General features: G+C 39.2%; 1 protein-coding gene across 1 annotated transcript; it reads left to right on the top strand.

Moving 5' to 3' along the window:
• The first annotated feature begins 1,385 nt into the window (after positions 1–1,385).
• LOC124710239 (mitochondrial sodium/calcium exchanger protein-like) lies at positions 1,386–101,289 on the top strand. Its single transcript, XM_047240908.1, has 7 exons — positions 1,386–1,485; positions 3,389–3,441; positions 3,524–3,684; positions 23,246–23,413; positions 23,495–23,572; positions 90,450–90,566; positions 101,188–101,289. The coding sequence occupies exons 1-7, from the start codon at positions 1,450–1,452 to the stop codon at positions 101,235–101,237; spliced, it is 663 nt and encodes a 220-aa protein (XP_047096864.1). The 5' UTR covers positions 1,386–1,449; the 3' UTR covers positions 101,238–101,289.
• The last annotated feature ends 42,890 nt before the right edge of the window (positions 101,290–144,179 follow it).

A 144,179-nucleotide genomic window follows, 5' to 3' on the forward strand; every position in this document is an offset into this window, starting at 1 on the left:
TCTGGGAATGTTAACCCTAGGCACACTGTAATTATTTCTGAAAATGTCGCCACAGTTTCTGGAATTATCCAGCAAACCGCAAGGAAATTCACACGAAGAATTGCACCAGAGACTGGTCTGAAGCGTCCCAGCACTCAAAAAGTACTAAGAGCCTACACATTTTTCCATTAAAAACCAAAGCCACTATGTCATACCTGTACGATGTGTGCAACAAAGGGCTTACTTTGCGAACCAGGTTCTCACAGTGACTGATAATGAAGAATTTGATGTTGGCTATATGTGGCTTACAGAAGCAGCACACTTGCACTTAAATGGAGCCGTGGATAAGCAAAGCTGACGATCTTGACGTTTCAGAGGTCCCCATTTTGTGTAAAGCGAAACTACTGTATTCTTCTAAAGTTACTATTTAGGTTGCTGTTTGCAGGAGAGGTATTATAGGCCCTTCTTTCGTGCAAGAAACGATCATCATCCGTTATGTTGCAGTTCTGGAATAGTTTGTCGTCACAAAGCTAGCGTTGGAGGATCGACCAGGCACCGAGTGATCATGGAAGATGGGGCCATGCTATATTGCACCCAATAAGTGATTTGCATTCTTGTCCAATACTTTAAAAATTATCACTGCATTCATTTATTACAAAGTTACTGGCGCTGGTGTGTGTGGTTTCCACATTCGTTCAGTCTGACTCCTTTTGACTACTTCTTATGGAGCACATTTCAGACACCTCATTTGGAAACAACCCGACGACGAGCTTGAATCTGCGATCTGTGTGGGATCTCAGTCCATTTCCGTTGAGACGCTGCAGGATGTTTCCGGGATGAAATTTTCACTCTGCAGCAGAGTGTGCAGTGATATGAAAATTCTTGGCAGATTTAAACTGTGCACTGGACCGAGACTCGAAATTGACACCTTTGCCTTTTGCCAGCAAGTGTTGTACGGACTGAGCTACCAAAGCCGGACTCACTACCCGGCCTCACAGCATTACTTCCGCCGGTACATCGTCTCCCACTTTCTAAACTTCACAGAAGCTCAAGTTTCACTACAGGATGTGACGGTAAATTTCATGTTTCGTTTTAGCCATCTACAGGATGTGAAGGCAAATCTCATGTTTCGTTTTAGCCATCTCCATACTGATAGTGGTGGAAATTTCGAAAAAAATGTGATGTGATTGCGAAAACTGCTTGCAGAGGACGAGTTCAATTATATACGCTGATAATGTATGAGCTGTACAGTGTAAAGCAGCTTTTCGAACTATTTCGAAACTTCTGTATTAAATTCTTATAGTTTTAAGAGCAAACATACGATATGTTGCACTCATCTATCGATCTTAGTTTTAGAGATATATAATTTTGAGGTCAGGGATTCTTTCGCTAGACATCCTGTAGAATGTAAGTGACCAGAAGGTTTACAGGAACTATACACAACCAACTTACACCATTTCACCTAAGACGATGGCACTACACATGCTGAGACATAATGACAAGATGGTAAGAGACTATATAAATACATTATTTAACATCATTTTGCGCATTGACTCACTTTGTTTGATGTGAATGATAGTAATAAATTTGAAACAACAATACATGTTACTAACAGAATTAGTTCTCATTTTTTTACAAAACTGCTACAGCATCATTAGGTTTATTCCATATTTATTAGCAGCCTCCCTCGGTGAAGAACCAGCAATACCTCTTTTTCTGCTTTGCTGTGCGTTTCTTTTGGTGTTTCCCACTGTTGATTTTCTTTTTCTAATTTTTAATGTGCCTTCAAACGGGCAGTTTTTAATAACAAACTGCATGTAACAAATCGCCCACATACATCGCCATTTTATATTCTGGTACAGATAAGCATAAAACGAAATAGTAATAAATTTCCCAATACTTCACCATTGTAACACTTAGGTAGCAAACGAAATTGGCTATATATATTCAGATTTTACCTTCTTAAGACATACGCAATATATAATGCAGAATTACCTAGACGTAAAGACAATAGACCAAATTGTACATTATTAGGGGAGAAAGTTTCTCATCTGCTCTGAAAAGCATCAAATAAAGAAAGAAGCGTGTTGATACAGCTGTCAAAGAAGATTACAAATAATATGCTGTCAACTCAGTGCTTAGAGAGCCATGCAAACTTTGGAGATAGAGACTGCCAGTGGTAGACAATAAAGTTAATTTGATACAATCAAATATCTGCCAGCAAATATCCCACATTGATTGTTATGACAGGAGGAATGCACCCTGGTCCACTCTGAATTTGACAAAGTCCACTTCGCATGTCTTAACATTCTAACAGGAGGTTATTATTGATTATGAAAAGTGACAACTGGATAGTTCTGCAACGAGAATTTGTAATGTACAAAAATGTGGATCACGGTAGTGGGCTTCCTCTAGCAATATTTTTGACTTTAATTAAGCTTAAAAAAAATCGCTACAGAAAACATATCACAGCATCTAGAAATTAGTATCCAGATTAGGAACGACATGAATAATACATTTCATTATCATAAAAGATGATGAAACCTATTTTTTCTGAATGTATGCACAAAATGAAAATTAAAAACAACTAGAACGATTCGAAAACGGTGATAAAACACAAACTTTCAATCCTCTCTCGTAGTCATTTACTTGACCAACATATATTTTTATATATATTTATTTCACCTCTTAATATTACATCACTTATGTCACTAATATGGACCATATGATTTTAAATAGAATTTCTTGATGGAAGAACTGCACTTTTCATCTTTTATGAGTGTTTTTTGAAATTCCAATTTATTGTTGTAATATTGTCTTCTGCTAGTGTACAACCATTCTGGTATCTAGTGTTCGTTGATCTACACTTGTCTCTCCTAAGATGAGTATGTAGCTCCATTACTTATTTACTACTTAAAGGTGTTGTCTATATTATGTTCCAAGAGAAATAAAACTAGTAACAGTAATGAAAGTACGTAACTAATTATAATAAAAAGTGAGTCAGAGAGCGAAAACAGATATAGAGTAGCAAAGGAAAAAACATAGTGAAGGGATCTGACACTATTACTGAAATACTTGGTATTTTTAAGGGATGACAGTTACAATGACAGTTGACTGACACTTATAGACTTGTGTGCCAAAGATGTGCGTTGCATTTATCTCACTAAAAATGTGGAAGGAAAGAAGCATGCATACAGTACCTATGCTACCAGCCATTTGAGCTGGAGAAATCCTTTGATCCAGTTTTGGACTATATGGGATCTATGCAGAACCCCTCAGAAAGCACATGAGAATTCAATACCTGTATCGTCAAAGAAATTATTTGAAGTTAGGTATCTACTGTAATATATCTTCTTTCTATACTCCATTTGCTTGTTATTTTCTCACTGTCATATATTCTATATTTCAGTTTCTAATGATGTTTGTGACTTTTGTGGTGCTGAGTACTACTGCAGACTGCTTGTGAGTATAACCTTGAGAGCTGACAGAGGTATACGCTAGTAGCCAACATTGGTGAATTTCTGGAAGAGTTTTCTATCCACAGCTTCTGCCCTGCCCTGGCAGCCATCGCGACTTGGCTGGGTCTGTCAGAGAGCGTTGCTGGAGTCACAGTGTTGGCCTTCGGCAATGGCTCACCTGATATATTCACGTCCATTGCAGCAGCCCCATCTGGCCGTGTTGGCATGATTCTGGCAGAATTACTCGGTATGGGTGCATTCCTTTGAGTGAATATTGTTTATACTTTCGCCCATAGTTTTCCAAGCGCTACAACAAGAAAAAAGCGACTTGTTATTTGGTTTAAGAATATGTGCATATTCGATAAATAATTATACGGGGATCAAATATCCAGATCCATTACATTATATAAAATTTCCCAACAAGATTCCAGAAAGTTGTTGTTAATATAAACAGTTTTATACTGTCTTAGTCAACTACATTTCTAATAAGGAAGGCAGTGTGCTGGATGTCCCATCAGACCCTCGACATAAACTGGCTAGGATACCATCGTCCATTTTGTGAAATTCAAAATTGCCCTTGTATTCATTAACGATCAAGATTTCAACTACAATCTACACTACTGGCCATTAAAATTGCTACACCAAGAAGAAATTCAGATCATAAATGGGTATTCATTGGACAAATATATTATACTAGAACTGACATGTAATTACATTTTCAAGCAATTTGGGTGCATAGATCCTGAGAAATCAGTACCCAGAACAACCACCTCTGGCCGTAATAACGACCTTGATACGCCTGGGCATTGAGTCAAACAGGGTTTGGATGGCGTGTACAGGTACACAGGCCATGTAGCTTCAACACGATACCACAGTTCATCAAGAGTAGTGACTGACGTATTGTGACGAGCCAGTTGCTCGGCCACCATTGACCAGACGTTTTCAGTTGGTGAGAGATCTGGAGAATGTTCTGGCCAGGGCAGCAGTCGAACATTTTCTGTATCCAGAAAGGCCCGTACAGGACCTACAACATGCGGTGGTGCATTATCTTGCTGAAATGTAGGGTTTCACAGGGATTGAGTGAAGGGTAGAGCCACGGGTCGTAACACATCTGAAATGTAACGTCCACTGTTCAAAGTGCCGTCAATACGAACCAGAGGTGACCGAGACGTGTAACCAATGCCACCCCACACCATCACGCCGGGTGATACGCCAGTACGGCGATGACGAATACACGCTTCCAATGTGCCATTCGCGCACCCAGGTTCGTCGTTGAGTACACCATCACAGGCGCTCCTATATGTGATGCAGTGTCAAGGGTAACCGCAGCCATGGTCTCCGAGCTGATAGTCCATGCGGCTGCAAACGTCGTCAAACTGTTCGTGCAGATGGTTGTTGTCTTGCAAACGCCCCCATCTGTTGACTCGGGGATTGAGACGTGGCTGCACGATCCGTTTCAGCCATGCGGATAAGGTGCCTGTCATCTCGACTGCTTGTGATACGAGGCCGTTGGGATCCAGCACGGCGTTCCGTATTACGCGCCTGAACCCACCGACTCCATGTTCTGCTAACAGTCATTGGATCTCGACCAACGCGAGCAGCATTGTCGTGATACGATAAACAGCAATCGCGATAGGCTACAATCCGACCTTTATCAAAGTCGGAAACGTGATGGTCGGCATTTCTCCTCCTTACACGAGGCATCACAACAACGTTTCACCAGGCAACGCCATTCAAATGCTGTTTGTGGATGAGAAATCGGTTGGAAACTTTCCTCGTGTCAGCACGTTGTAGGTGTCGCCAACGGCGCCAACCTTGTCTGAATGCTCTAAAAAGCTAATCATTTGTATATCACAGCATCTTCTTCCTGTCGGTTAAACTTTGCGTCTGTAGCACGTCATCTTCGGGTATTTCAACTTTATTGGCCAGTAGTGTATCTTATGTTTCCTCTTCATTCTGCTCATAAGTGGGTCTTTCTTCGCTCTGTATTTTTGCAAAATGAAATAGTCCTATAAGCAAAGGTGTATCTCGTGTGTTTCCACGATGTGTTACTACCTCAGTATACTTAAGGACAATATAAGTATTTAATAATTTGGGAGCGATTCAGATATGTCTCAACTTCAACGATCATGACCCAAATCTCGTACAAAAGGGATGCAAAGTAGTTAATCCAGCCTAGGCGCAATCGCCTAGAGTCTAGACTGTGGCTAAGCTGATTCTCTGCGGTATCCATTCCTCCAGGAGTTCAAGTGCAGAAAGGTAATGCAGGAGAACTGAGTGGTTGGGGAAGGTAAAGAAGGGTACTGGCGAAAGTAGAGCTGCTCTCCTCACACCCTCCACACGCTGATATGTAGATATTTGATGGGACACACAAAAGAAAGAAAAAAGAAGTCGTGATACCATTTGTGTCCACTGCATGAACTTTCGCAGAAGACAAGATTCTAAAATTAAAGTTTTTATATAATTAATTTCATGAGTAAGAATGTGTTAAGCCTCATGAACTAAATTCGACAGAAGGGCACAAAACGTATCGCATAATCCTCGTGTGATAATGACTCACCAAATATTTTTTGGGGGTAGATTAGTCCCTCATTTGATACCTAGAAAGGTAGTATATTTTATTAATATATGCAGTGTACATCCTTATATATTATCAACATAAATATGAACAGAATTTTTTAAATTATCTGTTTCAATTACATCTTCATATGATTAATTGTAGTGTATCCAACGAATTTATGGAGCAAAGTGATGCAATGGTAAGAAACTGGACTTAGTTGGGATGGCGCCAGTTTGTACCAGTGTCTGGCCTTCTACATTTCCCATGCCTTCCGTAAATCTCACAAGGTGCATGTCAGAAAGGATCTTTTCATAGGATACAGCAGGTTTACTTCTGCATTCTGCCCCAGTATGAGCTTGTGTTCTGTCTCGTAAGACCTCATCATCCATAAGATGTTAAACCCTAACATTCACCCCATCTTACTTTCTCAGAAGAGAAAGATTATAATCCATAGTGGCCTAGTTCCATAGGAGCTTGTTAACCTCGATTTCCTTCATTCCTTTCATCCAGGGAGTCACAAAATAAGGCTAGAAAATATTCGAAACAATGTTTTAATCATACACCACTAGTGTTCAGTATAAATTGAAATTTTAAAATATGATATAGAAACAAATCAGATATACTTCAACAGAAATAAAGTGCAAAATATGCCAATGATTAATACTCCTCAGAGTAAAAAAAAAATCAAAATGTACTGAATAAGATGAACTGCATGACACTTTCTTTGCTCACAATGTTTTACATCTGACAGTGTTGAAGGATCTATTGCGTTATTTCCATGGCTGGCTTTATACAAGTCAAAATAATCGTGTTCTGAACGTTTTTGGTTGTTTTTGTATGTCGTGTAGAACTAAATTTAGTATGAGGAAGCCTCATAATTCCAATTCGAACAAAAACAGTGTTAAAGTGTTTCACAATTCCTTCATTCTCGTCAGCTGAAATACAAACCACCCTATTCATACAGGGAACTATGAATTAGTTGGCTACTTACATTTGAAGGTATTGATAGAAGAAAGTGGTAACCCTCAAATTAGTAACGATCACACTGATCTGGTTATTTCTTTCCGAATTCACTAAATGCTGGTAATGAGTAGTTACATATGTACTACTAAAAACGAGTGTCTGCTTTAGCAGTTGTTTTGTCTTATTCATTAAACATTCTTGTCTTGGAATTTAATAGAGCATAATGAAACGCAGTAGCGCAAAGCACAGTTGCCTGAGTTCTAACTTACTGCCACCGACCCATTCATTTGATCTCTTTAGCTTCTGTGACTTGCAAGGCTTTTGGTGTAAATGATCTATCTAATACCATGATTAATATTAGTTGTCCACTGGTTCTACTGTCCTAAATGTTTCCACAGTTCATTGCTGATATAGTGTATGGAGAAGGATGGCATCTGTAAGTAACAAAGTATGTCTTTATGCAACCCAGCCACAACGAAAGTCTATCAGCACCATTCTGTTTCCTTATCCTTCTTCTTGTCATGCCTTTCGAAAATGAGTTTGTTGGCAGAAGTTACAAGTCAAATGAGTTTCCATAACGATTCGATGAAAGGGAAAAAAAATGACTAAGAAAAGTAAAGGTACCAAGCATCACATTCAAAGGGTGAATGATTTTGTTTCAACGTGGTTACTTCAATGAAAACTGAAACCAAGATGAAAAATTTCGATATGTGCTAGATTGTTTTCCTGTAGATATATTCTAAAGTCATACTCTATGGTTTCTGAAGTTGTATAGTACTTCACACCATTATAATATAGGCCTACGGATTATATTTTTACTGAATAAGAACTGATGAATTTTTACTCAAGAAATGGAGAAAAATCGTAACTTTTGGTACGTAATATTTTGACACAAAAAGCGTTTTTCTGTTTCATTGTTTTAATAAATTATTTAGACATCTCCAAACAATTTTAAATAATGTTTTTAAATCGTTTTTACATTTTAGAAGCAGAATAATAAAATAATTTAAGCAACTAATTTACTGTGACATCCATAACAAATTAAATGGAAAAGTTCACCCCATAATAGATAAAGTGTTAGTGAGAAAATATTTTAAAATGTATCATGGTTGCCAGAAACACTGTTATAAATCCAAAATTTGATGTTTTCTAAAGAATCAAGGAATTCAAAAACATTTATGAAAAAGATATCTCATGTATTGTAGAAATATGGAAGTTTAGAGAAGTATATTTGAAGAATTCTTCAACTTATTTCCTCCTTGTTGAAATGAGCTCACTAGCTGGCAGCAGTGGAATTATGACAAGATTGGAAGAGTAGTTAAAGTGGTGCAGGAAGGTTATGTAGATGACTGACTGATTCCAGAACGAAATTTTCACTCTGCAGTGGATTGTGCACTGATATGAAACTTCCTGGCAGATTAAAATTTTGTGCCAGACCGATACTCAAACTCGGGACCCTTGCCTTTCGTGGGCAAGTGCTCCACGAATTTTTTTTTAATCTGATTTTTTTCTACATTGTTAGTTGAATTTGTTTGGGATGGACATCCGATGACACCTATTTACGTTCTTCGTTGATCCATTCACTCAGGTTTTTTTTTTTTTTTTTTTTTTTTTTTTTTTTTTTTTTTTTTTTTTTTTTTTTTTTTTTTGTACATAGCTAACCCTCTGACCAAACACGCTGAGCTATCATGCCGGCATCAACTGAGCTTCTCAAGCACGACTCACTACCCATCCTCACAGCTTTACTTCCGCAGTACCTCGCCTCCTACCTCCCAAACTTCACAGAAGCTCTCCTGTGTAACTTGCAGAACTAGCACTCCTAGAAGAAAGGATATTACAGATACATGGCTTGGCCGCAGCCAGGGGGATGTTTCCAAAACGAAATTTTCACTCTGCAGTGAAGTGTGTGCTGATATGAAACTTCCTGATAGATTAAAACTGTGTGCCAGACCGAGACACGAACTCGGGGCCTTTGTGCATGTTGTCCAGACTCATACACATCCTTTTAATGATCCTGCTGGCTGTCCCCTTGCCGGTACCAATGAAGTCTCCAATGGACAGAAAAAAATTACCAGACGCAAATATTTGAGTGTCAGTAGTAGCTGCTTCATTGGTGGGATAGCATAATTTCTGAAAGAAAGAAAAATAATGCCATGAGACAATTTGACAATTAATAAAAAATATAAAAACATAACTTGCTTGCCACTCCATCTACTGTTATGATTGTGTAGATTCAATAACTTAAGATTCCCTGTTAGGTGAATGACAAGTACCTGTGTTCTTGTGACACACAGATAATAATTATTTTATGATAAATATAGATGTGGTTTTGAGAATAATGCTAATAAGTGAGAAACACAACAGCCATATCCTATAGCTTCCTTTAAAAGTCAGACTTTCCTGATAATTTTAATTTGTTAAGCTTGTGTGAGTAAGTACAAATAATTTATATGTTTATGGGGATAACTCTAGGTAGTGTATAATTTTTTTTTGCTCTGAAGCGTTCACTAAAAGGTGGAAAGTAGTCATCCAAATGGGAGATAAGAATGAACAATATTTTCTGCTGTAGGTGTAGCTGAATGAAATCTTGACATTATTAGTGTACTATCAAATTTTTCTTGCATTACAATCATAATAAGCTATCAATTTCAGAAAAATATTACTTCACAGAATAGTAATATCAGATATTCAATTTTTTTAGTTACCTTCATTAGAAATAAATGAGGACACTGAAAATAACTCGATATTTAAGGAATGATAAAAAAATTGTATTCCAGCCACACTTTCCACATGTTAACAGCTATGTAGATTCATTAATTAGATTCCTGTTCAGCTCCTATAAGATAAATATGTAGCTATTATTTTATAATAAATATGAATGGTCTTGTGTGGATAATACCGATAACTCAGGTACAACAGCTATGTTCTGTAGCTGAGGAGACATCACCATTTTTTTAAATGCTAACTTTCTTGTTAACCTTACTGTGTCAAATGTAGCTTGAGTAAGCTCAGATAGTTCACAGGTCTTAGGGAATAATGCTAGGTGGAAGACAATGTTGTTGCTCTGAAGCATTAATGGGCCTATAATCCTAATATTTTCACTAAAAGGCGAAAGTTGTTCTGACACTGCTGTGGTGTTTACAACAGATGTCATTCCTAATAGAAAACAGAGTGAAATAACGGTTTCTTCTATTGATGTAATGTGGCTGAATGAAACTGGAACGCCGGCCGCGGTGGTCTCGCGGTTGTAGGCACGCAGTCCGGAACCGTGCGACTGCTACGGTCGCAGGTTCGAATCCTGCCTTAGGCATGGACGTGTGTGATGTCCTTAGGTTAGTTAGGTTTAAGTAGTTCTAAGTTCTAGGGGACTAACGACCACAGCAGTTGAGTCCCATAGTGCTCAGAGCCATTTGAACCATTTTTTGTAAAACTGGAACACTACTGTTTTATCAAAATGTTTTACGACACTAAAGATCGATTTTTTTTAAAACTGAAACAGCTATTAATACAAATGGTACCCATAACTAGTGTGGTTTTTCGATTTGGTTAAATATATTGAGGCACTGCTAAATAAAATGAAAGAGTCCTTACCACTACTGCAGGAAATGTAACACATGACAGGTAAATAAGACTTTTTCAGATAGAAGGATTACCCCAGGGTCATAAATCAACCCTCAGGGGTCATACACTAATTAACATAACAGGTTAAGGGGAGAGGGAAGGTGATAATTTGCTTCTGGAAGTATGCTTGCCCCTGAATGTATTCAACCAAACAAAATGCACCAGAACACTCTTTGTAAATAAATTATACACAACTGCAACCAGTCACTTTTTCATTAATAATGCTTTATTACATTAACCGGTTTTCGAACCCTTTCAGGTTCATCTTCAGATGATTTCGGCAGAATCCGGGAAGTTACATCATTACTGGTAGTAGCATAATGCTGGGTGCTGGTTCTATGGCAGAGAGATGGGTCACTTCACCCATCTCTCTGCCATAGAACCAGCACCCAGCATTATGCTACTACCAGTAATGATGTAACTTCCTGGATTCTGCCGAAATCATCTGAAGATGAACCTGAAAGGGTTCGAAAACCGGTTAATGTAATAAAGCATTATTAATGAAAAAGTGACTGGTTGCAGTTGTGTATAATTTATTTACATTAATATACAGTCACGGTTCTAAAATATCCGTAATGGATAAGCATAATCTAAGAACACTCTTTATTCCTTTACAACCCTTTTCTCTGATGTTGAAGACAATGTGTTTCATTCTATTACAAAAGAACTCTTAGAATCACTCACATATCTGGCAACATAATCTGCATGCCTGGACCCTCCTAAACAGTCTGCAGTGGGCACTGTGTCAAAAGCTTTCTGAAACTCTAGGGATGTGAATTTGCCTGGTGCTCTTCATCCATGGGTCACAGGATATCATGCAATAAAAGGGAAAGCTGAGTTTAACACAAGTGATGGTTTCTGAATCCATTCTGATTTGTCAACAGAAGCTTTTCTGTTTCAAATATATTTACTGTATTCAAACTCAGAATATGTTCAAGAATTCTGTAGCAAACCAACGTTAAGGGTATTGGCTGTAATTTTGTGGAAACCATTCTTAGGAGACACCTACACTTTTTTCCAGTTGGTAAGGACTTTGCATTGGGCGAGAGATTTGCGATAAAATGCAAGTGAAATAAGGGGCCAATGCTATATAGTATTTTCTGCAAAACGGAATAGCGATTCCATCCTGACTTGCCACTTTACTTGCTTTCAAGTCTTTCAGTTGCTTCTCTAAGCCTGGGAGGGATCCTATTACTGTGTCCTCCATAAAGCAGTCTGTGCAACAGTCAAACAATAGTATGTTTGCAAGACCCTCTTGCATGAATGATTTCTGAAACATGAAAATTTAAAAAGTCAGTTTTTCTTTTGCTATCTTCTATTGCCACACCACATTGGTCAACGAATCACTGGATAGAAGCCTCTAACCTGCTTATCTATTTTCCATTTTATGAGAGGCATTCAATAAGTAATGCAACACATTTATTTTCCTTGGCCAGTGTCGGTTGAAAATGTGGAATTTGTTGTGGAACACAGTGGAATATTTCTGCTTCAGTCTGTATGGTTTCATGAAGTTTTGACAGGTGACAGCTCTCTATGGACCCTTCAAAATGGCGTCTGTAACAGAGCTGTGTTCGAAGCAGAGAATTGTCATTGAATTTCTTTTGGCGGAAATTCAGAGCATCACAAATATTCATAGGTTCCTGCAGAATGTCTACAGAGACCAGTCAGTGAAGAAAAGCACAATGTGTCAGTGGGGGAGGTGACTGTCATCATCGCAGCAATGTTACACAAACCTGTCTGATCTCCTGCATCTACCCAGCCTTGCACGACTCTGACTCCTGCAATGTTCAAATCTGCGAATACTCTCATTTGAGGTGGTCAACAGATCAAAGTCAAACACTTCACTGTAGAACTGGGTGTCTCTATTGCTAGTGCTAGCACAGTCATCCGCAAGTTGGGGTTTTAAAAGTATGCGCCCATTGAGTTCCTCGCCACCTGCAGCACAAATCTTGCAACTTCCGACTTTCAACTCTTTCGTCCAATGAAGAACATGTCTCTGCAGGAAACAGTACACGGATGCTGATGCAGCAAGACATTGGCTCTGATGTCGACCAGTAGAGCAGTACCACGAGGGCACAGTGTCTCTTCCAGTACAGTGGCATAAGGCCATAGCATTGAACTGGGATTATATTGAGAAATAGCGTTTTGTGGCAAGAAGAGTGTATTGGAGTCCTGAATAAAACCAATCCGCTTTCAGGGGAAAAAAATGTTGCATTGCTCATTAAACGCCCCTTGTTCGTGGAACCAGAATTACCTTGGGTTCCAGCAAGGTCTTTTTCTACGGCATAACAGTGGAAGCTGTTGTATGGTACGTGCACTGATATTTTTACAGGCTTCTATTAGCTTTTGTTTTTCGTCACTTACACCTTCTATTTTTGAACTGAGGGTGCAACAGTCTCTGCGTCCTCGTCAATTTCCGAACTTAATTATTATACCCTGGTGGGTGCTTTCTGTCCTTGATTCACTTACACTGCACATACTTCTCCAAAGTGAGATTTACAATCAGTTTAAATTTTGCTTGTGATTCCTTTCTGTCCATCACATTGGAAATAAATGTTGTTCATTCATTATTTATGCGGGATGCTAACAACTAGTCTTCCTATCAGAAGTGCTCTCGTGCTCTCGTAACCTTCTTGATGGTTTTATTAACTTCATTAATAATTGTTACTATGACATGATCGCTAATCCCTGTGCTGACACTGTCGATGAAGTCAGGTCTGTTTGTAGTTACAGGGGTTAAAATATTTGCATTTCGTCTGAGCTGTTAAACTAGCTGTTAAAGACAGTTTGTGGAAAACTTACTCAAAATTGCTTCACAAGACTACCTGCCCATACCACCTGCAAGGTGTCCATAGGTATCCCAGCCTATACTCGATAGTTAGAGCGGTGTTGCCATACTGTGAGTCACAAGTGTTTGCTGATCATACGCCCCTCTATTATTCTTAATAGTTTCTATTTTTGTTAAAATCAGTATAATTACTTCTTGTGATGAAATATTTATTTAGGCTATGTGTCTCACTTCGTAATGGAAACAGTGTATGCGTACATGATTCAAATTTAAAAACATTTAAAAGCCGTAGCATTCAATTCGTTGTTTTCAATCAAAATCATTGGCAAAAACTCGTATTAGGATAAAAAAATAATATAATTACTGAAATTTCGAGCAAATTAGCGCACTAATAAAAGCGCATAATTGCTCAAACTTGGCTGTGTTCATTTTCGAATGGTAATCTTCTGACTTGTTTGTCTTGCTACATATGTAAACTAATTTACTTTCTAATCGCACAGTCACAACAATGAGCCTAGTCCATTTCCCAAGAGGTACATTAAGACCACACTTTGTCTCGAATTCTGCCGTTATGTACTTTAGTGAATGGTTTTGAGTAAGCCAAGTTTGGCTCAAATGGCTCTGAGCACTATGGGACTTAACATCTTCGGTCATCAGTCCTCTAGAACTTAGAACTACTTAAATCTAACTAACCTAAGGACTTCACACAACACCCAGTCATCACGAGGCAGAGAAAATCCCTGACCCCGCCGGGAATCGAACTAAGCCAAGTTTCATCCAAATAGAATATAGGTTACATGTCATCTGAAGAACACACGAATTTATCGTCTGGAAAAAATTAATGATTGACGCCAGTCATTCCGTTAAAGTACAAACTTTCAATCGTCATTCTGACGCTTGTATCTAAATCCTATATCATTTAATATCATCTCACAGATATAGCAGACCTAGTGAAATTTATTTTTTCACTTAACTTTTTTTTTCAATTTTTCTAATGGCTTGGTAATCGCTACTATTGTCAAATTTATAGACTGGCCACCTAACAAAGTGTTTTGGTAACTCGTTTAGTTTCGTTAAAGAGCTGTGTTGTTTAAAATTTTTCCACGGCAAATCGAACGTTGTGGATTTTCCCTCACAACACACGTGCTGGATAGTTCATAAACCAATGCCACAAGCGGCAGTGCAAATAGCCTGCACGGTAGCAAGGTTTTTTTTTTTTTTTTTTCTTAGAATGGTTCTTTTCTTCAGTAACATACCATTGCATTTCTATGTATCATTGCTATTGGTTCTGTCTACCTTCTACAAGTCTTTCCTACTGACCGCCCATGTTGATGTTAACAGTTCACCAACATTGCCCAGAAGATGTTTTAAATATTTACAGACAATGTTGACTATGGATTTGTTTTGCTGCAGAGACTGTTTCCTTTTTCAGTCGCAAAATCTTGTTGAAATTGTTTTGGTACCTCCTACATGGCACAGGACAAATCTCTCTTTCTTCCTGCTTTTCCATTTTCAAGTTACACTTCCACTTACTAAAGAATTGTACAAATAATATCAAAGATACTCTTTTTTACTTCAGTCAAACAGATAGAAATCAGTAACTCAAGAACTGCGCGAAAACCTGCACACCGTCTCGCTACTGATGCTCCACTGGCGCTCGAACAAGGCAGCTGCAGACGCTCAATATTACCATTTTCGAATGCTAGAGAGAGACCATTACACAAGACTACGCACAAATGTGGCATCAGCACATTTGCAGCCACCCTCCTAGCCTGCCTGGATAGGGCTGTAATGCTGCATGTTGTGGGTATTTCCGTGCTACTGAGCATTTGCTTCCTTTGAATGATTCTAAACTTGTCACTGGGAAATCGGATGACCAGTAAAAATATCCGATAATTAACTTGAGATCATTTACATCTGTTACTCGTGTTCAGAAAACTCCCCATTTAATATCAGTAGACAATGTATATTTTTCAGTTCCAGTGGATACTCAGCTTCCTATTGCACCTAATTTATCTTTTCGATATATGTTCCGAGCCTCTCTAAATATTCTTGAGCTTTGTACTTTGGGTTTCAGCCACATGTTGGTGCCAAGAATAATTTGAGTGTGACACTTTCCTGAACGACAGTAAATTAAAAAATTTTGTTATGCAGTATCGGCAATTTACTGTTAAAATTTTGACAATGAAAGTGACATTACTTTGTACATGGGGTGGTTTTGCTCTGTGTATCGGTTGGAGAGGATTCATCAGAGGACCACAAATTAGCCAGCCTAAGAAAACCGCATGTTCACACCACAAGTACTTTGCTTCCTCTGTGTGGTGCACTTCTGACCTATCAACTGGAGTCCTACAATTCTCCACTCCGTAATACAGGTCCAGAAATCTTCAACAAAGCCCGTCACAGAATCAACAGAGAGCCTCTTCTCAGCTCCAAGCTGAAGGACACTGATCCACTCTAGGAACAATACTGCACATTGAGAGCTCTGCTTGCATCTTACATCGTGAACCCACACATCCAATTGTGACAGATGTCCCGGACAATGCCTCTGTTCCAAATCATTTGGAGTGGAATATGATTGTAGCCACTGTCAGATAGCAGAGAACAGCAGCACTTAAATTCCTCCCAGACCAGCCATTGCTATCAAACAGGGCAGGAATGTGATGTGCTGCCCCTGTTGTTCAGCACTGTAGTAATGACACTGTAGTCTCTTCTCTCACCAGTATCTGAACGTTTGTCTACAGCATGAGCATTTTAGTGCTGCAGAGCAGTGACACTGGGCTGGGATATGGGCTGGGGATCATGAGCCTTTCCTTATGCAGTAGCCATTCAGTGCTTTACAGTTAACCGGAGGTCACCACACTGATTGACGATGACGATACTGAGTGATGTATTCACTTCGCTCGCCATCAACCTAGTAATAATGGAGTCCAATGATTGCAAATAAACTGCAGTAAAAAATTTCTTCTATCACGAATTGTCTTCTCCTGCTGCACCTGCATCCATCTTTGGTAGGCAATCGCAACCCACACTCACTCATTCTTGCCATCATGTTATGAAACCTAATAAGGTAAATTTGTTCTCTATTATCTGAATGATTTTCATTTATTTATACACTAGCCTTTTCCCCATGGCTTTGTTTGTGCATACATTTGAGACATATATTGAACACATCTCCCTCTCCCCTCTTCCCCCCTCTGTCTGTCACCTCATTTTCCCACCTCTGCCTTATCTCCTCTTCTCCACTCTCTCTGTCTTTTCATTTCCTCGTCCCCCTCTCTTTATCCATTTGCATCACCCCCCCCCCCCTTCTCTGTGACCACATCTTCCTTCCCCCTCTCTGATCCTTCTCTCTTTCCATCTCCACCTCCCCCTCTTACTTTACCAACTACCCACTGCCCTACACATCTTCCACCTGTCTCATGCATCTTGCCCTCCCCCCTCTCTCTTTCTATTTTCTTCTCTCCATTGCTCTTCCATCTCCTCCTTTATCCATCTCAAGCTGTCTACAGCCATTCTCATTGGCACATTTAGCCCCTGGAATACAATTCAATAAAGCAGGCTAACACTGCTCCCACAACACATGTCATTGCAGGGCAGGCTACATATCAGGGGCTTGAAAATCATTTATTTGTTCCTCATGTATAGGCCATTGTGCAAAGCAGGTCGATTAAGCTGGCATGTACTACTCCCACACAACACGCCTGTCGTGCAGGGCGGCTTCATGTCAGAGTCCAGAGAACTGTTTCTTGTCCCTGACATGTAGGTGCCCAGCAAGGCAGGTTGATTGACAGGCTGATACCCTTCCCAGATAACATGCCTGTCATACAGGGCAACCTATATGCCAGGGCCAGGGAAAAGCACACTTTTTCCTGTATCTCTGCTCCAGTTTCAGCTAGGAAGTTAAAAACCCCACATTGCTGATACTCTTGTAGCATGCTTTTTCTGCACCAAATTTGGTTGAAATCGATCTAGGGGTTGGGAGGAGAACTAAGTCATACACACATACAGACATCCACTGTGCTTTATATATATATATATAAACAGATATGTAAGTGCACAATGCTTTTAATATGTTGTTAGGTATTTTATTTCAGTCCTTTGCTATTATTTAAATGTATGTGTTATATCTGTAACACTTACATGTTGCATTTCAAATATTTGTGTTCTTTGATATTACTTACGGTAAATTTATTTTATGTCTAATATATTTTCACAGCTGCTGGCCCCTGTAACATGTCCAAATACTACAAGTTTCTTTTGGAATGAAAAAAATAAATAAATAAATAAATAAATAAAAATCTCACAGATACTGTAGAATCTCAAATACTTGTGCATTATGTTTCATTTTCTGAGTTATGCCTTTAACATTAACTTATTATATATTTTTTGGTGGCAAATGAGCACACTTTGCTTCATAAAACCTTGGCCGTATGTTGTTAATATTAACGTCTATCTATAAACAATGGTTACTTTTGGCTCTCAATTTCGTTTTAGTGTTTCACAACTACTATTGTGATTAAAATGTGCAACAGGCGAAGGCTCTCTCTAGTGACCGTGTGAGAAGCAAGAGAATCGAAGGGGACTCAATTTTGGCATCATTCATATCCACTATGACTGCAAAACAGTGACAAAACTGAGGAAATGGTATAATTTTCTGTGAATATCCTGACAATGAAACATATCCAAGTTATGTAACGGTTATGTAGCAATTGTTGAGGTACAGTGTTTTCCTTTGTTTCCCAATGCACTTGGCAATTCTAAATATGTGGTTTAGACATTCATTTCTAAAAAAATGTGTGAGAAATCTGTAATAAATAAAAAATCTCTCTTAATATGATCTTCTCATGAACAACATTCAAATACAATATCTGAAAGAGGAAATTACTGTGTAATCCTTCCTTATATGCAGACAGTAAAAGAGTTGGCATTACTCCCACCTACTTGGTGAGCTTGTACTGGAATACAGATGATTTGCATATTGAAGCATGTTTTACTCTTGATGACAATTGGAAATCTGTTGCTTGCAATCTTGAAGGTGATGCACTTAAATGGCCAGCAGTGTATTTCACATATGGCAAGTCTGACAGTAATAGGGTGGTTAATGCCCAGAATACACTCCTGGAAATGGAAAAAAGAACACATTGACATTGGTGTGTCAGACCCACCATACTTGCTCCGGACACTGCGAGAGGGCTGTACAAGCAATGATCACACGCACGGCACAGCGGACACACCAGGAACCGCGGTGTTGGCCGTCGAATGGCGCTAGCTGCGCAGCATTTGTGCACCGCCGCCGTCAGTGTCAGCCAGTTTGCCGTGGCATACGGAGCTCCATCGCAGTCTTTAACACTGGTAGCATGCCGCGACAGCGTGGACGTGAACCGTATGTGCAGTTGACGGACTTTGAGCGAGGGCGTATAGTGGGCATGCGGGAGGCCGGGTGGACGTACCGCCGAATTGCTCAACACGTGAAGCGTGAGGTCTCCACAGTACATCGATGTTGTCGCCAGTGGTCGGCGGAAGGTGCACGTGCCCGTCGACCTGGGACCGGACCACAGCGACGCACGGATGCACGCCAAGACCGTAGGATCCTAAGCAGTGCCGTAGGGGACTGCACCGCCACTTCCCAGCAAATTAGGGACACTGTTGCTCCTGGGGTATCGACGAGGACCATTCGCAACAGTCTCCATGAAGCTGGGCAACGGTCCCGCACACCGTAGGCCGTCTTCCGCTCACGCCCCAACATCGTGCAGCCCGCCTCCAGTGGTGTCGCGACAGGCGTGAATGGAGGGACGAATGGAGACGTGTCGTCTTCAGCGATGAGTCGCTTCTGCCTTGGTGCCAATGATGGTCGTATGCGTGTTTGGCGCCACAATCAGGACTGCATATGACCGAGGCACACAGGGCCAACACCCGGCATCATGGTGTGGGGAGCGATCTCCTACACTGGCCGTACACCACTGGTGATCGTCGAGGGGACACTGAATAGTGCACGGTACATCCAAACCATCATCGAACCCATCGTTCTACCATTCCTAGACCGGCAAGGGAACTTGCTGTTCCAACACGACAATGCACGTCCGCATGTATCCCGTGCCACCTAACGTGCTCTAGAAGGTGTAAGTCAACTACCCTGGCCAGCAAGATCTCTGGATCTGTCCCCCATTGAGCATGTTTGGGACTGGATGAAGCGTCGTCTCGTGCGGTCTGCACGTCCAGCACGAACGCTGGTCCATCTGAGGCGCCAGGTGGAAATGGCATGGCAAGCCATTCCACAGGACTACATCCAGCATCTCTACGATCGTCTCCATGGGAGAATAGCAGCCTGCATTGCTGCGAAAGGTGGATATACACTGTACTAGTGCCGACATTGTGCATGCTCTGTTGCCTGTGTCTATGTGCCTGTGGTTCTGTCAGTGTGAACATGTGATGTATCTGACCCCAGGAATGTGTCAATAAAGTTTCCCCTTCCTGGGACAATGAATTCACGGTGTTCTTATTTCAATTTCCAGGAGTGTATTTCCCATACCTGCCTTTACATATACACGGCACCTTACTTTTTTTAGGTATTCAGGGACTATTTCTTCTCCCATGGTGGAATTTACAAGAAATATCAGTGGTCACATCAACCAATGACAAAAACATTAAATTAGCCTTGTAGGCATACAGTACAGTCCATCAGCACTTTTACTTTTTCAATTGGATCTCTCTATTCCTTCCTCTTGTTCCTCAGTTTAGTGATACCAGTGGCTGCCCAATTTTATCTTTTCCTGTTCTAATTTAAGTGGGACCACACATCTTAGATATATTATTTGAAGTAGTGACTTTGTTTTGTAAAAAGTTAACTAGTTTCAGTTCCTCTTATGAGTGTACAATATGATTTCTTGTTTGTTTTGTAAGCATTATGGCCAACAAGTGGCTAACTTATTTGTCAATTTGCCTTCACTAGTATTAATAAGAACTGCTCCTAGTTCTGCTTGAGCACACATATCATTGTATCTTCTATGTTATTTCAGATGTGTATATGTTGTTCCAACCTCTATGTCTTAATAACATTTTTAGTCATCCTAAATCAGATTTTTTCGTTTCTCTCAAATCAACTAATAGTTTTCCCTCATCAATCTCTTTTTCCGAATATTTCAAGATTTAGGCCACAGTGGTATTTGATGACTCTATTCGAAATTATGTGCACTATTAGGGTAACTGATGATTCATCAAGCCATTTGAGTTATTTACAAGTAACTTCAAATAGTTGGTGCTGATCAAATCAGAAAATTTTTTGTATGTACATTACCTTTCAATGTATTTATACATTGCATATAGTGTCACATACAGGAATTCTCCAATAGGCTAATCATAGCAGATAGTGCTTCCATTCCTTGTAAAAACATATTTATCTGAGATTTAGGTGATTGGTAAAGATTCAATATCTAGTACATTTTCCCCAGATATTGCATTTTTATTGCTGCTGCCTCAGAAATACTTTTGTGTTATTTACCACTGTCCAGTGGATCCTGGCTTTTGTCTTGATGTTTACTGTTATTCCCACTGCCCCATCTTTATGCTCAGATCTGCAGGATTGCAGTCCTATCTGTTATGCGCTAATCCTAGGGACTTTAATTTTTAATTAACAAATACTTGTGCTGTTATTCCCTACACAATAGTGCATCCATTTCTTGCAATTTATTTAAGCTTCATTTTATATTTTGATGCAAAATTATTAAAATGAAAATTGTTCACATTAGTATCTACAGTTTTATGTTATTTCCCACTTCTGTGTTCAAAAATGCTGTTGAATCAGAAGTATAGGCTTCTGCTTTCTGGGGTTTGTTCCACCTCTTTGAAATGGTACTTCTGGTACTGTAGGTAAGGCCGGTATTACACTGTCAAATTTCTTTGTCAAAGATGTGATCAAATATTCTGTCAAATGTATTTGACAAAGATCTTTGACGTAGTGCTAGAAGGGGTATTACACTGTCATCATATTTTTTGTCAAAGTTCAAGATGGCTGACAACAACAACTTGTTATTAACTGCAGCAGTTGCATGTACCACAATTGCAATGTGTGCACATGTGGAAGAGAAGCAGGGGAAAAAAAAGGAAACATACCTGGGTGAATCCATGGGTTTTACAATGACACAATAAAAGCATTCAACAAAACTTGTTACGTGAGCTTATAGTGGAGGACGTCAAGTCGTACATCCATTACTTAAGAATGGATGAGCATACATTTCTGTATGTGCTCAATGAAGTGTATCCTCATATCACAAAGCACAATATTCACTTAAGAACTGCTACATTTGCAGAAGACAGGTTCATTGTAACACTCCGATTCCTTGCTACAGGAGAGGGTTAGGTTAGGTTAGGTTAGGTCAGGTCAGGTCTCCAATCTTCGTAATCTATTTTTGTATTCAGCGTGCCTCACGTTGTAAAGTGCCTCATCAGCTTCATACATCTCTATTAATTTTGTAGCTGTTGGCAAACACCAATTGTATTTACCGGCAGTTTTTATAAAAACACTACAGACGACAGAATGCAGCGATGCTAGCGCTCCATGTAGTAACATGTCACATTGCGATGAACAGAAGACAAGTGACTTCTTTGACCAAATCTCCAGTGAGGCCCTAGATTTGATCAAATATTGGACGACATTTGACAAAGTTCCCTATTACACTATCAACTATCTATGACAAAGATATTGGACAAAGATATTTGACAAAAAAAAATTTCAGGATGTCTATAAGGTACATTACATACATAGAATTGTAGGCAGTTGGGAATGTGAGTCTCATGGGAAGCGTGCAAGGGATAAGTCCCTGCAGTCATGCTACTCACCTGTGTCCTCGGTGGCTCAGATGGATAGAGCGTCAGCCATGTAAGCAGGAGATCACGGGTTCAAGTCCCGGTTGGGGCACACCTTTTCAGCTGTCCACATTGAGGTATATTAACAACACCTGTCGGTAGCTGATGGTTTCAGTTAGTCATCATTTATAATAATAATGATTATAAAATATCCAACACTCCATATAACACCTTCACTTTATGGTTTTTCCTTCTTTTTTTCCTTCTAGAAATACTTACCCCCAAGCTATGCATAGCACAATACTAACACCTCTCCTCTTTCTGAGCTCAACATCTCACCCATTATGGAGGGATGCTGACTCAGTTTTTCAGGATAGCAAATGGGAAGTTGCGGTACAGAAAATGGCCCAGAGATCACCAGTGGTTGTGCGTGTGCGTGTGCGTGTGCGTGTGCGTGTGCGTGTGCGTGTGCGTGTGCGTGTGCGTGAAGTGTTATGAAACAATGTGTGTATAGTGTGTGTGGTGAGTGAAGTGTTATGAAACAATGTGTGTATAGTGTGTGTGGTGAGTGAAGTGTTATGAAACAATGTGTGTATAGTGTGTGCAGTGACTGATAGTGACATATGAGTGAACAATGTGGCATTACATTATTTAATAATTTTTTTGTAAAACACTATTGTATACCAGGAGTAAATCTAATGATTGTCTTTAACTAGAAGTCTGTAAATATATGTGTAAACAAATTAGCTAATTTTAAATTAATCTAAATTTGTAAATACTTTGACATGTCCTATATCCTTGTAAAAAGGGATCTGCGGATGAATAAAGCTACTACTACTACTACTACTACTACTACTACTACTACTACTAACATTACAGTAAGTTTGGTGATAGCCCACAGAACCAAGTAGAGGGTAACAGGAGGGTAAGGGAGAGGAAGGGTTTCAGTCATATGAACTAACTTCAGATTAATTTAAGTTTCTCACTCAAAACAAAAGAGAAATGTGCTAGTACACTCATGTTTCATCTATTTTTTCCACATCAATGACAATATCTTCCTAAACATTTCAGGAGGTGGAATATTTGTGACAACAGTTACAGCAGGATTCGTTCTACTGTGCACACCTTTCAAGATGTATGGAACATCATTTCTGAGAGACGGTATATTTTATCTCATGGCGGTTCTGTGGTTGTATATTATATTCCTTGATGGACACCTTACATACATTGAGACCACAGGTTTGCATTGACATTTATTTATGAACTTCCTATAAATGCATCAGACTTGACTATGACTCTGATTTCAGTAACTTTTTTCAGCTATGATAATAATATATGGAGTTTACTTGGCGGTCGTACTGATTGGAAACTATATTGAGGCCTACAAGCTGAAGAAAGGTAAAAAAGCCTAATTAACCATTACTAAACCATTATTAAACTTAAGTAGTATTTTGCATAGACAAGTGATTGTGTAAGCTATTGTTCATGGTGGTTGTGAAGAAAAGCACTACATTTTGACTTGAGTCCATTTCCACACAATCAGTTTAACTGAATCAGTAGTTTGAAGAAGGGAACGATTGCCACAAAACCATTTTTTCCCATTAAATATGTTAGTGCATGGGTGAACATTGTCAGCTCTAAAAAGGGACTGAAAACCTCTCATGTGCCAGGTTAATTGGACTTCAAACATTTGTTATTTTGAAGAAGGGAACTTATTCTAGTTTCTTTTTAAAGGCAAGTTAGTTTGGCAATGATGGTAACAGACTCTTTGAAAATGTCCTCATTTTTTATTTCCAAATACAGGTTTAGAATATTTCTTACGTTAAGGTTACTTCACTGCATCTAAGTTCATTGATGGTGTGGTGAAGAACACGTTCTTTCTGCAAAAGAGCAAGAGTGTTCCATATCCCAACAGAAATGTTATACAGTGGAAAAATTACGGTACAAGACAAGAAGACCAAGGTTATATCCAAGATAGTTACATACACACTATATGAGTCCACACCATTTTACGAGGAGCTGTTGATGAGACAAACAGCAGCTACTGGACAGTACAGTAATGATTTTCAGGGTAAATTTACTGGATAATGCTTTCAAAGCCAGTGAGTAGTATATATATTTTTGGTATGTGTTCTATTATGAAACTTTGTGAAAATATAATGATTTCTGATTTTGTAATAAGAAGTTTTAATCCCTAATTTATAATTAGCTTGAAAAAGGGAACAAATCCTTGGTTTTTAATGTTGTGATACATTTTCAAAGTACTGGGATAGGAGATTAATGTAAAGAATCTCATATAAATCTTCAGTTAAGACAAAATTAAAAATAAGAAGAGGAACAAATTTTTTGTGTTTCCCCACAAAATAAGGTTTTGGATTCATTCCATTCTTCAAATTACCAATTCAGTTAATCATGGTCTGTGTATCATTTCATTTTGCATTTTGTACATTGTATGTAGGTGACAAAATTTAGGTGATGTAAGTGCTGACTGCTATGTAATATAGAAGCATCAGTGTTCAGTATGAAAATTCTAAACCATTTATCACAAATGGCCTGTGGAATATATGGTGCCCCGTAAAAACATTTTATTTGACGTACGATATGCAGAACAAAAGTGCTGGAGATTTTGTTTGTTTTTTGTACAAGAATACACAATTTCAAACAACCAATAAGAAACAGGACTCTGTGGGTCTAGTGAGGTCAGCACATTTTGGTATTAACAACGAAGCCAAATTTACATCATCAGTCATGGAGGAACATGGGAACAAAATGTCTGTAAATTTCTGTCATAGCATACAGTGACATGACTAAAAAAGCTTACCTGACTCTAACTTTGTTTGGTGTTTTACATGCAGCCAGTAGGTTGCAGCATTTGAAAACCTGTAGAGGCATCTACTGTTTGGGTAAAAGTGTCCTTCTAAAAGCTGCTCTGCAGTTATAAAAAATGCTAAATTTTAATTAATGCTGTATGATTATATATTTGCAGCTTTACCTTGTGTAGTGACATCAGTATAGATTTTCTGGTTGTGAGAAACACCAGTGTTTCAGTCCATCAGCCAGCCGCTGTGGCCGAGCAGTTCTAGGCACTTCAGTCCAGAACCGTGCTGCTGCTATGGTCACAGGTTTGAATTCTGCCTTGGGCATGGATGTGTGTGATGTCCTTAGGTTAGTTAGGTTTAATTAGTTCTAAGTCTAGGGGTCTGATGACCTCAGAAGTTAAGTCCCATAGTGTTTAGAGCCATTTGAACCACTTTTTGAATCGGTCCATCACTTCTACCAAGGGGGAAATATGAGCCTTTGTTGAAAAACAAATGAAGTGAACTTAATTTATTGAATTCATTTATTCTTCCATCTTTAAGCATTTTCATGCAGCCAGAGGTATTCGAAAAATACCTGCTACAGGGAGGACTGACACATTATGAGAAAACTGTGCTACATATTTTGTAGTACTATCAGTACATAATGTGCATTAATAAATGGAGAAATCTTTTCTGTCAGCAAAAGATAGCCAGGTGTCAAATGCTGAATCTGTAGATATTTCATCCATTTTGAAACATCTGAAACGTCATTTGGAAGTCACAGAAATAGACCTGGTAGTCCATGATCAGTATAAAATAGTGCCAAGGTATTATAAAGTGTGAACACAGAATAGCTCATAACATCTGAAAATCCACTAAAATCAAAACAGATAAAATGCTTTAGCCAAATAATTCTGGAAACCACAGTCAAGTAATCATGTTAAACAAATCTTCCAGAACAGGAAACATTACAGTAGAATTCAAGTTGAGCAGTGTGGCACGTCTCTTCAGTCAATGAGATTTATTATAATGCATTTATGGAACAAAGAGAGGAGGAATGATCAATACTGACAATGTATCACAGCTGAAGGCACCACCATACTGAACATGAGCACTACTTGGCATGAGCACCTCTGATCACCTGGCATGACACCTTACCAGCATACACAGTGCAGGCAACAGTGTATGTTAGAGCTCATGATGTCTTCATGGAGATGTTAGTTAGTTACATGTTTCATTGATCAATAGCATGGAAAAAAACCTTATGATGTGGAACGTGTCAAATGCACAAGAAATGCGCACAGGAAACAAGATTTTTTTTTACATTATAGTGTTATACCTAAATATTTCTATTATTTATCCCATTCCCTTAAATGACACAGAATGAATACATTATATCTCCAGATTTATTTACTCATATTCAAGAATTCATCTATGGTATAGAAGGAGTTGTCAAGGTGATATGATTTCAATTTGTTTTTGAAGCTATTACTGCTGTCTGTCAGATACTTTATTTCATCTGGTAATTTATCAAACAGTTTTATAGCAGCATATTTTACCCCTTTCTGTGCCAAAGATAGGTTAAGTAAAGGATAGCGTAGGTCTTTCTTTTTTCTGGTATTGTAATCATGAATGTTGCTGTTGATTTTAAACTGGTCCATGTTGTTGAGAAAAAATTTCATTACTGAGTAAGTGTACTGTAAAGCAGTTGTAAGAATTCCTAACCTTTTAAGCAGATGCCTACAAGATGTGCGACTATGAACCCCACACATTATTCTAACTACTTTTGAGCAGTGAATACCTTTTGCCTAAGTGTTGAGTTGCCCCAGAATATTACTCTGTATGACATCAGAGTGTGGAAGTATGCAAAGTATGTTAGCTTACTAATTTCTACATCCTCAAAATTGGCAATTATTCTGATTGCAAAAGTTGCTGAACCAAGTCGCTTTAGGAGATCCAAAATATGAATTTTCCAATTAAGATTCTCATCTACAGGGTGGTCCATTGATTGTGACCGGGACAAATATCTCACAAAATAAGCGTCAAATGAAAAAACTACAAAAAACGAAACTTGTTTAGCTTGAAGGGGGAAACCAGATGGCGCTATGGTTGGCCCACTAGATAGTGTTGCCATAGGTGAAACGGATATCAACTGGGTATTTTTGAATAGGAACCCCACATTTTTTATTACATATTCGTGTAGTACGTAAAGAAATATGAATGTTTTAATTGGACCACTTTTTTCGCTTTGCGATAGATGGTGCTGTAATAGTCACAAACATATGGCTCACAATTTTACATGAACAGTTGGTAACAGGTAGGTTTTTTAAATTAAAATACAGAACGTAGGTACATTTGAACATTTATTTTCGATTGTTCCAATGTGATACATGTACCTTTGTGAACTTGTCATTTCTGAGAACGCATGCTGTTACAGCGTGATTACTTGTAAATACCACATTAATGCAATAAATACTCAAAATGATGTCCGTCAACCTCAGTGCATTTGGCAGTACATGTAACGACATTCCTCTCAACAGCGAGTAGTTTGCCTTCCGTGATGTTCACACATGCACTGACAATGCACTGACGCATGTTGTCAGGCGTTGTCAGTGGATCACGATAGCAAATATCCTTCATCTTTCCCCATGGAAAGAAATCCGGGGACGTCAGATCTGGTGATCGTGCGGGCCATGGTATGGTGCTTCGCCAACCAATCCACTTGTCATGAAATTTGCTATTCAATACCACTTCAACCCCAAGTGAGCTATGTGCCGGACATCCATCATGTTGGAAGTACATCACCATTCTGCATTCTGTCATGCAGTGAAACATCTTGTAGTAACATCAGTAGAGCATTACGTAGGAAATCAGCATACATTGCATCATCTAGATTGCCATCAATAAAATGGGGGCCAATTATCCTTCCTCCCATAATTCGGCACCATACATTAACCCAGCAAGGTCGCTGATGTTCCACTTGTCGCAGCAATTGTGGATTTTCCATTCCCCAATAGTGCATATTATGCCAGTTTATGTTACCGCTGTTGGTGAATGATGCTTTGTTGCTAAATAGAACGTGTGCAAAAAATCTGTCATCAACTTGTAATTTATCTTGTGCCCAGTGGCCGATGTACATGACGTTCAGAGTCATCACCATGCAATTCATGGTGCTTGGAAATATGGTATGGATGCAATCAATGTTGATGTGGCATTCTCAACACCGACGTTTTTGAGATTCCCGATTCTCGAGCAATTTGTCTGCTACTGAAGTGCGGATTAGCCACAACAGCAGCTAAAACACCTACTTGAGAATCATCATTTTTTGCAGGTCGTGGTTGACATTTCACATGTGGCTGAATACCCCTGTTTCCTTAAATAATGTAACTATCCAATAAACGGTCCAGACACTTGGATGATGTCATCCAGGATACCGAGCAGCATACATAGCACATGCCTGTTGGGTCATTTTGATCACAACAGCTATACATCAGCATGATATCGACTTTTTTCCACAATAGGTAAACGGTCCATTTTTAACACAGGTAATGTATCACGAAGCATATACCGTCCACACTGGCAGAATGTTACACGATACCACGTACTTATACATTTGTGACTATTACAGCGCCATCTATCACAAAGCAAAAAATGTTGTCCAACTAAGACATTCATATTACTTTACGTACTACATGAATATGTAATAAAAAATGGTGGTTCCTATTTAAAAAAACGTAGTTGATATCCGTTTGACCTATGGCAGCGCCATGTAGTGGGCCAACCATAGCGCCATCTGGTTTCCCCCTTCAAGCTGGACGAGTTTTGTTCTTTGTAGTTGTTTTGTTTGGTGCTTATTTCGTGAGATATTTGGCCCGGTCACTATCAATGGACCACCCTGTATATGTACACCCAAAAATGTAGTATGCTCTACCCTGGCTATTGACTTCTTTTGATATGTTATGTTTTATTGAAGGAATTATTATTTTACAGCAGAAAATTGGATGTACTGTGTTTTTTCAAAGTTCAGAGCAAGCCCATTTGCAGAAAACCAATTAATAACTTAATTTGTATTATTTTATAATGGACTTTCTTTTACTGGATTAATAATTATGCTTGTGTAATCAGCAAACAGTGTCAGTTCAGCATCTTGTTTCACATAAGAAGGGAGGTCATTCACATATATCAAGAACAGGAGGGGACCCATGATCAAACCTTGTGGAACACCTAAAGTAATTTCACCCCAGTTAGATGATGAAGTGGCAAACTCCTGTGAATCACTTGAAGCATATAAAGAGACTTTTTGCTTCCTGTTCTGTAGATATGACTTCAACCACTCATATGCTGTTCCATTTATACCACAGAATTGTAATTTCTCTAGCATAACGCCATGGTTCTCACAATCAAATGCTTTGGATAAGTCACAGAATATTCCTACTGGTGACATTTTACTATTTAGAGACTCTATTAAGTGGACAGTGAAATTGTGTAATGCTGTGTCAGTGGAACAGCATTTCTGAAATCCGAACTGTGATTTACTAAGTATCCCATTACTGTTGAGATGGCTAACCACTCATGAGTACATTACTTTCTCAAAGATTTTTGAAAATGCTGTAAGCAAGGATACTGGCCAGTAATTATTGACATCTGTGGTTTCCCACTTTTTGTAGAGAGGCCTGACAATGGCATATTCTAACTTGTCTGGAAAAATACCCTGAGTCAGTGATGCATTATGTATGTGACTCAAAACATCAGCTGCTCCACATTGTTTTAATAAATTGTTAGAGATGTCTGAAGAAATTCTGGTCGTATGTAAAGTAGACGAGCGGCAAGACGCAGTCAATATCTTCGCTGCGCAGTGCCAATGGTACTGTTACAGACGACTGTGCCGCCAAAGCGGAGTTATTGAACACAGTTTACCGAAATTCCTTCACCAGGGAAGACGAATGGAATATTCCAGAATTTGAAACACAAACAGCTGCTAGCATGAGTTTCTTAGAAGTAGATACCTTAGGGGTTGCGAAGCAACTCATATCTCTTGATATGGGCAAGTCTTCAGGTCCAGATTGTATATCGATTAGGTTCCTTTCAGATTACGCTGATACAATAGCTCCCTACTTAGCAATCATATACAACCGCTCGCTCACCGATAGATCTGTACCTACAGATTGGAAAATTGCACAGGTTGCACCAGTGATTCAGAAGGGTAGTAGGAGTAATCCATCGAACTACAGAACTATATCATTGACGTCGGTTTGCAGTAGGGTTTTGGAGCATATACTGTATTCAAACATTATGAATCACCTCGAAGGGAAAAATCTACTGATATGTAATCAGCATGGTTTCAGAAAACATCGTTCTTGTGCAACGCAGCTAGCTCTTTAATCGCACGAAGCAATGGTCGCTATCGACAGGGGATCTCAAGTTGATTCCGTATTTCTAGATTTCCGGAAAGCTTTTGACATTGTTCCTGACAAGCGACTTCTAATAAAGCTGCGGGCCTATGGGGTATTGTCTCAGTTGTGTGACTGGATTCGTGATTTCCTGTCAGGAAGGTCGCAGTTCGTAGTAATAGACGGTAAATCATCAAGTAAAACTGAAGTGATATCAGGTGTTCCCCAGGGAAGCGTCCTGGGACCTCTGCTGTTCCTGATCTATATAAATGACCTGGGTGACAATCTGAGAAGTTCTCTTAGGTTGTTTGCAGATGATGCTGTAATTTACCATCTAGTAAGGTCATCCGAAGACCATATCAGTTGCAAAGCGATTTAGAAAAGATTGCTGTATGGTGTGGCAGGTGGCAGTTGACGCTAAATAACTAAAAGTGTGAGGTGATCCACATGAGTTCCTAAAGAAATCTGTTGGAATTCGATTACTCGATAAGTAGTACAATTCCCAAGACTGTCAATTCAACTAAGTACCTGGGTGTTAAAATTACGAACAACTTCAGTTGGAAAGACCACATAGATAATATTGTGGGGAAGGCGAGCCAAAGGTTGCGTTTCATTGGCAGGACACTTAGAAGATGCAACAAGTCCACTAAAGAGACAGCTTACACTACACTCGTTTGTCCTCTGTTAGAATATTGCTGCGCAGTGTGGGATCCTTACCAGGTGGGATTGATGGAGGACTTCAAAAGGGTGCAAAAAAGGGCAGCTCGTTTTGTATTATCATGTAATAGGGGAGAGAGTGTGGCAGATATGATACATGAGTTGGGATGGAAGTCATTAAAGCAAAGACGTTTTTCATTGCGGCGAGATCTATTTACAAAATTTCAGTCACCAACTTTCTCTTCCGAATGCGAAAATATTTTGTTGAGCCTAACCTACATAGGTAGGAATGATGATCAAAATAAAATAAGAGAAATCAGAGCTCGAACAGAAAGGTTTAGGTGTTCGTTTTTCCCGTGTGCTGTTCGGGAGTGGAATGGTAGGGAGATAGTATGATTGTGGTTCGATGAACCCTCTGCCAAGGACTTAAATGTGAATTGCAGAGTAATCATGTAGATGTACATGTAGATGTCATCTGCTCCAACAGAACATTTATTTTTCAAAGATTTAATAATTTTCCTTATTTCACAAGAGGTTGTTAGATGACTCTTAATCTGCCTAAAATTTTTCAAAACTGACTCTTCCATGTATTGCCTGGCTTTTTCTTTTGAACTATTTTCACCATTTTTTTCTCCTACACATAAGAAGTGATTGTTAAACACATTGGCTACATGTGTACTGTTGGTTAAGATGGTCTCATTCTCTTTAACAGTAATACTACCTACCCCAGTGGTTACGTTTCCTGTCTCCCTTTCTAACAATACTCCATATTGATTTGATTTTATTGCTGGAGTTGTTAATTTCTCCTCTAACATACATATTTCTTGATTTCCTTGCAACTTTTCTCAGTATGTTACAATAATTTTTATAGTGTAAAACAACTTCTGGATCTTTACTAGTTTTTGCTGTCTCTTACAATTTTCTTTTTTCTTCTGAAGACACTTTAATACCTGCATTGCAGTAATCCAAAGTTTCTTTGAAAAGTTCATGGCGTTACATTTAGTAATTTTCTTTGGAAAACAATGTTCAAAAAGGGATATAAATTTATCAAGAACTATGTTGCATTTATCATTAGCATTTGGTTCATTATATACATCTTCCCAGTTTACATTTCCTAAACTTTCTCTGAAGTGATCTGTAGATACTGGGTTGAGCACCCTCACACTTTTACTTAATGGTTTCTGAAGTGTACAGCCTGTTAGGTTTTGTAAGTTAATCAGTTGTGCATCATGGTCAGATAATCCATTTACCACAGGGAAAGCCTGTGTTTGTGCTACATCCTCTTGCTGTACAAATACATTATCTATTAGAGTACTACTGTCCTGAGCTCTACATCTAGGGAAATTGATCACTGATTCTAAGTTATATGTTGTTAACAACACTTCTAGTTCACTTTTCCTATCAGAATTGCTTACAAAGTTAACATTGAAATAACAACAGAATCATAACTTTTTCTTTTTGTCTGACAGACAGCATAATAGGGAGTCAAACTTTTTTTTATGAATAGCTCCCAATCTCCTAGTGGAGACCTGTACACTGTTGCAGCACAACATTATCTAGCTGAAATTCACATGCGCAAACCTCAAAGTGCTGATCAACACAAAATTTGCTTACTTCAACAGTTCTGTATTTATACCCTTGTTTTATGAAAATGGCAACTCCTCCTTATCCAGAATAGATCTACAGGTGTAAGATGCTGAATTTATACTGACATTTTCCATCCCCACAGTTACATGGTGCTCAGACAGACAAAGTATATCAATCTCATTCTTATTTTTGAAATCATCTAAACACATTATCAGCTCATCTACTTTGTTTTTTATTCCCCTGATATTTTGGTGAAGTAAGTTGATACCACCCTTGGCTTTATCCCTATTTGATGTGCATGAAGTTTCTTTTCTTCTATTTTCCTTGGTTGTTGTCTGTCTGTGTGAGTCGGTGCCTGAATCAGCTCTAGGATGGTATAAAAGATCCCCTATCCATGTTTTGGTCAGTACAGGTGAAAATGTCCTGTTCAGTAGCATTAGTGGTCAATCAGGAGAGGGAATATGATGATGGGTAGACTGGCTATAGGTTCACATTGAGGGTTATACACTTATCTTGACACCTGAAGACTTTGCCCTTCATGTTACTCTGTTGGCATACTTTGGGAGCAGCCATCTGCACTAGTGAACTGTGGTATGGTACAGCAGTGTCAACTGGCAACTGCAGCAGCAAAGGCTCCACCTCCATTGACTGCCTGATAGCTTTTGAAGAAGGTTGGGAGAGCAGGAAGTCAATGATGCAGATTCTGAAGGGCAAGGCCGAATGTTATAATCTGGAGGGTAGGATATATTGCAGGTTTGGAATTGATTTGCATGGCATTGGAGATTCATTCCATTAGTAGTTATTTTGACAGGCATTTTATTGCAATTGGTGCTAACTGTACCTTGAACCAAGTCCAGCACACACTTATAACTGCAGGCCCATATCTGAGAGCCCACATATTAGTGTGGGTAAGTTAATAGAGGTGGCAGATGCATTATATGAAGCAAGAGATCAAGCAAGGTGTCTTCATAGCAACCAAAGAGTAAATAGCCATAGATTGTCCATGAATGGGAGTGGTTCAATATGAAGAGGACAACCAGTTAATTGGGGTTGGAAACATTGCTTTTTTAAGGTTTTGCTTGAATGAATGAATGAATGAATGAAGCCTCTTTGCAAGACTGTTTGAGGCCATGTGCAATAACAATGTGATATGTGATCAGCGCCAAAAGACTGGCAAAAATAAGATAATTGCTCAAAAGAAAATTATGCAGTATTGTGTGATATGAAGTCCAAGGGACATTTTCAAAAGAAAAAAATTACTTTGAGAGTAGAGTTGGTGGTCTGAGCCATGATGGGGAGCAAATGTGTCATGCATGCAAATTCTGAGGGAACATTGACAATCAGTAGTCTTGTTTTGCCAATGAAAGGGCCAGGCTCCAGAGAGTCAAATGAGGGATTTGGGCCCAAGCGGAGATGATAGAGTGGATCTGCATTTTTATGTTCAGACATTGGATGATAATGCATGCCATAATGATACTTGCTCCATAAGAGAACCAATCATAGGTTGTTCTATCAGGCAGCTTGGGTTTAGGTTCAAAAAGGGCAATTAGTGTTTGTGGTCTGTTACTAAGTGCAATTTGGCCCCATGTAAGGATGTGTAGGATTTTTGAGCCTCCAGAAATAAGGCAACAGCTTCTTTCTCAGTTTGGCTGTTGTTAGCCTGAGTAGCACTTAGTGTCATGAAGTTGCTATTTTCTGCCACTAGTTCAATCACAGGTAATGTATAATTTGGCTATGATTTATTTTAATGGACTTTATTTAATATGTTCAGCTGTTCTTTCACAGGGCTTGGGTCTTATTGTTCTTGTTTTTATTTTGTGTGAGGCAAGTAAGTGCCACAGCTTAAACATCCATCTGTTGTGTAATTAGACTGGCCTGTGTTGTACCTCTCACACAGGCCAAAGTAGTTGATGTTGCATAAATGCTTTCTTCATTTTTAGCAATGATTACTATTAACTGCTTTCCTCGACTGATTGGAGAATTTATCACAAAAGAAGTATGACTTGTTAATTAGCTCCTTTGGGAAGAATGTAACATTGATTTACCAAAATATAATAAAAGTTATTAAAAGAAAAACTTGACTATTTTTGCACAGTAGTGATAGAGAAGGAATCACAACTATTTTTTTTCTCAGTTATCTATCTTTTCTTAGAACAGATTGAACCTGCTGTTGAAAGATTCTCAAGAAATAGAACCACTATATCTGGTAGTCAGATGGTAGTCAAATGAAAAGGATGTTATCAAAAAGGAAATGAGGAATCAAGAAAAGTAATATTTTGGAGATAACATTCTAAAGAGGAATGACTGGAGCCGATGTATTTCTGGGAAGGCTGATGTTTACTGCAACAGGGGTTCATTACACCTGCTGTCACCAAGTGATGCTATGTAGTTGAAGCTGCACTTACAAGATCCTGCTGCTACCTGTTGTTGCTGCGAGAGCGAACACAGTTTTGGAAGGTGCAGTAGCAAATTGATGCAGTCAACATGTTCATTACGGTAGCAGATGAAGCTGATGATGAGCAACCACAGGATGATTACAAAGTTGAAGAAGCTCAAGCTAAATGACCAATGAGTGAGTCTGTGAAACTTTATTACTGATAGAATAGCAAGGATATACTGAATTGACTAATTCTTTTTTAAAATTTAATAACTAAAGTAACAGTAAATATGGCCAGTGATAACTTTGATAACATTAAATAATTGACAGCAGATTTAAACAACGAATTATGTCTGCATGTAGCAGATTTGAACAAAGAACTGCATCTGCAGATATTATTTCAAAATAAATAGTTTAATCTCAGAATTGGCCATTTAAATAAAGAACTAAATCAGCAAAATAAAAAAACCTGAGAACTTGTCAGCAGCCTCTGAAGCTTCTAACAAATATGTGCTAGATGTTAATATGACATACCTTGACAAATGACTGGAAGATCATTTTGTAGAGTAAAGAGCAGAAAAAACAGTACTGCAACTCAATATTAATGTTATTAGTGATTAATTTAATAGTTTAACCCAACAATAGATGAAGAACTGATGAAAAATAACAGATATTTGAAAGAAGAGTTTAACAACACATACAATCACAATGATCTGAAGTTTTGGACATTGTGCAGGGAGTGTCATCTGATTTAAATGCCCAAAGAAAATAGCAGGATGAGGGTTTCTTGGATTTAGCAACTGAATTATGGGAAAACAAACAGGAATTCAAAACTCTAAAGAAATAGGTGAACTGCAACAGTCACTTGATTACCAATACTGCGATGAAAAACAAAATCCGACTAGGAAAATGGGGATAGTATATTGAGTACTTGAATACTTTGCACACAGAACCAAATAAACTGAGAGTAGGTTATGGAAAATTACTAGACAGATGGTAGAGATGATCGTCCACACCAATGTTAAATATACTAAATGGCCTGCTAGTGAAGATAAAGGGGATAGAGGTCGTAGGACCCACACTATCAATTTGAAATAGAAGTGTGAGAAACCTGAAAACAGAGGAGAATTAAAAGGGACTGCCATGTCCTCACACAAAATGGATGTACAAAATGGAAGTCACCTACCGTATACATTTCCCTGTTTCAAATCTGAAGGGAAAATGCATCCTGTTGACTTTTTAAGAATATTTGAATATGTTTTTCCTCCAGTGTGTGATGATAAAGAGAAGATGTCTAACAGGATATCAAAAGCTTGAAGCTAGAAAATCTGTAGTCCTTAATGTGAAGGAAAACTTGAAGTGGAAAGATTTTGAGAAACAATTTGAAGAGAAATATTGATAAGAAGGGAATAGCAGAAACAAACCTTTGGATTACTGGACCCAAAACCATACAGCCCTAAATGGCATAGATTCCAAAGGTATTTTGAATGGTGACTAACAAGGGTGCAGTTGTTAGTTGAACCAATAACTGAAAGACAGCTACTGAGAGCATTAATCAGTAGGATGCTCACTTACGTACAGAAGAAAATGATTGGGAAGAGTGGTCAAGAGTCAGTTTTGTTTTAAGTTACTTGGAACAATTGGATATCCTGAATAAAGCTCATGAAGAAGAGAAGTGGTCAAAACGAAGAGGGGAGGCTAAACTCCACTAGGGACTGACCATAAGCAAAAGTAGGTGCTACTGTACAGCAAAGAAGCAAAACACTGATGATGAGTGGGGGGTGAGGGGGAGGGGGGAGGTGAGGAATTCATATGTAAAGGTAGAAGGATAACTGTTAATAGGTGTTATGATGTGGAAATACACTGACAGCAAAAATTTGCAAAACCAAAATAATTAATGCAGACTAATGAAACTACAGAAATTCATTTGTCCTGGTAACATACATAAATGATTACCATTGCAAGATCATAGATTAATGTAAGCACAGCATAAGCCATTGAAAATGTGAAATGCAGGTACATTAATAACTGGTGTAATGCATGCATAGTGTTTTGCGGATGCTGGATGTCAGTGTGTAGGTGGAATTGCACTTGGTTGGTTAATACACAGCAGTTGATGCTGTTTACAGATGATGCTGGAGTTGTCATCATATGATTTCCCATATGTGCTTGATTGCAGACAGATCTGGTGATTGAGCAGGCCAATACTATGTGACAACACTCTGTAGAGCCTGTTGGGTCACAACACCAATATGTGGGTGAAGGTTATCCTGGAGTGTGGTTCATGAATGGCAGCACAACAGATTGAATCACCAGACTGATGTACAAATTCTCAGTCAGGGTGTGTGGGATACCACTATTGTATGAAATCACATGCCAGACCTTAACTCCAGTTGCAGGTCCAGAGTGTCTAGCACACAGACAGGTTGGCTGCAGTCCCTCAGCTGGACTCCTTCTAACCAACACATGACCATCATTGGCACTGACACAGAACTGGCTTTGATCAGAAGCACAACAGACTTCCACCCTGTCCTCCAACATGCTGACACAAGACAAATAATACAAACTCAAGACTACAACACTACACTATAGAAATAAGTGCAGAGACAGTCCAAATTGCCAGAATTATAAATTACAAGTTTACATCTATAAAGTCTCACCTTCAAAATCCTCAAAAGAGAAGAGAAAAATTTCATAGCCTAAGTGTACGACCAGTGAGCTGACTTGAAAAACTCACAACAACAGGTATAGACTAGAAGAATATATCCAGATTGAGATTTTCACTCTGCAGCGGAGTGTGCACTGATATGAAACTTCCTGGCAGATTAAAACTGTGCGCCCAACTGAGACTCGAACTCGGGACCTTTGCCTTTCACGGACAAGTGCTCTACCATCTGAGCTACCGAAGCACGACTCACGCCCGGTCCTCACAACTTTACTTCTGCCAGTATCTTGTCTCCTACCTTCCAAACTTTACAGAAGCTCTCCTGCAAACCTTGCAGAACTAGCACTCCTGAAAGAAAGGATACTGTGGAGACATGGCTTAGCCACAGCCTGGGGGATGTTTCCAGAATGAGATTTTCACTCTGCAGTGGAGTGTGCACTGATATGAGTTCGAGTCACGGTCAGACACACAGTTTTAATCTGCCAGGAAGTTTCAGAAGAATATACTCAATCATGAGTAGGAATATAGTACAAACTCAATCAGCCACATACGGATTTGTTGATTCATTAAAGAACAAAATAACGGAAAAACATTAGGCCCTAAGTTTACGATGCGAGTATCGACCCATGAACCCAAACCATCAAGTACAAAACAGCAAAAAACATCTTTTGACACAACAAAATGAATAAAGTTCATAATCATATCAATAAGTTCAATTATATGCAAAGAGTAACTCTATGAAGCATCCAGCCTCAATCAATGGTTGTACACTCTCCTTGAGTACACACATGTGCTTGTGCGCGCTTGCGCGCGCGCGCACACACACACACACGCACACAGGTGCGATGACCAAAGACCTAGAAGTTTCATTTACAATTTATAAAAAAAAAATACATACTGATTTAAAGTTACATAATGCATTGGAAAGTCAATCCTCCTACTTGCAAAAAACATGCAATTATGCTGAATAACACTGTCGTTAGCAGTCTTGGCTAACAATTCACAGATATCAGTCATAACACAGATCAAGTCAACAGATACTGGAGTACGTTACCCAGCACTCAAGATCTCTTGCAAGTTGATTGGTCCAGCAGGGTACAGCCATACAACAGTATGAAGAATGAATCCACCCACATCTTTCAATCCCATCCCTAGAGTTCTCATCACATGCTCCAGTGGATAAGCAACTTTCAGTCTATCATTCACATCAAATTCCTGAAACATTGTTTAGTTTACTAAATATGTTGTCCAATGTCTTTTTCACATCACACCAGATATGCTCTCTTTAGACATTTTTCAAAGTCAGTTGTATATGGGATTTATGTCAGTTGAGATTAAAAAGTGTTCACATATTGAACATTAATAAACAGAGTTAAATGCAACAAAAAATGGACTAATAATGTATTACACACAGATCTGTTCAGATACTATTCCTCATTTTTACAGTACAGATTATGAATACTGCCCCATTTCAAAACTGCGAAAGGATCTACTCATTTAATCTCCCAGTGTATATGTATCAAATTCTAAAGCACAAATCTACTACAGAACACAACTATACAGTGTATCACAGATTTCAACTCAGTCAATAGATAAGACAGAGCTTTAAAAATCACATCATCTTACATACCGAATTCCACACAAACAAAACATAGTTATATAGTCTTATGAATCTACAAATAGATTTAAACTCAGTCAGTGGATAAGACGTAACAGTAGAAATCACATCGTCTTACATATTAAATTCATGATAATGGAAAAAAGAACAAGCAAACAAACATTAGATATTTATGGATTTAAATATGCTTCCAGTTCAGTGATATTGTCTAATCCAAACATCTACTTAGATTTAGGGTACACAAGTCTGTAAGGATTAGGATGTGGATTTTCATGAATTTCAGATGGTCCAATATAGATATCAAAAAATTTATTTACCTCAAATGTCAACACTTAAGATTTCTCTTTGGCTTTCACCAGCACAAGATCTCCTACATCAAACTTATAAAATCTGCCTTTAGCATCATGTCTCTGCTTTCTCCTATCCCCCATTTTTTTCCTCATCTCCCTAACACATTCTTCCCTCTCTTGCAGTGACAGAATTTTACATGGTGGAAACTTAACATTTCCAGAAATAAAGTTTGCTGGTCTGCAATTAAACCTGATTTCAAATGGTGGAAAACCTGTTGACTGTTGTAAGCTGTTCAAAATATCCTTAAAGTCACTGACATAATCTATCCAACTGGTATGATTCTTACTACAATATGTTCTAAACAGGCTTCCAATCTCTCTCATATATCTTTCTGCAGGTTTACTTGAAGGATGGTACACTGAGGTTAGAATATACCTTATTTTTGTGTGAGCAACAAAATCTTTCCAAGCTTGTGATGTAAACTGAGAACCATTATCAGATAAAATTGTTTAAGGAATACCCACCTGATAAAAATGTGTGTTTTCAGACACAGAGATGATTTGCTTACTGGAAGATTTCTTATGAAGTGACAGCTTTATGAACTTCGAAAATATGTCAACCATCACAAAAACATAACAAAACCCATTCTTAGATGTAGGTAAAGGTCCATAAATATCTACAGACATGAGATCAAGGTTACTATTAGGCAGTATGTTTTGCATTTGGCCTCTACTTGTTTAGTTACTTACCTTCACTCTTTGACACCTGTCACAGCTGGAAATCTTCTTTTTGACTCTCCTTCCTATATTATAAAAATAGATGTTTTCCCAAATCTTTTGTGTGCATCTGGTTGATCCACAATGACCAAAACTCTCAAGTGTATAAGTAATTACAGTATAAATACACTGTTCTGGCCAACACAGTTTCCAATCCTCTGAGTCAGTCTTATGTCTCCTGAATAAAATACCCTTGTGTACCTTATAATACTGTTCTGTCTTTTTTTCTCCATTTTTACCCAACACGCTCTTAACCAATTTCCAATTTTGATCATGATTTTGATACCTGCGGATGTCTTTGCAAATTTTCAAGATCTCTTTTTTTCTCTTTCACGCCACTCAAGTACATAATTTTAAACTCTTTTTCTCCTTCTCTAAAGCTGTTAGATGATTCATTACCTAAAGGTAGCCTAGACAAAGCATTAGCAACTACATTGTCTGTGCCCTTAATGTATCTGATTTCATAATTGAAACTGCTGTAAAATCAAGGCCCAATGAGCAATTCTGTTATGGTACAGCTTACACAACTGATGGTAACATAACACTTTGTGATCAGTATAGATGATGATTTTGTGACCTTGTAAATAATTTTTAAATTTGTTGAATGCCCAATGTACAGCCAAAAGTTCTTTTGGAGTTACAGTGTATGTATTTTCATGTGTCTGCAATACTCTTCTAGCAAATGCAAGAGATCTATGTTTAATAACACCATCAACTTCAACCTCCTGAAATTAATGAGCCCGCAAACTAACATCACTGCTGTCTGTCATAATACAAAAAGAAAGAGACAAATCTGATCTGAACAATACCAGACTTCAACATAACTGTCATTTGATCTCATTGAAAGCATCCTGACACTCCTGATTACAATCTCAAATAGTATTCTTCTTCGAAAGTTCACACAAGCATGGAGCAGTCAAAGCTTGGCTGCTACAAAATTTTCCATATAATCCAGTTAACCTGAAAAATGATTTAAGCTGTTTTTTGTTGCAAGGAGTAGGAAAATTAGCAATAGCATCATGTTTCTCTTTATCAGGTGCAATAGCTTTTTCTGATACAACATATCCTAAAAGTTTAACTTCTTCCACACCAAATGTACACTTACCTATTTTCAGAGTCATACTTCCTAAATCTAATTTTGAAAACACATCTCTTAACAGATCCAAATGTTGTTCCTAAGTCGTTTCTGTGACCAGAATGTCATCAACATACACAATTGATTTTGGACTCACTTCACTTCCCAAGACAGAATCCAGAGCTCTTATTTAGCCCAGATGGCACCACACAGTATTGAAAACACTTACCTCCATACAAAAATGCTGTATACTTTCTTGAATTAATTTCAAGTGGTATCTGGTGAAATCCAGATGTCAAGTTCAAACTACCCATGTATTTTACATAATCAAACTTGTGTAACAGCTTGTCCATGTTCTCGGGATGCTCATTCTCTCTGATAAGAAATTTATTAAGATGTTTAGAGTCCAAAACAACTCTCACTCCACCATTTCTCTTACTTACCACAACCAAAAGGTTATTGTAAGCGCTCCTACTTCACTCAATTACACTTCATGTTTCCATTTTTTGAATTTCTTTCTCTAGAAACTATCTTTTTGAAAATGGTTTATTATATGGCTTGAGAAAGAAAGGTTGATGATCTCTAAGGTATGCACTGATAGCCTTTCACATTCCCTGCTTTTTCATTGAACACATTCCTAAGCTCCAATGACGAATTCCTAGATTGTTCCTTTTGCAGGTCATTAAGAGTTGTAGCTTCCCTTACTTTAGAATCTACTACACTTTCAAAATCTTGATCCTCAGTCTCATCAAAATCAGTATCATCATCAAACACCTGGTACTCACCTTATTTCACAATTTTTTGTAAATAATTACATTTCCCACAGTAAAAATACAGAAATTAGTTTTCATGTACGTATTACTCTTAGGTTCCAAAATAAACAACTCTTTAGCATTCCATCCAAAACAAGCTTCAACTTTCACTATCCAATCCATACCGAGAATTATATTTTCTTTCAGACTAGGGATCACTAAGCACCCATGTTCAAAGCTTTTGTCTTGTATACTGTACATTAAAGGTACCTGAGATATTACCAATTTGCTTTGCTTACCTGTAGCTTCTCTTATTTTTATACCTACAATTTGCATTTCCACAAAAATCTTACTATATTTAATCTTGTCTCTACATTGTTCAGATACACCACAAATTGGGCTACCTGTATCAATTAAACAGTTCCCTTCCCACTGAACACTCTTAATCTTAATGTCAGGACATCCAAAATCTGAATTATCATCTCTGTTATAGACACTTCATGTAAACGATCACTTTCAATTTTATCAGATGCTATATCCCCACTCTCCTTGCAAGGTTTTAGCAACTTTATTGGTATCATAGTGTTACTGGTGGTTACATATGTTGTTAGGTAAAGATTGAACACATTGAATGGATTTCATAGCACAACTAACATCACTTATTACAGAAGGAACACACAATACATTGAAACTTCCTGGCAGATTAAAACTGTGTGCCAGACTGAGACTCAAACTTGGGACCTTTGCCTTTCGCGGGCAAGTGCTCTACCAAATGAGCTACCCAAGCACAGCTTTACTTCTGCCAGTATCTCGTCTCCTAACTTCCAAACTTCACAGGAGCTCTCCTGTTAACCTTGCAGAACTAGCACTCCTGGAAGAAAGGATATTGCGGAGACATGGCTTAGCCATATCAGCAAACACTCTGCTGCAGAGTGAAAATCTCATTCTGACAAAATACATTACTGTCAAAATTACACTTCCTACTTAGATCTTCTTTCACTTCATTCCACCAATTTGGATACAAATTTTGGCCAATCACAGTTAACTTACTGCAAAACACACATTTATCTACATTATCGTCATTTTGGACCCAAACATAGTTCAAACAGTTTTCATCTTTATTCTCTAAGCTTACAGATAACACATCTTTACTGTTTGGATGAGTGCTCTGCTTGACAATGAAAAAGTGCTTTGACTAGACTAAAGTGCGCGTCATTTATGTTGGCGGCCGAGTTTAGGTTTGTTCTGCGCATCTGATGTCAAAAAATACAGTCAGCCAATGAACAGAGAACGACGTTGCCAGATCTCGACTGCAGAGCAGAGCACAGACGAGCGTCTTCAGTTTTAGAAACGTTCAGTCATAAACAAAGTAATAGAACAAAAGCAATGTCTTGATAGCAGACTTTGTTTTTTGAAAGTTTGGAAAAAGCATTCTTTATACCAATTGCTTCATTTTCTATTAATTAATTAAACCAAACAAGCAATAAGACTCTTAATTCAGGTGATAGCAAGGAAAGGTGTTTGTATCAATTTCACGAACCGCTTTTTCGCAATAAAGAACAGCGGTAATTGTTTATTTCCTATTGTACTTCGACGAAGTGCGAGTAATTCATAGGCATACCAACAGTATTTGTCAGAATTTTGCGTGACCTGTTATACTTCTTATGTAGACACAGCATTTGACGAGCTGCACTAGCATAACGGTTAAGGCGTTGGTTTGGTAACCGAAAGGTTCTGAGTTCAAGCCTTGTGCGATGCTAAATATTTTTTTTATTTTAAAACAATATCGAAGTGTCTTACTTCATGAATTTTATTCGTTTGAATGTAATTTTTTGAAATTTCTAGTGCTTTGTCTCTTCATTAACCCTTTCGCTGCTGCAGTCACGCGCTCCCCGCATTCCGCGCTGTGCGCGATTTTGTCATCACTGCACTGCTCGCCTGTGCAGACACATGGTGTTCCCACTGCTTTGACACACTTATCATTCGATTTCACAAAAACTATTTGGCCCAAAAATTAGATTTTTACACATCTTCTTGACTGATACCTTCCCCCCATAAATGACTTAATTTTGTTTCGATGTTCAACCCAGTTATTGTGCAGCATTGAATGTACTAAACCATTGCACGAAATTTTGAAGAGTTTCCATAGCGTATACTTTCCGTATGGTCGATTTTAGTTGCCACAATGTTGAGAATGAAATGTGGACAAGGTACCTAAATTTCATATAAAATTTACTGTATAACAATATCTCATTTAATTTAAGTACCACATAGGTGTCGTATGTAATATTGAGAAATATTCCGTCTTTCGCGACTGTAATAAAAGTTTTATTTACACCGGACACGTTTGGCTTTATTTTAAAGCACTTCAGTCAGTCAAAGGAAGTGGGAGGAAGGTATCAGTCAAGAAGACGTGTAAAAATCTAATTTTTGGGCCAAATAGTTTTTGTGGAATCGAATGATAAGTGTGTCAAAGCAGTCGGAAACACCATGTGTCAGCACAGGCGAGTAGTGCAGTCACAAAATCGCGCACAACGCGGAACGCGGGGAGCACATCTCTGTAGCAGCGAAAGGGTTAATGCGGCCATGGTGGCTTTACTTCATAAACTGCGCGCTCCCCCCTAAACGTAAGCTTGCGAACTATACTATACTATGGCGCTGTTTCTCTTGGCGCGTGCGTCGTGTGCAACTGGCAACGCAGCAATCTCCCACGTCTGGGCGGGCATGCGCGAGCCGCCAAGATAAAAGAATTCAACTATAGTATCCCGTGACTCTCACTTACATCAGTACAAACATCACTTACCTTACCTGTAATCACAAATAACTATGAAACTTCATTGTTCTTAAACTCCACAAGTACCTGATACCCATCATCATCATCATCATCATCATCATTACCATTATCATCATCACATTCTTCCAAAATTAGTTCATCAATAACATCAGTAACAACACGTCTCATCTCCTTCAGAGTCACACACCTCACCTACATTCATTTGCAATAAGCTACCAGTCTCAGACTTGCCAACCTCAGTCATTTCACAGCTCTCATTCACATCTGCATCAAAAATACCATGAAATTCAGATCCAGCAAAGTCATCACCTGTTTTACATATATCAATAACACTGTTTTCTGACCAAGAGAAGAAATCATTAGTACACACTACATCAAAATTATCATTACTCTCACATTCTGGTTTGTGATTAGTATCTACATCACTACAATTAAACATATTATTCTAGAACTTTTGATCAAAACATAAATGATAAATCTGATATTCCTTCTGTTCAACTTGAGATACCTGTGCCATATTAATACTGTTATTATTGTCTAACTTTAAGTGTAAATTGTGGGTCTTGAGCTTGTTGTGTTTCCTAGCCCAGAACTGTGGACCTTCATTGAGGTGGACTGCCATGTCCCCCAAGAGATACCTCTATGATGGTTTCTCCTATTAAATTGCCCATAGCTATCCCCATTATTCCTGTTCTGCTAACGTTCAAAATTTCTGTCTCTATTACCATTTTTATGCTGATAGAAGCTACCACTATCTCTGTCTCTGTAATTGTTACCATTGTGATCTCTATCATTTCATGATTATGGTACATGCTTCTTTCCACTGCCCTATCCAGCCTGTCAACACATCATAAAAATTGTTCAAGGCAATTGTCAGGTCCGTGCACTAAATCCCACTGCAATCTCTCTGGTAGTCTCCTTTTGAGTGCATCAATCAAAGTGATTTTGTCAAATGGTTTATCAGGGTGAGTTAGTTTCTTAAGTTGATTATTACAAAACTCTTTCAGAGTACTGTCCCTGTTCCTATAATCTGGACCATTTTGAAATTCACTTTTAATTCTCCATTGTTCAGCTTCTGACCAAAATTTATTTGAAAACTTAAATTTATTTGAAAACTTTTTCTGATACTTTGATATGTCTCCCACTGACTTAAATTTAGATTTATCCAAGATAGAGCTTCGCCTTCAAGATATCTTTTAACAAATTTAATTTTTTGATTCTCATTCATGCCTGACACAAAACTATCTCTGCAGTGGTGCAGAAAATCCACTGAATGTAAATTGTCCGATGGAAAACTTCTGATTGGATGTTGGACCACGTAATATCATTATTTGAATAAAGATTTTTGTGAATACTATTTTCCGGAACTGAAAAATTTTTTGATCTAAAATATTTAGATTAGTTAGCATACTGTTTCCAACCTTTAAAATTTTTTGATCTATGCTAATAAAGTTCTGTTCCATTTTTTCGTCTGTGACCTTCTGTTGAACTCTTGACTTCATTAACATTCTTCTCCTGTCATGCAGATTCATTTACTAGCTTATTTTCCAAAACAATAAATTTACTTTCTAAGGCAGCAACTTTTTAATTCACACTTTTTAATCCATCTGACAACCCACTTCTTAGCTCTGAGACCTGATTACTAAGTTGGCCTGTTTGGTATTGCACCCTGCCCATTTTACTATTGTTTTCAGTTTTTAGGTCATTTAATTGTCCTTGTAGTGAAGTAAATTTGCTCTAGTTATTCATCTTTTTTCAGTGAACTGCTTGTTCACTGCACTAAATTTGCTATTGTTATCTGTTTTTATTTCTGTTAACTGAATGTTAACTGCACTAAATGTGCTATTGCTGTCTGTTTTTATTCCTGTTATCTGATCATTAACTGCACTCAATTTTACCAAAATCAACTGCATAATGTCAGTTTTAACTGTTTCTTTGCTGACTACAAAAACATGTCTACGCTGAGTCCTACATCTTTCACTTCATGACCACTACCCTCATCTCTTCATTTTCCTAGCAATCACACGAGCCGCCCCCCCCCCCCCCCCCAAAAAAAAAAAAAAAATCACAAATACTTTGTCTCATCCCTGTTGATCCAAATATGTTGGCCTGCTCTTGGGTCTTCTTTCATCCAGTGATTGAAGTTCACTTACATAAAAACTGCAAAACCCAAATAATTGTCCTTTTTCTTTCTGCAACAGACAAAACTTCATTATCAGTTAACAGAATATCAGTGACATCCACACTTGTAATTTTACCCTCCCACACATCACTGCTAAATTTATCTGTCTCTAAAAGTTTCACAAGTTTTGAGAGGCGTAGGATATATAAAAGAAAAGCTTTTTACTTATCTTCATTTTCTTTTCTTGTTGGCTGCAGTTTTTGCATCTAGGGGTACATTCTTGAGGCTGTAAGTTTTTTTATAATGTTGTGGATTCCAGAAGACCAAATAATAGATGAAGTACTCTCTGTTGCTATGATTTTCTTTTATTTTATCCCATTCTTCTATAACACACTGAATTCTCAACCTCCATTTTCACAAAACCATCAATTACATTGTTCTAGAAAAAATTAAAAAAAATACTGTGTTTCCATCAGAGGCATGCCCACTATTCCTAACATTCTGTGGTACTCCCAATATTCCAAAGAGTTTAGAAAGCAAAATGAGTTTACAAACTTTCTTGACCAAAGAAGAAACTTCACCAAGATGTAACATTATTTTATAAATGAGTCCAGAAATAAATTTAACAAATATTATCAGACTGTGCAATTAATAGTATGAATTTTAAGTATGCTTGATACTTTCAAATTTCAAATATTTCTACAAAAAGTGCAATTTTAACTGTATGTACAGAGTGTGACAAATTCATTTCTTTTTATACACTTTGATGTTTTCTGAAATATAATACATCATATACAAAGTCAAATCAAACTCTTTCAGCGAAACAGCTGAGAATGTTCACTTATACCAGATTCTGGATTAATCCTGGTATCAGCTACTTCTATAAAAAATGGTTATGTTAGAAAAGGGTGTCCCATTACAATACTTTTTGTACTTTTCCATGGATTCTATTCTTGAGAGAGCATAAATATTTTACTGAGTGTGGATGTATCCAGATCTGCTCAAGAAAGAGAGTTCCCTGCAGAATATGGGATGTAATTTTGTTTAAAAGTTTTAATCCTGGGATCAGCCCAAGTGTTGTTACCCAAAACCAAAACATATTATACAGGGTGAGTCGCTAACTATTGCCAGCAAGAATAACTCTGAAAGCATGATAGGAGCTGAAAAATTTGTGGGACAGAAGTTGCATGGGACAAAGTGGGATAATATGACATTGGTTTTTTGTTGCTAGGTGAGGTCGCTTCAGAGATATAAAGGTCAACTTCATTTTCTTAAATGGTATGCTATAGTTTGGTTCTTATTTTCTGATAGCAGCTATCGAGACAAATCCAATTTGAAGGTCAATGAAGGTCACAAAGGTGACATGAATGTCCATTTACAGAAGGTGTTGGAAGTGATGACCATGGGTATCAATGCAATGCTGCAATCTTCTTATCATGGATTGAGTGGTATTCCTTATCACATCGGCACTTACCAAAGCACATAGTCTGACAGTTCTCTCTTACATATCTTCAGGTGTAGCTGGAACGTCTTTATAAACAATGTCTTTTATGAATCCCTATAAGAAAAAATCCAGAGGCATCAAGTCTGGTGAACGAGCTGGCCATTACCTCCTCCTCATCCAATCCAGTGACTAGGGAATTGTTTCTACAACTCATTTCTAGCCATCAGCAAAAAATGAGCCGGACACCTATCGTGTTAATACCACGTTCTGTTCCTTGTTCCTAAAGGTATTTTTTCCAATAGCAGACCTAATTTTTCTTGCAGAAATGTGTTGTACTTCTTACCATTAAGATTTCCTTCAGTGAAAAGGAAGCTATAATTCTGTCCTCCAGAATCCCACACCATACCTTCACCAACCATGGTTTTTGGTGTTAGATTAGATTAATACTTGTTCCATAGATCATGAATATGACACTTCGTAATGATGTGTAACATGTTGTGTTAATAAAAGGTGTCTATACAGGATATACATTACACAAAATATTACATGACACTTAATTTTTTTTTTTTTTGGGGGGAGGGGGGGGGGGGGTGTTGGGGAAATTACGCACTTACTACATCCAAAAATTCATCTAATGAGTAGAAGGAGTTGCCATTAAGAAATTCTTTTAATTTCCTTTTAAATGCTATATGGCTATCAGTCAGACTTTTGATGCTATTAGGTAAGTGACCAAAGAATTTTGTGGCAGCATAATTTACCCCCTTCCGAGCCAAAATTAGATTTAACCTTGAGTAGTGAAGATCATCCTTTCTCCTAGTGTTGTAGCCATGTACACTGCTACTTTTGAATTCATTTGGATTGTTAATAAAAAATTTAATAAGTGAATATATATATTGTGAGGCTACAGTGAGGATCCCTAGCCCTTTAAATAAGTGTCTTCAGGATGATCTTGGATGAGCTCCAGCAATTATTCTGATTACATGCTTTTGTGCAATGAACACTCTTTTAGTCAATGATGAGCTACCCCAGAATATGATGCCATACAAAAGCAGAGAATGAAAATAGGCATGGTGAGCTAATTTACTGAGATGTATATCACCTAAATTTGCAATGACCCTAATAGCATAAGTACTCAAACATTTCAGCAGATCTTCAGTGTGTTTTTTGCAGTTAAACCCCTCATCAATGCATACACCTAGAAATTTTGAATATTCTACCTTAGCTATCGATTTCTGATCGAAGTCTATATTTATTAATGGTGTTATTCCATTTACTGTGTGGAACTGTATGTACTGTATTTTGTCAAAGTTTAATGAGAGCCCATTTGCAGAGAACCACTTAATGATTTTCTGAAAAACATCGATTACAATTTCACCAGTTAATTCTTGCCTGCTGGGTGTGACAGCTATACTTGTATCATCGGCAAGAAGTACCAGCTTTGTATCTACGTAAATATAGAATGGCAAGTCATGAATATTAAGAACAGCTGAGGACTGAACCTTGTGGCACCCCATTCTTGATTGTTCCCCATTTTGAGAAATCACCAGTTTTTTGCATATTATGTGAACTGCTTATTTAAACCATTTGAGTACTGTCCCATTCATACCACTGTACTTGAGCTTATATAGAAGTATTCCATGATTTACACAATCAAAAGCCTTTGAGAGATCACAAAAAATCCCAACAGGTGACTTCCGGTTACTCAGAGCATTTAATATTTCATTAGTGAAAGTATATATAGCATTTTCCATTGAAAAACCTTTCTGGAAACCAAACTGACATTTTGTTAAAACTTTATTTTTACAAAGGTTTGAAGCTACTCTGGAATACATTACTTTTTCAAGAATTTTGGATAAGGCAGTCAGAAGAGATATTGGGCGGTAGTTGTTGACATCAGACGTATCCCCTTTTCTATGCAGTGGTTTAACAATGGCATACTTCCGTCTATCTGGGAAAACACCCTGGTTCAGAGAGCTATTACATATGTGGCTAAGAATCCCACTTACCTCTTGGGAACAAGCTTTTATTATCCTGCTGGAAATGCTATCAATTCCATGTGAGCTTTTATTCTTGAGAGTGTTTATTATCTTCCTAATTTCAGAAGGAGGGGTGGGCAGAATTTCAGTTGTATCAAATGGTGTTGGTAAGGCCTCTTCCATTAACTTCCTTGCTTCTTCTAATGAACATTTAGATCCTATTTTCTCTACAACATTAAAGAAATGATTATTTAAAATGTTTTTGACTTCCGGCTTGTTGTTTGACAAGTTTCCATTCTCTTTGATGCTAATGCCGTCATCCTGTATTCTCGGTTGCCCTGTCTCCCTTGTAATAATAATCCAAATTGTTTTGATTTTGTTATCAGAGATATTAATCTCAGACATGATGTACATGCTTCTGGCCTTTTTAATAACCTTTCTTAATATAGCACAGTAGTTTTTATAATATTTGGCTGTTTCTGGGTCATTACTCTTTCTTGTTGTTAGATACAGTTCCTTTTTGTGGTTACAAGATATTTTTATTCCTTTAGTGAACCAAGGTTTTTTGCATGGTTTCTTATAATTAGATTTAACTACTTTCTTGGGGGAACAGTTTTCAAATTCTTTTAAAAGTGTGTCATGGAATAAGTTGTATTTTAAATCAGCATCTGGTTCCTTGTACACCTCATCCCAGTCTAACTGCTGAAGATTTTCTCTGAATTTTCTAATTGTTGAGTCATTAATTGAATGCACAACTTTGGAAGGTAGTTTTGAATTACTGAATGGAGCTATGTCATATACTGTAACTAGCTGAGCACCATGATCAGAAAGGCCATTCTCAACAGGACAAGAATTTATGTTTTTAAACTTACCTTGGTCTATAAAACTGTTATCTATCAATGTGCTGTTGTCCTTTACTAACCAAGTAGGAAAATTAATGACAAGTGTCAAATTGAAAGAACTGAGCAAGACTTACAGGTCATTCTTCCTACTACACTCTTTCTGTGAATCAACATTAAAGTTCCCACAAATAATAATTTGCTTCCCCCTATCTGACAGATATTACAACAAGGCATCCAAGTTTTCCAGGAATAAATGAAAGTTTCCTGAAGGGGACCTATATACTGTTACAGATATAAAAGAGCCCTCCTTCAGTTTAAGTTGACAGGCACATGCTTCTATATGTTGCTCTAGACAAAACTTTTTTGTTTCTAGGCTTTTTGCACAGTGATAACTTTTGACATATACAGCAACTCCTCCTCTCATCTTATTCTCCCTACTCATATGTGCATCTAGTTTATAACCACTGATATTTACCTTTTCCATATCAGACATAATGTGATGCTCAGACAGGCATAGTATAGCTATTACATTATCAGATTCAATGTCATCTAAACAGACCAGGAGCTCATCTACATTATTCTTCAATCCTGCAATATTTTGGTGACAAATGGTAACATTACATTTTACTTTACTTTTGTGAGAATCTACCTTTTTCTTTAATACACCAATATTATGGTTAAATATGGTAACATTATTATTTACTTTCCTGTTGTGAAAATCTTGTGATTGTGCAACTTGCTGCAGCCAACATGGATTTGCAGTTGCCCAATAATGCATGTTATGCAAATTAACATTTCCATGGTTCTGGAATGTAGCCTTATCAGTAAATAAAATCAAATTAATAAATGTGTCATCCCTCTGAATCTGAAGTTGAGCCATTGGCAGAATTCAGTGTGACGCATACGATCCGTACCAGTTAATTCTTAGTGGAGACTGATATGGTAAGGATGATATTTATGGCGATGCAGAACACAAACAACATTAATCTGGCTCATGCCAGATTCCCTTGCGATTTGAAGCAAACTAATGCAAGGATCTCGAACCACAGTGGCAAGAGTTCCAATTTCTCTTTCCTCATTAGTAACTTTCCTTTAATGGACATGTTTCTGATGCTTTAAAGATCCAGTTGTTCTCAATTTATCATACACATATTTAAATGTATGATGTGTAAAGTGAGTACATGGAGGATATCTTTCCGTGTATAAGTCTCCAGCTCTCACTGAATTTCATTGGCATTCTCCATAAATGAAAAGCATATCAACTTGTTCTTCAAAGGAATACATCATTCACATTCGCTTGATTTGATGATACTAGTCTTACTGTTCCTAATAGTGTTGTATTGTGAAACCATGAAATGGTTTACTTGTCAGTGGCATGTTAGATGTGAATATTTGACAAATATTTACAATTTTCATGATATACGAGGGAGAATTGTTAGAGCATATGTTCTGATAAGTACCGAAGGAAGAAGGAATACGACTCAGTCCATGATAAGAATATTGCAGATTTCATTGATACCCATGGTCATCACTTCGAACACCTTCTGTAAATGTCACCTTTTTCACCTTCGTTGACCTTCAAGGACCTTACTCTTACACGTCATTGGATTCGTCTCAATAGCTGCTATCAGAAAATAAGTACCAAACTATAGCATCCTATTTAAAAAAACAAAGTTGACCATCTTATCTCTGAAGTGGCCCCACCTAGCAACAAAAAACCAATGTCATGCAACATTTGTCCCACAAACTTTTCAGCTCCTATCATACTTTTGGAGTTATTCTAGGTGGCAATAGTTAGTAACTCACCCTGTATAACTCCCAAGTTCCTGAACTGATACCCAGTATATTTCCAAAATAATTAACACAAACAATATTAATCATTACTTAAAGCAAAGAGTATTACGACTTTGCATTACTGTCCCAGCCCAGAACACTTAAATTTTCTCCTGTCATTGAATTGAAGAAACAAAAATTTTATTTTGTTGAAAAATGAATGGATGCTATTTCTTGTTCCAATGAAATGCTCTACAACAAAGAACACAAATAAAATACATATTTTTTAAACCACTCCCTTACAGGATGCAACATATCTCGTTAGAAAGTTAGTTATTAAATTCATCACTTCAGTTCAGGCTACTGAATCGATATAGCTTTGTAGATGCTTTCTACAAGAAGATGACACAGAATTAGCAATATTTGGTGAAAATTCTACTCAGTATGACATTTAATGATTGACTGAGAATCAGCTAGAGGTTTATCTGTTTCAGTTGCTAACAAAAAATAATTTGATGCAAAAAAAAAAAAAAAAAAAAATTCTTACTCTACTTGGTGCCTCTGATAAGGGCTTCAAACCCTTGTATATGCAAAGATTAATGATCACACTCTTACTTTTTTTTAACAATGCACTCAATGTACTGCAACTGTGTATGGACTAAGAGGAATAAATGTAGTGGTGATACAAGATACAACCTTTTCTTTTAACCTTGAAGCAGGTATGCCTGTATATAAATTGCTCCAACCACAAATAATGTTGTCTCGTACCATTCAATTGTTGCTTTACAATTGTGAGCATGTACCTATTCCTTCATTTTTGCTACACCTAATGCACCACTAAGTGGTGTGGCCATGGGTCCAAGTGAGCAGCAGTAATAGAAAATAAACAGTGGGCTAGATGAGAAAAAAATTTGTGATTGGTGCAAGAAAATGATACAGATTCTGAGCTTGTGAAACAGCCCTCTGATGAAGCAGTTTTCTATGAGATAATCAGCAATTGAATAAGCAGTTGGTTGGGATCTGATGCAACTGCACTGTTTAATGCTTCAAGGGTGACATTATTGTGGTGCAACACTTATGCATGATAACAGAATGATGGAATGAAAGTTTATCTTATTCTTGTTTAATTAAATAGTGATTTAGCTCACATAATGTATGTTTCTTTTATCATTAGTTAAACTGAGAAAAAACTTTGATTCTGCCAATATATTTTACCTTGGGAACATAGACAGTTATTCTTTATATGTATCCAAAGTACACTGTGTGCCTGCTCATGTTATAAAAAAATTTAATGCCCACTCAAGAGTTAAGACAGCTGATGTGAATAGATATCAATATGATGTACAACGTGCCTCATATAAGCCTTCTAAGGAACATGAGCTCAAAAATAAGAAAAGCGTAGTGGTCAGCCTTGTATGTGTAAATGTACTGAAACTGATTACAGTTGAAGTGCATGTTGTTGTAATCAAAGTTTCTAATTTTTTTTTCAGTACAAACTATTAGATAGTGATATAAGATACTGCCATAACTATTAAAGTGTATGATGTATGTAGACATTAATGTAACAAATGCTCATCAATATAATATTGAACTTGTTATATGTGTTGCAAAGAAAAGGACATCCATAGGAAGAATTTTAACTATAATATAAATAAGTGTTTATATGCCAGATGAAATTACCAAATGCTGTTCATTCTAGTGTTGAAGGCTACTGCATAAGTATGTTGCCAGTCCAATTAATGTTAACAACAGAATTCTTTACCTGCAAGTGCACAACTAGTGTGTGGTACACTTAATGTCACAAAATTGCCGACCCCAGCATTTGTACTCCTGCTGCTGCTGCAGTCACAGATAATATCTAATATGGCTACATTTCATTTTAATGGACTACCGTTTCATCAATTAGACCATATGTTTGATTATCATGCAGCAAATGTTCTGCTATGGGTGATAAATAGAAGACTTCATGGAAGACTGGGAAAAAGTATTGCAGAGAAACTGTATGGGTTTAACAGAGGGTAAGGTACAACAAGAACCTATACATACAACAGAAAACATGAGTACAGTTTGAGAATGAGATGACAGAGGAACACACAATTGGAGCATGAGTGAGACACGGCTGTTGTCTCTCCCCAGTACTATTTAACAAATATTTGGAGCCTATTATTTAGAAGTGTTTGAAATGAAAGAGGAGACCAAATTAGTACTAAGAGGATAGTGTATTTGATTTGTAGATGATAATGGTGTTTTAGCAGAGGATGAAGCAACTATGATTGGAGTGTTAAAGGAATTAAATAAGATCTGTGAGGAATTTGGAATAAGAATTAATAAGAAAAAGACAAAATATATGGTGATACGTGCAAGAAATGTAAGAACAATTTTAAAGTTAAGACGGGAAGATTTAGAATAAGTTACTGCTTTCAGATACCTGGACAGCATTATTACGGATGACATGATATGTAATAAAAAGGTGAAAACAAATATAGCAGCTGCTAAGAAGGCATTTAATAAGAAGGGGAGGCTTCTTATGTGGAGGCCTGGATAGGAACCTGACAAAGAGACTGGAAAAATGCTTTAAGTGAAGCATGGCATTATATCGAGCTGACACACACACACCGAGGAAAGAGGAAGAAAGAAGAGTGTTCGAGATGTTGATTTGTGAGGTGGATGGAAGGAATAAACTGGGCAGACAGAATGAAAAATGATGAGGTGCTGAGGAAAGTGCGGGAAGAAAGAAAGATTTTAGAGGTTATCGGGAAGGGGAAGCACAATTGGCTGGATAGTGTAAGTAAAGAAAACAATTATGGGAAACAAAGAGGGTAGCAAGTGACAGAAGTGCATGGTGATATTTAATCTATTTATTTTTCCACAAGGGGTTGGTTGTTCTATTTCTTTTTTTCTTTTTATTTTGTGTGAGATCAGTGAGTGATATGACCAACTTTGGTTTATCTGCTGTGGGACTTAAACTGGCTGCTGTTGTGCATGCTGCACAGGGCTAAGATTTTGAGAGGACAAGCCCCATAGTGAAGTATAGGTGCTGTTCTTCTTTTTAGCAATTTAATATTACTTACTGTTTAACTGGATTGATTGCAGAAAGTTATCACAAATAGGAATAAGACTTGTTAATTAGCTCCATTGAAGAAAATGCTACATTGCTTTTATCAAAATGTAAAACATATTAGTAAAAGGAAAACTTAACTATTTTTATGTTGTAGTGATGGAAATGAGGTTGGAAATATTTTTTTCTGAGTAAGCTGCTTATTCATAGAATGGACTGAACCTGTGGGGATATTGGTACCTACACCACTACTAGCAAGTGAGCACTGCAATATCTGTGACTTGACCAAAGACAGTAGTGCATTCTGAGCTGTGCGTGTGAATTGACATGCCTCTTGTATTGTACTTGTTAATGAATTGTGTTCCTACATCTTCACTCCTGTCTCACTACTGGTTTATTGCTATCATCTTGTATGAAATTCTACCAAAGTGGTGACCCCAAGTAGAACTGTGAGACACGATATTTGAATTTTCGCTATGAGCAGCATAATACACATTAACAGCCATATTTCATTGGATTCTCAATGCCACTAGCCCCATGCACCATCACATCTGGGTGAACCTTGTGTGAAGTGCACCAACAGTGGTATTACTGTGCTCAAAACCACCCAGTGATAAAACACGAGTACATTACAACATTAAGTGATACATTAAACACCAAATCAACAGCCACCATGCCACAGCAATGGCCAACAAGGGACAACATATTGCTAGACTCTGAACAAGACACACTCCACTGCAATACCACCAGACGTAAACATTCACACATTCCACATGCATCCCTGAACAATTATTTACTATCCACACAGTGCGTACAGACCGATCAAGTGGAACTCGCCATCAGCTATGATATGTATCATGAATTGTCCATGTTTCCTGGACCGAGTAATATGTCTGAACTCCTGCCCATCTCTTATCTGCTGACATAAACTGTTGGGTGCAATGATGCCCTATATTCTATATTCGTCAACTCACCACAATGTTCAGTGTTTTCAGTGTTTATCTGGCTGACTATGATCACATCATTCTTCATACGTTTCCATTTGTGTCTCACCTGAGACTACCACCAATCAGAACAGAACAGTCATCTCCGTGATTCCTCACTGCTGAGTGTGTGTTCATTTTGCTAAATATCATGAGCAATGACACCAAATACATCACATTCATCAGTAATCCCACAGACATACTGACTTGATCAATGAGCGATGTCATCTTGTCACCATCCCACAAAAATAAATACAAGACAGCTAAGAGAGCGCTGTTTCTAAGTTTATCAAAAACACCAGAGCAACAATTACAACAAGCCCTGTATGGTGAACAGCTGAAAGACAAGGTTCTGTCACAACTTTTGCACCATCTATGACCCACAGTTGACACAAATCTCTTGACTGAGACCACTTTGTGGCTGCTCTGGATCACCAAACTACCATAGCAGTTACAAATAATGCTGATACCAAATTGAACAGAATCACTGGAGAAATACTTGGCCCTTGCCAATAGATTATTTATGCTATTATAGCACAGGCACCATGTCAGCAAGGAACCCACAGCACCCATACAGCACTCTACAAGTCAGCAAAGCACTCCACTTGTCAGACCGTGCAGAATGCAGCTATTTCCACTCACGACCACTGCATAGTGATAGACAGCACTCGGCACTAACCCAGTACTGGAAAAAGTAACAAGGGTTACTAGCTGCTGCTAACACAACCAGTGTGGTGACACTGCACACAAATGCTTCACATGCAACTTACCAAACTGCAAGCGTGAGCCATTGTAGGTGTGCTGGTTTGCACAGTTAAATCAAGTTGCCACCAACCATTAAATGTGTCAAAAACACACACCTCCTGACATGCTCATTCAGGAGGCAGGTTATCTTCAATCTCAACTCTGGTGATTATTTCCTCATTGAGACAGGTTCCAATTTCAGCTCTGCATCACAAAATGACACATCAACAGCCAACAGTATGTAGTCACTCCAACTGCATGTAGCCAACTATTCCAAAATAGGAGTGTCTGGATCCATGATAGGTCAACACCAACACACATGAAATTCTACACCACTGATGTCAAAGAACATGGGGCATCAATTTCCTTCATAATTTTTGATTCTCATCTGACATCACAGCTGCTTCACTCATACAATATGATATCAGAGAAGGCATCCCAGGGATTTTCACCCAAACCACACCTCCACCCCTTGGTCCAGCTCACTGCCCTAAATAGCAACTCAACAATGGTTCTAGGCACACCGACATACTCCCTAAGTGTGTCACAATGGTACAGAAACTTCTCATAACCCATAAGCATTTTGATAACTGCTGCACCGATAACAACATGCTTCATGCATTAAATGCTTCCTCCTCCAAGGTATCAATGATGCTTTGACAGCACTCAATCAGCTACAGCATACATCATTCACACACATCATCATCCATTGTGCAGATACACCCATGCACACTCCCACACCTCACTGGCACCACCACACACTCAGAGCATGAAGGCTAGTACCAGACTATCTGCTTTGCCTCGTACCACCTCATGCACTGCCTCTACTTCATTTTGCAAACCCCACATTATCAGTGCTACAACATGTATAATCCACAATGGCACTGTGCACCAAATGTTAATAACTAATAGTCCACCCATAGGGCATAAAGTATGCTGACTAGCACTGGCTAACATGTGTATCAGTAAAGAAGTGATTGACAAGATGCTACAAGATGGCATCATTAATTTTTCTGATAGTCTGTGAGCTTTGGCTATTAAATTACTACCAAATAAAGATAGCACTTGCTGCCCCTGCAGTGAGTACAGACCCCTCAAAACCTGTACAGTGAATTACGGCTACCCATTACCAAATGTATAATAATTTAATCATGCACTAGCTCTGGTGCATCCACCATTAGTGTGCTTGATTGTAAAAAAGCCTTTTTACAAGTCCCTTTGCACACTGGTGATATTGATAAAAAAACTATTATTACACCTTTTGGCCTGTATGAATACCTTTTGATGCCTTATGGGTTGAAAAACACTAACAGACTTGGCAATGTTTTATTGACAAGATCCTCTTCCATCTCAATGATTACTATGCATATTTTGATAACATCTTCATGTTTTCAGCCATCCCTGAAGAACACGAGGTACACCTCGGTGCTTAGAACCTTACAAGACAGCAGTGTGTTGATCAATCATTACAAATGTAAGCTACATCAAAAGGAAGTTATTTTACTCGGACGCCTAGTCAGTGCCACAGGCATCAAACCAACACCAGGAAGGGGCAGACACCATACAACAATCCACACTACCACTACTCTTACCACAAACTTCAACATTTCCTCTGAATTTCATATTTTTGCTCCCACAACCTGACACACGCAGTTGCATTACAAGTGCCACTCACAGATGCCTTATTGGGTCATAACAAAAATGGAAAAATAGAGCTTGAATGCTCTGAAGACATGTTAAATTCTTTTGATCATGCAAAAGAATGTCCCACCATCACAATCACACTCACACATCCCATCCCAGATGCTCAACTGACCGTTACCACTGATGCAAGTGACGCTACCATATGCGCGGTGCTACAATAGTTGGTGAGCAATGAAGCCTAGACCCTTCAGTTTTTCTTTCACAAACTGACAGCTTCCCAACTCAAATGGTTGGCATTCCTTATGCTTTATGAGACAGTTAAGTACTTTCCTGAGGTCACTGCATATTGGAACATTATTCTACTCATTGACCACAAGTCACATGCTGAGGCTATAAAACTTGCTTCGAAGGAAGTGACCTCATGATTGGTTTTTGACACCTGGATTTCATCTCACAGTACTCGTCTGATGTACAGCAGTTACACAGTGCAGACACCACCATTGGTGATTACATCAGCTTTGGCTTCGAACAGCTACATTCTACTCAACAACCTGATACTAGCATAGCCGAACTATTACACAGCCACATCAGCAGCCTGAAAATTGAAAGACACTCCATCCGAGGCAGTGGAACATTGATCCTGTGCAAAGTTTCTCTAAACAAAATTTGGACACTTGTACCTCTAACTATGCAGCATGACATCTTTAATAAACTGCATGGCTTTTTACATCCCAGCATTCACACCACAATGTGCCTAATCACTAAACATTTTGTTTGGCCCAGTATTAAGAGAGGCTGTCACACCTGGACACAGACATGTGAATCTTTTTACTGTTGAAAGGTAGGATGACTTGTCCAGCCACAACTCAGTCAATTCAGGATACCCACAGCTCACTTCTGCCACCTTCAAATTGATCTCATGGGCCCCCTTCCTGAGTTGGGAGGTTACAAGTTCTTCCCCTCCATTATAGACAGGGCTTCATGTTAAGCCAAAGCAACACCATTAACATAATTACAGCTGAAATGACAGCCTGTGCTTTTGCTGACTCTTGGATATCATGTTTCAGCACACCCTGAAAAAAAAAAAAAAAACACACACAAATCAGAGCTGCCAATTTGAATTGGCACTCTTTGCAGCACTTTTCAACCTGTCTCCATCTACCACCTGTAGAGCAACAACCTAGTTGACAGATGGCACAGGACCCTAAAGGCTGCTATAATGTGCCATGGCATATCTCGGATGGAGATGCTGCCCTGGGTCCTTCTTGAAGTGTGCAGGGCCTATAAAGAACACCTGCAAGTATTGTTGGCTGTAGTCCTATACGGTGAATCTCTGTTCCTCACAGCAGACTTCTTACTACCTACACAAAATTATGAATATGCAACCCCACCAGCATTTGTACAATGCGTCAAACAACACATCCAATGCCGTTGTGTACTGCCATCCAACCCTCACATTGCACCCAAGTATTTGTACACAAAGCCCTTTCAGACTGCAAATACGTTATGTTCCACAATGATACAGTGCAAATTGCACTCCAGCCATGTTATTGACACTCATACAAAGCCATCAAATGAAACAACCACACTTTTGATGTCACTATCAATGATGAAGTCACTACTGTCACAATCAATCAGCTGAAACTGCATGGGTACTTCAAGAGGACAACACCCCAGATGAGTCCAATAGTACTGGGTGCCACTCACCTCAAATTACCAAAAGGATGGCCACATCCAAAGCAACACCATCTCTCACCATTCACCTCAGTGTCATCACCTCCAACCTTAATAATGTTTCTGCTTCCAATCAACACTGCACTTACACACCAATTGGAACAAACTTATTCCCTTCAAGCTGACACTGATTTCACCTCTATCTAATCTGAAGTGTCAAAGGATAGTGTCCTCTCCATTACTTGTCTTAGGACCTCTAGTCCACAAACAACAATTTGTCTACACTGCACTATATGTCAGCTAGCTGCATCAGCAGGGAAGACCATGCTTTCAGCAACTCCTTTGCCTCTCATGCATCCACCAACATCTAGGTACAATCAGACTTGACAGCCCTTTCAGCGTCTGTAACCATATCACCTGGCATAACCACCACACCCAACTCCGTAACACCTACAACCAAGAAATGGCGGCACATCTTGTCACACTCACCTGTGCCACTGAACTCCATACTCCAGCCACCTCTGCATCAACTGTCCCATCAGTCATTGACCCTGCAAACATCCTCCCTTCAGTGGTCTGCACCACAAGGGGAGGGGGCTGTGTGGAGATATCGATACCTACGACCACTGCTAGGGAGCAATGACTGCAATATCTGTGACTTCACCAAAGACTGCAGTGCATTTGATTGTGTTCCCATATTGTTGTTCCCATCTCATTACTGCTATTTTCCTACCATCTTGTTGTTAATTGTACCAGAAACCTGTTTTTGAAGAACTCTCAAGAAAAATCCACTAAATTGGTAGCATTTTTGATGCATAAACAATGGATTGTTCACATTTGTTGGGATTTTTGTGAGACTGAACCGTTCCCAAATAATTTTGGAGGGCTATAAGGTAAAATGAACTAAGCACAGTGTCTACTTAAGGGCTATCGATGACACTTCAGTTCCTGTATGACAGACAGCTTTGCAAACTAACGGAAGCCTTTTTGTGCAAATTGTGCAATAGTTTAATAATCACATGTACCTGTGGTATGAATTTAAGCACAAATTTTGAAGATTTATAGCTTCCAAGTGACTATGGCAATTATACTATCTAAGTAATTGCCTCAGCTGCGAACATTGCATTCAAGTTGTTCAAAGTAACACTGGCCAGTTGATGGGGTGCTAGCAATGCTGAAACACAGGAAAATTTAGCTATACAACCAATGGTGTGTCAATGACAGTAAATGAGTGGTTCTGTTTATCGAGTGGAAACTGGAGATTCAAACCAGTATCAAAGACAGAAGATGATTCATCACAAAATCCTTCTAAACATATGAAATGAAATGCCTTCCAAAACTTAATGGGTTTCTTTGTTGATCTGAAGACTTGAAAACCATCTAAGCTAAAAACGTTTAGCATTCAGGCAGAAGTAACAATCAAAGAAGGATAGGTGGTGTGACACATTTTTGTACATTGCACTCATTTTGGAAACACCCCAAAGCAGAATATTTAGCTCACTCTAAATGCAGGGTTTCTGTGCTATAGGTTTGATGTGTGACCCCTCCAGACTTTTTTCTTAAGATTATTTATTAGTGGATAACTTGTTGACATGTTTACATTCCAGTGTCCAGAGCTGTTCCTCCTGAATGTGGGCTGGCAGCTGCAAATGGAGCAAATCAGTCTCTTCTGCATGTTACAATAAACCTTGGCTGTGTGTCCAGTTTTGCCACAGTGATCAGTCTCCTCATCTTGGAAAGGACACTGGGCACAAGAATGCTTACTGAACAATGATTACTAGCAGCAGAAAATAAGTTACATTTAAAAAAAAAAAAGATCTTTATACTGATATCTCTGTAATTATTACAGCAATGAAAATAGGCCATATGTAATTTCATGAGTATTTGTTGCAACTGATCTGGCTAAAAGAGTTAAGACATCTTAAGGTTCCAGAAATGTATGAGGCCCAAACCTCAGTTAATTCTCTCTGTATAATAAAAATTAATAATCGTATTTAAAGTGAGGACCTCAAGGTGTTTCTCATGATACAAAAAGAAAGCACATCTTAAATCTTAACACACAATATCAATGCTAAAAATTGCAATGCTGAACTTTGGTAGCAAAATATTTGGTCCAAGTTATTTTGTGATATAACAAGATAGGTTTCATTTATTGGACTAGTCAAAAATTACGCATTCAAACCAGCCTCCACCATTTCTGTCTAAAAACAGAGGATCAAGCAGGGTTCATTGTATATGTATTTACAAAAAGTAGTGGAGGTTAATGTGTATGAATGCAGATAAACCCTTATATCGAGGTCACGCCCATGACCACGGGGAACCCGTCTGCCGATGTCTCTCAGGCACTTGTGTGTGGCACATTCAGGGTCATGATGTAACCTCTCTATAGACGAATAGGAAGACAGAAATCAAGGTCCCCGTCCACCCCTTTTATTATTGTGCCCAATGTGTGTAGTTAGTGACAGGATTAGCAGCTGTGTTATCGTACTTCAGAATGGCAGTAAATATCACCATAATTTACTAGGCTAGACTCATTTACATTGCAGTATGTGACTGTGACATGGTGAAATTACTAAAATTTAAGGATATCATAGCATATTCTGCAAATTTGTGGGAAATTTAAACAAATAAAAATCAGTTGCCAACATATGAAAGATCATCACTTGAGAACGGGGCTCAATGTAATTGGCTGATAATTTCTGCCTTGTTCATAATTGTCCAGATAAGGTTTATAGGAAAGAAAATTTTTGGAATATTCACCAGGAAAGTCAGAAATTTGTAGGGTGTTTTTGTATGAAAACTCAATGAAACGAATGTAATGTTCAATTTGACAGTTCTGTTGTTACATGTTTTTATAACAAAAAAATGTAACATTCAGTTTGACAGTTCTGATATCACATTTTTTCATAACAACAACAAATTCCGCAGTGAATTTTAATATTTTGCGAAAAACAATAGAATTGAAAGAGATATTTAAGTGTGTTATCAGTGATGATCATATCTTTGGTTTGTTGCAAAGATTAAATTGATGTCAGTTATAGTAATTTGGTGTGCTGCAAACATTCAATTGATTTCAGTTCATGGTTTATTTCTTTGGGAAAAATGCCACTATGAAGGCATTGAAATAATGGTCAGCATACGCACACAGCAAGCCAAATACATGATACTCGTGTCAGTGAGACTAACAAAGAGCATAAACAGCATTTGGAGGCAAATTGAATAAGAATTTCTCAAATTCTATCCATAATGATTCTGGAACAATGGATACAATCAAGTTTGACTTGCTCAGTTGGAGCTTACACATAGAATAATTTGGAATATTGACAAAACAGACAGAAAAACCCAACAATTCAAGCTGAGCATTTGGCATTCAGATATGATCTATTCCGAATCAAAGCTCTGTTTGCAGTAACTATAAGTTCAGAGAGAGAGAGAGAGAGAGAGGCGAGAGGAAAAGATGGACAGAAAGGGGGGAAGGAAATGTATATAAAGAAGGGGAAGAAAAGAGATGAGGGAGCAGGAGATGAATAGAGAGTGGGGGATAAGAGATGTACAGGGAGGAGGGGACAGATGCTGGACAGAGATAGACAAAGGGAGGGGGTGGGAGGAGAGGGATAGAGTGAGAGAGGAGAAGTAGATAAGGATGTATATTGAATTTACATACATAGCCATACTGTAGGTGCTACCACAACAGAGGGGTATCTGTTGAGAGGCCAGACGAACATGTAGTTTCTGAAGAGTGGCAGCAGTCTTTTCAGTAGTTACAGGGGCAACAGTCTGGATGATTGACTGATCTGACCTTGTAACACCAACCAAAACGGCCTTGCTGTGCTGCTACTATGAACAGCTGAAAGCAAGGGGGCAACTACAGCCATAATTTTTGCCGAGGGCATGCAGCTTTACTGTATGGTTAAATGATGATTGCGTCCTATTGGGTAAAATATTCCGGAGGTAAAATAGTCCCCCATTCGGATCTCTGGATGGGGACTAATCAAGAGGATGTCGTTATCAGGAGAAAGAAAACTGGTGTTCAATAGATTGGAGCGTGGAATGTCAGATCCCTCAATTGGGCAGGTAGGTCAAAATTTAAAAAAGGAAATGGATTGGTTAAAGTTAGATATAGTGGGAATTAGTGAAGCTCAGTGGCAGGAGGAACAAGACTTTTGGTAAGGTGAATATGGGGTTATAAATACAAAATCAAATAGGGGTAATGCAGGAGTAGGTGTAATAATGAATAAAAAACTAGGAGTGCAGGTAAGCTACTACGAATAGATAGTGAAAGCATTATTTTTGTGGCCAAGATAGACACGAAGCCCACACCTACTACAGTAGTACAAGTTCATATGCCAACTAGCTCTGCAGATGACGAAGAAATTGATGTAATGTATGATGAGATCAAAGAAATTATCCAGATAGTCATGGGTGACTGGAATTCAATAGTAGTAAAAGGGAGAAAAGGAAACATAGTAGGTGAATATGGATTGGGGGGAAGAAATGAAAGAGGAAGCCGCCTGGTAGAATTTTGCACAGAGCACAACTTAATCATAGCTAACACTTGGTTCAAGAATCATGATAGAAAGTTGTATACATGGAAGAAGCCTGGAGACACTGGAAGGTCTCAGGTAGATTATATAATGGTAAGACAGAGATTTAGGAACCAGGTTTTAAGATGTAAGACATTTCCAGGGGCAGATGTGGACTCTGACTACAATCTATTGGTTATGAACTGTAGATTAAACCTGAAGAAACCGCAAAAAGGTGGGAATTTAAGGAGATGGGACCTGTATAAATTGACTAAACCAGAGGTTGTACAGAGTTTCAGGGAGAGCATAAGGGAACAATTGGCAGGATTCGGGGGAAGAAATACGGTAGGAGAAGAATGGGTAGCTTTGATGGATGAAGTAGTGAAGGCAGCAGAGGATCAAGTAGGTAAAAAGACGAGGGCTAGTAAAAATCCTTGGGTAACAGAAGAAATACTGAATTTAATTGATGAAAGGAGAAAATATAAAAAAGCAGTAAATGAAGCAGGCAAAAAGGAATATAAACGACTCAAAAATGAGATCAACAGGAAGTGCTAAATGGCTAAGCAGGGGTGGCTAGAGGACAAATGTAAGGATGTAGAGGCTTATCTCACTAGGGGTAAGATAGATACTGCCTACCGGAAAATTAAAGAGACCTCTGGAGAAAAGAGAACCACTTGTATGAATATCAAGAGCTCGGATGGAAACACAGTTCTAAGCAAAGAAGGGAAAGCAGAAAGGTGGAAGCAGTATATAGAGGGTCTATACAAGGGCGATGTACTTGGGGACAATATTATGGAAATGGAAGAGAATGTAGATGAAGATGATATGGGGGATATGATACTGTGTGAAGAGTTTGACAGAACACTGAAAGACCTGAGTCGAAAGAAGGCCCCGGGAGGAGACAACATTCCATTAGAACTACTGATAGCCTTGGGAGAGCCAGTCCTGACAAAACTCTACCATCTAGTGAGCAAGATGTATGAGACAGGCAAAATACCCTTAGACTTCAAGAAGAATATAATAATTCCAATCCCAAAGAAAGCACGTGTTGACAGATGTGAAAATTACCGAATTATCAATTTAATAAATCACAGCAGCAAAATAATAACATGAATTCTCTACAGACAAATGGAAAAAGTGGTAGAAGCTGTCCTTGGGGAAGATCAGTTTGGATTCCGTAGAAATACTGGAACATGCGAGGCAATACTGACCCTACGACTTGTCTTAGAAGCTAGATTAAGGAATTGCAAATGTACGTTTCTAGCATTTGTAGACTTAGAGGAAGCTTTTGACAATGTTGACTGGAGTACTCTCTTTCAAATTCTGAAGGTGGCAGGGGTAAAATACAGGGAGCAAAAGGCTATTTACAATTTGTACAGAAACCGGATGGCAGTTATAAAGAGTTGAGGGACATGAAAGGGAAGCAGTTTTTGGGAAGTGAGTGGGACAGGGTTGTAGCCTCTTCCCAATGTTATTCAATCTGTATATTGAGCAAGCAGTAAAGGAAACAAAAGAAAAATTTGGAGTAAGTATTAAAATACATGGAGAAGAAATAAAAACTTTGAGGTTCGCCAATGACATTGTAATTCTGTCAGAGACAACAAAGGACTTGGAAGAGCAGTTGAACGGAATGGACAGTGTCTTGAAGTGAGGATATAAGATGAACATCAACAAAAGCAAAATGAGGATAGTGGAATGTAGTCGAATTACATTGGGTGATGCTGAGGGAATTAGAAAGTATTAAATGAGTTTTGCTATTTGAGGAGCAAAATAACTGATGATGTTCGAAGTAGAGAGGATATAAATGTAGGCTGGCAATGGCAAGGAAAGCGTTTCTGAAGAAGAGAAATTTGTTAACATCAAGTATAGATTTAAGTGTCAGGAAGTCATTTCTGAAAGTATTTGTATGGAATGTAGCCATGTATGGAAGTGAAACATGGACGACAAATAGTTTGGACAAGAAGAGAATAGAAGCTTTCGAAATGTGGTGCTACAGAAGAATGCTGAAGATTAGATGGGTAGATCACATAACTAATGAGTAGGTATTGAATAGAATTGGGGAGAAGAGGAATTTATGGCACAACTTGACTAGAGGAAGGGATTGGTTGGTAGGACATGTTCTGAGGCATCAAGGTATCATCAATTTAGGGTTGGAGGGCAGCTTGGTGGGTAAAAATCGTAGAGGGAGACCAAGAGATGAATACACTAAGCAGATTCAGAAAGATGTAGGTTGCAGTAGGTACTGGGAGATGAAGAAGCTTGCACAGGATAGAGTAGCATGGAGAGCTGCATCAAACCAGTCTCAGGACTGAAGACCACAACGACAACAACATTTAGCAATTATGAAGCATTGCTGGGTATTAATGTAAATTATGTAGTAGAGTAGTTTGATATCAAAGTGTCTATAAATTAATGAAGTCATGATATTTCTGCAAATATTCCATTATATGAGCCCCTCTCATTGCTGTTTACAGTTTGGTATAATTTTACTGATTTTCTCCAAAAACCCACACTTCCAGTCTGTGATACATCTAAATGTGTGGTTTTATCAGTCTTTTGCTCCACTCTAGTTTAATTAACTTAAAGTAATAGTTTTTCTCTCTACTTTCATGAGAATATCTTACATTTATTGAAGAGACTAAGTTTGTACCTTGACAAAGAGTGTACCTTTTCATTTCTTAACTAAATGTCATGTTAATAGCTTCAAAAATAAATTGAAATCATATCTCCTTGACAACATCTTCTATACCATAGATGAATTCTTGAATAGGAATAAATAAATCTATAAACATAGTATATGCATTTTGTGCCATTTAAGGGAATGGGGTAAATAATAGGAACATTAATTTTAACTCTGTATTGTAAAATATATATAAATCTTGTTTCATATGTGCATTTCCTGTGCACTTGACACATTCCACATCATAATGGCTACCGTACCGTGCGATTGATCAATGGAACATGCAACCAACCAACTAACTAACTAACTGTTACACTACACTCTGTCCTGCCTGAGGATCTATTGCCAAACACCGTTCACCCATGACCAAAGCCAGCATGTCTTTACTTGCAGACATCACATGCCTTGGCCACCAGCAACTGACAGAATCATCCCACATTGTGCTTACTAGGCAGTCACATTAACCAATGCGCCCCCCACAACTATGCAGACTACGATGGCACACCTCTTGGCCAACCCACATTGCCACCTGGTGCCACTTATCCACAACCCCCATCCATGTCCTTGTTCTGATGTCTTTCTCCCCACCCCCCCTCCTCCTCCAGTTTAAATAAAACAAGATTCATGTGAAAAAAGTACTCAGCATCATGATATCATTCCAATACATGTATTTCCAAGTAGCAACCCAACTTTATCTTTCAGGAAGGAGCATCTCTCATCCATATAACTGCCAAACAACTATTTCAATAAGCACAAAGTTAAGTAGAAATAACAAACACTGATTATGGAACCTGTACTTGCTCATACCAATAAGTATTTACTGTGCAGCCACATGTTAAGTCAATAGTAAGTGAAGTTTGTTAATTTCTTTATTACTATGATTATTGTAGTCATCAGAGCAAAGTTTCATTTGGAGTACTTACAACACAAATGTTTCAGTACTATGATTATTGTAGTCATCAGAGCAAAGTTCAGTTTGGAGTACTGATAACATGAATGTTTCAGCAATAGAAGGTTCAAGGCTTGATGGAACCTACACCAAAACTGGAACTGGTGTCCTTTAAAAATATGCGGTAGAGGATATTAGAAATTAAATTGTAGCATCCTCCAAACGCATATGTAAAGCTAGAGTTCAGTGCTCATTACCATTTATGGTTCAATTGGAAATGTTTCCTTCATGAAGCGGTTGATTGGTGGAGAAATCTCACGACACCTGGTACCCTGTTCAAAAACTAAATTAAAAAAGGAACCTTCAGCCTAAATTACGGCAGGAGAAAGTACATAGAAGATTACTACCTTCTGACTTGTGAGCAGTGAGTGAAAGCAGACAACAGGGAAGATGGAGCAAGTGATTTAAAACATTCAAAAAGAAAATCTTAGAACTTTAGGAAAATGAAATAAAAGGTAAAAATCATCAAATGCAAGGATTATGATCACCTATCAGATAATTGGAGCATTTACTACCTTACAAGAGAAATTAAATAGATGTAATGAGAGATACATTGGTAATACCCTGTCTGTGTGGACAAGAATGAATATCTTAACCAGAAGAGAATAAAAGATCATTTTCAAAGGCAGTATTGAAGAAAAATAAGACATAATAAAAATCATGCTAAAACACAGGAGCACAAGAACAAACAGCATTTGAATGGCAGTATATGAATTTTATAAAACTTTCTGACTTATTATCAAAAACAAGTGCACAGAGGTAGCAAGGGAGAAATATTTATAATCTGATGAATAACCCAGAATTCATCTTACTTATTATGAAGAAAAAAGAAACTGCAAAGAATAACAGATTTCAGTCCAATAACATTGTTATCCACAGAATGTGAAAATCGTATTATGTGTCATAGCTCAAGATTAAAACAAACCCTTCCAGCCTTCCTTGGGCTGGAAAAGACATGTAGCATGCTCAACAGAAGTATCTTCAATGGACTTTATTCCTTAAGACACACATTATTCTTCTTCTCTACCAAAGAAATGGTAGAAAATGTAAGAGATGCTCTCACAGTAAATAGTGCAAGGAAACTGAATGTGTTTCACAGAACTGAATGCGTCACCACCCTGGACCTGTCCAAAATGTTGTCTCTCACACAAGTCATACCTACTAATAGAAAATATATAGCACAGATAAAAAAATGTGCCTTGGTTGGTTTATTTGGAAAAGTATGTTATTTGATGCAGCCAGGGATCAGCTGATGAAATTACCTACAGAAAGTGGTGGCCCAGGATTAACAGATTCTGAAGCAAAATGTTCAGCCCTTGGCATGAAAAATCTGATGAATACATTGAAACACCTTACAAGTTCACAGCAGAAAAAACATAAGTTACAGACAGATGTCAACAGCTGTATTTAGGCCTTCCAAACCCCAATGTATGTATTAGAGAAAATTCCTAGCGAAAGGTATTATGCAAGAAAGGCAATAATGAGAAACATTAAGAAGAAATATGCATTTCAGATTAAAATAAAGAGTTAAACTGGATGGCAGTATGGGCAGAGCTTGCTCACCAGTCCAGCATCACGTTTTTTGCTAGCACTGTGTTATGCTATGTCATACCCATACACTCAGCAGTAGGTTATCACAAAATTACTGCTCTGTGAAAACGAATGAAGTTTAAATCAATGAATCAACCAATTTCATAGCTGTGGAATAAGTTTAACACTTCAGCAAAACAATGAAGGAATAGTAAACTGATGGACGATTGCCCTGTCGTGATGTGAAGCTTTTTATAATGACTCATTGCTGGACATAGTCTTAGAGAGAGATGTAACAAAAATGTATTATAGCAGTTAATACAACATGCATTCTGGTGAGGTGCAATTTATTGAGGCTGAGCCCATATTTTCTATAGTGGGATGTGTCTTGTGACTGATGTGGCTCTTCTGGCTACTTCCTGCTGGCTGCTATGTACCGTGTGTGTGTGAATTTTTGACACCCAGTGCCTTGTGCAGCAGAGATAGAGGACATTCCTCTTCTCACTCAATCACGTGTCATAGAGTGTGTGGGATGCTGCGGCCATTAACCATATCTCTCTGCCTATTCACCTCCCTCCCTCCCTCCCTCCCTCCCTCCCTCTCCCTCCCTCCTCTTAGATTGTGTAGGATGATTCTGCGTCTTGCTAGCAAATCAAGCCATGCCCACTTCAGTCACAGGAGGGCAGTGTCTGCTGTTAATTCCGTGGGATTGACAGTGTTAATGATATAAATACACAAGACAGCAGGGTGGCAGTTGGCTCTGAGCCAGCTCTCTGGAGATCCATGCAGTATGACTCCTCAGTCTTTTTTTGTTACTCTAAATGTAGTGCATTTCGCTATCATTCCATTCCTATGGGGAGTTAATTGTTTATGGAGTAAATTTAGGGATGTGGTGTATATGTATGTGTATACTTGGGTTTTAATTTGTTATTTATGTGACTACCATAATCATCTAATGCAACCTTAAACTGACATCATTAACACAGTAATAATGCAGGGGTGGGTTCCTCATAGACTTGGTACATATTTGTTGTAGTGTGCTATTTGTTTAATGTGGGATATCATTTTATTTGTTTAAATATTCCATGGTGTTTAATTTTTAATGTGGGATATTAGTGTGCTTGCTTAAATATCACACTGTGCTAGTCATAAACATGAGATATCGATGTAATTGTTTAAATATCTTCCTGTGCCAGTTCTTTAATGCGTGATTTTAATGTATTTAAATATTGCACTGTGCTAACTGTTTAATGTGACTTCATACTTGTATTTGTATAAATGTCACTGTGTTGTAATTGTTACATATTTAAAATCATATATTTATATAATAGAGGGAAACATTCCACGTGGGAAAAATATATCTAAAAACAAAGATGATGTGACTTACCAAATGAAAGCACTGGCAGGTTGATAGACACACAAACAAACACACACACACACACACACACACACAAAAAAAACACAAACAAACAAACATACACACAAAATTCAATTTTGTGTGTATGTTTGTGTGTCTATCGACCTGCCAGTGCTTTCATTTGGTAAATCATATATTTGTGTATATAGTTGACTGGAAATGTAGGTATTTGGAGAGAATCAGTACAGTTATATCAAACTGCAAATAGCTATGTGATACGCTCATACTTCAGTGTGCTTATAGAAAATGTCATGCTGTTATTAATTTACAGCAATTCAAACATTCTTCCCAAACTCCATACATGATTGGAACAGGAAGAAACTCTAATAAATGATACAATGGGGTGTACACTGTGCCACGCACCTCATGGTGGTTTGCAGAGTATAGGCATAGATATATATTCATCACAGCTTCGCGATCCACACCAGCATATCTTCCAGTCCCTCACCAGAGGGTGGAGGGATGCTCTGTCCAGCTGCTCAACATATCTGGGCATTGCAGCAGTTCTGTAGTGGGTCGTGAGGGTGAATGCTATGGTGAGTGTTGGTTTTATAGCCAGGTCAAAATCAAAATGTTGATGGAGCACCACCCAAGAACATAAGTAATACTGACTCAGAGATTAGATGTCTGTCTCACTCCTGAAGACATTATTGAAACAATGTTAAAACATCAAACATTTATTTTCCACAGAAGTCAGCAGTTAAGTTACTGACATTCAGGTGGCAAGTGCTGGTGGGACAAGAGGAAGTTGGCTGCCATGGTATGCGCTGATCAGCAGTGGCTCGCTACCAGGCAGTGGCACTATTTCAACTCCATGATGGCACAAGGCCAGTGATCTTTCATACTGGCATGAGACCTCACTCACAGGATACAGTGACAAATATTGAACTATATGAAAAAATAATGTAAATTAGTTACAAACTACAGCATCTACACACTTTGTTAAACACGTAAAAATCACTACAAATATTCGGATTTAGGTTATGACATGTTTGATATGCCTGTTATCATTGGCAATGATGTGGCTCAGATGAATAGTGAAATTCTGCATTACCTGCTGAAGTGCTGGAACATTGATGCTGTTGATGACCTCTTGAAATGCTGTTTTCAGCTCATCAATTGTTTTGGGGTTATAGCCGTACATCTTGTCTTTAATATACCCACATAAAAAGGAGTTGAATGTGTTCAGATCCGGAGAATATGGTGGTCAATTGAGGCCCATGTCAGTGGCCTTAGGGTACCCCAGCGCCAGAATGTGGTCCCCAGAGTGCTCCTCCAGGACATCAAACACTCTCCTGCTTTAATGGGATCAAACTCTGTCTTGCATGAAACCCATCTAGTCAAAATCAGGTTTGCTTTGGATAATGGGGATGAAATTGTCTTCCAAAACTTTCATGTACTGTTCAGTAATCACTGTGCCATCAAGGAATATCACACTGATTATTCCATGACTGGTCACTGCACACCACCCATTGAGGGTGAAGAGACTTTTTGATTGTGAAATGCAGATTCTCAGTCCCCCACATGCACCAGTTTTGCTTAATGATGAACTGATCCAAATGAAAGTGGGCTTCATCACTAAAACAAACCATGCATGCAAACACTAATTTCCATCATGCCCTGTGGTCAACTGTGCAGTTTGAACATCCTAAGGCAAACCACTCAGAAGCTATGACAATTTTATTTCATATGGTTCAATAATTGTCACCCTGTATGGGCTGCACACTGCTTCCAGGAGAAGCTGACAGGGACACCCATGACCTGGTATAAACTGTGCACAGTCTAAATAACCCAGTCCCACTGTCCAATTAAACAGTTGTATTGGTTAACTGACTAAACTTATTTCTTTGACATTTCTGTTTAAAGCAATAGACACAGAAATGATTTGTTCACTTTGTGGGACATACATTGCAGATCAGCAATGCCCACACAAGTTTGTTGATGAAGTTAATAATAAAAAATAAAAGTCATGCTTATCTTAATTATCTTGATGTCATGTTACTGCTCATTGTCCTGAAGTAAATGGGATATGCACTCAGAACAAGAGTCCTTGATTTGTTACATTTCTGAGCAAAATTTACATCCCTGCAGTCGATGTCTCATAACAGTTCATTCTTGAAACAGCTGAGATGATCATCAACGTCTGCTCACATTAGCAAAAATGTATCTGATTTATTTTTTATCAAAATATAGACACTTCAGGTAGGAATATCAACAATGTAGGAAAAAATAGATTGATACTTACTGTAAAGAAGACACTTCAAGTTGCAGACATGCATTATTAAAAGACACTCACATACAACTTTTGACCACAGCTTTTGTCAGTAGAGAGAGAGAGAGAGAGAGAGAGAGAGAGAGAGACACACACACACACACACACACACACACACACACACACACACACACACACACACACACACACACACACCTCACATGTACACGACTCCCGACTTCATCTTGGGCTGGAATGCAATATCATGTGGGATGCAAGCAGCAATCTGGAGGGGGTAGTGAAGGGTAAGGGGATAGTGTATGGATAGTGAGAGAAACAAATGCTGTCTGGTGGAGTCTGCATGGAGTAGACTGCTGACAGGCACAGCATCAGGAGGTTGTGGAGCAGGGGTGTGGTGGAAAAAGGAACAAAAAAGGAGAGGAGTGGGGAGAGACAGGTGGAAGTGTTGGCAGAGGGCTGCAAATAACCAGGGGGGGGGGGGGATGAGAATGGGAAAGAGATGATAGGACTGAGGGGGTGGAATTGTTGGGTGGAGGTAGAGTTTGTGGTGACAGTATGTTAACTGTAGATTAAGGCCAGGATGATTACAGTTGTGGAGAATGTGTTGTTTGGATAACTCCCATTTGTGCAGTTCAGGAAAGCTGGTGGTGGAGGGAAGTATTGCTTGGGTAGTGAAGCAGACATTGAAATCAAGTGTGTCATGTTCAGCTGCATGTTGTGCCACAGGGTAGTCTACTTTTCTCGTGGCATAGTTTGGCAGCGGCCATTCATCCTGGTAGCAACCGATTGGTAGTCATACCAGTATAAAAATCTGTGCAATGATTGCAGCAGAGCTGATAAATGACATGGCTGCTTTCACAGGTTGCCCAGCCCCTGATGGGGTATGATAAAACTGTGACAGGGCTGGAATAGGAAGGGCAGAGTGGGTGGATTGGGCAGGTTTTGCACCTGGATTTTCCACAGGAATATGATCCTTGTGGCAAGGGGTTGGGGCTGGAGTGGCATGGAGATGGACTAGTATGTTGTGGAGATTGAGTGAGTGATGGAACACCATTTTAGGAGGGGTGGGAAGTATTTCAAGTACGATGTCTCTCATTTCAGGGAATGATGATAGGTAGGATGTGGTTCGTTTGTTCCGGTCGAGGGTATATCTGGGTAATGAAGGGGACACTCCTTTTTGGCTGGTTTTCTGGGGTGGTGGGCCAATACAGGTTGTGAGGGGAAATGGCACAGGAGACTTGTTTGTTGACTAGGTCTAGGGCATAGTGCCTATCCGTGAAGGCCATGGTGAGACCCTCAGCATACTGAGCAAGGGAGTTTTTGTCACTGCAGATATACCATCCCTTTGTAGCCAGACTATATAGGAGGGATTTTTTGGTTTGAAAGGAATGACAGCTGTCAAAATGGAGGTACTGTTAATGGTTGATGAGTTTAATGAGGAATGAAGTGCGGATGGAACTGTCAGAGCGGAGGAGGTCAACATTAGGAAGGTGGCATACTGGATTGAGGAGGACCACATTAAGTGAATGGGAGAGAAGGTGTTGAGATTGTGAAGGAATGTAGGTAGGGTGTCCTACCCAAGATACTTCTCAGCCCCCTTAAATGGTGTTCTGTTACCCACCCAATCTCCAAAACATAATAGTCCATCCCTATGCCACTCCCAATCCCAACCTCTTGCTGCAAGGATCTTATCTCTGCAGAAGTCCTAGGTCCAGATCATGAAGATATCATCAGTGAACCTGAACCAGACTAGATATTTGCTGCTTTGGAAGGTTAAGAAGATCTCTCCTAGATGGCCCTATATAAAAAAATAAATTTCACAGACAGGGGCATTTGCATGGCACCATCCTATGCCAACCTTTTTATGGGCTCAGTATGCTGAGGGTTTCATCAAGGCCTTCATATAACAGGCACCATCTCCCAGACCTAGTCCACAAGTAGATCCTCCATGCCATTGTCCCTCACAACCTCAAACCTTCCACAACCCTCAAAACCCAGCCAGAAAGGAGTGTCCCCTTTTTCAGCCAGTACCACCCCAGCCAGGAACAAATGAAACACATCGTTTGCCAGGGCTTTGATTACCTATCATCATGCCCTGAAATGAGGGACATCCTACCCGACATACTTCCCACCCATTCTGCCACTCCCAATCCCAACCCCTTGCCACAAGAACCGTATCCCTGTGGAAGGCCCTGATGCAAAACCTGCCCAATACACCAACACAGCACGTCCTGTTCCATCCCTGTTACAGGTTTTTCCTACTGTGAAAGCAGCCATGTCATTTACCAGCTCTGCTGCAATCGTTGCACAGATTTTTATACTGGTATGACTACCAATCAGTTGTACACCACGATGGACTGCCACTGCCAAACTATGTCCAAGAGCAAAGTAGACTACCCTGCGGCACAACATGCAGCTGTACATCACACACTTGATTTCAATGCTTGCTTCACTACCCGAGCCTTCTGGTTCCTCCCCTCCACCACCAGCTATTCTGAACTGTGCAGATGGAAATTATCCTTACAACACATTTTTCACTACCATACTTATTCTGGTCTCAGCTTACAGTAACCCTGTCCCCACACCCTCCACTCAACAGTTTCCTCCCCCTCTGTCATCTGCTCCCCATTCTCATCCCCCACCCTGTTTATTTGTAGCCCTCTGACAATGCATCCATCTGTCTCTCCCCACTCCTTTCCATTTTTGTTCCTTTTTCCCCACTTCCCTGCTCCACAACCTCCTGATGCCGTGCCTGTCGGCAGTCTAGTCCCTGCACATACTACCAGACAGCATTCATATCTCTTCCCACCCGAAACTACTATCCCTTCCCCTTCCACTTCCCCACTCCCTCCATGTTGCTGCTTTTATCCCTCATGATGCTGCACTCTGGCCCGAGATGCTGGAGTTGGCAGTCGTGTGTGTGTGTGTGTGTGTGTGTGTGTGTGTGTGTGTGTGTGTGTGTGTGTCTCTCTTTACTGATGAAGGCTGTGGCCAGAAGCTATATGTGACCGTCTTTTAATCATGCCTGTCTGCAACTTGACATGTTTTCTTTATAGTACGTAGCAATCTATCTTTTCCTACATTGTTGATTTATTTTTTAAATGAAATGCTTCTTAATATCACTGTCATATATTTCACATGATCAAATTCAGAACATATCTTCAGTGGGTTAACTTTTTATTCATCTTTGAAACTTTACTAAATGTGTTACATTATTGCAGTGAAGACAAGCCCCAGACTTGCCTCCCCACTTCCATCCACAATCAACACTAGAAACAGATTTCCTTATGACTCAACTACAACATTATGACTTCTCTATGTGCAAATGTCAGAGAGTAATATGAAGCAAAGACAAAAATGTTGCATTTCAACAGATTGCTTACTTTGATTAATATCAATATAGTTCAACTGGAACGATGTTTACATAGAAATTATTATTTAACTATGAGCACATTTTGTAAAATATAATTTGTTGGGTAATTTTTAAATGTACTTTTATTACAGATTTTTTAAATTTGTGTTTCCTTAGAATAAGTTCAGCTCTGATACCTGGTGTAGGAGGCAAGGCAGATTAGACAAGATAATTGTTTTCAGCAAACAGGCAAAAATATGTAGGAAAAGGCTTTTAAAATATAGAGAAAATAATACAAAATGATAAATGAAATTTTAGTTATAAGTCCTTGAACATCAAAACGGATCTGCAAACTCAGCTAGAGAAAAAACTGATTCCAACCAATTCAGAGAATGTATGTTTTATAAATGCTAAAAACATCACAAGGACAAGTATTGTACTGAGATGTTCATTAGGCACAGCTGTATCAGTATCTACTGTTGCACAGGTGTTATCAAAGTATAGGTTCATTTCAGTACAAAAGACAGCTACCAACACCATAGTCACCCCTCAGGAGCAGGTAGTGGGCAGCCTTGTTGGCTTGTCCCTCAGGATGACGGAAGAGCAGCTGCATGTCTGTCGATGGAAGCACACACACTTAGGGAAGAAGGCAGCAGGGTTAGACTTCCTGTCCCATACGAGTTCATAGACAGCCAGATGAGGAGACAGCAGACCAGCATTGATTCCTTCTCAAAGCTGCTTGGCTTCAACTGAACACACTTCCACTGGAAATGAGCAATATTTATGCGAGGCTGGTCAACATTCATCGTGATACTGTGAGGTGGCAGTCACATCACTTGGCCTGCTTTTCTCATCTGGTCAGCTCTCTTGGTTACTTCAAGATATCACAGCTTTACTTTTAAGAAATCAAACAATGGAAAATCCAGGATGGAATGTAACAATCCTAAGGAGGAGAGTTGCTACTCACCATATAGCGGAGATTCTGAGTCATGATAGGCACAATAAAAAAACTCAGTTCACTCATCCATCCAACCGTGATCCAACCCCACTGCCTTCAAATCACCCCCTGTTAACTTTCCAGAATTTCTTATCCTTGAATCTTGCCTCACCGTCATTCCCTAAATTCTTCAACATTCATACTAACCTTACATCCGCAGAAAGAACTGCAGTCCCCCATCTAAAAACTGATCCTGATCTTATAATCCTACCTGCAGACAAAGGCTCCACCACCGCTGTTTTGAACTGCAAGGATTACGTGGCAGAAGGACTCCATCAGCTGTCAGATGCTTCCACCTACAAACCATGCCACAGTGATCCCATTCCAGCCATCCATCAGGATCTCTAGTCACTACTCAAATCCGTAGGCTCATCCCAGAACCTCTCCCCAGAGTCCATTTCTCTACTTACCCCTACCACTCCCCACACTCGCACCTTCTGCATGCTTCCTAAAATCCATAAACCCAACCACCCAGGATGCCCAATTGTGGCCATTACTGTGCCCCCACTGAGAGAATCTCTGCTCTCATAGACCAACACATTCAACCTCATCTGGCCGTTACTGTGCCCCCACTGAGTGAATCTCTGCTCTCATAGACCAACACCTTCAACCTATTACCCAGAACCTATCCTCCTATATGAAAGATACCAACCATTTCCTCGACCGACTCTCCACAGTTCCTTTCCCCTTACCACTTACCACACAGTGCCCTGCTCATCGCTATTGATGCCACCTCCCTGTACACTAACATTCCTAATGCCCATGGCCTTACTGCTATTGAACATTACCTTTCCAGATGCCCTGTGGATTCTGAACCAACAACCAACCTCCTTCCTAGTCTCCATGACCAACAATATCTTCACCCACAATTACTTCTGCTTTGAAGGCTTTATCTACAAACAAATCAGCGGTACGGCTATGGGCACCCGCCTGGCACCATCCTATGCTAACCTATTCATGGACCATCTAGAGTATTCCTTCCTAAAAACCCAGAATCCTAAATCCCTCACCTTGTTCAGATTCATTGTGACATCTTTGCTATCTGGATTGAAGGTGAGGACACCTTATTCACATTCCTCCAGAACCTCAACAATTTCTCTCCCATTTGCTTCACCTGGTCCTACTCAACCCAACAAGCCACCTTCCTAGATGTTGACCTCCACCTCAGAGATGGCTACATCAGTACCTCTGTGCATATCAAACCTACTAACCACCAGCAATACCTCCACTTCAACAGCTGCCACCCATTCCATACCAAGAAGTCCCTTCTGTACAGCCTAGCTACTCGTGGTTGTCACATCTGCAGTGACAAGCAGTCCTTCTCTAAATATACTGAGGGTCTCACTGAAGCCTTCACTGACCATAATTACCCTCCCATCCTTGTACAAAAACAAATCTCCCGTGTCTTATCTTTCCAGTCTCCTACCACCTCCCAAAGTCCCACAGTCCTGCCACAGAGGAGCATTCCCCTCATAACTCAGTACCATCCGGGACTGGAGCAACTGAATTACATTCTCCACCAGGGTTTTGATTATCTCTCGTCATGCCCTGAAATGAGAAATGTCCTACCCACTATTCTTCCCACCCCTCCTAACATGGTATTCCACTGTCCACCAAACCTACACAATAAACTCATCCATCCTTGCACAACCTCTGCTCCCAATCCCTTACCTCATGGCTCATACCCCTGTAATAGATCTAGATGCAAGACCTGTCCCATACATCCTCCAACCATCACCTACTCCAGTCCTGTCACTAGCATCACCTATCCCATCAAATTCTATGTAGACATGACAATCAAGAAGCTGACTGTCTGCATGAACGGCCACCACTGTGGCCAAAAAACAAGTGGACCACCCGGTTGCTGAACACACTGCCAAACATGATACCCCTCATCTCAATGAGTGCTTCACAGCCTGTGCCAAATGGATCCTTCCCACCAACACCAGCTTTCCTGAATTACGCAGGTGGGAACTTTCTCTGCAATGCATCCTACGTTCTCAACCTTCGTTAGTCACTGTCCTCACCCATCCATCCTCATCCCTGTTCCCATTCCAGCACTACACAGCCATCATTTCACCACCACACCGAGTCCTTTAATTTATTTTTATTTTTATTTTGCTCCTTTCCGCTACTTACCCTTTCCTCCCTCCGCACCTTCTCTCCTGCCCTCTATCTAAACTGCAACACTTCACTGTCCGCCACTCCCACCATATTATCCCTCCCCCTCCCCACCCCAGCCACCTCCTTACCCCCACCCAGCCGCCACTCCCATCATGCACTAGTGCTGCTGTTCACAGTGTAGTTTCAGCTCTGTGAGACTGCAGACATGTGTGCAAGTTGCATTTGCATGAGTGTGTGTGTGCGTGAGTGTGTGTGTGTCTACTGCTGCCTTAACAGCCAAAAGCTATGATTGTGTGAATCTTTTTATTGTGCCTATCACGACTGAACATCTCCACTATATGGTGAGTAGCAGCTTTCCTTCTCTGGTATTGTTACTTTTAAGAAACTCTTTCTGCCATGTCAGATATACTGCAAAGCAATTCTTGCACCAGATTTATGCTTTCTTACAACTCTTTGTGTGGTCACCATTATGATAGCATCTCTCTATCACTGTGATGTTATTCTGCTGCCTTGCTGACTTGCTTGCCCACCTCTTATGGTGTGTAGCAATCATTTCTGTGTAAGCTGCATCAGCTGCCCTTCCTTACTGGAATTCCACTGGGCTATTGACATGCTCTGCCCTGCCTACTGTGTTGCTAGGGAAGGTTTCTGAGTTTTTTTCTGGTTGCAACAACTATACTGTTTGGCAGCCCTTGCTCCCCTCACCTTTAAAAATTTGGTCTCTGATTTCTCTGAAGTTTCTCTGAAACAGTCTTGACGCGCATACACAGAATACAGTTATATGCAATGTTACTGATTCTCTCTCATTCTGCCTAACTCAGACTACATGATTAATTGATTATACTCTTAATTCTAAGAAAATTATTTTCTTAAACTCATTCAGGAGAATCATATTCTTATGAAGACATATTTCCTCTAAATTACTGTTGATATACTAATACAATCATCTTTTGCATGCTGCTCACAAAAGTTCTGTAACCCACAATCTCATGTACTCTTCTCACTTAATGATAGTTCATTACTCTATTTCTCTCTTAACAAATTTGTGCTGTCAATAGTTATTTAATTCTCTCAGTTCCACGTATAGATATTACCCAATTAAATCATCAATTACAGAAACCTATAATAAAATTAGAAAAGCTCTTCCCCTCCTGCAAATCATTCCACATCAAATGATTCAACTTAATTATTTCTTGTGTTTGACATCTTTCTTTGCTATCAGGTGGTTTCTTAAGGGGAAAAGGTACCTTGTATCTCTGCCCTGTTAAATAAACTATTTTCAGTGAACCTTTTTTCAGGAAGAGTTAACAGTAGAACACTGAAATATTTTTCACTGAAATGTACAGTATTTGCTAACAATCTGACATGATTTGAAGAATAATGTATTAAAATTGTTGCTTTTTAAAAAAAAGTTTTGATGTTAACCTTTTTTAGACAAATTTTTAAAATATAAGAGATAGGTACATCATAGAACAGCTGTGAGTAGAGTCAGTTCCATTTGATTCTGTGCTCACAGAAGGATTAGTATCAACTAACCTGGAATTACATTACTATCACTAGATAAATGGTTATCAATTTCTTGGGTATTTATAATGTTTATTTTCATTAATTTCTTTCTTCCACATCCTCCAATCTTTTCTTGTAAATGTTTGAGGTGAGTCTCAGCATTTCTTTGCTGAGAAACAGGAAGTACATTTGTTACATTATTACCATAGGAAACAACTGAATGCAAGGCAACAAACAGTTTAGGCAATAGCCAAAAGCTCAAAGCAACAGAAAATAGTGTCCCTAGGTTTATGAATACAAAGAACATAGCAAGATAAGTCACAGACAAAAAGGTCAGAATGTCTCAATCAGCAATTTAAACTGATGTTTAGTACCTTTACATTTTGATTACATCTAAAATACTTTTATATTCACACAGTGCACACACTGAACTATCATAACAACAAATAAAAATATTTTCAAATTTTCAGCTTTTTTGAGGTACATTCTGCTCTTAACCCAAGTTATTATCTGAATCTTTTGTGTTTGGAATAAAAATTTCCCGTATGTTTTCTCAAATGTACAACCTTAAAACTTCATTTGCAGAAAAACTACTTATGGTGCTATCACACTCAACATACTGGAGAGTAGTTCCAGTTATTTCCTTACACACTGATGATGAATTGCAGTGCCATGCTTTTTTATATCTTTCTTTTCAAAACCAACTCCCTCATGCTCTTTGATACTTTTATCATGTGCACTGGATTTTTGTGATGCTGTACACAGTTTATGTTGTTCAACTTTCATGATAATAGATCCTTGTGATGATATAACACTTGCAACTGTCTCCTTTGGCTGAAACTACATCTCCTTAAGTTTGACTGTACATTTAAGAACTATTGCATGACATGTATCCTTATTCTCATTGCCTATAACATTTCAAATATTGCCAAATTTACACTGATCGTTGACTATACATTCCTGAAAGGACACAGTCTTCTTAGCTTGATTCTTTACATTACAAGCATATTTCCTCCTCTCATATAGAGAAGGCAGCACCATCACAAATGCTGAGAAACTTGCATTATTTGGAAATAAATGGGCCTATAAGTCTTCATTATCCAGGACATTTGCAACTCACTTAACATCACCAATGGCATCATATGCGTTCTCAATAGTATCTGTCTGTGCAACACAAAATTCAGTAGCACATGTACTTCTCTGTACATTTGACCCAGCCTCTGTGGCATCAAAACAACACCCATTATCACCCTATGGCACAAATACTACAGCACATAGATCAGTTTCACCCTTGTTGCTAATGATAAAATCATTTACATCCATACTGCATACACTTAATCCATCTGGTATTACAACTACTTCAGACTCTGCATTTTCATAAGATACTGAAGCTGTTTTTTGTTTACAATCCTTTTCTTAACATTCACATTACCAGTACTTCGTGCAGCAAGTAAACTTACAGGAACTTCTACAATCTTTGATTTCTACACCTGTTGGCCCTTGCTTTTCTCCCACAAGTGAATTTTCTCCATAATTCCTCCTGCTTCCTCATAATATTTGCTGTTTGACAAATATAATCAGCATTTTTCTCATAAAAAGCATCTCATTCCTTCTCTCTCTTGTCCATTTCCCCTAGCATAGCAAAAGGCCCATTTTGTTTCTTCTCTGTTATGGCTCTTTTTTCTTTCTAAAGCTGTCATATCTTCATTCACAACCTATACTTACTTAAAAATATTTGCATGGTTCACTTGCAGCTGAGCTATTTGCACTACCAAAGCTCAAAATGCTTTCTGCATTTCTAACATCATTTATCCTCTAACAGTTACATAAAACCCAAAAAACATCGAGAGAGAAAACTAAAGTGATGATGCAAGTGCTCAAGTAAACTGTTAGCACACATTTATGACAGCATAATTTTCCACATAAATGGCTACTATCACTATCTTCTACATCTAAATCTACATTTATACTCCGCAAGCCACCCAATGGTGTGTGGCAGAGGGCACTTTATGTGCCACTGTCATTACCTCCCTTTTCTGTTCCAGTCGCGACTGGTTTGCGGGAAGAACGACTGTCTGAAAGCCTCCGTGCACGCTCGAATCTCTCTAATTTTACATTCGTGATCTCCTTGGGAGGTATAAGTAGGGGGAAGCAATATATTCGATACCTCATCCAGAAACGCACCCTCTCGAAACCTGGCGAGCAAGCTACACCGCAATGCAGAGCGCCTCTCTTGCAGAGTCTGCCACTTGAGTTGCTAAACATTTTTGTAATGCTATCACGGTTACCAATAACCCTGTGACGAAACGCGCCGCTCTTCTTTGGATCTTTTCTATCTCCTCCGTCAACCCGATCTGGTACGGATCCCACACTGATGAGCAATACTCTAGTATAGGTCGAACGAGTGTTTTGTAAGCCACCTCCTTTGTTGATGGACTACAGTTTCTAAGGACTCACCCTATGAATCTCAACCTGGTACCCGCCTTACCAACAATTAATTTTATATGATCATTCCACTTCAAATCGTTCCGCACGCATACTCCCAGATATTTTATAGAAGTAACTGCTACCAGTGTTTGTTCCGCTATCATATAATCATACAATAAAGGATCCTTCTTTCCATGTATTCGCAATACATTACATTCGTCTATGTTAAGGCTCAGTTGCCACTCCCTGCACCAAGTGCCTATCCATTGCAGATCTTCCTGCGTGTCACTACAATTTTGTAATGCTGCAACTTCTCTGTATACTACAGCATCATTGCCCATTGCTTCTCTATGGTCAGCACAGTTAAAAAATAAAAAATAAAGAAATAAAAAAAAACTTCGTATTCATGCTTGCAACTCTGTAGATGATGAGCCATCTCCTTGAAGTATGGCAACAGGGGTGATTCTTCTGTAACTGAAATACAGAGGTGTCAAACCATTCTGACACAAACGGTGGCTGTGAGGGTGGGGCTGTGACGGGTTATAGTTTGAGGTCTTGTCGACATCAGGAGGTCAGCAGAGCACTACCCAGGAATGTAGTAACCCTGACTCAGAAGATTGATGCCTCTCTGATGCCCAAAGGTCTCATTGAACCAATAATAAAACATCAAATTTTTATTGTCCACAAAATAAAACAGTTGAGATATCGACATTCTGGAAGCCATTGCTTGTGGGTCAGGAGGAAGTTGACCACTATGTTATGTGCTCGTCTGCATGGATTTGTTGCTGGGCATTGGCACCAACTCAGCTCCGTTATGAGACAAGGCCAGTGACCTGTCACAGTAACATGAGCCCACACCCACACTGTATGCAGCTGTACACAGCTTCCATAAGATGATGATCAGGGCACACATGACCCCACTGCAGACTGCACACAGAAAAGCTAGCCACCTACAGCAGAGTTTGCCCCAGGGGCAGGTGGTGGGCAGCTGTGTTGGCTCATCCCTCACGATGATAGAAGAGGAGCTGCATGTACCAGGATGGGAACCAGTGACACTCAGGGTGGAAGACAGCAGCAATCATAGCCGCATCCTCCACATTGCCCGCAGCCTGAGGCCATCTTAGTTCTTCCCTTCGACATTAGCATGGATGATGATGCTGTGACTGGCAGCATCATAGCCCCCAAACTGAGATGTTCTGTTCAGTAGGAGCTTGTAGACAGCTATGTGAGTAGATGGCATGCCTGCATTGGTGCTTCCTCCGGGCCAGTCAACTGTAGTCCGAACAGGCAAAACTGATAGAGGAGATGAAAAAGAACCAATGAAGAGCAGCAGATTCATCATAAGATATTTAGTCAGTGTGGTAGCATTACAGAGATGCTCAACAAACTCAAGTGGCAGATGATACAAGGAAGGTGTTGTGCATGATGGAAAGGTTTACTACTGAAAGTTTGAGAGATTACTTTTGGGAAGTCAGACAACACATTAATGCCTACCACATATGTCTCACAGAATGACCACAATGAGAAGATATAAGAAATTAGAGTTAATGCAGAGGCATACCAAAATCATTCTTCCCACCTTCCATTCACAAATGGAACAAGGACGGGGGGATCAGCTAAAGGTACCAGAAGCACCATCTGCCACATACCTTCAGTTAGCTTGCAGAGTATTGATGTATATGTAGAAGTAGAATATCCTTCTACTGGAAATGAGCAACATTTATGCAACTCTTGCTCACATTTCTCATGCTATTGTGAGATGGCAATGACTTCACTTGGTCTGCTTTTTTGTACGATCAACTCTCATGGCCAGTTCAGGATTTCATGACTTTCAGACGCTTTTTCTGCCATGTCAGTATACTGAATAATTACTCTTGCATCCGACTTGCTTCCTTACTCCACTTTGAGCGGTCACCATTATGATGGCATCTCTCTGTCACCATGATGGTACCTGCTGTGTTGCTGGTTTGGGCACCCACCCCTTATGATGTGTAGCAATCACTTTCATATTTGCTACAATATCAGTGATTCTTGCTTGCTGGAATTCCTTGTGGCTTCTGACTTATTCTACCCTGCCTCTTCATCACTAGGGAAGGTTTCTAAAGTTTTTCTGGGTGCACCAAGTATAGTATTCTGCAGTGCTTCAGTTCTGTCACCTGCCATGGAAAGTAAGGAAGCACACCAGAACAACCCTAAAGTGCATGAGGGAGCTCCTGACCTAGCAGCCAGCTCTGCACATTCACAAGGAACATGTTCTGGTGGACATACCCTGTGGTCTGGCTCAATAAAGGGTGCACCAGACACAGTGTGATTCTCTCTCTCTCTCTTCTCTCTCTCTCTCTCTCTCTCTCTCTCTCTCTCTCTCTCTCTCTCTCTCATGCACGCACGCACGCACGCACGCACGCACACACACACACACACACACACACACACACACACACACATGAAATGGGGAGAATTGGGGAAAACTCATCCAGAACCCTAGGTCAGGGGAGACACACTGGATGGGGTGAGGAGGGAAGACTGATTATTGGGGACTGCACCAGATGAGATTTGAAAACCTGAGTGTTTTGAGGTGGATAGGGCAATAAGTAAGACAGATATTACTGACAAAACACCATGCATGAGTTAATAAATGCTGAAAGCTAAGTATATTATATACGGTATGCAGGTGGAGGTGCAGTTTCAGGAACAATAGACAGGTCAGAAAATAAAATGTATATAAAAGTAAATGGGGTTGAAGAAAGGGGTAGTTACTGAAGAGAAATGCCAAGATCAAAGAAATTAAATAAATTAAGACCAAATAGGTGATGAGAACCAAGGACCTGTTGTAACACCAGTTCCCAAATTCAAAGGCCTGAGAAACTGATGTCAGGGGGCAGGGGAAATCCAGATGGCAGGGTGAAACAGGCACCAGAGTCATGACTGTCATGTTGTAGAGCATGATCTGTGACAGTATATTGTATGTTGCCAGCATACACACTCTGAAACATTTGCCCTATGCACCCTCCTACCACCATTCATACCAGACCTGTACACTGTCAAAGGGAGAGCCATCTGTGAAGTTAAACATATCATGTACCAGTTGTTGCATAAACACCATCAGCCTTCTATGTTGGTATGACTACCACTAAATTTATTAGTTAGTATGAATGAACATAGACAGATGATGTACTCTGCCAATGCATAATATCCTATTGCAGAGCATGCTCTACAACATGAAATCCTACATCTACATCGACATCTAACTGCATGCGCCATAAACCACTGTATGATGCATAATGGAGGATACACTTTGCCACTGCTATCATTTCCTTTCCTGTTCCAGTTGCAAATAGAGTGAGGAAAAATGACTATCTATATGCCTCCACATGAGCTCTAATTTCTCATATTTTACCTTTGTGGTCCTTATGCGAAATGTATGTTGGTGGCAGTAGAACAGTTCTGCAATCAGCTTTGAATGCCAGTTGTCTAAATTTTCTCAATAGCATTCCACAAAAAGAATGTCACCTTCTTTCCAGGGATTCCCATTTGAGTGCCTGAAGGATCTCCACAATACTTGCATGTTGTTTGAACCTACTGGTAACAAATCCAGCAGCCCATCACTGAACTTCTTCAATGTCCTTCTTTAATTCCACTTTGTGTGGATCCCAAACACTTGAGCAGTAATCAAGAATAGGTCACACAAGTGCCAGTGATCTCCTTTGCAGGTGAACTTCTCTGTTCCAAAATTCTCCCAATAAACCAGAGTCTTCCATTCACCTTCCCTACCACAATTCCTACATATTCATTTCATTTCATATCACTTTGCAATATTATGACCAGATATTCAAATGATCTGACTGTGTCAAGCAGTAAACTACCAATGCTGTACTTAAACGTTATGGGTTTGTTTTTCATACCCAACCACATTAACTTATATTTTTCTACATTTAGAGCGAGCTGCCAGTCATCACATCAAATAGAAATTTTGTCTAGGTCACCTTGTATTCTCCTACAGTCACTCCTCTTTGATACCTTCCTGTACATCACAGCATCATCAGGAAACAAATTCTGATTGCTGCCCACACTGTCTGCAAGATCATTCATGTATTTGAATGATAACAGCAGTCCTATCACACTTCCTGGGGGCACTCCTGATGATATGTGACCTTGGTACCTGCTTCACAACATGTCCCATCTGGATTCTCCTCTGTGACAACAGTTTCTCAGGACTCAGCAGATGTTACAAATGTCCTTGGTACTCGCCACCCACCTGGGCTTAATTTACATTAATTTCTTCAATCTCAGCATTTGTTTTAAGTAACTGTTCCTTTCTTTCTCCTAATTAGTTTTCTATATATTTTATTTTCTGACCTGTCTATCTTTCCTCACCCTCACCTGTCTACCACATACAATACAGTTAGCTTTCCACCCTTCTCTTGCACAACATTCTATCAGTAATCTGTCTCTTGCTTATTGCCAAATCTTCTACATCTAAGTCCTCTGGTCTTCAAATTTCAACTGGTGCAGTCCTCAACAATCTGTTTTTGCTTCTCATCCCATCTGGTAAGTCTCCCCTAACCTAGGGCTCTTGATCACTTGGCAACTTTTCCCTAATTCTCCCCATTTCGTAAACCTTGCCAGTGCCTTTCCTTCTTTCCTCTTCCTTCTGTTCCAACCCTTCTGTCAGAAGAATGAGTCACTGGCTTTGAAAGCTTGAAAATTTTCTTAACTTTTGTACATGTTTTCTTCTGCTGCCACTTGGTGAGCAGATTTTTGATTTAACTAATTATATTTTCAAGATCATGGCATCTTTGTTTTAGCTTTGCACAATGTCAGCACTGTTTGCTATTGTAGAATAAGGATTTTGCAGCTGTCATCATTAACATTGCAATGGCATCAGTAGACAAGAGACTTTCATAAATATGAGACCTATTTAATATCTCTCATTTATTTAGTGTCAGGATGAGGATCAAGATGTATACACACTACTACTGCTTCACTATCTATGTAATCAAATGTCATAAATTTAGAACTGCATGAGATTAAATTATTTTTAATATAAGCATGTAACTCTACTGTTACTGTTAGAGCTCTACATAATTTTTATCTTGATACCATATTTGTTATTACAGATAATGAATGATACATTACCCATTAGAAGGTAATGTTTAATTTTAGACTGTAGCACTCCTCCTAGAATTCAACTTCTCAGAATGATGATGGTGATTATTATTATTATTATTATTATAGATAGTGAATTTTTACACAATGAGAAAATATAGAATTCTAGGTGATGCTATTTTCATGTTTCTCCATCTCTGCATTTTCTTAGGAACAACAATAATATTATGTTCTACAGTTCAACATACATGTTTGTTCTTTTATAGAACAGTTTACTTACTATAAACTATTTAAATGAAATATTGTGGAATAGAAATAGTTTTTGGCATGTACTATTAGCATTTGTTGTTATGGCAATAGATGATTTACATTTCCTGTTGTGTACTTACAGAACAAATCAGGTCATTTATGGAAAAAGTAGGGAACAATCAAAGTTCTCGGCGCAGTACAAGGCACACACTCCCACCTCCCACACGACAGCGTAAACAGTCCATAAGTACACTAATGGGTGAGTAAAACTAAAATCTCATTTTTTATTTATGGTTTTTATTACCTGTTGAAAAATAATAAATTATTTTGCATTGTAGATGTACAATACAACTTGTGTTACAAGAATTGGTAATCCCATCGAAACAATTCAGGTAATGCATTCAAGTAACAAGGTAAATATTATGCATAGTCATCAAAAAAGTGGAAATTACACTGGAGTACTGGGGTCATAACACTAGTTGATGGACTTCTGCATTTTCAGCAGCTGAAGACTATTGCTATAGGGACAGCAGAATGGATGATTATAAGAATAAAAATTTCCTCGAATGGTTTAAGAAAATTAAGCTGCAGAGTTTTCAAAATTAAGCACCTCTTGTGCCTATAGAACAAACAATTTAGAGCCAGCACATAACACCAGTTTTGCCTTATGCAGTAAGACGTGGACTTATGAGAACCACAGAAAAACTGTGATTTTGCTCAAAAACAGTAGAGACACACATGGCGAAAATTAGCAGAAGTGACAGAAAAATGATCAAACTGGTCAGTAAACAGATAGGAGTGGAAAGTATATGAGGTGCTACCCAAAATATTAGAGAATTTCATTGTAAAAATCAGAAAACCATTTTTACATCCTAAAGTCTTGCATCACCTTCAAAGTTGTCACTTTGAGCGTGCATGCAATGGTCCCAGTGTTGTTCCCATTTTTGGAAGCACCCCTGTAAGTCCGCAGGGTGAAGGGTGTTAGGGATCTGCTGCGATTCCATTTGGATGAGTCGTGTGAAGTTAGCAGCCCTTTTTCGAGAAATATACATTTTTTTCACAGTTCTTATTGGATGTGCCATAGTTTTAGAGTTCTTTGCACAAAATTTGAATAGTTCTGTAAAACTTAGCGAAGAAAACAATAATATTCGAAAAAATTTTCATATCGAAAACATTCTTTGTCAATTTTCGCAAATTGTAAATAAGTACATCAGTTCTGAGCACAGTTCTGAACAGAACTCCAAGAGTTCTATCGAAAATCCAAATAACATTTTTTTGTGGAGCTAATAGTTCACGAGATAATTGCAATTTAAGGAGAAAATCTTTTCACTTACTGTGAAGTTGGCACCCTTTTTTTCCGAAATGTATATTTTTCTGAGTTCTTGATAGACACGCCATAGTTCTAGAGTTATTTGTGCAAAATTTGGATAGTTCTGCAGAATTTAGCGAAGAAGCAACAATACTCAAAAAAATTTTCGTATCGAAAACGTTCTTTGTCAGTTTTCACAGAAATTAAACTTGTACAACAGTTCTGAGGACAGTTCTGAACAGAACCCCAAGAGCTCTATCGAAGATCCCAATAACATTTTTCTATGGCGATAATAGTTTGAGATAAATTGATTTAATGTGGGACACACTTTCTCTACAGAAAATATAAATATATTCATACAACAGTTCTGATGACAGTTCTGGACACCACATGAAGAGTTCTATCGAAAATCCTAGTAGCATTTTTTTGTGCAGGTAACAGTTTAAGAGGTAATTGCAATTTAATTAAGAACTCCATAAGAGCTCTGCTGTGAAGCTGGCACCCTTTTTTTCAGAAATATATATTTTTTCAGGGTTCTTCATAGATAAGTCATAGTTCTAGAGTTCTTTGTACAAAATTGCAATAGTTCTGCAGAATTTAGCGAAGAAAACAACAGTACTCGTAAAAATGTTGTTGTTGTGGTCTTCAGTCCTGAGACTGGTTTGATGCAGCTCTCCATGCTACTCTATCCTGTGCAAGCTTTTTCATCTCCCAGTACCTACTGCAACCTACATCCTTCTGAATCTGCTTAGTGTATTCATCTCTTGGTCTCCCTCTACAATTTTTACCCTCCATGCTGCCCTCCAATACTAAATTGGTGATCCCTTGATGCCTCAGAACATGTCCTACCAACCGATCCCTTCTTCTGGTCAAGTTGTGCCACAAACTTCTCTTCTCCCCAATCCTATTCAATACTTCCTCATTAGTTATGTGATCTACCCATCTAATCTTCAGCATTCTTCTGTAGCACCACATTTCGAAAGCTTCTATTCTCTTCTTGTCCAAACTATTTATCGTCCATGTTTCACTTCCATACATGGCTACACTCCATACGAATACTTTCAGAAATGACTTCCTGACACTTAAATCAATACTGGATGTTAACAAATTTCTCTTCTTCAGAAACGCTTTCCTTGTCATTGCCAGCCTACATTTTATATCCTCTCTACTTCGACCATCATCAGTTATTTTGCTCCCCAAATAGCAAAACTCCTTTACTACTTTAAGTGCCTCATTTCCTAATCTAATTCCCTCAGCATCACCCGACTTAATTAGACTACATTCCATTATCCTTGTTTTGCTTTTGTTGATGTTCATCTTATATCCTCCTTTCAAGACACTGACCATTCCATTCAACTGCTCTTCCAAGTCCTCTGACAGAATTACAATGTCATCGGCGAACCTCAAAGTTTTTATTTCTTCTCCATGAATTTTAATACCTACTCTGAATTTTTCTTTTGTTTCCTTTACTGCTTGCTCAATATACAGATTGAACAACATCGGGGAGAGGCTACAACCCTGTCTTACTCCCTTCCCAACCACTGCTTCCCTTTCATGTCCCTCGACTCTTAAAACTGCCATCTGGTTTCTCTACAAATTGTAAATAGCCTTTCGCTCCCTGTATTTTACCCCTGCCACCTTTAGAATTTGAAAGAGAGTATTCCAGTCAACATTGTCAAAAGCTTTCTCTAAGTCTACAAATGCTAGAAACGTAGGTTTGCCTTTCCTTAATCTTTCTTCTAAGATAAGTTGTAAGGTCAGTATTGCCTCACGTGTTCCAGTGTTTCTACGGAATCCAAACTGATCTTCCCCGAGGTTGGCTTCTACTAGTTTTTCCATTCGTCTGTAAAGAATTCGTGTTAGTATTTTGCAGCTGTGACTTATTAAGCTAATAGTTCGGTAATTTTCACATCTGTCAACACCTGCTTTCTTTGGGATTGGAATTATTATATTCTTCTTGAAGTCTGAGGGTATTTCGCCTGTTTCATACATCTTGCTCACCACATGGTAGAGTTTTGTCAGGACTGGCTCTCCCACGGCCGTCAGTAGTTCCAATGGAATATTGTCTACTCCGGGGGCCTTGTTTCGACTCAGGTCTTTCAGTACTTTGTCAAACTCTTCACACAGTATCATATCTCCCATATCATCTTCATCTACATTCTCTTCCATTTCCTTAATATTGTTCTCAAGAACATCGCCCTTGTATAGACCCTCTATATACTCCTTCCACCTTTCTGCTTTCCCTTCTTTGCTTAGAACTGGGTTTCCATCTGAGCTCTTGATATTCATACAAGTCGTTCTCTTATCTCCAAAGGTCTCTTTAATTTTCCTGTAGGTGGTATCTATCTTACCCCTAGTGAGATAGGCCTCTACATCCTTACATTTGTCCTCTAGCCATCCCTGCTTAGCCATTTTGCACTTCCTGTCGATCTCATTTTTGAGACGTTTGTATTCCTTTTTGCCTGTTTCACTTACTGCATTTTTATATTTTCTCCTTTCATCAATTAAATTCAATATTTCTTCTGTTACCCAAGGATTTCTACTAGCCCTCGTCTTTTTACCTACTTGATCCTCTGCTGCCTTCACTACTTCATCCCTCAAAGCTACCCATTCTTCTTATACTGTATTTATTTCCCCCATTCCTGTCAATTGCTCCCTTATGCTCTCCCTGAATCTCTGTACAACCTCTGGTTCTTTTAGTTTATCCAGGTCCCATCTCCTTAAATTCCCACCTTTTTGCAGTTTCTTCAGTTTTAATCTACAGGTCATAACCAATAGATTGTGGTCAGAGTCCACATCTGCCCCTGGAAATGTCTTACAATTTAAAACCTGGTTCCTAAATCTCTGTCTTACCATTATATAATCTATCTGATACCTTTTAGTATCTCCAGGGTTCTTCCATGTATACAACCTTCTTTCATGATTCTTAAACCAAGTGTTAGTTATGATTATGTTGTGCTCTGTGCAAAATTCGACCAGGCGGCTTCCTCTTTCATTTCTGTCCCCCAATCCATATTCACCTACTATGTTTCCTTCTCTCCCATTTCCTACACTCGAATTCCAGTCACCCATGACTATTAAATTTTCGTCTCCCTTCACAATCTGAATAATTTCTTTTATTTCATCATACATTTCTTCAATTTCTTCATCATCTGCAGAGCTAGTTGGCATATAAACTTGTACTACTGTAGTAGGCGTGGGCTTCGTATCTATCTTGGCCACAATAATGCGTTCACTATGCTGTTTGTAGTAGCTTACTCGCATTCCTATTTTCCTATTCATTATTAAACCTACTCCTGCATTACCCCTATTTGATTTTGTATTTATAACCCTGTACTCACCTGACCAGAAGTCTCGTAAAAATTGTGGTATAGAAACCATTTTTTGTCGATTTTCACAAAAAAGTAAATTCATACAACAGTTCTGAACAGAGCCCCAATAGTAGGCTACTATCGAAAATCCAAATAACATTTTTTTGTGCTGCTAATAGTTTTGCGAGATTATTGCAATTTAAGGAGAAAATCTTTTCACTTACTGTGAAGTTGGCAACCTTTTTTTCAGAAATGTATATTTTTTCAGAGTTCTTGATAGGTATGGCATAGTTCTAGAGTTCTTTGTACAAAATTTGAATAGTTCTGCAGAATACAGTGAAGAAAACAACAATGTATAACATAGCTGATTCAGGAACCCTTTCCTTCTGATACAATTCTTACTGTTGCCACAATAAATCACTTGTGCATAGATTCCAACCGTACTAATCATTACAAAAATATAACCATTGACCAGCGGCGCACATTTCTTGCTGCATTGTACAAAGCATTCAGCTTATCCGCTGTGAAAATACCACACTTAACGCTATTGTAACATTTTCGATGGATGGCTTCCATTTATCCACAGTGTCAGCATCTATCGAATTATCTTCATGCAAACGAGGTGCCAGGATCACACACTTCCCCATTTTAGGTACGGAGGAAACTAGAGCTCAGTCTTATGGAAGCCAAGAAAGGAACTGTGGGCAGCCCTTCTTTAACTGATAGCAAACAATAGAGAAATCTCACGGTTGTTTTTCATCATCGTGGCAACAAAAGAAAAATTCTCCCTTCATAGCTATATTATCATTCCAGTACTAGTAAACCAGTTGTCCGCTTTCACATTTCGACCTGACCGATATATAGGTTTACACAATCACAGAACAACATCAAAATGTTTATTGCTCAGTTGGTGATTCCTTCTGGTTGCAACACAGCGTATATTTCCAAATTGTACAGGTAAAATACTTAAGAATCCACAAAAGCATAGATTTTAAATCCATACTTGTTTGTTTTCATAGGTACATATTGGCGAAAACTGTACCTACCTTCCACAGAATCCTTCCAGTTTCTTGTCTACTGTAACATTTTCTCCAAGGTTATAAGATTTCTGGTAGTTGCGTACAAACACAGTAAATATTTCCCGAATTGCTGTTAGCTTGTCTAATTGTCTCCTTTCATCACGAATAGTGCGACTGTAAAATCTAAGGCACTCCACAATAAATTTGAAACGTCTTATGTTCATTTGGGAGGTGAAATTTTTCAGTGCCATCCCCATCAGTTCCACACAGATCTTTCAGGCTTTATCTGTTGCTTTTGATAACAACAATTGAAAACAAGAGACTGATTCAGGCTTTCAGTTAAATAACACCTATTGATTTTACCCGTCTCTCACGCTGAAATGAAGCTTTAATGCTCTCAAAATGCTGATTGAAATACAAAACTACAATAGAGAAATATCATCTATGAAGCAATTACAGCATCACAAAGGCTACTTTGGCTGCACCTATCGGTCCAGGGAAATTTCGAATAATATTATCCTCTTCGAACTATATGCTTTGGATTTCTTCAGCATGATCAAGTACATCCCACTTAAATTAATAAAATTCCTATAAAATAACGCAACCAGGCACAGTGTATTAATTTGATATTTAAAGTTCAGACAGCGGGCACTAACGGTTAAACAGTTCAATAAGAATTTAAGTGCATTTTACATTCTGGATTAGCTTTGTACTTCTTACTACGTTGATAAACAAATAAATTAATTGCTGAAATGAAATACGAAAGGGCACAGTGGATAAAAATGAGCAATCGGCTCATATCTCATCAAGAGAGGATTAGCGTCGATACTGAATCATATAACAATGAAAGCATACAGAGAAAGGAAGCTATAACGAGAAGGCGCCAGTGCTACTGGTTGTTGACAAGTAATTTACAGAATCACACAACAATGAAAAGCATACGGAGAATGGAAGCTATTAACGAGAAAGCGCCAATACTGCAAATTGTTGAAAAGTAATTTACAGAAAATTTCGACATGTATCAATGTGAACAGATGGGGCCGTTGGAAGGATAATGAAAACTATGACACGTCCCTGAGACTCCTCAAGACCAAAAAATAATAAACAAAGCACAGCAACAGTGCAAAAGTCGTGGCACTACGTCTGGAAACAATGAACACGTGAAATGCGTCTTTTAAACAATCGGCAAGTGACGTCAGCGTAGCAGTTACAATAGAGGTAGCATCAAAGCTTCTCGCGGTAGCATCAAAGCTAATGACAACAACAGCTGTACTTTTTGGATAACGCGCGCCGCATCGTGTGAAGCCACCCGCCGGCGCTGCATTTCGCTCCTTGATCTGCCCCTAATGACTAAACAACAATACTACTCACACTCATGCGAATAATAATTATGCTCGTTCAGTCAGAGCTCTTGTGCAGTCGGTGCCTGTTGTGCAGTCGGTGCTGTTGTGTAAGTGATATTTATGAACCGTAATACCCATAAAAATGTACAATCTACCAGAATTGAAATGTCTTCTCAGCATGGAGGAATTTAAAGTAATCGATGATAGAGGCATTCAAACTGTCCGATGCCGTGGCCGACATCGGCTCGAAAATGTCTTCAAACATATTTACACAACAATTAAAGAAGATCGTCATGATCTGCTTACTTTTGTTAGAAACACTTTCAGGCTGGAATGTTTCGTCGAAGTAAAAGACGACGACAGCCACGATGAGTCGTGGAATGTTTTTGGTTCTTCATGCAACAAGGACATGACAAAGCAATTCGACTTACCACTGTCAGCAGAAATATGGTCTACCATAAAACCAGCAAAGAGGAAACTTGGAAAGCCTTCAAAACTGGAAATGAGGAAATGGACCGATTTGATGGCTGATAAAATTTATGAACATCACAAAATTCCATGTACCTTTTCATTCAAATACGCGAAAGTGTGTGAAAGTTCAAATTCAAAGGAAGATGTACAGAATGCGGAGCCACTTTCGAAGGGATTTCCCTGAAGATGCAAAAAAGGACAACGACATTATTCTGAACTGCAGACTATTCAAACTTTTCAGACGATAGAAATCTCCTGAAAAGAAGACAACTTCTTGGCACGAGAAGACAACAGGTAGCTGCTAAATTGGTTGATAACAGGATTCCTGCAGCTCTTTGGCGAAATTATGAAGCGAAAAATATGTCTTTCGGAGACATGATTCCTCCAAATTTACCAAATGCTGATGTCTTGAGAAAGGCTAAAGAAGAGGAAAGGGACAAACGATTTGGTATAATAACTAGTATGCCTGTTGAAAACCTGCAAATCGCAAAACATACAACCCATCGGGACGAAATTCACGCAATCGGATTGGACCCATTCTTCTGTATATATTGGCTGAAAGATCAAAGTCAGTTGCACAAATATTGTCATCAAATCAATAGCAGTGTATACGATTCAGTAGATGTTACATGTGGCGTTGCATTTCGAGTTACTTCACGATTTGAGGATCTGTCACACAGGGCTGACTGTGTGAAAATTAAGTCAAACTACATATGCCTGTATCACTACATGTGCATCCGCAAAGTAAACGTCACTAATAAAGATCGAAATATCGTCAACTTATCAGATGATATTCTCTAGGCATGACGAATCATTCTTGTCATTTTTCTTTATGGAAATCGTCAGATCTGGAGCTCCCAGACCAAAAATCATGGTAACTGATTTTGGTAAGGCTTTGTTGGTTGCCATTTCTAGAGCTCGGACTTAACAGATTATTTGAATAGGTGCTATAGTCATATTGTTTTGCATGAAAGAATAATTCTACCCTCGTATTGTTTGAGGTGTAAATGTTTCTCAAGAGGTAAATCACAAGTCAAACAACTTTATCTTCGAGTTTGGCCCATATTTACATGATGACAGATTTTCGTGATATTGAAAGTGCTTCGCACTCACTTTTGGTTGTTGCGTTGAGTGAACATCTTGGTACTGATGAGTGCAGTCAAGAATATTCATCAATGGAACATTAGCACCACCTTGATAACATTATCAGAGGTGGTCCACGTCATTCATATATTGAAGAAAAGAAAGATGATGACAAGAAAACTGATGATGTTGAAAACAGTGATGACTGTCTATTGGAATCAATTTTGAACTCTAAGGAATCTACTGCAAACGCGTGGATTGATAGGGCAAAACGTATCTACAATGAAGCTGAAGTCATCGTGAATCAGACTAAGGATGACAATCTCTTTGATGTGAATCCGTACAACATTCCTAATGCTGTAGAGATGCTGAAAGAGTTGAACTATATACTACTGTGGACAGCTGTGATGTATTCTTCTTTCCATATTCATCTATCTATTCGTTCGTCAGCAGCGACTGAAGGATAATTTTCAAAATTAAAGACAATGGGCTCTGACAAGCTGCCTTTACGAGTAGACAAATTCATTTTTCAACATTTGAAGTGGCTGCGTGAGGAAACAAAACTGTTAGCGCCACTTATGATGGGAAAACAAGATTAAAAGTAAGCTGTGAAGCACAAACCAACTGAAGCATCATTGCCTTACCATGAAGAAGAAAACTGGAGAGGAAAAAATAAGAAGCTGAGGATAACAAACCCCAAAAGCAATCATATCCTTGATAATTCTGAGAATACGCTGAACAATACCTTACGAAGTGAGACCCAACACGATGATGGCAATGAGACAGAGTTAAGCAAAATTTTTAATAGTTTTGAATACACATTTTCTCCTACTTCGAGCTCACTTGTTATGAGTGCGGAGAACAACAGTCTCTCAGTCAAGAGTGATGGTGTGTGTTTTCAGCGCTCTTCAGATAATAATTTACTGCCGAGTTTGGACTCTAAAGAGATATTTCAGTCCACAAAAGACTATCGAGAACCATACTTCATCAGGAATGTCACTGAAATTTCATCCTGTGGTTCGAAAACAGAAGAAAACCGAGAGACCTGTAACAATTAAATGGAGGAGAGTGCAATGCTGAAAAAGCTTCAAAATGAAATCATTGTCACATCGAGCATGCAAACTAAGAGCAAGATAAACTACTTAGATGATTTCCGAAACTGGAATTCGACTAAGAAATTCATAGACATTAATTTGCCACTTTTCCCAAATGGGTCCTCAAGCAAATTCAAATCTGCTACCTACAACTTGAAGGGAACGTGAGGTTTCGATTCTTCGATGACCTTATTCATGCAAGCAATATCACTCAGTGATGATTTCAAAAGTACCATTCAAATGGTGAGCCCTCCATTTTTGGATGTGGCTTTGGATGTTTTGGACAAAAAAATTATAAACAGAGATTAAGCAGAGATTTGATATTTTATATGTGATACCATTCCTAAAAAAGGAGTAATCTCTCGAAAAATATTGTCTTTGAATGCAGAGTCGAATGTTGGGGAATTATATGAGACAATATTAAAAGATATCCCGATTTGCAACAAAAAGATATCGTGTCTGACTTGCCTAAATTCACGTTATGTGAAACTACATTATATTTCCGTTGATACGTATGTGCTTTTCAGACTTGGTTATAATTTCACGCAAGAGGCCGTAGATGCAACAAATGGAGATGTAAAGACTATCATAAAATGCAAGAAATGGAAAGGAGAAGCAGTCGAAGAAAAGAGATTTGGATGCTACTTGATGATGGATACTAGTACAACAACTTGCCCACTAACTGAAGATCAGTTTCCTCCAAATCAAAGGAAGAAATGTGTGTTGCAAACGATCACGAAAGAAATCGTAGTCAACAATCAAGAGTACACTCTCTTTGGTGCCATTCATTATAATAGCTCCATCAAACACTACACGGCATATGTCTTCGATGGAACCTACTGGAAGCAGTAAGATGACTTGTATAAAGATGTACAAAGAGTTTCAAAAGAAACGATAATTTCTCCACACCTGTTCATGTATGTCAAGACAGGAAAGTTTTCAAATGCCAGCTACAAGACCGACGAGACGAAACAAGTAGTTCCTGCATAGGAACTTTGCTTTATAAGGTAAGCAACTGCTAAAAGTTGATATCTAAATACTACAAATACAGTTCTTATGTTAATTCTTAGTATCTTTGTTTCTGGAACCACAGCCCTCCTGTTTTAGTTACTAGAATAAGAGCATTTTATGCCCTAAATTTCATGTATATATTGTTTTGTACTTATTTTTCTTAATTGTTTCACACCTCATAACTCCTATGCTTATTTATTACTGAATTCCCTACATATGTATTTCCTTCTGGGTTTTAGTGCATTCTGAAGAAGAGCTGTTAAGGGGACCTGTACATCACGGCATGTAGCTTTTACTGGTACTTTGAAATTTAATAATGCTAGACTGTCAATAGATTCAGGAATGAAACTTATATCAAAGAATTGGTATATTGTGAGCTCTAGATGAAATACATTGTAAATCTGTGGAATACATTGTGCAGTGAATATTGATGTTTTTCTTACATACTGAATTACACGTAATTGTTATTTTAGGTTCAATGTACTTACACACTACTCCAAATAAAAGATAAAAAACAAATTTTATTCTTTGAATTATTACCATGTGGAAACAGCAAACCAGTAATATATACCAGTTTTATGTTTTGATTATTTAAAAAAAATGTGTTTAAGAGTCAATTTTTTCTCCTAATAATTTAAGAACATAATATGACATACTGCAGCTTAAAATATTTAATCCATTGTTGAATAATGTGGTTCAGTGTGTAGGCAAGCACTATATTACTATTCATCCATAGCTTTGTTTATGCAGTTTTAATAGTGGATGAGATACTGGTAACAGTATCTCTGTATGTAAACTCGTTGATAACAGAAAATTGAAACTAAAGATTTGTATGTCATTTTCTTCTCAATGACGACATTGCAAACCATTCCTGCTCCATAATCTTGTTGTTATCTTTCATGTCCTTTTCATTTTCTTTAGTTTTGCTTCGTTTCTTTGTTATTCTGGCCTCCTTTTTCATACTTTCAGCAGCTTTTTCAGTTTATGTGACATGTTGCCTGTCCACCCGTACCAGCACAATTTTCATGTTGTTCCTAGTTTTGATGCCTCTTCTGCTCATTGTTTTTAATCTTTACTCCGTCAGGCCGACCGGAGTGGCCGAGCGGTTCTAGGCGCTACAGTCTGGAACCGCGCAACCGCTTCGGTCGCAGGTTCGAATCCTGCCTCGGGCATGGATGAGTGTGATGTCCTTAGGTTAGTTAGGTTTAAGTAGTTCTAAGTTCTTGGGGACTGATGACCTCAGAAGTTACGTCCCATAGTGCTCAGATGCATTTGAACCATTTTTACTCCACCATTAAAACATATTGCTACTGTTGAAACGCATTCTGATTTTGTTTTATGCCATGTAAACATTTTTCGTGCACATACGACAGTCGACAGGTTCTTCAAAGATATTACATAAACGAGGTTCTACGGAAACTGCGGCGCCCAAATTAAATGTTCAAATTTTCAAAAGTATGTGAAATCTTATGGGACTTAACTGATAAGGTCATCAGCCCCTAAGCTTACACACTACTTAACCTAAATTATCCTAAGGACAAACACACACACCCATGCCCGAGGGAGGACTCGAACCTCTGCCGGGACCAGCCGCACCGTCCATGACTGCAGCACCTAAGACCGCTTGGCTAATCCCGCGCAGCGCGCCCAAATTAAACAAAGTGACATTTAAGCACGAGAATGGCGAGGTACTGTACATGAAGTGTACATTTTTAGAATCAGGAAGAACCAGATGAATTTTATTACGTAAAACAGTAATTGTTTTGAGCTCTCATGACATCCAGGACCCACTAAGGGCTAAAAATTGCCCAGGACCCTCATGAATGAAAGTCAGGTGGCAACATCACCAGACGCTAGGATACATAAAAACATGTGCTGTGTGTAACGAATAAATTTGAAATTTCTGTTGTTAATATTGTTGCAAACATTTGTTCTAGTTAGAACGGAAGTGTGGAAGTTTGATGAGTTACACTACAGCGAGAGTCAAAAGTCTTTACAATGTATAGAAATGTAAGTATATTTAAATGAATATATTGTACAAATGAACTATGTAGTATGTTTAAATCCTAATTCAGTACATGACTGATAGAGGTGTTATTATGTTGAGGGGATACAGTATTAACGTTAATAGGAAGCTCGAAATTTGTAAATAAGAACCTCGTTTATTTGGTCCTCAGTAATCCGGATTTCCGGTTTATCCGAATTCATATTTTGTGTCCCTTGGTATTTTTCTCTTTTTTTCTTATAACACAAAGATGTGTAGTCTGTGAGGTACATAGGCTGTTTATCACTACGCCAGTAATTTAGTCTAGTACTGAGTGATAAGGAACTCAGTGTGTGTGAATGACATTGTTTCTCATGTATCGTACATTAATATAACGGCGTATTGGTGCCCATCAAGTAAGTTGCATAGTAACCACGCCAACAGCACTCCACCACAGCTCATTGTACCTCTGGTGCGCTTCACGACAGGTGTGACGCCATCTGGTTAGTGGCGCGTCTGAATGTATCTGCTCCCTCAGCCATCTGTTTGTTTTGCACTGACGAGCCTTCTCTCTTTGACTCATCTAAGCGTGCACATCCCACGCTTCCACCTACAGTTACTACAGTCAGTCTTAAGAAGGTGTACTGGCATTTGTACAGTGCTGAACATTTAGACTTTTTGTATTTAGTAGAATATATATCCGAATTTTCGGTTTTCGGTTTTCCAAAATAAAAGTGAGAATTTACGATCCATCCTCATAGCTGTACTTCCAGCAGTACCTCATCTCCTGTGTTCGCAATTTCGCGTAAGTTGTCCTACGAAAATTGCAGAAGTAGCACTCCTGGAAGAAAAGATATTGTGACAATATTCCTTCATTACAGTCTGGGGTTAGAGACCCGGTCCGGCATACAGTTTTTATCTGCCAGTAAGTTTCACTGCAGAGTGAACACACAATCTATTTCATAATCTATTGGCACCATTAAAATGTTATGAGGTATAATGTAGACCAAGTGGGTCTCTTGTAAATGATATTATCTCATTAACTGTTATCCTCACAAAAAATGTTATTACAGTTTTCGGTAGAACTCTTAGGGTCCTATTAAGAAATGCCATCAGACCTTTTGTACGAATTTATTACTTTTACATGACAAAAGTGACTCCCACATTAATTATCTCATATAATGTCATCGTCACAAAAAATGTTGTTATAGTTTTTCGTAGAACTCTGTGGGTGCTATTCAGAACTGTCATTAGAACTATTCTACTAATTTTGCTTTCGTAGAGAAAGTGAGTATCAGATTAAAACAATTATCGTATAAACTATTATCGCCACAAAAATGTTCATAACCTGTTCAATACAACTCTTCGGGTGCTATCCAGAACTACCAACAGAACTGTAATACAAATTTATTTTTCCCAACCTGAGAAATAATTTTTTACCATTCCAAAATTTTGCCGAGATATTGTTTTCTTCCCGAAATTCTGCACAGCTATTCGTGTTTTGAGCAGGGAAATCTAGAACGATTGCATACGTATCAAAAACTACGAAAAAAATGTATATTTCTCGTAAAAGGGGTGCAAACTTCACGGGAAAGGCTCATAAGCATTCCTTATTAAATGCAGTTACTACATAAACAATTACCTGCGCAGAATATGTTACTAGTATTTTCAACAGAACTCTTACAAATCTATCCAGAGCTATCACCAGAACGTACGAATAGACATAATTTTTTTGTAGAGTAAGTGAGCCCCACAATTAATCAATTATCTTACAAACTATTATAACCACAAAAATTGTTATTATGATTATCGATAGAAGTCTTGTGGTGTTATCCAGAACTGTTCATCAAAACTGTTGTACGAATTTATTTTTTTCTGTGGAGACAGTGGGTCTAACATCAAAGCAGTTAACGTATAAACTATCATCGCCACAAAAAGATGTTGTTAGGATTTTCGATAGAGCTCTTGGTGTTCTGTTCAGAACTGTTGTACGAATTTACTTTATGCCAACATGACAAAGAATGTTTTCGATACGAAAAGTTTTTCGAGGATTGTTCTTTTCTTCGCTAAATTCAGCAGGAATATTAAAATTTTGTGCAAAGAACTCTAGAACTATGGCATTTCTATCAAGAACTCTGAAAAAATATATATTTCTGAGACAAAAGGGTGCCAACTTCACAGTAAGTGAAGAGGTTTCCTCCTTAAATTTCAAGTGCACCAAAAACTGTTATTAGGATATTCGATAGAACTATTGGGGTTCTGTTTAGAACTGCCCTCAGAACCGTTGTACGAATTTACTTTTTGGGAAAATTAATAAAGAATGTTTGCTGTACGAAATTTTTTTCGAGTATTGCTGTTTTCTTCGTTAAATTCTGCAGAACTATTCGAATGTTGTACAAAGAACTCTAGAAGTATGCCACATCTATCAAGAACTCTGAAAAAAAAAAAAATACATTTCTGAAAAAAAGGGTGCCAACTTCACAGTAAGTGAAAAGATTTTCTCCTTAAATTGCAATTATCTCGCAAACTATTAACTGCACAAAAAAATGTTGTTTGGATTTTCGATAGAACTATCGGGGCTCTGTTCAGAACTGTCCTCAGAACTGTTGTACGGATTCACTTTTTGCGAAAATCAACAAAAAAATGGTTTCTACGCCACAATTTTTACGAATTCTGTTGTTTTCTTCGCTAAATTCTGCAGAACTATTGAAATTTTGTGCAAAGAACTCTAGAACTATGACTTATCTATCAAGAACCGTGGAAAAAAATATATATTTCTGAAAAAAAGGGTGCCAGCTTCACAGTACAAGCTCTTATGGAGTTCTTAATTAAGTTGCAATTACCTCTTAAACTGTTACCTGCACAAAAAAATGCTACTAGGATTTTCGATAGAACTCTTCACGTGGTGTCCGGAACAGTCATCAGAACTGTTGTACGAATATATTTCTATTTTCTGTAGCGCTTGAACTACTCAAAAGATTAAATTTGACTCAGTGCACTCTCACCAAATGCCTCTATTAGCATGTGGTGGGTTTCAGCTGCAGTTTTCTTCAGTTCTAAACAGAATTTGATCCAAATCCTGCTCCTTCATGTTATCCATTTCACAATTCATAGAAGCACTGAAACTTGTCCCGACTACAACTCACAACTGCATGTGCCAAAGATGATGCAACTTTGTGCTGCTGTAATGAAGACATGCACCTCAAGACATCTAGCAGCAGAATATCATACTGCTACTGGTTTTACCATTACAATGAAATTTTTGAATATTTTGGGTAGCAACAAGTACTTGTGAGAGCAATCAAAATGAAAGGGAGGTGAGATCTCTATATACTGTATATACTTTATTGGTTTGTTTATAAAAGCTGAGCCACAAATAGATTCTTGTAACCAAAACTCTTGTGGAGTTATTTACAATTTTCTTGTGGTCACTGATTTGTCGAGGGTTGTAGTTCCATGGTCTCATATAAATGTTGAGGTGATTTTAAATTGTTGAAAAACCAAAAACAACTTTTACACAATTTTTTACTGTTGCTTAGCACAAACAAAGACTCACTGCCCCTCTTCAAAATAATATAGCTTGTGCACATTCACACTACTTCATAGAATCAGATCATCTGAATCTGTGGCTCCTATAACTTTGCTAGTAACTGTCCCAACTCTACATCCTCTCCAGCTATACTCTGGACACTGCTGTGAAGTACATGGCAGAAAGTACGTACCATTGCACTAGTTCTTAAGGTTTCCTTCTGTTCCATTCAAATATGGAGCCCGAGAAGAATGATGGTTTAAATGCCACTTCGTGTGCTGTAATTAATCTAATCTTGTCCCCACAATCCCTATGTGAGCAGTATGTAGGAGGCTGTGGTATATTCTTAGTCATCACTTAAAGGTGTTTCTTGAAACGTTACAAGTAGACTTTCTTTTGATAGTTTACATCTATCTTCGAGAGTCTGCCAGTTCAGTTTCTTCAACACCTCTGGGACACTATCCCATGGGTCAGACAAACCTGTGACCATTCATGCTGGCCTTCTCCATGTACATTAAATATCCCCTATTATTCCTGTCTGGTATGGGTCCCACACACTGGTGCAATATCCCAGAATGGGTTACACAAGATCTTTGCGAGCAATCTCCTTTGTACACTGATTGCATTTTCTCAGTACTCTACAAATAAACCAAAGTCTACCTTCTGCCTTATCCAAGACTATGCATATATGATCATTCCATTTCATATGCATACAAAGTGTTACACCTGCTGTGCATATGTGATCATTCCATTTCATATCCCTGTGAAGTCTTACACTCAGGCATTTGGAGAAGTTGGCCAATTCCAACTGTCATTCATTGACATTACAGTCAAAGAATACTATATTTTTCTTTTGGTGAAGTGCACAATTTTACATTTTTTAACATTTAAAGCATGATGCCAATCTCTGCACAACTTTGAAGTCTTATCAAGATTTGGCTGAATATTTATACAGTTTCTTTCACACAGTACTTCTCTGTAGATAACTGTGTCACCTTCAAAAAGTCTGAAGCTTCTGTTAATATTGTCTGCAAAGGCATTAATATACAACTTGAACAGCAAGGGTCCTAATACACTTCCTTGGGGTTCATACAAAGTTTCTTCTACATCTGATGATGACTTTGCATCCAAGATAACATACTATGTCCTCCCTATCAAAAAGTCTTGAATCCAGTCACAAATTTTGTTTGATATCCCTTGTGATGACAGTAAGCATAGATGTTGTACTTAATCAAACAATTTTTGGAAATCAAGAAATACTATTTCTACCTGACTGCCTTGATCCAAAGCTTTCAGTATGTCATGAGAGAAACGTGTGAGATGGATTTTGCGTGATTGATATTTTTAGAATCTGTGCTGGTAGGTATGGAGCAGGTCATTCTGTTAGAGATACCTCATTATATTTGAGCTCAGATTATATTCTAAAATTCTAGAACAAATCAGTGTCAAGATATCGGATGGTAGTTTTGTAGATCACTCATACTGGCTTTCTTGCAAACAGGTGTAAACTGAGCTTTCTTGTAACTACTGGGTACGTTTTTTTGTTTGAGGAACTACAGTAGATCATAGTTAGAAGAGCAGATAACTTGATCACAAATCCAGCATAGATAGGGATTGCATTGGGCCCTGCAGCTTTATTAAGTTTTAACAATTTCAGCAGTCTCTCAACACCACTTACACTAACAATAATAACACACTTTAGAGTCAGAATGAACATTTATTTTGGAACTGAACAGAGTGAATACAGAAATGGGTGTCGAACATGATGCAAGAGAACAAAGACTGAATGCAAAGCCAAAGAGAATAATCAAATAAGTGTCACTTTGCATCAGAGACCCCACAGAGACCCCTCCCGCCCCCCACCCCCCTCACCATGGGCAGTGTGGAACATGGCTGGGTGAAGCTAGCACATGTCCACAAAAAAAATCTTCATGCCAACACGATGGGTGGAGGTGGCATCTGGTTCACAAGTGTGTGGCTCGGGCACATCGTCATCATGGTCTCACACAGCGGACAGCTGCACAGGTGGTGGCGAGTCAATGGGGGCCACAGAGGTGGCAGAGGCGGGCGAGGCATTGGTGGAGGCAGGTTGGCAGGGAGTGTCTAGGAGTGGCTTCAGGAGGGATGACACAGGCTTTAAACATTCTACCAAAACTGTACTCAGGCGGCTGTTGAGCAGATTCACGAATGTATTGACCCCACGGTGTAATACACAGTGTGGGCCGGAGTACGGAGGTTGCAGAGCTGCACAAACAGAGACATCCCGTAACATGGCGAAATCGCAAGAATTCAAGTCCTTATGAACAAACACTTGTAGCATGGTGTGCGTGTGAGGTAAAGGTGGGCAAAGGCAGGCCATGTGAGCAAGCACTAATTCAGTGAGGGCCGGCAGGTCAGTAGCATCTGTAGGAGAAATGTCCTCGACGAATTCGGCAGGCAGGATGAGCTGTTTACCATACAGGACCTCTGCCTATGACGCAATGAGGCCCTCCTTGCGCATGGAGTGGGTTCCCAGCAATTCACACAGCATAGCCTCAGACCAAAGCCTGCTGTGGAACATGAGTACAGCTTTTAGCTTTCTGTGCCATCACTCGCCTATGCCACTGGCATGTGGATAGTATGCAGTCATGTGAAATTTTGTCACCTAGCACAATGCACACAGGTGAGAGAAAAGTGACGACTCTAACTGGTGGCCCTGGTCCATGGTAAGTGAGAGGGGGCAACCGAATCTAGCCACCCACACTGAAATGAACACACGAGCAATTGTCTCAGCCGCAATGTCCACTATGGGTACCGCCTCAACCCAAAGGGCGACGCAGTCGATCATGTAAAGGATGTATTTGTATCCCTCGGAAGGGGTGAGAGGACCAACTATGTCAATGTGCATGTGGCACAGGCAGCCCCTGGGGACGTCAAACTGACCTAAAGGTGGTTGCGCATATCTGCTCATTTTGCTCCATTGACAAGGAACGCAAGCTTGTGACCACGAGTGGCAATCGTGCCTGACGCCTGGCCAGACAAAATGTATGGTTATGAGACATGTTTTTGCCCACATTCTGGGGTGAGAAAGATTATGAAACACGTCGAAAATCCAGCGCTGAAGGGGGGACGGCATCAAGGGGAGGGGCAAACCACTAGAAACATCACAGATGAAAGGAATTGATCACCCGTGCAAGGCGATAGGTTTGATGATGAGCAAAGAACCATCATCCGAGAGCAGATGTTGTGTGTCTGCATCTTTGGCCTGAAGCCACGCCAGTTCCTCTAAGTTCAACAGGGCAGAGATCATCAAAATGTGGGGTAGTAAGTTGGCAACTATGTTTTCAGCACCGCAGATATAACAAGCATCCGAAGAATGTTGGCAATAAAGACCATGTGCCAGAAGCAGCATCGTGGGAGATCTTTCGCCAAGTTGCAGATCGTGTCAACAAGAGGTTTATGATCAGAATAGATGGTGAAAGCACGTCCTTCGACATCTCTCCTGAAATGTTTGACTGCCTCATAAACCATGAGGAGCTCGTGGTCGAAGGCCGACCATTTACACTGACTCCTTGTAAGCTTTTTTGAGAAGAAACGCAGTGGCTGTGTTCAGTCTGCACTGTGCTGTTGGATGACAGCACCTGCCATCGACTCACTAGCGTTGGTAGTGATAGAAATCCGCACCTCAGGGTCGTGATGCGCGGGAGTGATAACGTGCGCAATGGTTAATTTCAAATTGTCAAAAGCGTCAAGCATGGGCTTAGTCCAGTCCAGTTTATGCTTTCTGGTTGAATTTTTACCAGAGAGCATGTTCACTAGAGCTGACTGGACAGCAGCCCGAAGTATATGTTGTCGATAAAAGTTCACCATCCCTAGGAAAAGGCGTAGTTGTGCATAATCCTCCGGAAGAGGCAGAGCAAGGATGTTCGCGATTCGTGAGTCAGTAGGGTGGAGGTCATCGGCCAAGACTGTATGGTGGAGGAAAGTAGCAGATGTGAAACAGAACAGTGATTTGTCATCGTTAATGACCGCACCTTTGGCTGCAAGAGCCACACGAACTGCATCAAGGTGAAATTTATGTTCCTCCACAGATGAGGAAAAGATAAATATGTCATCCAAATAGGCAAAAGCGAAAGGAAATGGTAGCAAAATCAAATCAACGAAACATTGCCACATCTGTGGAGCATTTTTTAAACCATATGGCATGAAGCAGTATTCGGAAAGGCTGAAAGGTGTAATGATTGCTGTTTTCAGAATGTCTGGTGGTTCTAGCATTAAGGAACATGTAGTCACTGCATATGTGGAGCGAACCATCTTTCTTAGGCACCAGCTGAATGGGGGAGGATCAGTTGCTGTCAGAAGGTCGGTGCACACCAGGAGCCAATAGACCCTGAACTACCTCTTTTGCTCACAACAATTTCGTAACTTTAAGACATTGAGCAATGTGATGTATGGGCAGGCCGTCCGTGGTGCGGATTCGGTGACAGGTGCCGTTGCTGATTGCTGAGATCCGCAAAGGGAGGCATGAGTGGTGGGGCAAGAGGGGGGGCACGAATGGCGGCAGTTGACTGACCTCGGAGTGCTGCGATGGCGTATACAAAGCATCAGTAGTAGGCGACAGGTGAGCACGTGTCGCAGTTGCCATAGAAAGTGGGTGATTCTGCGAAGCGGAGACATGGACATCCGAGCCAGGCCGGATCAATGTGGCGGGATCTTGGCGGGAGACAGTGGCGGCGGGCATGGTGTGACGGATGCATGATGTGAAGGATCCCACGAAGTGTGTGCAGATGCATCCAGTAGGTCTAACCGCATCCACATGGAACTGGCAGCAGGAAAGGTGCAGCTCGACACAGGAGTGGGACAGGGTGAAGACACTGTAGGAGAGGGAGGCTGCGTTGACAGGAGCAGCTCTGCAGAGAGGCAGCATAAGGTGATCCATGCAGGAGCTAATTCAGTGGAGGCAGTAGCAATGCAGGAGAGTAACTCCACGTTATGAGTGCATAGTCTGTCGATCTGCTTGCGGACGTCCAATAAATCAGAGAGGTGAGCCATAATAGCTTTGAGCAGAGAAGCACATGTGGAAAGCCTGGCCAAGGATGTGGAGAGCAAGGGCATGCTGCACCCATTCGAGCATGGAACATTAGAACCAGATGGGTGGCAGAGTGTAGCAGCCTGTAGCTCAGGTGAAAGCTCGGAATAGTGTAGAAAGTCCAATCTGATCACAGGTCTGACCACATTGGCAAAATGAAAGGCCCAAGGAAGTGTCGCACCGGGGAAGAGACAAAGGTTTCTTGATGGAGCCGAGGACCATGATATGAGAGTGATTCGCGGCTACCGGAGCGAGGTTAGCAGGAGAAAGCATGTTGCCCACATGCTTAGCTGGGATAACGCTGACATCAGCGCCAGTGTTGATGAGAAAGCTCATGCCCAATGACAAGTCTGTGACGTAGAGGCACCGCGCCGTTGGAGCAAGCAGTGTGGCATCAGAAGGTAGGTGCCGTTGATGATCATTGTGGGACGTGGCACCTAAAAATGCCCACCAAAGTTGTTAGGGTAGTGGCAGTTGCGAGCGGCGTCCCATAGGTTGCGTGGTACCGGCAAAGTGGGTAGGTAAGCTTGGAGATGAGGCATTGCGGGGCAAGTGGGCAATGCAGCTGGCTGCGTCATAGCTCGAGAATGCTTGGGCTGCTGCTTGGGCAAGGTCGGCTGCTGTTGAGAGGACACAGGTAGTACCTCCTGGAGGCCGCCAGGAGGCAGCTCCTGATAGATTACTGAGCTGCTGGCATGCTTGCTGACCTCTACCAATGGCGAAGCAGGGATGTCAACAGAAGGTGAAGGCTATATCGTCCTTCACAGGCAGACCTTGAGAGGGTTGGCAATGTATGAAGCAAGTGAAGCTGTAGGTCTGATGATAGTTTGTTCATCCACAGCACAGTGTTGGGTAGAGCTTGTTCATCAATGAATGTATGAAGGCATCGCCAGATCTGCAAAGACATGCAGTCATTAAGGTGCTCGTCATGGATGATGTGGTGGATGACCTCAGCTGGAGGGCGAGAAAGGCATTCGATAAGCAAAGTTTTCACCATTGCATATTTGGGTGAAGTGGGCGGCAAAGCAGCAGTTAGGTCAGGGTCATCAAGGAGGTGGCTCACCAGGTAGATGAAATGTGCGTCATCATCTGAGATCCCGTGGATATCCAGTAGATGGTCCAACAGGGAGAGCGAAGTCTTAGGGTTGTTCTTTTGCAATGTAGGCAATTTAGGAAATCTGCCGGGTAACACATGTTGATGTAGCACGGGCAGGTAAAGGCTGTGTCAGCAGTTGAGGGAGCCCCTGACGCCGGGAGTGCAGTAGTGGTGAGTGATGCGTCTCCCAAGGTCTGTGTTGGAGGGGTGACCACAAGCATTGCACAAAGAGGCGTGGACCGGTGCAGCTGCTCAATGTGTCCCAACTGCAGGCCTGTAGGCAGGCACGGTGCAGTCGTAATGGACAGTGCCTTTATATTAGCGGGCGGGAGGTGGCTGCGATACAGCCAAGGAGGGGCTGATCCCAAAGCCGGTGTGGAAGAAATGACTGGTGCCATTACAGGAGCAGACAGAAAGTGATCTCGATGTGACCACGGAGTGATGGTCACAGCAATCAGCACAGCTGAGGCTGTCCCTGAGACAGCGGGGTGGGAGGGGGGGGGGGGGGTGTTCACAATTTTGCTAAGTTGTGTGCACTGTCCAGAGCATTTGACAGTGGCCATGTTGGGCGGGTAATGGTTACATGGCCGCTGGCATGGCAGGGGCCAGGTAATTGTTCACTGTTAACCAAATGTACATTAGGAACACCTGTATATATGCAAGCACAGTCAAAAGGGTGCATGGCACTAGCACAAAAGACACTGGTACATCCATTGTTCCATAGACAATGTGGACTAGCACATGAAGTTCATTAATGATGAAATTAAGCACAAAATAAGTCCTGAATGCACAACATTGAAGTCAGGGTCACCACTGTGGGCTATACGTGGCATATAACTGTAATGACACACTTTAGACTCAGAATGAACATTTATTTCAGCACTTAACAGACCAAATACAGAAATGGATGTCAAACATGGTGAAAGAGAACAAAGACTGAATGCAAAGCCAAAGAGACATATCTTTCTGCTTGTTTTAGTTATCATTTGTGCTTTGATAATCATTGTTGCCACAGCCATGTCATGGTCATTGCTATCAATTTCAATGTGGATGTCATCAAAGAGGTCAGGTCTAGTTCTTGCCATTAGATCTAATATATTTCCACCAAGAGTGGGGTCCTGAATTATCTTTTCTGGGTAGTTTTCAAAGAAGGCATTTAGTAATGTTCCACAAGATATCTTGTAATGCCCACCACTTACAAAACTGTAATTTTCCCAGCTGATTGTTAGATGATTTAAGTCTCCACTGCTGATTCAGCATAACTTACATTCAAGTGAACCAAGGCTTTCTCGAAATTTTCAGTTACATTAACAGGTGAGTCTAGCGGGTGATAGAAAGATCCTATTACCATTTTATGCCCAACCATGATATACTGAGAATTGCCAAAATAATCTTGCATGCAGCTTCTATTTCTGCCTCTGTGGGCTTGTTGTTGTAGTGTTTTTTTTTAATTTTTTATTTTTTTATATACACTTTTTTCAATATACACTTAATTTTTCCCATAAATTTCACTCTTGTCAAATTCATATTTCAACCACCTTTCTGCACCTAATGTTTTGTGAACTTCACCGCGTTTAAGGACTGCTTCAAACTCTGGCACTTTGTTGCAAATGCTGCAACAGTTAACAACTTGGATTTTAATGCGCCTACTTGTAGGGGTCATTTTTACTACCTTACATATATGCTTCTAAGTCTCCTACAGCAGCCATTATCCAGACTGGGTGGAGCCTAATAAAAAAAACCTTTATGTGCATTCTAGATACAGTTATCTACTTCAGTGCCAGCCTCTGATGTTTAGTGTACAGCTGACCCATTTAGGGGAACCCATGGCGCAAGTTCAGTTAAGTGTTCCTCCATAACAACAATATCTCAAACATTTTGATTCTCTTCTGTTTCAGTTTCCCACCATTCATGATTCACTACTGTACTGTGCTCTGTTCCAAATATACAGAGTCCACCAGAAAAATGTGCACACTCTTTGTAAGGCTCTATCGAGATTTCAATATTGTCTTTTGATTTGAGTTGCAAGTGTGTTGTAGTATGGTCTTTGGCTCTACAGATGTTAGTACTTTTATCTTGTCATTGAGAAAACAAGATGGCTGGAGCACGCTTGACATTCAAGCTATGAAAATGTATTGTGAAGTGGTTTTTCAAGTTTGATAGTGCCACTGAAGTGCAACATCAGTAGAGGTGGGAGTTTGAAACAGAACCACCAACCTGCCTAATAATTAAATGCATCAATGAGAAGTTTGAATTGCATGGAATGATTTGTGATATTCACAAAGCAATATCAGGAAGACAGTGCACAGCTACAAGTCCTGTCTCATCAGCTCTCTTGTTGGAATGTTTGTTAATTCTCCAATGTGCATGTGAAGTAGGGGTTATCAGTACAAGTGTACAAAGAATTCTGAAAGCTGAAAGTGGAAAGTTTACATTCCACGATTACTGCACGTGTTTTATGGTGAAGACCCTGATTGCCGAATGCAATTTTGTAAACGGTATCAGCAGATGGTAACTGATGACAAACAATTTGTGACAAACGTAGTGTGGAGTGACGAGGCACAATTTAAACTTAATGTAACTGTGAATCGGCATAACAGTGTGTACTGGGCACTGGAAAATCTGCATTTTTATGTGGATAAAGTGGTTAGTCTACCAAGTGTTCAGGTATGGTGTGGACTATCATTTAGGGGTTTAGTAGGACCCTTTTTCTGTGGTGCTAATGTTACTGGAGAAGGGTACTTGGAAATGTTATGCACATCAATTTTGACAGGTATAAGTGTGCTTTATGGAGCTGATGAAGAGGTCTTCTGCCTACAGGATGGGGTGCAACCACACTACCACCTAACCATATGACCTTTCCTGGATGGCATTTTTCCGGGGCATTGGATTGGACAAAGAGGGTCAATTGAGTTCCCTCCTTGGTCACCAGATCTAACACATGTGGACTTTTACTTGTGGGGAACTGTGAAAGATAACTCCTGTCAACATAAGCCATGCATGCTGGAGGAACTTCACCAGGAGATTACAGCGACATGTGCAGTGCTCTCTACTGTAACATTGACAATGTAGTTGCGGCGACTGCTCATTGTTCTGTTATGTGTATAGCCACCAACAGCGAACATTTAAAGTAATCATGTGTTAAACTAAAGGTTGTACAATATGTGTGATCAGTTATTAAATGTAAAATAAACACATAAGTAATACTTTTTGTTCCTTAAAATGTGTATATATTTTTCTGGTGGACTCCGTACATTCTCAGGAAGTGCTTCCTCAAATTGCGGCCAATGTTAGATGCCAGTAGACTTTTCTTGGCCAGGAATCCCCTCTGTGCCTATGATAGTCTGCTTTTTGTATCCTCCTTCCTTCATCTGTCATGGATAATTTTGCTTCCAAGGTATTGGACTTAACTTCATTGAACTCAAGATTCCTAATTTTGATGTTAAGTTTCCCACTGTTCTCATTTCTGATACATCTCACTACCTTTGTCTTTTCCAGTTTACTCTCAAACCATATTCTGTACTCACTATACGCTTCATTCCATTCAATAGCTGCTGCTGTTCTTCTTCACATTCACTCAGAAAAGCAATGTCATCAGTGCATCTTATCACTGATATCCTTTGACCCTGTATTTTAGTTCCATTCTTGAACCTTTCTTTCATTTTTATTGTTACTTCTTCAGTGTATTGGTTGGACATTAGGAGCATTACACTCATTTTAACCTGAGCATTTCTTTCTTTGCCTTCCAGTCTAATTGTTCCCTCTTGGTTCTAATACATATTGTACATTACCGTCCTTTCCTTACAGCTTACTTCTATTTTCCTCAGAATTTTGAATATCTTACACCACTTTACATTGCCAAATATTTTTTCTAGGTCGATGAATGCTATGAGCGTGTCTTGAATTTTCTTCAATCTTGCTTCCATTATGAAGTGCAGTGTGAGGACTGTCTCTATTGTGGCTTTATCTTTCTTAAGCCACCGTATATTCATCTGACCAGAAATCCTTAACTTCCCATTTCCATTTCACTTAACTGACCCAAACTTCATCTAAATTGAGCCTTTGCATTTTCTTTTTGAGATTTTCTGGCTTACCTGCTGTGTTCAAACTTCTGACATTCCATGCTCTTACTCATGGAATGTTATCGCGTCACTGGTTATTACAGCTTTTTCTCATGGACACCTCCCCCTTAGCAGGCCCATCCCAAAGATTCAAATGGAGGATTAATATGGAATCTTTTGCCAATGGGGAGGTCATCACAACACTTTTCAGTTAGATGTCATATTTCCTGTGAATACATTTCATATGTCTTGAATGCAGTGGTTTCCATTTTGTTCTGCATCCTCATGCCACTGATCATTGCTGGTTCTTTCAGTCTTTAGGGACATATTCACACCCCAAGGGCAAGAGAGTGCCTTGGACCTCTGTCCACTCCTCTGCTCTTTTTGACAAGTCTGTTGGCAGAACAAAGGTGACTTCTTATGCTGTTAGTCTTCGGCCACCATTGGTGGTGATTTTTATTCAGAATTTAAGCAGTGACAAATTTCGAACCTTGGCCCATGACACTTTGATTAGTAGTCAGAGATGCTTCCTGTAGACCATGAGTTGACAGTGAAACATGCCTAGTGAAGTAGAGTACAACAAAAGGGGGAAGGGGGAGCTAGGTGATGGTTAACCTTGGAGCTGGTTTGCTTGGACATTGTGGTCCCAGAGTGGAAACCCACTGAGCTGATTCCAAAATTTATTTTAACACCAGATAACACAGCATACACATCAGTACTATTAGGAAAAGACATACAATATTAAAAACATTACTTTACAATAAAACAAAGCATGAGGATAGTCAATTCCAAATAACAGTACAGTTGAGCTCTTGCATTAGGAAGAAAAGTTTCAGTTAAATGGCTTGTATTAAGTTTCTTGATTCTTATAAGTTCTAGACAAGTACTCTTGTCTCAAAAAAATTCAGGTCCACTAATTCCATAGAGCCACCTCAATTCTCATTCCATGTAAGTTCACAAATTATTTGGTTAGAATTCCATACCCCAAATGGTCATGGCTGACCAGTGAAAGAGTTAATTAAACATTGATAGGAAAACTCATAGCATTAAGTAAGTGGCTGTGACTGACCAGATAAACATATTTAATATTCAAAGCAAATAACACAGCACTAAGTAAGTGGCTGTTATTAACTATCGGCTAATAAGCAAATATTCCTTAACCAATGATGGGTGTAGCTGACCAATAAAGAAACAATTAGATTAAATGTTGCAAAACAAGTAGTACATAATTAAAAAAATTTCTTTCCAACAAAACAGATCATCCAGATAGTTTAAAACAAAGAACAGTACAATTAGAGCTCTAGAATTAGAAAAAACATTTCAATTAAATGGCTTGCATTCAGTTTTTTGACTGAAATAAGCTTGAGACAATTACTCTTTTTCAAAGAATTAAAGTCCACAAAAGCTGTCTCAATTCTAACTCCACATGATCTTGCAAATTATTTTGTTAGAATTCTTTATTCCAAAGAATCATGACTAACCAATGAATGAGTTAATTGAACATTGATCAAAAGCCTCATACTATTAAATAAGCAGCTGTGACTCTCATATTAAACAGTTAGATTAAATATTTAAAACAAATAACACAGCCTTAAGCAAGCAGTCATTATTAACTACCAGCTAATAAGCAGATATTCTTCAATTAATGGAATTCATAACTGACCAGCAAAAGAAAAACTTAGATTAAATAATTAAAAGCAAAATAACATAGCATTAAACAAGTAATCTTTAATGCCCATGAGCTGACTTACTTACAATACAAATCATGATTTACTGGAAGAATGCCCAAGTACAATTGGCAGTATGAGTTGATGAATAAGCTAGTATTTTCTAAGCAAGGTTGCCTGTAAGTGACCAGTGAAAGAAACAATTACATTATATATCTAAAAGCAAATAACACAGCAGTAAACAAGAAACCATTACTGCCCAGCAGCCATCTTACTTACACAATACCAGGTGTGGTTTTACTGAGAGAATGCCCAAGAATGACTGGCAGTGTGAGTCTATAATAAGGATATATATATATATATATATATATATATATATATATATATATATATAGGCATAACTGACCAGTACTCGAAACAGATAAATCCGAACTTCAGAAGAAAAGTAACATAGTATTAACCAAGCACTACCCTTACATGGCATGCTGAACTTTGTCAGCTTGCACACACTGAAAGGCACTGTTTTATGTCACCTTTTTCAGTTTCCAGTGCCTCTCTACACTGTACAAGGTAATTTCAGGAGCTGCACAAATCACAGAGAGCACTATAACAGACAGAAAAATGCAGTTAGATTCAGCATAGTTAGCATAGCCTGTCTGGCCCAAAGCCACCTTAATCAAAGACACACTATTCACTACTGTGCTTCACATGGAAACTCTGGGCCACATCAGTGTCTTTCAAAACATCAATATTAACCTGAATGTGGGAAAACAGAGAACACAGCCAGCTTTGCATTTTCATACTCTTTGTGGCCCAAAGCAGATTTAAGTCTTAAACACATAGCAAGGTTATGGTGTGCTGAGCAAAATTGAAAGAACTGCTTTTAAAGTTCAGGAATTCTCATCGTAGTTCCAGAGGCAAGGTGTACTGTAAACCAGATCACAATGTTTATCACAACTTGGTATCAAACCCAGTGCCACACAGCCATGATACCTGCACCAACAGACTCACTTGGTGTGTTGCATGTTGCATGTACTTCCCTTGACAATAGCCACCTGTCTCTTCTCAGAGTGTCCTCCACTGTGGGCGTATACACAACACAGACACTCAAAGGTGGCTGTTGGAATCTTACCCTCCCACGCATCACCATTAAATTTCTTGGTCTCTTCAAAAGTTTTGAAAGCTTCGAGAAGTGTAAGATACACAAAAAAACTATTTTTTACTTATCTTCATTTTCTCGTTGTTGTTGGCTGCAATTCTCGTGTCTAGGGGCAGATTCTTGAGGCTGTAATTTTTTTTACTCAGTGTGTTCCAGTTGATCTCAATAATTGATGAAGTACTTTCTGTTGCTTTGACTTTTTTTTTATTTTATCTCATTCTTCTATATCACACTTGTCACACTTACTTAACAATATCCACTTCAGAACACAAATTCACATTGTTATTGTCAAAATAAAAAATATGCCTGAGTCCATCAGAGGCATGTCCATTGCTCCTTACTCATTCTGTGGTACTAACACATTCCAAAGAGTTTACAAACATCCTTGAGAAAAGAAGAATCTTCACCAAGTTATATAATTATTTTATAAAAGAGTCTAGAAATAAATTTAATAAATATCATCAGATTGTGCAAATTAATAATATGAATATAAGTATGCCAGATATTTTGTAATTTTAAATATTTCTGAAGGAAGAGTCGCTTTAGCTGTACATATCAACTGTAACAAATTAATTTCTTTTTATATGTTGCAGCCTGAAGTATAATACATCATATACAAAATCAAATGAAATTCTGTTAGTGAAACAGCTGAGATAATTTTAACCTATACAAGATTCAAAATACTTTTTGGTCTCAGCTATTTCTATATATAAAAAAAGGTGATATTAGCAGAGGATGCCCATTACAATATCCCCCTTACAAAATTTGGAAACAGGATGTTTACAATATTTTGTCACAGACTGTAAGGTTTGCCAAATGTTGTACAAAATGATGCCAAAAATTAGAATACAAATGTATAGAAGAATACATAACATATCACAGAAAACATAAGAGCAATATCTACCATACGAGTCATAATCTATACATACCTCAGGATATGGCACTCAGATTTTCAGATCTGTGCAACACAGTGTCACAAGACAATTGAGACAAGATCAAAACTACAATATTGCAGCACTAAACTATAGAAATAATTACAGAAACAGTTTAAATTACTAGAATTACAAATTGTAAGTTTACATCCATAAAAGCAGAGCTTCAGAATCTTCAAGCGAGAAGAGAAAAACTTCAGAGACTAAGTGTATGATGAGTAAGCCAACTCCAAAAACTCACAACAGTGGGTACAGAGCAGAAAATATACTCACAGTCATGAGTAGGAATATAGTACAAAATCAATCAGCCACATAATCCAGAATATGTAAGGGTTTGTTGACTCATGAAAGAAAAAAATAATGGGAAAATATTAGGGCCTAAACATACGATGTGCAGACTGACCCATGAATTCAAACCACACTGGGTACAAATCAGCAAAAAATGTTTCAACACAAGAAAATGAATAAATATCATAATCATATCAATGAGTTCAATTATATGCAAAGAGTAACTGTCAGAAGTATCTAGCCTCAATAAAAGGTTGTACATTCTCCTTGAGTACACACGCACAAAGTCGCGATGACCAGGTGTGCCCACAACAGAATTAATGATGAATCTGTTCACAACTCAATTTCTGGTCAGACATAATATTGCAAAACTCAGGATGAATGCAGGTAAACAGAGTTAGCTTTGAATGACGACACAATTGAGTAGCTCGAGGACCAAAATCAGTGAATGAAAGCAGACGTGTATACATCTTGCATTACTGTCAATACTAGTATATGTCTTCCACACTTGTTGCTAATTGTCCAAACAAACTAACCTATGTACATAAAAGCCTAGAAGATTCATGTACAATTGCTAGAAAAAAAATTATACGAATTTAAGGATACATAACGTATTGGAAGTCGATCCCCCTACTTGAAAAAACATGCAGTTATGCAGAATAACACTGTCTTTAGCAGTCTTGGCTAACGATTCACAAATATCAGTCACAATGCTGTTGTAGTTGGCAGATGGTCGAGTACATTACCCAGCATCTATGATCTCTTGTAAGTTGACTGGTCCAGCAGGGTACAGCCATACCACAGTGCGGGGACTGGATCCACCCACATGCCTCAGTTTCCTCCTTAGAGTTCTCATTACATGCTCCAAAGGATAAGTAACTTTCTGTCTAGCATTCACATCAAAGGCTGAAACATTGTTTCATGTTCTAAATATGCTGTTCAATACCTTCTTCACATCACACAAGATATACTCTCCCTATTCCTGTTTCAAAGTCACTTATATGGGATTTATATCAGGTGAGATTAAAAAGTGTTCACATATGAAACATTAATAAAGAGAGTTAAATGCAATAAAAAATTAACTAACAACCTGATACATACAGATATACTAAGATACTAGAATGAGATTTTCACTCTGCAGTGGAGTGTGCGCTGATATGAAATTTCCTGGCAGATTAAAACTGTGTGCTGGACCGAGACTCAAACTCGGGACCTTTACCTTTCGCGGGCAAGTGCTCTACCAACTGAGCTACCCAAGCACGACTCATGCCATGTCCTCACAGCTTTACTTCTGCCAGTATCTCATCTCCTACCTACCAAACTTTACAGAAGCTCTCCTTTGCAGGAGACGAGATATTGGCAGAAGAAAAGCTGTGAGGATAGGGCATGAGTTGTGCTTGGGTAGCTCAGTTGGTAGAGCACTCACCCATGAAAGGCAAAGGTCCTATGTTCGAGTCTTGGTCAGGCACACAGTTTTAACCTGCCAGGAAGTTGCATTCTAAGATACTATTCCTAATTTTCACAGTAAAAGTTATGAACATTGTTCCATTTCAAAATTGCAAAAGGATCTACTCATTATCATCAATCTGGTCCCAACAAACTCCAAAAAAATTTCTCCTTTGTTCTCTAGGCTTGCAGATAACTCACCTTATCTGTTTGGATCATTACTCTGCATGACAATAAAAAACTGCTTTGACTGTACTGTTGTTCTATGACTCTCACTTTCATCATCACATACATCACGTACCTCATCAGTATTCACAAATAACTCTGAAACTCCACAAATACCTGATACTCATCATCATTATCATGATCATATTCTTCCAGAATTACTTCATCAATGACATCATTAACAACACAAGTCTCATCTCCTTCAAAGTCACACACCTCACCTACATTCATTTGCAATAAGCTACCAGTCTCAGACTTACCAACCTCAGCTGTTTCACAGCTCTCATTCACATCTACATAAAAAATATCACCTAATTCAGATGCAATAGTCATCATCTGTTTTACATACATCAATAACACTGTCTTCTGACCAAGAGAAGAAATCATTAGTACACTCTACATCAAAATTGTCATTACTTTCACATTTTCATTTGTGATTAGTACCTTCATCACTATAATTAAACATAGTATTCCTAAACTTTTGATCAAAACATAAATGAGAAATCTGATGTTCCTTCTTTCCAACATCAGACACCTGTGCTACATTATTAATACTGTTATTGTTGTCTAACTGCAAGTATAAATTGAGAATCCTATACTCATTGTGTTTCCTCACCCCAAAACTGTGGACCTTCATTAAGGAGGAATGCTGTTTCCCGAGTAGTTACTTCTATAATTGATTCTCCTATCAAATTGCCTGTGTTTATCCTCATTATTCCTGTTCTGTTGATGTTCAAAATTTCTGTCTCTACTAACATTTTGACACTGATAGAAATTACCACTATCTCTGTTTCTGTAGTTATTGCAATTGTGGTCTCTATCATTTCGATTATTATGGTAAATACTTTATTCTGCTGCCCTATCCAGCCTGTCAACATATCATAAAAATTGTTCAAGGTGATTGTCAGGTCCATGTACTAAATCCAACTGCAACCTTTCTGGTAATCACCTTTTTAGAGCATCAATCAAAGTCATTTCATCAAATGGTTTGTCAAGGTGTGTTAATTTCTTATGTTGATTCTTACAAAACTCTTTCATAGTACCATCCCTATTCCTGTAATTTGATTGTTCAAAAAATCACTTTTAATTCTCCTCTGGCCAGCTTCTGACCAAAATTTATTTAAAAAAAATTTTTGAACCTTTGATATGTCTGCCACTGACTGAAATTTAGATTTACCCAAGACAGAGCTTCACCTCCAAGACATCTTTTAACAAAATTAATTTTTTGATTGTCACTCATGCCTGACACATAACTATCTCTACAGTGGTGCAGAAAATCCACTGGATGTAAATTGTCTGATGGAAAACTTTTGATTGGAATGTTGGACCAAACAGTACCATTATTTGAATACAGATGGTTGTGAATGCTATTTTCCTAAACTACTGAAATGTTTTGATCTAAAACATGTACATTAGTTAGCATACTGTTTTCAACATTTAAAATTATTTGACCTAAACTACTAAACTTCTGTTACATTTTTTCCTCTATGTCCTTCTGTTGAACTCTGACATCTTTAACATTCTTCATTTGTTGTGCAGATTCATTTACTAGCTCATTTTCCAGAACAGTAAATTTACATTCTAAGATATCAAATTTTTCGTTCACACTTTTTAATCCCTCTGACAACCCATTTTTTAGCTCCAAAACCTGATTACTAAGATGGTCTCTTTGGCATTGTACCCTGTCCATTTTACTATTGTTTTCAGACTGTCCTCTCTTCATTTCCTCCAATTTTGCCAAAATCAACTGCTTAATATCAGTTTTTACTGTTTCTCTGTTGACTATGTTTTCACTTGTTCGCATGAGTTCTGGATGGATCCTACAGCTTTCACATCACCACTATCCCTCTCTCTAATCATTTTTGTAGCAATCACATGAGTCCACAATAAATAAATAAATAAATAAAATAAAATAAAATAAATTCACAAATAGTTTGTACTTATCTTTTTTTTTATTGATGTCCCTCATTGTAGTTGTTAAGTCCTCTTTCAATTGATCCTGTCTGTCATTATTAAAAGTATTTTGTCACTGTTGATATGATTTTGTTGGGCAGCTCTCAGTCTTCTTTCTTCACATGATTGTAATTTTATTTATGTATAAACTGCAAATGATGCAAATCATTGTCCTTTCTTCTTCAGCAACAGACAAACCTTGTTATCAGTAAACTGATACTGGATGATGCCCACAATTGTAATCTTACCCTCCGACACATCACCATTAATTTTCTTAGTCTCTGCAAAAATTTCAAAACCTTTTAGAGGCATAAGGTACACAAAAAACTATTAGTTACTTATATTCATTTTCTTGTTGTTGTTGGCTGCCGGTCTCATGTCTAGGGGTAGATTCTTGAGACAGTAATTTTCTTTACTTAGTGGGTTCCAGTTGATCTGAATAATTGATGAAGTACTTTCTGTTGCTATGACTTTTTTTATTTTATCCCATTCTTCTATATCACACTGACTTTACAATCTCCACTTCAGAGCACATATTCATATTGTTATTGTCAAAATTAAAAATATGTCTGATTCCATCAGAGGCAAGCCCACTACTCCTAAATCATTCTGCAGTACTAGCATATTCCAATGAGTTTACTAAACAGAAGTGCTTACAAACTTTCTTGAGAAAAGAAGAATCTTCACCAAGTTATATCATAATTTTATTTGAGTCCAGAAATAAATTTAATAAATATTGTCAGATTGTGCAAATTAATGTTAGGAATTTTTTAAGTATGGCAGATATTTAATAATTTCAGGTATTTCTAAGAGAAGAGTAATTTTAGCTGTACATATTGATTGTAACAAATTATTTCTTACTATACATTTCAGTCTGAAACATAATACACCATACACCAAATCAAATGAAATTCTTGTAATGAAACAGCTGAGATAATTTTGACGTATACAAGATTCAAAATACTTTTTGGTATCAGCTATTTCTATATACATAAAAATGTGAGGTTAGCAGAGGGTGTCCCATTACATCCTTTGCAGGATATCCATGTTTCACTACAGCCACCTTTCCCCATCCATCATGTCTAACTTCACACAACTTTATACTCCACACCATGGCTCAATCAACACCAGGCTAAATCAATGGACATACATCAAAAACTTGTAGTTTAGGAAATGGTTAATATCCCCCCCCCCCCCCCCTCTCTCTCTCTCTCTCTCTCTCTCTCTCTCTCTCTCTCTCTCTCTCTCTTTTTCATTGTAATTTCAGACATCTGAAAGAATGACCAGTAGACTACTATCCTTTCCATCAAAGCACTTGAATCCAACAGAGGTTCTGGGTGGGTCTGGATTTTCTTCATCAGCACAGTTACTGGGATGTTTAATAGAGATACCTGTCCCTTTCATTTTTGGTTTTCATTCATTTATGAGGTATAAAAATCTCAAACATAAGTAATTTTCCACCTTTTTCAATATTTTTTATACCTCAAATAGCACAAAAGCCTAAGCAAACCATATTTGTGCACCTCTGCTCACTTAACAACTCATTGTTGAAGATGGAAAAGGAGAGATTGCATCATTCACTGCCGCCAACACTCTCATGTCATACTGGTCAGCTTAGTTTCATGACTGCAGTTAAGACCATCATGCTCAAATGTGGTGCTTATTTGTGATTACGAAATTAATTTAATGAAGGTCACAGCACAATCTACATCTACATCCATACTCCGCAAGCCACCTGACGGTGTGTGGCGGAGGGTACCTTGAGTACCTCTATCGGTTCTCCCTTCTATTCCAGTCTCGTATTGTTCGTGGGAAGAAAGAGTGTTGGCATGCCTCTGTGTTGGCTCTAATCTCTCTGATTTTATCCTCATGATCTCTTCGTGAGATATACGTAGGGGGAGCAATATACTGCTTGACTCCTCGGTGAAGGTATGTTCTCAAAACTTCAACAAAAACCCGTACCAAGCTATTGAGCGTCTCTCTTGCAGAGTCTTCCACTGAAGTTCATCTATCATCTCTGTAACACTTTTGCAATGACTAAATGATCCTGTAATGAAGTGTGCTGCTCTCCGTTGGATCTTCTCTATCTCTTCTATCAAACCTATCTGGTATGGACCCCACACCAGTAAGCAGTATTCAAGCAGAGGGCGAACAAGTGTGCTGTAACCTACTTCCATTTGTTTTTGGACTGCATTTCCTTAGGATAGTAACAATATTTCTCAATGAGTGCCAATCACTATTAGAATCCATAGGTTGGCAGTTTGGCAGTAGTTTCAATGACAGCGACTTCTTACTTCTACCAACAAGTGCTGAACAGCAGCCACACAGTGCAAATGAATACTACTTCAGCAAAAAAAAAAAAAAAAAAAAAAAAGACCTGTAGATTAGCGCCCGATACTTGTTAACCATTACTCAAATTCTAAAACATTAAGTTTTTGTGAGTGTGGTTTGTCATTCAGCTATTTGAGATTTATGACAATGTGCACAGCTATTGATGTGGGAACTGGGTGGGTGACTTTTTCATTCCCTAAGATGGCAACATTTCTGAGATGGAATCCCCACCCTTTTTAATTGGACTGGGTACACATGTAGTAGTTTCATAACGCAATCAATCAGCAGCTTCGTTTCATTTTATTGAATTTTTTAATAATGCCCAAAGTTTGCTAACATGTAATCTACCTTTCCATATGAGTTATTCATTGTTCACAAGGATTAAAATCCGAGTATATAAATACAATTTTAAATCTGCATTTTTCATCATATGTGTACCATAACACCCTAATGTTCCTCACTCTTCCCCTTCTCTCTTCTGCCCCACCTATCAATGAATCATCGACCTTGCTGAGGTGTGGAGGCTTGCAGGCTTCAATGGTGCTCATAGCTGTACTGTAGATGCAACAACAATTGAGGGGACGTATCTATGGAGAGGCTAGACTAACCCATGGTTCTACAGCCTTTTCAGTAGTTGTAATGGAAACAGTAAGCATAATTGACTGATCTAGCCTTGCAACATTAGCCAACATGACCTTGCTGTGCTGGTACTGTGAACTGCAATGGGAAACTATGGCCATATATATATATATATATATATATATATATATATATATATATATATATATATATATATATATATATATATATATATATATATAATTTTTTTTTTTCGAGGGCATGTATCTCTAATATATTGTTTAATAATGATGGCATACTCTTGGGTAAAATAAAAAAAATCCAGAGGTGGAGTAGTCAGTCTTGTAAACTGACTTACGGCCGGGAGAGTACTGTGATGACCACATGACTCTCCATATCCACAGGCAGATGCTTGTGGACTGAGGATGACATGGCAGCCGGTTGGTACCATTGAGCCTTCATGGCCTGTTCGGGCAGAGTTTAGTTTTAGAGGTGAAATTGTTCCCAGTTCAGATCACCAGGTGGGGTGGCATTCCATGGACCATAGCGTAGGTTTCAGTATTTCAAGAGGGAACTGGATAAGCTGAAGTTTTAGATATAGTGCGAATTAGTGAAGTGTGATGGTGGGAAGAGCAGGACTTCTGCTTGGGTCAGTACCAGGTTATCAATACAAAATCAAATGGGGGTAATGCAGAAGTAGGCCTAATAGTGAATAAGAAAATAGGAATGTGGGTAACATACTATGAATAGCATAGTGAATGCATTATCCTAGCCGACATCCTCCACAGTAGTACAACTTTCTGTGCCAACTAGTTCCACAGCTGATGAAGAGATTGAAAGAACTTACAGTGATATAAAGGGAATAATTTGGATGGTTACGGATGACAGAAACTTTATTGTGATGGGATTCTGGAATTCATCAGTAGGAAAATGAATTGGAAAAATAATAGTAGGTGTTCATGAACTGGGGAAAAGAAATGAAAGAGGAAGCAGCCTGGTAGAAGTTTACACAGAAGGTAATTAATTAACTGCTAACACTTGGTTTAAGAGTCACAAAAGAAGATTGTATATACAGAAAAAACCTGGGTTCACTGGGAGGCATTAGATTGGTTATATAATGCAGAGGCACAGATCCAGAAAACAGATTGTATACTGTAAGACATTTCCAGGGCCTGATGTGGGTTCTGACAATAGTTGATTGGTTATAATCTGCAGATTGAAGTTAAAGAAATTGCAGCAATGTTGGAAATTAAGTAAATATGTCCTGGCTAAACTGAAGGTAGAAGAGGTTGTTGAAAGCTTAAGAGAGAACATCAGGCAATGTTGGACTAAAACAGATGAAAGGGTTGCTTTGAGCAATAAAAACATTGCAAGTTTTCCTATTTGACACTTACGCAGTGATTTGTGTGTTGCTGAAGACAAGCTGAAATGATTAGGATAACATAAACACCCAGACCCCATGTGAAGAAAATCTCTGACCCAGTTAGATTAGATTAGATTAGATTAATACTAGTTCCATGGGTCATGAATACAATATTTCGTAATGATGTGGAACGAGTCAAATTTTCCAATACGTGACATAATTAAGTTAATTTAACAACATACTTAAGTTAATATAACAACTTTTATTATTTTTTGTGTTTTTTATTTTATTATTTTTATAATTTTTTTTCTTTTTTTTTCTTAATTTATATCTAAAAATTCCTCTATGGAGTAGAAGAAGTTGTCATTCAGAAATTCTTTTAATTTCTTCTTAAATACTTGTTGGTTATCTGTCAGACTTTTGATACTATTTGGTAAGTGACCAAAGACTTTAGTGGCAGTATAATTCACCCCTTTCTGTGCCAAAGTTAGATTTAATCTTGAATAGTGAAGATCATCCTTTCTCCTAGTATTGTAGTTATGCACACTGCTATTACTTTTGAATTGGGTTTGGTTGTTAATAACAAATTTCATAAGAGAGTATATATACTGAGAAGCTACTGTGAATATCCCTAGATTCTTAAATAAATGTCTGCAGGACGACCTTGGGTGGACTCCAGCTATCATTCTGATTACACGCTTTTGTGCAATAAATACTTTATTCCTCAGTGATGAATTACCCCAAAATATGATGCCATATGAAAGCAACGAGTGAAAATAGGTGTAGTAAGCTAATTTACTAAGATGTTTATCATCAAAATTTGCAATGACCCTTATTGCATAAATAGCTGAACTCAAACGTTTCAGCAGATCATCAATGCGTTTCTTCCAATTTAATCTCTCATCAATGGACACACCTAAAAATTTGGAATATTCTACCTTAGCTATATGCTTCTGATTAAGGTCTATATTTATTAATGGCATCATACCATTCACTGTGCGGAACTGTATGTACTGTATCTTATCAAAATTCAGTGAGAGTCCGTTTACAAGGAACCACTTAGTAATTTTCTGAAAGACAGTATTGACAATTTCATCAGTTAATTCTTGTTTGTCAGGTGTGATTACTATACTTGTATCATCAGCAAAGAGAGCTAACTTTCCCTCTTCATGAATATAGAATGGCAAGTCGTTAATATATATTAAGAACATCAAAGGACCCAAGACTGACCCTTGTGGAACCCCATTCTTGATAGTTCCCCAGTTTGAGGAATGTGCTGATCTTTGCATATTATGAGAACTGCTTATTTCAACTTTCTGCACTCTTCCAGTTAGGTATGAATTAAACCATTTGTGCACTGTCCCACTCATGCCACAATACTTGAGCTTGTCTAGCAGAATTTCATGATTTACACAATCAAAAGCCCTGAATCCAAGTCCCTGTGATATAGAGGCAGTGACACAAGCCACTATACAGTGTGCTGCAGACAGTAATATGCTACAATAGATCTTAGATGATTATACAGCAGTTTTTATACATCTTCAAAAAATGAGATTTCTTATAGAAAGACAGTGATTACAAATTAATTATTATCCTTTTTTTAATTTCTATCACTACCTCCAATAAAGTTTTTAATTACTCTAATTCATATTAAAACTCACTTTACATGTGTTTTATATCATTTTATATTCATTTTATATCTTTTATCAATATTTTCAGGTCATTTTAGTGATAACTGATAGGGACTCAGCAGCTCTGCTATTGATGAGTAGCAACTATCCTTTTCACAACATTGTTACATTCCATCCTGGATTTTACACTGTTTAAATAATAAAATCATTATTTTTTACTCTAAACCCCTCTGTACCCACAAAAAAGTTGGAAAAAAATTTGATACCAAAATCAGTACATCATTTGAAAGTAAAATGAGTGCATTTTTAATGACTTGTATACTCAGATGCTTTTTTTTTTCTTACAGATGTGGCTTTGAAGGCTGAACGTCGCTCTGTAATATCCCGAATGGGAATCAAAGAAGAAAAGAGAGAAGAGAGATCTGGACAAACAGCATCTGTGAACCAACCAGAGGAGAATAAAGGTACATTTGTCTGTATTTTGTGTGTTAAATCTAGTTACTTTTTTTATTAGTAACCAATATGAAAAAAATATAAAAACCTTTCAAAGATGGGAAGACTTACCTATTTTAACTTTATGATAGAGTTTATAGTGTGGCGCCGATCCACCGATCGATAGGGCAGAACATCATATGTGTATTATGTCTTTGAGTTGATCTTTATTTTGTAAACTTCCGGGACCTCAGTTCCCACCTAGCCTTCGACCTGTACAGTTGTCGTGTAATAAAAGTATTGATGATTAGAAGAGAGAACCATGGTCATTACCTCACCACCTTGATATCTCCTTTAGTGGTGACCCCGAAGTTCAAATGAACCGTCGAACTGAGTACAAAGTGACTACCGCGCCGGCTTCCATATTCCGCGTGGACCTTTGTCCGCTACACAATGGCCTTCTACAACACACCGCCGCTGCCCAGTTTTCACCAGTAACAGTAACTAAATTCAAGCATGCCAGCTGTTGTCAGTGCCCGACATGAATTTCCGAAGTCCTATAGCCTCGAGAACCCAGGGACCTCATCAGGTGCAGTGGTTTTGAACATGATCCCAGCGATCTACGACTCCGGCTTTGTTAGGCCTGAAGTGCTTCAGTTTTTGCCGCACAGCAGTACAAGAAACCACTACACACTGATACCAAACTTTAATGCAAGTACTGTAAATAGTGGGGAGCATAGTTTTCATAATGTGCCACAACAGAACGCCTTTTTGAATGTGCAAACTCCACGTGTGTTTCACTCCATGCCGGTTGCACACTACGTGAATGACATTCGCCAGCCTGTTACTTCGAGTGTTCATCAGTGCAGTAATTGGAGCGCGTCAGGTTCCACCAAGCTCATCAGTGACTCTGTGGTGGACAATTTCACTGCAGATGTGGAGGACCAATTGCATAATAACCTGTCGAGCAACCGCTGTGACCACTTTGACCTTCCGCCGCAACAACCGGTCCCGCTTTGCTCTATGCCGGGTTTCCTGCTAATGGATTTCGCTCCCCCTCCAGCTACTATGAACACAACTGGCATGTCTGCTTCCTCTCTACTGCCCTCACAACGGAGAGTTAACTTTGACTTGCCTACTCCTGCGTCCATGAGCAGCTGCTCGCATTCTTCGACCACCAGTTCATCGAATCTACCGAAACTTCTGGCATTCAAACCTGCCTACCCGGAATTCTGGTTCAACCTGGTCGAGCAAACTTTCAGTGTCTGTGCACTTGATGACAACGCCCGTTTCACATGCCTCATGAACCACCTCCACAACTGTGTCGACTTAATTTATGATCTGGTGAAGTCATCTCCTCCAAACAAGAAGTACGCTACAGCTAAACAAGCAATACTGGAATGTGTCTCCAAGACAAGAAGAGAAAATGTTCAACAGCTCGTCTATGAACTGTGAAGAACGTCTTGGCGACAGATCTCCGTCCCAGCTGTGGTGATGCCTTCAACTTGTCACTGAGATTTGGATGGGAAAGCTGCCTCTGTCTGTCCAAACGGTCATCTCTGCCTACAAGGAGAGACCAAATAGTGAATGGTTGCGTGCTACTGACTGGGCTTACTCCGCTCTATTACGTGAACGCCATGCCCAGCAGTCTGGCAGCTATGCCAGTTTCCAACCACAACCAGGGCCCCAACGTGGACGCCCTACTAAACCTAAGTCTGTCAAGCTCGCCGCACTACCGGCACCTTCGTGTCTACGCAACAACAGCACATCTGACTCCGTGGAAGATTCTGGGCCACCGCCATCTGACCACTTGCAGGAGCAGACATCGGCCCATAAATACTGTTTCTTCCTTGCAAAATTCGGAGAACAAGCACGGAATTGTAAACCGCTGTGCTCCTACTTAAACTTCAACCGCAGGTAGGCAGCGGCACCACATCCTGTGACATAAACAACATGCCCCATCCCACGCTCCATTCTGTGTCCAACACTAATGCTTCAAATGGACGAGTCTACGTCAGCGACTTGAACTCTGGCACAAACTTTCTCATCGACACGGGCACATATGTTTCCCTACTTCCATCTCGTCTTGCTACCGAAAAGATCCGACTACACAAAACTGTCTTATGTGCTGTAAACACATCTAGTTTGTCGTGCTTTGGTTCTACTTCATATGCAGTGTCCCTCTCACCTGAGTGCAACCTGACGTGGTCCTTCCTGGTGGCTGACATCGACGATCCCATTTTGGGCATCGACTTTCTACGACACCACAAACTGTGACCTGACCTCGTCAAGAATACAGTGTTCTACCACCCTACGCAGGAACACAAACTGTGACCTGACCTCGTCAAGAATACAGTGTTCTACCACCCTACGCAGGAACACATCCCGTGTGCTTCGTCGAGTGGCCATAGTACTGCTAAACAGCTCCACCTGGCTAGGAAGTGTAATAACCCCTCCTCCGAGCTTTTATCATGATTGTCATGGACCAATAAGTGGCTCAAGGAGTGTGTCGAGTCTACATGCCTGCGCTTGGAACAACTTGAGCTATGTTGTTGCCTCAACGACTTAAGTAATGAGTTATCTTCAGCACAGCAGCAGCTTGCAGCAGACGATGCCTCGGCAACACACAGGGTTAGTTGGTGCCACTACAGTGTTCTCCCGCCCGAGTGCATATGTGACCGTGTGCCACATAAACTGTACAGTGTCCGCGCTCCTGCCAGCTCTTAAGTGTGTTAATTCGAGCGCAAATTCATCCCCCTCCTCACTTGGGCAGCTAACTTCCCAGGCGCAGGTTAATCATTTTTGGTTTTCTGCCATCAGCTGTCCATTCGCGCCCACTACTGCCACCAACCTCGACAGCGGCGCCTTTGGTTACTAATAAACAGTGTACCAACCCTGTTTTGCATAGCTCTTTTGTTTGGAACTCCCAGCCACCCAACAGTTGGCACTTATGCAAACTTTTGCCGTCCACACCACAACCCAGCCTAGTGGCCGCTGTGCACACTATACCACAGACAGTCACCTCGTGTACCACGTCGCCGTTTCCATGGTTACAGACGGCACCGCCCACAAACTTCATATGCAAGACGGGCCGCCTCTCTCTTGCCGACCACGCCGTCTCAAGCCAGAACACATGAAAGTGGCTCGCAAACAAATAGACGATCTCCTAACAGCCGGCGTCATTGAACCTTCTGCCGGATGCTGGGCCTCGCCTATCCACTTCGTCACAAAAAGCAACGGCACCTTGTGTATGGTTAGCGACTATACGAAGTTGAACTCTCGTACTATCATAGACAAGTACCTGGCTCAGATTTCAACCATGCCCTTGCAGGTGCAAAATATTCATCAAATTCCGATGGCATCAGAGGATATAAAAAAGACAGCTGTTACAACACCTTTTGGCCTTTTCCAGTACTGGTTCATGCCCTTTGGCCTCTCCAATGCTGCACAAACTTGGCAGAAAGTAATAAACATGGTGTTGTTTCATCTGGATTTTTGTTGTGTTTACTTGGACGACATTCTTATTTTCAGTCCTACTTTGCAAAAGAACAAGGAACATTTGCAGATTGTTAAAGACACTCTTACCACTGCTGGTGTTGAACTGAATAATAAGAAGCTCCAGTTGCACCATACTTCAGTAAAATTCTTAGGCTACATCGTGTCAGCTAAGGGCCTCACTCCTCCTGAGGATAAAACCAAACCTGTTTCGGATTTGCCACACCCTCACTCGTTTAAGGAGCTGCGAAGGTTCATCGAACCAGTTAACTATTATAGGAAGCACTTGCCTGCTGCAGCCGAGGTTCAGGCTCCACTAACAGACACTTTTGCTGGCAAAAATACTACCGGTATCCGCCCGGTCTCCTGGACCCCTGCCATGGAACAAGCTTTCGACAAACTGAAGCACTTACTAGCAAACGCAGTGACTTTTGGCCGCCCGCATCCACACACTACATTTTTTTATACCGCAGATGCCAGTGATACCGCACTAGATGCTGTCCTCAGCCAAACCGTCAGAGATACTACCTTTCCTTTGCAGTTCTTTTCTAAGAAGCTCAACGACGCTCAAAAAAAGGAGTTCTTGGCAGTTTACGAGGCTGTGAAACACTTTCACGCCGAGGTTGAGGGTAGGTACTTCTACATTTTAACCAGCCATAAACCTTTGGTTGCTGCTGACCTTCCACCTAGATGCTTCCGTCATTTGGACTTTATATTGCAATTTACCTCTGACATACGATACATCAAGAACGCAGATAATGTGCTCGCAGATTTTTTGTCTCGTGTTGGCGCTCTCACAACTCTGATAGACCTTTCTAACTTGCCTCAGCTGCAGTCTGCCGACATGGACACTATGGACCTTATTTCCGATCACAGCTCGTCACTCAAACCTGTGCGATCCACATTTCCCGGTGTCATAGGCGAGGTTTGGTGTGACGAATCAACTGGTATGCTGCGTCCCTTCATACCCAAACCTCTACAGAGACAAGTGTTCAACAAATTACACAACCTAGCTCATCCAGGTGGGAGAGCCTCTACTAGATTTATTTCAGAGTGCTTCGTCTGGCACGAAATGTGTCGCAACTGCCAAGCCTGGGTCTGTGCCTGCATTCCGTGCCAACAAAATAAAGTTTCGTGGCACACATCGCCCCCACTAGGCAGCTTCACCTCTCCTCCCAGTCGCTTCCAGTATGTTCACATCAACCTGGTGGGCCCCCTCACCCCCTCCGAGGGTTACAGATACATGCTATCTATTATAGACAGAACCTCTTGTTGGGTGGAAGCTGCCCCGCTACCCAATATTACATCCAAATCAGTGGCATGATCCTTCATAGACACTTGGATTTCATGCTTTGGCTACCCTGTTTACTTGACGACCAACCAAGGCCGTCAATTCGAGTCTGCCTTGTTTTCTGAACTATGTAGGCTGTGCAGCATGAAGAAAATTCATTCACAGCATACCACCCCCAAAGCAATGGCCTCGTGGAACATTGGCAAGGATGCTTAAGGTGCCCATATGTTGCCCTGCCATTCGTCTTACTCGATTTGTGGACCACTTTCAAAGAAGACCTTAAAGGCTTAGTGGCTGAATTCATCTATGGCCAGTCCCTTACACTGCCAGGCGAACTTGTTGCTCCTGCTCCAGTCGCCAAACCATCTGAACTGCCATTCTTGGTAGAACGGCTGAGGTTACACTGTAACAAGGTTCAACCCCCGCCCCTTTCCAGCCACACTCTGCCACACACATATGTTCCCAAGGCGCTCTCTTACACAGGCACATAGAGAGTTGTTAAACGAACCAGTAACACAATGGACATCATAATTAAGGGCGCAGTAACTACTGTCTCCCACAACAGGGTTAAACCTGCTCACGTCGAGTTTTCCCCTACCTCACCCACTGTTGAAGAGACCAAGCTCTCTGGCCACCCTCGGCCTTCTTCCTCTGCTCATGATTCGAGTAAACTCATGCCTACACTGGCCCCGTCAACGAGCCCACACTCATTCCGGGGTTTTCCACCTCCCAGCTCCCATAGCAGAGGCCCCAGCTCCCAGGGCTCTAATATAACAGTTTCATCTTCGTGTGACAGCACACCACGCTGCTCTTCTAACCGGTGCAGCCTGCAGGTTCCTGCCTCGCCCACTCACACCTCACCGTCTGACACTCACCCCTCTACTCACAGCACACTGCCCTCACCGTGCTATGGTTTCCCACTCCATTGGCTCAGCATACCTCTCCGTTAGGAGGCGCCACTTACGAGCTCTCTACCCATGTTCATCCTAATGACATTTGTGGTTTATCTGTCATCATTAGTGCTGATATGGCATTAGTGCTGCTTGCGCGAGACGATTCGTGTGATTACGATTCGTGTGACTCATTAGGTAGTGTGTCGCAACGTGTAGTGAAGCATTTCAAAATTTCTCAAAGTGCTACGTGTGGCAACCTACGTGCTTACATTAGGCCAAGTGGAAAGGTGATCATTAGGTTCCCTGTCGACGACACCCTTCCACACCAGCGCTCCCGCACCAGCCGATGACTATGACCGCCGACGTCGCTTCAAGACTTAAGCATCACCCTTCCAGGATTTGATCCACACTGTCCTCCCACATGGCCTGTGCCGTTATAAGTGGAGGAACTCACTGTAACACCCCCCCCCCCCCCCCCCACACACACACACACACACACACACACACACACACACATCTCCGGGCTCCGGATACGTACTCCATACTGCAGGGCGGGCTATGTGGCATCGATACACAGATCGATAGGCCAGAACATCATATGTGTATTATGTCTTTGAGTTGATCTTCGTTTTGTATACTTCCAGGACCTGAGTTCCCTTCTAGCCTTCGACCTGTACGTTTCTCATGTAATGTAAGTATTGATGATTAGAAGAGAGAACCGTGGTCATTACCTTACCATCATGATATCTCCTTCAATAGTATTTAATGTCCAAAAACTTTTACTAAAAGAGGATAGTTAACTTTAAAAATAAGGGGTGCCCCGTAATGAACAAAACTTTTCAGTGCATGATAGAGTACACATTTACTGATGAAATTAAGTAATTTCCATGTTATTGCAGTATATGCAATGTGTGATTGGGTATCAGATGATATTACCCAAAGGGCCCCATGATTCTACAGGCACACTTTTGTTCTTCCAGTGAAAATTTCTGTAACATTTTGTCATACTAGCACCTAGTTCTTGGAATTGAGGACTGGAAGTGATCATGGATTGTTGCTGTACACATGATATTTCCACTACCCCATAGAAATCACATGGTGTCATATCACAGTATCTGTGTGGCTAATTCTCGTCATCATTGCTAAAAATCACTGATTCTGGGAACCTCTCTCATAACAAGCTCACTGACACAGGTTGTGCCATCATTTATACACAAGAAACTGAAATGGTCCCAGTACTGATCCCTGCAGCATGCCCGGCACTACTGTTTTATTTGTAGATTGAACGTTGATTTTTCCCACACTATTTTGACAAACTATATTTGTGCATTTGTTTATGGTTTTTTAGGTATGCAGACAGGAATTTAAAAAATGTTTTTATGATGTATGATGCTCTCAGTTCCTGCAAGAAAAATGCATAAATAACCAGATTGAAAGCCCTTGTGACATCTAGAATATTCCCACAGTATTCCTTCCATCATCTAGATAGCTATAGGCATCAAGAAACAATTCTGTGACAGCTGCAGTTTCTGCAAGTAGATTGTCATTTTGTGAAAAGACACTGAGGTGTGCCAGCATCGCTGACTCAAAAATCTTACTGAAAACAGCATTCAGTAATATTTGTCTGTAGTTTGTTGTTTCCTCCTTCGATCCTTTTTTATTTATTGGTTGGACTACGCTGCTCTTCAGTGCATTGGGAAACATAGCTTCTCTGGTGTTACAGTTGATGAGATATGTAATTGGTTTAACAAAAACATTTTTGCATTTTTTGATTACTGTCCTGGAGAGCCATCCCAAGTACCTGAATGTCTTTTCATAAGATAATTTATTTAAAACAGACTACAAAGTGCATAAGATTTACAAATATGTTGTTCCTCACAGATACACCATTACACACACACACACACACACAGACACACACAGACACACACACACACACACACACACACACACACACACACACACACACACACACACACACACACACACACAGAATTGGTTCAGTTTTGTGATAAAGATGAGCACCTCATGTTCTACTGTCTAAAGATTCAATTGTACATATATGACAAAGATATGAAAAACTCACATTACACAGATATTACAATACATTTCATTTTCCTCTTAGTATTGACACTTCATCCAAAGAAAAATAAAAGGTGAGTACTGAATTTCACATGGATTTAATTTTCTGTACTCCAGTCCTTTTACTCAGCATCTTGAGTCGAATGCTTAGTAGATCAGCTTACTGGTTGGTCCTGTCAGTGTGTTGTAATTCAAGATCCCAATTAAGAATCTTTTCCTGACATAGAAGTGATGGACTTCTATGTGCTTTGATTTTTGATGATATATTGGGTTTTTGGACAGTTCTACTATACTTGCATTGTCAGCATACAGTGTAGGAGGTTTCACTTGTTTGGGAGTTCCAATCAATTCATACAACAACCTTTTTGACTAGACCAGCTCCTTTGCTCCTTCACTGTCTGATATTATTTCTGCTTCCATAGTAGATGTTGCCACTGTCTTTTGTAATTGACTGGTCCATGATACAGCCCCATTACTGATAGTTGCGACAACACCTGTTGTTGAACATCTTGCATCCTTGTCACCAGCATAATCAGCATCGCTGTAGACTTTCAAACTCTCTTTGTTGTTGTTCTTTATTCCATAATCCACTGTATTCTTCTAGGACCTAAAAATTTGTTTTACTTGATTCCAGCCTTGAACTGTAGGATCTTGCATCGCTCTAGCTGTTTTGCTCACTGCAAAAACAATGTCTGGACATGAAACTTGGAAAGTTTCTATCATGAAAGAGCTACTATTAAAGAGACAGCTTACACTACACTCGTTCGTCCTCTGTTAGAATATTGCTGTGCGGTGTGGGATCCTTACCAGGTGGGATTGACGGAGGACATCGAAAGCGTGCAAAAAAGGGCAGCTCGTTTTGTATTATCACGTAATAGGGGAGAGAGTGTGGCACATATGATACGCGAGTTGGGATGGAAGTCATTAAAGCAAAGACGTTTTTCGTCGCTGCGAGATCTATTTACGAAATTTCAGTCACCAACTTTCTCTTCCGAATGCGAAAATATTTTGTTGAGCCCAACCTACATAGGTAGGAATGATCATCAAAATAAAATAAGAGCAATCAGAGCTCGAACAGAAAGGTTTAGGTGTTCGTTTTTCCCGTGCGCTTTTCGGGAGTGGAATGGTAGGGAGATAGTATGATTGTGGTTCGATGAACCCTCTGCCAAGCACTTAAATGTGAATTGCAGAGTAATCATGTAGATGTAGATATTGTTATAAATTATAACTGGGTGTACTCATCCTGTATCTCTTGATCTGCCGCTGCAAATTGTCCTGTGGTACATGTTGTCTACTGTATTTGACGGTTAAGTCAAAATAAGCAATACTTGTGATTTTTGTTTCAGATAACTTTATTTTAACTCAAAAAAGACATACATGTTACATGCACAAATTCATCTCATACACTGACCTCCTCTGCTAATATGGCTGCCCCTGTATATATATATGATTCCAAACAATCCTCATTCTTGATATTGTTAAAAAATGGCTCTTTAATAAAATTACAATTAAAGCTCTCATTTTAAAACCAATGATACATTTCAACAACTACAATAGCTCTTATAGAGTAAATGCAAAATTGAATTTTTCAAGTATATAATAATTTAACTGTGTATCAGTGCTCAGATACATGGTGTTAACAATCCTCTTACTATTTTTATTAATTAAAAAAGGTTCATGGTTTGGGGAATGTTCCTCCCAATTACAGGACCTACACCCTTCAATACAATTATAATATAGTAACTGATTTCTGTGTACCCATTCCACAAGTACATGTTTACCTACACCCCTATGTCAGAAATTACTGTTTATGGTCAAAAACTGTTTTTTTTCAAATTGGTTTCAATGGACTGTTTCTTATCAGACTGTACTCAAATACATCAGATAACCCACTGCCTCTCAATACAGAACTTTGGCTCTGATCTTCTCTTTGACATTATTTTCTTCACGTCCAGTTGGTGTAGAAATTCCATTAGACTTCAGGCATTCTAATTTTTTTCAGAATTTCCTTTGTGTAGTCTTTCTGGTTCATTGCTATTGAGTCATCTTCCTTTTGCTGTATCTTCATACCCAAAAAGTTGTTGAGAGACCCTCTAGTTGTATGAAACTCCAGCTTCAACATTTTCATGAACTCTTCAATATCTGCTCTGTTGCTACCCTCAACTAAATCATCACCAACATAGATTGCAACATATAGACAGTTCTTGTTGCTCTGATAGCAGAAGAGACAGAGATGAGCATCACTGTTTTTAAATCCAGCCTTCATCATGAAGTCTAGGAAACATTTGTTCCATCAGTGTGGTGCCTGTTTGAGACCACACAGACTTTCCTTCGGCAAACATACATGCTCAGTACCATCTTCAAAACCTTCAGGTTGTTCCACGTATGCATCTTCTTTGAGTACATCATTTAGAAAAGATGATTTGACATCAGACTGTTCAAGCTTCAATTTCTCTGCAGCAGCCACTGCCAACAGAGTTTGAATTGTATCATAATGCATGACAGGGCTGAATGTTTCTTCACAGTCAATTCCTTGTCTCTTTCCATGTCCTTTGGCCACAAGTTGACCGTTGAAGCTAACTTTCCCATTTTATGCAGTTTTTGTCTGTAAGATCCATTGATTTTGCAAAATCTGTACACCACTCGGACACACAACTAATATCAAAGTGTCATTCTCTTTCAGGGACTTTAATTCTGCATGAATGGACTCCTGCCACTGATTTTTATTGCTAGACTGCAAAGCTTCTGTGTATGAGGTTGGATCCTTGTCCCAGATGATAAGAGTTCAGCCATGTATACATAATCTCCAGTAATCTTCTTCCTCCTTATTACTTCCTCTGGAACTTGACATTGTCTCCAAGTCTTCTTCCACTTCACTTACTCTTTCTGTTCTCTCATCATAGCTGACAGCTTTTGATTTCTTTTTCTCATCAGAAGTTTGATTAGGGTGACTCTGTTGGACAGTGTCTTCACCAGTAACTTCAAATTCAGCAGCACTGGTGCACAGATTGCATACAACTTCAGGCTTGAATTTTACATTATGCCTTAGTACAACTTTTCTTTCAGTTGGAATCCAGATCCTAAAGCCACATCTGTCATTTATGTACCCCACCAGATATCTAAACATAGCTTTGTTATCAAATTTTGGAAAAACATTCTTATTCACAGGCACATAATGTTCTATTCCAAGGATTCGCAGATGATCCAGGTTGCCTGCTGGTCATCCATACAACAGTTCATATGGAGGTTTGTTTACAGTAGAGGACTTCTGAGTGCAGTTTAAAAGATATGCAGCAGTATTGCGTGCTTTTGCCCACAGCCCCTTTGGTAATTTACCGGGGGTTCAGCATAGAATGTGCACACTCTGCATTAGTGTGGTTTTCTCTCTGCAACACCATTTTGCTGTGGTGTGTAAGGTTGAGTGATGCAACCCTCTATGCCACTCCTTGCCAGCAATTCCGAGACTTTCTTGTTATCGAGCTCCCTTCCTCCATCACACCTGAACTTCTTTGGCAACATGACCATTTGTCTTAGCTTCATTCAAGAACTGTTCCAGGACTCTGCTGACTTCACTTTCCTGTTTAAGAAAGAAAATTTTTTGGAACTTGATAAAATCATCTTTGAAGCGTATGTAATAGCGAACTTTTACGAGAGACTCTGTAGACAAAGGTCCATTTATGTCAACATGGATTTGTTCACCTGTAACCATTGGTCAATTCGTTCTGTTCTGGAATGGCAGTGTATGCATTTTTCCAAGCACACATCCATCACAGAATTCTTCTTTGTACCCATCCACATTGATGTTCATCTGCTTCAAGATCAATTTCATGTGTTGCTTGTGTCGATGTCCAAATCTCTCATGATAAACTTGCAGCATATCTAACAAAGTCACCAAATTCGCTTGAGCTGGCTGTACTGGTTTAATGACATACATGTCAAGAACATGGAGACCATGGCTGACATGACCAGTCATCATTGTTTGCCCAGTCACATTGTCTTTAATTTTGACACTTTTGTCATCAAGTCTAGTGCAAAAATCTCTTCATGCAGCTTCTTTGACAGAGAACAAGTGAACACCCATTTCACAAAACATACAGTACATCTTTCAATTCACTGAATTTTCTGGCAGTACTCAATTGCATTTGAATTTTCACAGATCCTGCCCATGAGCCAACATACTCACACCTCTTCTCCCAATAGAAATCTTTTCAAGGATGGCAAATTTCTTATATAATATGAAATATTGTTTATTTGCAGTGATATGATTTGTGGCACCACTGTCAGAGTACCAACTGTCGATACCAACAAAGTTTTCAACTGAAACACTAAGAACATGTGACAAAAGTGCAGCATTCTTTTCCATATTCTTTTCGGAATGATTGATGCAAATTATCTGTCTTTTTTGTTGGACACTGTGCTGCCCAGTGGCCTACCTGCCTACATCTGTGAAATGAAATCATTGTTTAGCACATTCACTATTCTTTTGCTACATTTTTCACTACTGATACTGTCACTTTTGTTTTGCTGAATTTTTTTATGGCAACTGCATGTAACAAACACGGATGATTCAACCATACTTTTATCGTGCAATTTAATAGTGCACAGTTTTTCAATCAAAAGGTTGACACTTTGATTTTCAGATGGAATCGTATCCCACAGGTCCTTGAAAGTGTCATATTCTTTGCCTAGTGTGGAGAGAATTTGGCCATTAAAAATTCTTTCAGACAAAACATTTTCATTGTGCTTTGTTATTCAAATCCACAAAAAGCTTCTGTAGTTTTGCAGCATGTGAGCTAATGGCCTCTTTGGCATCATGTTGAACACAAAAAGAAGAAGAAGAAAAAAAGCTTCCATCAATGTGTTCAGACATTATAAACTGCTTCGCTCAAATTGTGCATGTAACTTACCCCAAATTTCACTTTTTATGTTAACACGAACTCGGCAATGGATTTTCCTAATGCACTTACTAGTAAACTTGCTGTTTTCATGTCATCTTTCAGCCACTCGTGATGTGCCACCTTTTTCTCTGCAGTTGCATCACGCAGTAGTTCAGGACACTTGTACGTTCAATTTACAATGTCCTCAGGCACATATGCTTGCAACAGCATTGACATGTGCCATCTCCACTTCATCCGGTATTCAGGTGCTTTGAGTTTTTCCACTTGTATTTTGTAATCACCATCACCGGCTGCCATTTTCATCGAACACAGAAACAATGGGAAAATTCATGTTATTGTAGTCATGAGCAAAAAAAATTAGTTCACAGCTGACTACACGCGTTCTTGGCCCAAAACCTGTTAGGATTATGTGTTTAAAGCGGACTACAAAGTACATAAGATTTACAAAAACATTGTTCCTCACAGATACACCGTTATACACACCATGGTAGGCTTAGTTTTGTGACAAAGATGATCATCCTTGGTTCTACTGTCCAAAGATACCATTGTACACAAATGACAAAGATATGAGAAACTCACATTACACAAATGTTACAATGCATTTCATTTTTCTTTTAATATTGACACACATCTTCAAATTCAGAGCCCTTATCTGTTGTGTAGTAGTGTACTGGGTTATTGAGTGGACCTGTGTCTGGAATTATGGCACCAGTCAGGAAATGAAATGCTTGTTAAGAATGTTACAAACAGTTTTTTTAAGTCTTGTATCAGTTTCCATTCATGCTTGCTATTTATTGCTTACCCTTCTGTGTTTGTATATGTCTTACA

Source organism: Schistocerca piceifrons, chromosome 1 (genome assembly GCF_021461385.2).
Source record: "Schistocerca piceifrons isolate TAMUIC-IGC-003096 chromosome 1, iqSchPice1.1, whole genome shotgun sequence".
Classification (NCBI taxonomy): Eukaryota; Metazoa; Arthropoda; class Insecta; order Orthoptera; family Acrididae; genus Schistocerca; species Schistocerca piceifrons.

Coding starts and splice junctions, on each gene's coding strand:
- LOC124710239 (XM_047240908.1), top strand. CDS start 1,450: ATGGCACTACACATGCTGAGACATAATGACAAGATG. Junction 3,685..23,245: donor GATTCTGGCAGAATTACTCG/GTATGGGTGCAT, acceptor TAAACATTTCAG/GAGGTGGAATATTTGTGACA. Junction 23,414..23,494: donor TACATACATTGAGACCACAG/GTTTGCATTGAC, acceptor AACTTTTTTCAG/CTATGATAATAATATATGGA.